The following is a 121,896-nucleotide window of genomic DNA, read 5'->3' as shown; positions in this document are numbered from 1 at the left end:
CCTGTGCTGATGTGGGAGAAGCTGCAGGATTTGCAGGGCAGTCAGAGACAGGGAACCAGCTCTTGTCTCCCTGGGAAGGAGCCTGAGAAAAGGCCTGGATATATCCCAAAGCTCCACCAAAACCGAGCTCATCCCCAGCTGCTCACATTTTACCACTCTTGGCACTGCAAGGACCCGCCTGCTTTTCTTGTTGTGGAGGTGAATTTCTTGTGCTGGGCTGCAGAGCTGAATGGCTGCAAATATTTCCCCAGCTTTATTTTTTCCATGATTATCCAAGTTGTGCTTGGTTTGAAGCTTCCATCAAGAATCCCATTTTCACCACAATGAAATCTACAGGAATTATTTATCTTTGCTTCCCTTTCCTACACGCTGGTCTTGGGCTGTGTAACCAACACCAGGTGGACACTGAGAAGCTTTTTGGTGAAAAAACAGAAATATTTGCTGGTGATTTATATATTCAAGGATGGTAAAAGCATCCCCAGCAGCTGCCAGTGAGCAGAACACTGCTGGAGGGCTGTGCCTGCCTGGCTGTCAGCACAACCACCATGAATGTGTTGATGGTGCTTGGCAGGTACCTGAAAACAAATTTTCCTTGAAAACAGTGCTGTGTTTTGTCCTGCAGTTACCTCCTCCTGCTGTGGCTGCCCTGAGGAAGATCTTTGCTGCTGATATTAGAGGTGAGAAGATGAAAAAACCCCACTCCATCATTTTGTGTCAGTAGGTCCTAGGGAAGAAAAGAACCGAGCGTTCGCGGTTCTTTGAACTTTTGGTGTCTCCTGTTTTACTCTGTAGTTACACCCTTATCTCTGTAGCATAAAAATACCTTCATGAAACATGAATTGATCTCCTGGGGGAGAAGGGAACTGAGTGAGAGGAGAGGGAAGCATTAAGAAGTTTGCTAAAATAGTGTCTGTATTCCAGCTCTGTCTGACATGGAACTGCTGGTCCTTGCCCTGACCATGGCACAACACGAGCTTTGACAGGAGCTGCACCATCAGGGATGGGCTGGGAGCAGTTGTGCTTTCCAAGGAGGGTGAAACCCTTTGGAACAGCTGTCAGGGCTGTTGGTAGAGCCATGGAATTATTGAGGCTGGATCAATAATGGTGAGGGTCATCGAGTGTACTTTAAACCCAGCATTGCCAAGTCAAAGGCAGTCCAAAGCCTTGGGAAAAGCAGGAAAAGGGTTGATTCTTCAGTTTCTGAAGGGCTGGAAAGGCCTCTTGCTTTGGGCCACTCCACTTGCTCTACCAACAGGAATTCTGCAGCTCCTCTTGACGTGAGCTACCTCAAAGCTGTACAGAAAACCGGCAGCTGGGACAGGGTACTGAGGAAAAGAGGTCTCAGATAAATTCAACATGAAATATTTACCATGTGTGGCACAAGCCTTCCTCCTGTAGCTTCTTTCACACTGTTCTCAGACACAGAGCTTGCAGCAGCAATCACAAAATCCTGTGTCGCTCATTTGGAAACTTACAATGAAATTTGCTAAAAAGTGTATGAAATCTGCTTTTGATTACAGAAGTAGCAGGATCTTTCCAGTCTTCCTTCCTTTTATTATCTGGAGGAGAAAAAAAAAAAAAAAAAAATCCCTTTCCAGTGCATTCTGGCAAACTTTTAAGTGGCAGCATGGCTGAGGTGCAAATGTTATCAGGTGGGCACAGGCAGAGTAAATGGGATGACAGCTTCCCATGGTTCAGAAACACCACTGTGAGCATCTCTGCTGCTTTGTTTGGCTTTGCAGGGGCTCCCCAGAGAGAGGACAATCATCTATTGTCCAAAAGCCCCACATTTCCTAACCACGACAGGAGAATGAGAGGCACGGATCTGGAATTGTGGCAGCAGGTCACAAACGAGAGCGGCCAGCAGAGAACCCAGGCACAAATCTGCTTCCTGAGGGAAGCACAGGGAAGGGACAATTGGCATCATCCAACACAATAAAAGCAGCGTGCAAAGAATCACTGATGATATAAGAGGTGTTGATGCATTGGAAATGTCTTTCATTCATCCTCCCTGGACACTTCCTTCAATGTCTGTGGCCGTCAGAGGCTGGCAGTTCAGTTTTATTTGGAGAATGTAAATGGAGAATTTGGAGTTGTAAATATTTGCATTTCATCAGCCAGGCTATAGGGAGAAGGGCCACTTGTGTTGCTGTTGTGGCTTGTAGCTGCTCAGTGGTTTTTCTCCCAGCGAGGCTCCCAGCAGCACACTCAGCCCTTTGGGAAGCCCTCAGGCAGATTTTGGGAGCAGGTTTTGGACACCCTCAAGCATTTTTGTTTCTAAAGTGGGCCAGTGTAACAAGTCAGAGCTTGCAGCGTTTTTCAGCCTAGAAAACCCCTGCCAGTCTCTCACAGTGTGGCATCAAGAAAGCTTTAATTATCATGTGCTTGACAGTAATTGATTTGTAATTTGTCTTGGGTTTGTGGTTTGGTTTGGGTTTGGCTTTTAATAAGGAATTCCTCTAATTGCCATTTAATGTGCACTGTTCCATCCAATGCTTATATTTTTCCACTTGAGTGACTCTTCCCACAGTGGTGTCTGTTTCAAAGGAAGTTTTATGTCAAAGCAAGATTTGTGATGGGCCATAATTTTCCTCCCTTGAAAGAAAGCAATTATTCAGCCAAAATATGTACACTCAGGTGATTATGTCAATGTATCACTTCCTGCTGGGTATTAAACTGTATTATTCCTGGAGTCTGAACTGGGAATATGATTAATAACAGCTTCTGATACAGCAGATAGCAAATGAAGGCCGAGTAATAGTAATTTTTCATTTGAATCACAGCCAAATTGGCTGTTTTGCAGTACTCGTCTGTGGCAATTATTTGTTGTTCTGCTTCCTAATGCTGATTTCCTTCCCGAGCTGATCAGCATGAATCTCAGGGAAACACTGGCACATTGCTGGTGTCCGTAAACACTGGTGGCCAGGTGGGGAAGGCAGAAATGCTGATTAGATCTGTTTGAATCCAGGCCCTCCTGCAGGACAGAGCTTTTGTGGAGTGTCTGGTTCTGCTCCTGGTCCTGGTTCTGGTTCTGGTTCTGCTCCTGGTCCTGGTTCTGATTCTGGTTCTGGTTCTGGTCCTGGTCCTGCTTCTAGTCCTGGCCCGGGTTCTGGTCCTGCTCCTGCTCCTGCTCCTGTTCCTGTTCCTGTTCCTGTTCCTGTTCCTGTTCCTGTTCCTGTTCCTGGTTCTGGTTCTGCTCCAGTTCCTGCTCCTGTTCCTGCTCCTGGTTCTGGTTCTGGTTCTGGTTCTGCTCCAGTTCCTGGTTCTGGTTCTGGTTCTGCTCCAGTTCCTGGTTCTGGTTCTGCTCCAGTTCCTGGTTCTGGTTCTGGTTCTGCTCCAGTTCCTGGCTGGCAGATCAGTGCCCACCTGCACAGGTCCCCCCGTGGTGCTTTGGGGCCGGGATGAGCAGAGCCTCAGTGGCCGGGGTGAGCTCCCCAAGCCACAGCATCCTCTGCTGCCAAAATCTGCTTCCTTCCTCTGGAGCTGCAGCTCTGGGGCTCTGCTGGGGAGCTGTGCTCAGCTCCTCAAAGCTTCTCACTGATTTGTTATTCCAAAACAAGATCTTGGTGGGAAATGTCTCAGTGCTGACCTGCTGAGATAGATTTGGAGTCAAACTTTGGATGGATTTGCACAAGGGGTGCTCAGCACTTCACAGCTTGTGGTGCTTGTGGTCCTGTTCTCTTCCAGAATTCAATGTTCCCATTCTCTGATGAAATTTCATAAAATCACAGAATTCTTTGGGTTGGAAGGAATTTAAAGCTCCTCTCATTCCATGCCGTGGGCAGGGACACCTTCTGCTGCTCCACGTCCTGTACTTGGGCACTGCCAGGGATCCAGGGGCAGCCACAGCTTTGTGCCAGGACCTCCCCACCCTCAAAGAGAAAAATTCCTCCCCAAAATCCCACCTGAACCTCCTCCCTGTCAGTCTGAATCCATTCCCTGTGTCCTGTCCCTCCATCCCTTGGAAATCCTCTCTCTCCACCTTTCCTGCAGCTCCTTCAGGCTCTGCGAGGCCACACTGAGCTCACCCCAAAGCTTTTCTTCCCCAGGCTGAACAATCCCAATTCTTTTAACCTTATCCCAGTTTTCTTGGCCCCAACATGTCTTTAAATACACAGAGAATTTAAAAGGGAGAAAAAAGAAATTATAAAAAAAAGTCGCCCTCATTTTCTAATTTCTCCATCCCCTTTCTCCAGCTGTGTTTTGTAAGATAAAAATCACAAGGTTGGATTAAGTTGATAGAATGTCTAGAAGGGAACTATTTGTTCATCTTTCTAAGGAAATTATAAACTGCTTTGTTCAGTTTGTCTTCCAATGACCCTTGTAAATGTGTGGATCTTGTTTGTTTTCCACATTTTAATTAAAACTAGCTGGGTGTAAGACAGGCAGCAGAACTGAGGGTGCTTTAATTCTCATTAAAACAACATGAACAAAACCAACTTTCATATGTGCAAGGAACAAATGTGACTGCACAACTCAGATAATTCCAGATTTTCTATGAGTTGCCAGCCACTGATTCCAAGTGTGGATTCATAAGGAAGATGAAACATGGCTTGTACATATAAATGTATAAATATATATATATGTATAAATACATGTGTAACTCATGATGACTGGAAAGTTCTTAACAAGCTGTTATTTTTTACTCTGAGCTGCCAATTGCAGGATGTGAAAATGCCCATTTTTGCTACTTAGACCCCATGAATGTCCAGCCAAAGTGGCTGTGATTACCCAGCTTCCAGCACACTGGACAAGGCACGGTTGGATTCACAAAGGAAACAAAATAATTCCCAAAATCTATTTATTACAGCATTAACATGAGCGTGCTAAGCAATTTTTTGGAAACAATTACAACTTTTCAATCACAAAAGGCTTTTTTCCAGACTTTTCTCCCTTACAGAAATTACTTCTTGCTTTTAACACATGCTCACTGATTATGCAGATGGCTTAATGCCCTCGTATTCATTGCTGCCTCAATGTGGGAGCTGTACTCTTAGTTAATTCCATCTTTGCCTTTATTTAGAATATCAGATTGCTCCAAGTTCTTTGATGTGGTGGTTTTGATCATGCAGGGCTCTTGCTCACCATTTACAGAGCTGTCTTGATGTACTTATCCCTTCAGAAAAAGTAATATTAAACCTTGTGTTGCATGTCCTGCTCATTCCAGCTCCCAGGAGAGCAGGGAAGGGGCAGTCCAGCAGTGATTCCATTTTCCAAACAGCAATATTTGTGCATAATGCCTCAGAAGCTATTTGCCTTTTCTGATCAGCAGTTAGACAACAAATTGGGAGTAATTATCACATTAAAAGGAAAGCATTACTTCAGGACAGCTGAATAATTTTTCATTAAGGAGAACTTCCAAAGGGACAGAATTTAAGAAAACAAAGCACAGAAATGTCACATAGCTCCAGCTCTCCCAGGGAATTCTGTTTTTTGAGCTGTCTCTTGAAAACCCTGCTCCGTGGGCTAAACATCCTCCCTGCCAACTTTTCTAGTTTCATTATTTGACTTTGATAAAGGTGTGGGCTTCCCTACGTATTTTCTGATATCTGCCCTTCCAGGATGAAAACTCCTGAGCAGCAGGTTTTGGTGGCTAAATAAGAAATCCTCTTCCTTTAGGAGGGGATGCAAGAGATGCTTCTGTCCATGGAATCACTGAAGTGTCATTCTGGGCTGTGAGGCATCAACCAGGGGAAAGCAAATCCTTTTCTCCAGTTTTCCTAAAGAAAATCAAACCTGAGGTGCCCAGTAGGAAATCCAGCACCTCTTCACATATTGCTTTGCACATAATAATTGAGCTGGGCTTGAATATTTCTCCTACATTCAGCCTGTCAGTAATTTAATAGCTCTTAGATTCGGGTAAGGAGCTGCACGTAGGTCAAAAGATGATATTTAAAATCCACCCTGCCTGAGAAATAATGAGTTCCATTTTGAGGGAGAACATTGATTTTCACTGTGCTTGTGCTGTCACAAAGAATTGAGATACCTGTTAGAATATTTTTTGTTATTTGAACCAAAAAAAAAAAAAAAGTTATTTGTTATTGAAATTTGTTATTTGGTCTTGGGTGCTCTAAGTGCCTGTGTTTTAAGTTTAAAAGGATTCCTGGCTTATTTATCTTTTAACCCTTACAAGTACAATATGCTTTGAGCTAATACAAATTGACAACACCAAAACAGAGAGGCCAAAGCCACAAGGCAAAATTTTCTGGAATCTTTTGGAGCTTTTCCTTTTGAGAATGAGCAGTGGCTGGGACTAATTCCCATCAAACCAACTGGAGGCTGGATAAAATAATATAAAATCTTCTTGCTAAGAGAGCAGGGTGGGGGCAAATGTTCCCTTGTCTCATTTTTGTGTTTGCCTCTGGAAATAGCTGAGCACAGGAAGTGCAGCTGCTGGAGCTTTTTCTGTCAGCCAGCAAAGGAGGAATTTTAACACAAGAGACAAAACCCTTTACAAGGAGAAGTCACAGTGATGTGTCAGCTCGTGGTGAAGCTGCCAAATAAACAACCGGAGAAGGCAGAAATCAAATCCAAAGCGAGTAGAGTAATATGAGATGAGAAAAGAAAGTGAAACTCAGAGAGCATCATGTTTTCTCTGCTTGGTTAATTGGTTTTTAAAAAGAATATTTGGTCATTATGTGTGCCCTGTTTAATCCCATGTATGCCTGATTTAATTTCGATATATTTTGTACCTGTTTATTACCCACTCATAGAAATTCTGAAAAAGAAAGAACTACACTTTTATATCTTGATAAAAATGTACTGTCCTATGATAATTCACTTTTTCCCTATGTCATTCCCATTTTTCCAGCTTACAGATTAAAACTTAGGGTTTAGTAGTTATTATCTTTGACATGTTTTGGTTCCTATTTTACAGAGACTTGTCTTAAGAACAAAAAAATATATGGATTTTGGTCAATAACAATAGGATAGACTTATCAAATTACATATCAGATCCTCCACAATAAGGCTAAATTCCACGAATCAGTGATGGAAACAATGCTTGCACTGTTATTACACCCACAAGTCCACTTGTACTTGTTCTCAGTTGGATATAATTTCAGTTTCAACTTCTCTTGCTTAGTTAAAAGTGTTTTGATCTAAGTGCAGGTAGCAGAAGAGAACAATTGCTCATTAGTAAAAACTTTTTACCACTGGAATATGCAACTGTCCCTTTGTCTACACACAATTCCTGATGTAACATTCTCAGTGCACCTCGTTCTGCCGCCTCTCATTTTAATCAAAGGGAGCTTCTTTGATTTCACAAAGAATCCCCTGTGGGGTCACACTGGCCCATTGCATTTACCTGAGCTGGTTTTAAATGTTGACTTCTGGGCTCTCCAAAGTGGATTTGCCAGGATGAAGTTGCTCAGAGCTCCTCCTGGGCACACATCTGTGGTTTTTTGGGGATAGGAATGACACCCCAGCAGCTGGAGCCGCCCAGCTGTAGCTTCATTTATGGGAGGGCAGGTTTATGTACACATGGATTCTTGGTTTTTTAATTGTTTTTTAGGCTTCTTCCAGCATTAAACAGGGCAGCACTGTCGAATAGTACTTGGGGAATGGGGGGAATTATTTACCTGTCGAGTTTCATTGGAGTAACCACAGAGGAGAAGGGTGGGAGCTGAGAGCCTGCCTGAAGCCCTGGGGCTGGCAAGGGGGCACAGGGGGGCAGCCAGAGAGCCAGAGCAGCATCTTCCACCCTGTTCTGTTGGTGAATTCGTGATTTTAGACAATTGTAGCTATTCTGCTTTAAATAAAACACTGTTTTAGCGCTGCTTTGGGGTTCACTGATGGGCATTCTGTCCAGTTCTGCTGTTCCCTTGCCCTGGAGCTGGATGTTCAGGTCACAGCACAATGCAGGAGTTCTCAGGTATTCTCCCGTGGTTTGTGATTTTAAATAGCCCCTGCTTCCACTGACACAGACAGTTGTCCTTCAGAAGAAATAGATGTTCTGCAAAGATACTTTATGATGACAGTAGTGGAGTGTTTGGTTTAATTTTTGAACACCAAGTTGGATATGCAAACGCATTCATTACCTTCTGAAAGATAAATTTACTGCAACGTTGGCACTCAGATTTGGCCCTGCCTCCTTTCTCTTTTGTTTTACCAAAAGTTTTGGATTCCCCAAGTTCACCTCAGTTCCTTTCATGCAGAGAAATTTGAAAATGAAGGATGACATTTATTTATTGTCCCTGTAACATTTCAGAACTTGAAATTACGAGTCCTTGATGTAGATTTAGACCTTTCCAAGTACAAGCTGTACAATTTTAAGATTACTAAAGGCAAATCTCTTCACAAGTAGCACATAATTGGCTGTACACAGAGGCAATAAAAAGGCTGCAAGTACAAGGTCTGGTGTTTTGCCCAAGTGAAGAATAAGCTCAGACTCATTTCGAGAGACGAGTGTTTTGTGAAGAGGTGCTTTGGTCTTGATGGCTGAAGACAGGAGTAACGTGTAGGCTTTGTGAAATCAGACAGGAGCAAGGACAGTCTGTCCTAATTAGCTGCAGACTCTTGATTTCACACTTCTTGTCTCCTGATTGGCACTGAAGATATTCACCCTCACACCTGGCCCTCTGCCACATCTCAAACATCCCCCAGTGCACCCAGGGCTGTTTGCACAGGGTGCAGAGCGAGGCAGGGACACCTCCCACCATCCCAGACTGCTCCCAACCCATCCAGCCTGGCCTTGGGCACTGCCACAGCTCCCCTGGTCACCTGAGCCAGGACCTGCCCACCCTGCCAGCGAGGAATTCCTGCCCAGTATCCCATCCAGCCCTCCTCTATCCCAGTTTGAGGACTTGACCCATCCCACATGGGTGGATCTTGCACTTGGATGTGGGACCAGGGAGACGTGGAACACTTGCTGTGCCTGGCTGGGTCTCAGTGCCCAGGTCCTCTGGTGTCCCCTGGTGTCCCTTGGTGTATCTTGGTGTCCCCAAGTGTCCCCTGGTGTCCCCTGGTGTCCCCTGGTGTCCCCTGGTGTATCTTGGTGTCCCCAAGTGTCCTCTGGTGTTCCCTGGTGTCCCCAGGTGTTCCCTGGTGTTCCCTGGTGTTCCCTGCTGTTCCCTGGTGTTCCCTGGTGTCCCCTGGTGTCCCCAGGTGTTCCCTGGTGTCCTCTGGTGTTCCCTGGTGTCCCCTGGTGTCCCCAAGTGTCCCCAGGTGTCCCCAGGTGTCCCCAGGTGTTCCCTGGTGTTCCCTGCTGTTCCCTGGTGTCTCCTGGTGTCCCCTGCTGTTCCCTGGTGTCCCCTGGTGTCCCCTGGTGTTCCCTGGTGTCCCCTGGTGTCTCCTGGTGTCTCCTGGTGTTCCCTGGTGTCCCCTGGTGTTCCCTGGTGTCCCATGGTGTCCCCTGGTGTCCCCTGGTGTTCCCTGGTGTCCCCAGGTGTCCCCTGGTGTCCCCTGGTGTTCCCTGGTGTCCCCAGGTGTCCCCTGGTGTCCCCTGGTGTCCCCTGGTGTCCCCAGGTGTCCCCTGGTGTCCCCTGGTGTCCCCTGGTGTTCCCTGGTGTCCTCTGGTGTTCCCTGGTGTCCCCTGGTGTCCCCAGGTGTCCCCTGGTGTCTCCTGGTGTCCCCTGCTGTTCCCTGGTGTTCCCAGGTGTCCCCAGGTGTCCCCACGTGTTCCCTGGTGTCCCCAGGTGTCCCCTGGTGTCCCCAGGTGTCCCCTGGTGTCCCCTGGTGTCCCCAGGTGTTCCCTGGTGTCCCCAGGTGTTCCCTGGTGTCCCCTGGTGTTCCTGGACATCACGGCTCGGCCGCTGATGATGTCACTGCACGGCGCCGTCGATGACGTCATGACACGGCCATCGATGACGTCACTGCGTCCCCTGTCGATGACGTCACATGAGGAGGACGGCTCCACCTGCCTGCACCACGCGGCCAAGAACGGGAACCTGGAGATGGTGGAGCTGCTGCTGGGAACCGGCCAGGTGGACGTCAACGCCCAGGTGAGCGGTCAGTGAGTGACCCCTGAGTGTCCCCTGAGTGTCCCCTGAGTGTCCACTCACTGTGTCCTGAGTGACCCCTGAGTGTCCCCTGAGTGTCCCCTGAGTGTCCACTCACTGTGTCCTGAGTGACCTCTGAGTGTCCACTCAGTGTCCGGAGTGTCCTGGCAGTGGTCAGAGGGTCAGGGCTGCTCTGAGGCTGTTTTTGGGCTGTTTTTGGGCTGTTTAGGGGTTGTTTTGGGGTGATTTTGGGCTGTTTTGGGGGTTGTTTTTAGGGTTGTTTTTGGGTTGTTTTTAGGGTTGTTTTTGGGGCGATTTTGAGGTTGTTTTTGGGCTGTTTTGGGGCTGTTTAGGGGTTGTTTTTTGGGTGTTTTTTGGGCTGTTTTGGGGGTTGTTTTGGGGGTTTTTTGGGGCTGTTTTTGTGCTGTTTTTGGGTTGTTTTTGGGGTGTTTTGGGGTGATTTTGGGTGTCCGGAGGCGGCGCTGACCCCTGGATGACCCCTCAGGACAACGGCGGCTGGACCCCGATCATTTGGGCGGCCGAGCACAAACACATCGAGGTCATTCGGCGACTGCTGACCCGAGGGGCCGACGTCACCCTGACCGACAACGTGAGCACACCTGGGGACACCTGGGGACACCTGGGGGGACCTGAGACACACCTGGGGACACCAAAACCACACCTGGGGACAGCTGAGACACACCTTGGGACACCTGGACACACCTGGGGACAGCTGAGGAACATCTGGGGAACATCTGAGATACCTGAGACACACCTGGGGACACCTGGAGAACATCTGGGAGACATTTGGGGACACCTGGGGGTACCTGGGGACAGCTGGGACACACCTGGGGACACACCTGGAACCCAGTCTAGAACCCAGTCCAGAACTCAATCGAGAACCCAGTCTAGAACCTTCTAGAACACGATCTAGAACGTTCTAGAACCCGATCTAGAACAAGCTAGAACCCAGTCTAGAACCTAGTCTAGAACCCAGCCTAGAACCTTCTAGAACATGACCTAGAACCTGATCTAGAACAGTCTAGAACCCAGTCTAGAACGTTCTAGAACGTAATCTAGAACCCGATCTAGAACAGCCTAGAACCCAGTCTAGAACGTTCTAGAACGTGATCTGGAACAGATCTAGAACCTGCTCTGGAATAACCTGGAACCCAGTTTAGAACCCAATCTAGAACACGTTCTGGAACACACCTGGAACACATCTGGGGACACTGGGGACAGCTGGGGACACCTGGGACACACCTGGGGACACCTGAGATACACCTGGGGACATCTGGGGACACCTGGGGACACCTGGGCACACCTGGGGACACCTGAGATACCTGAGGTACACCTGGGGACACCTGGGGACACCTGGGATAGAAGGAACACACCTGGGCACACCTGAGGGTACCTGGGGGGGTACCTGGGAACACACCTGGAGACACCTGGGATAGAGAGGATACATCTGGGACACAGCTGGGGACAGCTGAGGACACCTGGGGACACCTGGGAACACCTGGGCACACCTGGGGGTACCTGTGACACACCTGTCCCCACCTGTCCCCTCAGGAGGAGAACATCTGCCTGCACTGGGCGAGGTTCTGCTGAACACTCAGTGCGACCTGCACGCGGTCAACTTCCACAGGGACACGCCCCTGCCAGGGAGAGCTACCACGACTGTGCCAGGTAAATGGGTCTGGGGGCTTCGGGGGGGCGGGGGGACATCCAGGGGTCACAGGGGTCACAGGGGCTGGGGGACACCTGGGGACATGGGGACATGGGGACACGGAGTCACAACTTCCACGGGGACACGCCCCTGCACATCGCAGCCAGGGAGAGCTACCATGACTGTGTCAGGTAAATGGGTCTGGGGGCTTCAGGGGGGTCCTGGGGGGCTGGGGACACCTGGGGGGTCACAGGACACCTGGGGACACCTGGGGACATGGGGACACGCCCCTGCACATCGCAGCCAGGGAGAGTTATCATGAATGTGTCAGGTGGGTCAGGAAATGGGTCTGGGGGCTTCAGGGGGTCACAGGGGTCAGGGGACATGGGGACATCCGGGGGTCACAGGGACACCTGGGGACATGGGGTCACAACTTCCACGGGGACACGCCCCTGCACATCGCAGCCAGGGAGAGCTACCATGACTGTGTCAGGTAAATGGGTCTGGGGGCTTCGGGGGGGGTCACAGAGGTCACAGGGGCTGGGGGACATCCAGGGGTCACAGGGACAGGTGAGGGAATTGGGTCTGGGGGCTTCAGATCCACATGGGTGGATCTTGCACTTGGATGTGGGACCAGGGAGTTGTGGAACACTTGCTGTGCCTGGCTGAGTCTCAGTGCCCAGGTCCCCAGGTGTCCCCTGGTGTCCCCCGGTGTCCCCTGGTGTATCTTGGTGTCCCCCGGTGTCCCCCGGTGTCCCCTGGTGTTCCCTGGTGTTCCCTGGTGTTCCCTGGTGTCTCCTGCTGTTTCCTGGTGTCCCCTGGTGTCTCCTGGTGTTCCCTGGTGTTCCCTGGTGTTCCCTGGTGTCTCCTGCTGTTCCCTGGTGTCCCCTGGTGTTCCCTGGTGTCCCCTGGTGTCTCCTGGTGTCCCCTGGTGTCCCCTGGTGTCTCCTGGTGTCCCCTGCTGTTCCCTGGTGTCCCCTGGTGTCCCCAGGTGTCTCCTGGTGTCCCCTGGTGTCCCCTGGTGTCTCCTGGTGTCCCCTGCTGTTCCCTGGTGTCCCCTGGTGTCCCCAGGTGTCTCCTGGTGTCCCCTGGTGTCCCCTGGTGTCTCCTGGTGTCTCCTGGTGTCCCCTGGTGTCCCCTGGTGTTCCCTGGTGTCCCCTGGTGTCCCAGGGCTGTGGAGCTGGGATGGGACTGCAGACACCAAGGGGGTTTCCATGTCTCCTGTGACGCCCCGTTCCTCTGTGGATTCCTCCCAGATCACCTCAGTGCTTGAGGTGCAGCCCCCAAACAGCAAACCCTGGTCCCCACCTGGGCCTCAACAAACAGAAACACCTCATTTCAGTGGAAATGAGTGGAAATGAGGAAGGTGTTTGTGCTAATGGCCTGAAAAATGACCTTGTTTGACTGCAGAGTTCTGTGCCTGGCCTTGGTTATTTGCCCATTAGTACAAATGCTGTCAATTATAAAATATTTAGACACTTACTGATGGGAAAATTGCCTGCACGGTGCTGAATTTAACGTGAAAGAAACAAATCTGTAATTTCCAGAATATGCTCTGTTGAGTCAACTTAGCAGGATAACTCATGTTCCTGTGAATTCAAATATTTGTCTTAAATACATGAGGATTTCCTAACACGTCTTTGAGCAAATCCTACAGTGTCTGTGAACTTCTTGATTTTCCTGCAGAAAAACTGACTCAGTAAATCCATAATAATGATACCTGTAGATGCAAAAGATATCATTTCAGCCTGCCAGTTCTTAGACCAATGGGGGGAAGCTACACATCTCTTGTTCAACCCAGCACTCTCCTCAAGGAAGAAAAAATTCTTATTATGAGCAGATTATGCATTGGTTTACAAGTGAGAACTCTGAAAGTGGTGGCAGCTCAGGGCAATGCTGCTCAGGGGCAGATTCCCAGCTGGAAATGTTGCTCTGGTTCCCAGGGAGAGGAGCCCTGCAGGGCTGGGAGATGGAGCTGGGACGGGCACCATGGCTTTGTGTCTCCTGGATGAGTCCTGGCTGGAGTTCTGTGCTGAGGGTGGGCACTGAGCACCTCTTCCCTCTCAGCAAATGGTTTGGATCTGTCCCACTGCTTGCACTGCAGCCCTGTTCTTCCCTTCCTTTTCCCTTCCTTTCCTCTTCCTTTTCCCTTTTCCCTTTTCCCTTTTCCCTTTTCCCTTTTCCCTTTCCCTTTCCCTTTCCCTTTTCCCTTTCCCTTTCCCTTTCCCTTTCCCTTTCCCTTTCCTTTTCCCTTTCCCTTTCCCTTTCCCTTTCCCTTTCCCTTTCCCTTTCCCTTTCCCTTTCCCTTTCCCTTTCCCTTTCCCTTTCCTTTTCCCTTTCCCTTTCCCTTTCCCTTTCCCTTTCCCTTTCCCTTTCCCTTTCCCTTTCCCTTTCCCTTTCCCTTTCCCTTTTCCCTTTTCCCTTTTCCCTTTTCCCTTTCCCTTTCCTTTCCCTTTTCCCTTTTCCCTTTTCCCTTTTCCCTTTCCTTTCCCCCTGGGTCTGTGGCTGTGAGAACTCACTCACTCACTCACTCCTGTTGTGGGGTTCATCCCATGGCCATTCCCTCTTTCCCTTCCCATCAGGGACACGTTGGGATCCTGCAGTCCTGGATCCGTGCACCACGGAATTCCCACGCAGGGCTGAGAGCAGAGAACGTGGCCTGGGGCTGAACAAACCTGGATAACCCGTGGGGAGCCTGCTGCCAGAAGGGCTGAGAGATCTTTGGGGGATTTTATGGATTCTCTTTCTGTCATGTTTGCACATGGGACTGAAAATCTGGCTTTTTCCCCTCCTTTTTGTGGAGCTCTGTGGGCGGAGTGTGGAGTTCCAGGGACAGTGGGAGGTGTCCCTGCCCATGGCAGGGGTGGAACTGGCTGATAAAGTTCCCCTCCAACCCAAACCATTCCATGATTCTCTGAATTAAGAGGCTTTTGCCCAGTGTTCAACTCTGTTCCTAGTTTTGTGAGCCCCCAGACTGGTTTGATGTGATGTGGTGCTCTGACAGAAGCAAACATGATTCTCAGTGATCTCTCCAGGTTTTATTCAGCACAGTATATTTTGCAAACATGATTCTCAGTGATCTCTCCAGGTTTTATTCAGCACAGTATATTTTGCAAACATGATTCTCAGTGATCTCTCCAGGTTTTATTCAGCACAGTATATTTTCAAACATGATTCTCAGTGATCTCTCCAGGTTTTATTCAGCACAGTATGTTTTCAAACATGATTCTCAGTGATCTCTCCAGGTTTTATTCAGCACAGTATATTTTGCAAACATGATTCTCAGTGATCTCTCCAGGTTTTATTCAGCACAGTATATTTTCAAACATGATTCTCAGTGATCTCTCCAGGTTTTATTCAGCACAGTATATTTTGCAAACATGATTCTCAGTGATCTCTCCAGGTTTTATTCAGCACAGTATGTTTTGCAAACATGATTCTCAGTGATCTCTCCAGGTTTTATTCAGCACAGTATGTTTTGCTTAAAGGCAAAGCACTGTATGAATGAGTCCTGTCTAAATTGCTTTTAAAAGAGAAAAAAATAAGACATCAGAGAAATAAGTAGGACATCAGGTGCAACAAGAGCTAAATACACAATAACCTGAGGCAGAATATCGTGGCAAACCATGCTCCAGGGTGTAGAGATACAGGACACTGAAAAAAAGCAGAGATTTTTTTACAACAGGCAGGCACAGTCTGCACACCACAATAGTTCCGTGGTTCCCCGTGCTGATTTCATCTCTGTGCACCACATCAGCTGCTGCAAAGTGTGACAGGCTGGGCTAACAGAACACAGCTTGGTGCTGCTGAGCTGGGCTTTGTGGCACACAGATAAAGCTGAGAGCATTTGCCTTCTCCAGGCTGTGGGATTTTCTTTGGTCTCTGCTTGAAACAGGGAGAATTTTCATTTGTGCCTGTGCTGCTCCACAGTGACCTTGGGTTTGCTTTTTCTTCAACTTTAGCCTTCCTAAAATTGAGGGTTGTAGGATTAGGTGATGTTGGAACAGAGGGAGTGTTGGAAAAGGGGAAGTCTGGAGGATGTGATTATGGGAGGAAGTGAAAACTCAGGGAATTTTGGGTGTGATCAGAGGGCAGGAGAAATAGGGAGTGTGAGGTTGGTTTGTGGTGGGGCAGAGTGTGGCTGGAGCACTGGGAAAGGTGGTTCTTGGCCCCAGGAAAATGATACAGCCCATAAAACTGGGAAATGGGGCCGTTCCCAGTGGGATGCTGAGGATCAAACACAGGCCAGGGTGTGAAATGTGACTCCCCACGGGCAGTGGGGCTGGGTCTGGAGCCACTGGCACTGAAACAGCAGCACCAGTGAGGGGCACAACTGGGGACACAGGAGCTGGGGAAGCTCTGGGTGCACAGAGTTCCTCACCTGGCAGAAGGGAGTCCCGGACAAAACAAATAATATTAATACCAACCCAGCAGCTCCATCCAAAATATGAAGGTGGGGGGAATACAGGACAGATTTTTAAGCCAAATGAGATCTTTGAGATGTTCGAAAGCATCAGACAACTCTGAGGGTCTGGGGATCCTGCCCCTCCTGAAAGCAAGGTACCAGCAAGGTGCTGAGCAGCCCTTGGGAGCTGCAGGAGCTGCTGGAGATGCTGGAGCTGCTGGAGCTGCTGGAGATGCTGGGGCTGCTGGAGATGCTGGAGCTGCTGGAGCTGCTGGAGATGCTGGAGATGCTGGAGCTGCTGGAGCTGCTGGAGATGCTGGGGCTGCTGGAGATGCTGGAGCTGCTGGAGATGCTGGAGATGCTGGAGCTGCTGGAGCTGCTGGAGATGCTGGAGATGCTGGAGCTGCTGGAGCTGCTGGAGATGCTGGAGCTGCTGGAGATGCTGGAGCTGCTGGAGATGCTGGGGCTGCTGGAGATGCTGGAGCTGCTGGAGATGCTGGGGCTGCTGGGGCTGCTGGAGCTGCTGGAGCTGCTGGAGCTGCTGGAGATGCTGGAGCTGCTGGGGCTGCTGGAGATGCTGGAGCTGCTGGAGATGCTTTCCCTGCCTCTGCCACACGTGGGGCTGGGAAAGGCTGGCAGTGCTCTCCTGTTCCCAGGGCAGGGTAGAGCTGAACTAAGGAAACACCGCCCCAGGGCATTTATTTCTCTGTGGATAAAGCCCTCTCTGCCACACACACCTGGTTTCTTCCAGCTGCTGAACTCACACGTGGATATTTCTAAGGACTCCCTGCAGCTTTTACACAAAGCATTTTGCATTTTAGCTCTTTCTGATGTTCAGATCCATGGATTTCATGAGTTAGGATTTATCAAATGGAGACTCCTATGAGTTTTTACAAACACAGCAATCACTACATTGATCAGGACATTCCAGCTTTAAAAAAATAATTAAAAATTCAAAGATATAATATTCTTATATCACAATAAATAATGTAAAAGCCTTGACATGAGTCAATCCTATCAGGCAGCTGTTGAAGCCACACTGTCACTGATACTGTAGTGATAACTGGTTTCAGTGCAAGAGAAATGTTTCACCCTTTGAATATTGTACAAAAATTGCTTTATGGCAAGCAGCAAAAACGTCAATCTATTCTTTCATTAAAAGGTGGAGACATGGGTGTAGAGCAATGCTGTTACCTGTGGGTGTTTGGAAAAATAGCTTTCCACAGAGGTTACTATTGAAATTTTTCAGAAAACACCGATTTGTTGGCAGTGGCACAGAGATAAAGCAACAGGCACAAACGAATGCTAGAGGGAATATTATCTGTCTCTAGAAGGTGGCATTCCCTTTCAGGATTCATTTTCCCCAGTAGTTTTGTTTTTGTGAGCCACTCTGGATTTCCTTCCATTATAACTATTTTAAAAACTTCAAATAATTCAGTTGAAGCTAGTTTTCACTCTAAAAAGTAAGAAACAAGGCATCATGTAGGAGGCTTTTGTCTTTCCTGCACCCTTCCTTCAGGCACTGCGTTTAAAGTGAGCTGCTCTGTATCTCAATATATACATAAATATATTTATATTTATATTTATACACCTGTGGCGTGTTTTTTCCACCCAGAGCCAGGTGTTTACAGCATGCACTGTCCCACACTCATGTCATAGCAGCAACACACGATTTCTTTGAAAGTCTTCCTCATCTCCAGGCTCCTGAAGGCGTAAATGAGCGGGTCGATGACGGAGTTGCACATGATCAGCACCAGGTAGGTGTTGAAGTGCGCGGTGTAGCAGATGCAGTAGGGGTTCATGGGGCAGGAGATGATGAGGATGAGGTGGAGGAAGAAGGGCGCCCAGCAGACAATGAAGACCCCCAGGAGGATGGTGATGGTGACGGCCCCCTTCATGCAGGTGCGCTGTGGGGGCACGCCCTCGACGGGCAGCGCCGCGATGCGCTTGACGTGCAGGCGGGCGAACAGGAACATGTGCACGTACAGCGAGGCCATGAGCAGCAGCATGGTGAAGAACATGGTGATGAGACACACAATGACAGTTTTGCTCTCCGAGTAGGCAATGAAAATGATGCCACAGATGATGCAAGCCACCCAAATGAGCACAATGAGGGTCAGGGCTTTCTTCACCGTCATGATGCTGTGGTAACGGAGGGCATAGAAAATAGTGATGTACCTGTCGATGGCTATGACCAGGAGGTTGCAAATGGAGGCTACCAGAGAAATACAAATCATTGAGTCAAAAACATTGTCCATGTGCTGGATGAAGTGGTCGTCAATGATCAGGTAGCCGTTGCTGAGGATTGCGATCATGACGGTCTCCAGGGCGTTCGACATGCTCACCAACATATCTGCCACAGCCAGGCTGCAGAGGAAGAAATACATGGGAGAGTGCAGGTTCCCATTCTTCAGCACTGCCAGAATGACAAGGATGTTCTCCAGCAGGCTGATGATCCCCAGAGTCAAGAAGACCTCGGCTTTGATGAAGACCTGCTCGCAAAATCCGTCGCCGCTCCTGTTGTTCGGGACGGAGTCGTTGAAGTCTTCGGTGGCGTTAAGCGGCACGGGCTGAAATGAGAATGCAAAGTGTGTGGTGTTCATTGTCAGCAGAGGAGCCGAGCTCACTGGTGACTGTGGACCTGAGAGAGCACAGGTTAAAAAGAGAGGAAAAAACAAAAAGAAAAAAGGAAAAGGTAAACAAGTCCTTCCAAGCTGCTGCTGTGCATATGGTGTGGAATCCTGCAGGGCTTTAGTCACTTTTACAAGTGCAAACATCAAACAATCTGCATTTACAGTGAGTTTTATGCCGGGCTGCTCTTTCCTTTAGCAGAAAGTGAGCTCCACAGCCCGTAGGCAGCGAACAGTTTTCCCTGCAGGGAGGAATCGGCAGCAGGACATCGCTGGGTTCAGCTCTCCCGGAGATCAAAAGCAGGGAGTTCTCCCGTCTGCAGAGTTGCCAGCATGTTGCAGCTCAGCCAAGCATCTGTTGCTATTTCAGTGGCAGGAAAGGAGACGAGAACGAAGGGATTTATACATGCAAGAAAGAAAAACCAACTCCTACTTCGCCCTGCGAGCAGAGCATTGGCCATTGGAGAGCGATCACCTTGCTGAGTGACAGCTGGAGCACCTGGAGCGGCATCCCGGCACATCCCAAACTTCTGGCGCCCTCTGCAGATACCCAGCACCATGGATTCGCCATCGTGAAATCCTGGAAAATCGGCTTTTCAGCCGGGAAAACTTCCTGCCTGCTCCGGGCAGCCGGGTCCTGCCCGTGGGAGGGTTTGGGGCAGGCACGGTGCTCCTACACCCTCCCTGCACCTCGGAGTAGCCGCTGGGACTGGTCTTGAGTGGGATTGTACCCATTTAAACCTCTGCAGGACTGAGGAGATTTTCATTTATCACACATGAGCAGGCAAACATGAGGTAGATTTTCCTTGCACTTCATTCCTTCTACATTTCTGTGGTGCAGTTTTCGTAGTTTGATTTTTTAAAAGCGCTTGCGGATGTCTAAGCTCTTCCCACCTCATTTTATTTTTGCAGAAATACTCTGGAATCAAGTGCATATCACTTATATTAGTGTCTGGGGCTTCTGTTGCAGGTTTGTTAGCTTAAAAAAGCCACAAATCCCTCCCACGTTCACTCTGTGTCTGCAGAATTCTTGTCTTGCACCCATAATTCCAATACCAAGAGGCAACACTTCTCAAATTTAACCTCCAGGTGACAGTTTTACAAGGACAATATCCAGTGCTGTAGTTTTAAGTGAATAAACAGCTGGGGATTTGCCCACCAAGCTGCACAGGTAATGTTCTAAAGATCTTAGTCTCTCCCTAAATTTGCAGTGATGTATAAGAAGAGATATTTTAAAGCAGGAAAGTGTCTGTGCCATGGTCCTGATCCCATGGTGGGGAGCAGCTGTTCCCTGCAGCCGAGTGTGGCAGGTCTGGATTCAGCCTGGAGCATCACCCTCTGCTCCGTGCAGGAGCCCCGCTGTGTCCTGCCAGCTCCTTGGGGCTCATGGAGTGATTTCTGGGCAGAATGGCTGTAAATGCCCTTGGAAATGTTGTTTTTTCAGGAGCCCATCTTGTAGGGCTCCGTGCCAGCTCTGTTTTCTCGTTCTGAAGCAGCAGGAGGAGGCTGTGTCCCCCCGGGGTGAGGATGGGATCCAAGGGCACAGCTCACCCTGGGGAGCGGCACCTCCTGGGCCTGGCTCTGGGTTTCCTGCTGCTGGAAACCACTTCTGGTTGAGGCACCCACAATCAAAGCTCTTCCCAAGAGTTCCCTTCACATTCCAGGCCTGTTGTGCCCATCTGGGCAGCCTCAGCAGTGTCTGTGTTATTCCAGAGTGCTCCACGGCTCCTGCTTCAGGAGCCACTGCAGAGTTCCCCACCTCTCAGCTGGGATAGGAAGTCATTAAATGTGTTGCATCATGAAATTCTGAATGTATGTGACAGCAGGACAAGCCACCATTTGCACTGAGGTGCAATTTGAAGTGGAAATCGGATGTTGTACACCCAAGTGGATTAATGGCACTATCAGCTTTGCCATTAGGTGCTAAAAATAGTGGGCTATAAAAAATAAAAATATAAAAAATAGAGCCTCCTGTGTGATAGCAAACTCACCCTGACTCAGAGGCCTGTGCTGAGAGGGGAAGAGGCTGTGTCTTCACAAAAGACAGCAACATGTGAGCCCTTATTTTCAGAAGGATTTCTCTGCTCAGCACTGGAAAAACCCCCCGTGATCTGAAATGTCACAAAATATTTTGTATTCTCATGCAATAAACTGCTGCTCCTGTTCCTGCAGGGAGTGACTGGGATCAGTGCAGTGCAAAGCAGGCAGGTTGCTCTCACATCCACCCCAGGGCTGCAGAGGATTTGTGTCCTGGCAATGCTGCTCTGCACCTGAGGAGTGGGAAATTGCCAAAATGCTGCCACACATTCCTGTCCTCGGTCTCCCCGACTGAGGGAGAGCATTGCTCCAATCCATGGTGTATAAATGAAATAATAGCTTGGTTTGGGTTCCCTTTCCATCAGACTCTGGTGAAGGGAAGGCTGGAGAGTCAGGGATGGGAGATGTCTGTGTGTATTCCCCAAGTTTTGCCGTGTTCCCTGCTCTTCCCACCTGCAGCTGCAGCCTGGGTGTGCTCAGGGCTGTTGCCAGTGGGGATCCAGGATAGAAAACACATCTGGAGTGGCCCAGTGGAGGCTGGGATCTCTGGGCTAGGCTGAGTCAGGGAGCTCACGGTACATCTGAGTGTTTCCTTGCAGCTCTGGCAATGTCCAGAAAGCGTCATCCTCTGCTTAAATGGGTGAGTGAAATGCCCTCCTCACCTCTTGTCTCGGGCTCTGCAGTCCCTGACTAATGTTCCTGCTCACAGCCTGCTCTCCAGGCATTGTGAGAGCGCTTTTGTTCCACACAGAGTCCTCCTCCAGCTGTGTTCTTGTCTGCTGCCTGGACTCTAACCCCAAACCTGTTGTGTTTTCATCCCCTGCATGTGAACAAGAGAAGTCCTTGGCTGCTGTCCCCACAGCTGTCACCTCCTGGAAGTGCTCTCATGCCATGTTTGAGTCCACAGCACGGGGCCAGAGGCCAGGGGAGAATGGGAGGAAAAACATCCCTGGCAGCATTGTTCATTCCCTCTCTGCTCCCCCATCAAGAATATTGTATCTCCTTCCCATCTTTTATTCTTTCCGTCTCCAGGCCAGAATCCCTGACCTGTTTTGTTCCCTGCAGATGGGAGAGGAAATGTGTATTTCAAAAGCCTGGCATGACTCAGGCTCTCATAGCTGTGGTGATCAAACAGGTGTAAAGAAACCTCTGTGGGTTTGGCTGCCAGAATTACCTTCTGAGTATTTCTTAGGAGGAGTTTTCACGCTCCCAGAAGTTTCCAGAGACAAGGGGTGATTTTTGTGCTTGCTTTACTTGACACCCCCAGACTGATTCTGACTGCAGAGGAGCTTTTCAGCTCCAGAGTGATTTACTGGAGGTGGGTTCTGGGGATGGGCTCCAGGGTCTCACTTAGCTGAGAAAGAGAAAACTTTAGGGATGCTTCTTGAGTTCAGAACTTGTGCTGGTTCTGTGTGCAAACTCCAGATCCTGGGCAAGCTGCTGCAGGTAAAACCTGCTCTCTAACTAGGACAGCTTTCACTGAGGAAAACACCCCCCTGTGCTTTATAATGATTATTTAAAACCCCATAAAAACCATGTTAAAGCAGGTCCAGATCTGGCAATTCTTAGCAGCAGCCTCATCCTTTCAGAGCGTGTTCAGAGGAAAATGCCTCTGTGCTGTTCTGGTTCTGGGCACTGCTCAGTGCCCTGCCCAGGGATGAGCAGGACCCCGTTCCCTTTCTTAGAAAAGATGAGAGTTCCTGAGCACAGAGCTGGATTTGTCAGGGTTTTGCCCTGCCAGACCTTTCCTTCAGCAGCAGCCTCTGATCCAGCCCTGCCATCATCCCTGCTCATCTCCCCACGCCAGGGCTGCCCTTCACTGTCTGAGGCTTCCAAATTTGAAATGATTATCTAGCCCAAGGATCTCTAATGAAAGTTTTGTGTGCTTCAATCACAGCAGATGGATCCTTTAAAGAATCATCAGTAGCCCTTAAAAAAAAAAATGTCAGGACAACCCGAGCCCACAACGATGCAATGGGTTAAATGTGGAAATTAGATTTATTGTGATGTCTCTTACATTACTTTCACTCATGTTCTTTCCTAAAATAACCCCTTTTTCTAAGAAAAATAAGCTGTAAATAAGAGGATATCAGCACAGTTAATGAAATATTGGCTGTGATGACGGCAAAGCAAAGGTTTGCCAGCAGAAATGAACAATTTTCCCAGGTAAAAACCTCTGCCGTGTTTTACAAAGCAGTTAAAAGCAAGGTTGATTTATTTTTTTAGAAAATGCTGTTATTGCTCAGTTGTTTCTTCACGAGTGAAACTATTTAATCTTCAGGGAAAGGTAAAGAGAAAATAACATTTACTGCTAAATGTGGATCATGGAGTTGTCTAAGAGAATTCCCCTGTGATGTTGTTGTATGAAAAATCTTGTTTAATGCTTGACATGAGATTAGGCTGATAATGGCTGTCACTTTCCTTTATTTTCACTCTTTTTCAACAACAGTTTCTGCCAGACAAAAGTGGAAATTTTAAAGGAAACTGGAGGATAACAAGCAGATGGTTTCTCCCATGCAGCAGGCAATTATTGTTGTCCTGAAGTTTCAAGTAGCCAAAGCAAAGTGAGTGGAAAACTCTTGAAGACCTTTTCTCCGTGTTGTTCTTCACAGAAAAGGACTTAAAAGATGAAATGTTTTCTCTTAGCAAAGCAACCTGTGCCGGTGTTGAATTCTGTGCACGTTTCTGGGGTGTGCACTCAGGTTTTGATTGGGAATATCTGGGAACACGGGCTGGAATTCATCACCTGGACACTTCACCGAGGTTGCTCAGCGCTCTGCTGACCTGCAGAGTTCTTCAGAGTTCTTCAGTGCTCAACAGCTGCCTCAGGAGACTTTTAAGTTTTTGATGATGGGATACTTGACAAAATAAATGAAACTTCAGATCTGATTCAGCACATGGCTTGTAGAACATGAGCTGCTTGACTACTGGCTTAATTCAAGAAAAAAACCTCTTTACTAATTTTCACTGAAACATGGAGAGATCACTCGTTATAATAAAGAGCAGAAACACATTTTGGGAAATTTTCTATGATTATATAAAATGATTATAAATTATTTAAAATGATGTTGAATTCATTATTATAAAACTCAAAAAAATCTGGAATTAGGAGCCTCACAAGAACCTGTGAGGAAAGACACAGTGATTAAGCTCTGTCTACTGAAATGCTGTGTTTTTCTTCAGTGTCTTGAGGTAACAGCTTTCCAAGAGCAATTTTTGCCCTGCCAGAGTCACAGGCTTCAGGATGACCTGCAATTCCAGGTATTGGATGTAAAAATGGAAAGATTTCCATGGTCTTCTTCCAAGAATTGTAGTTCCTACAGCTCCCAGCCATGCCCGTAGCTAATAATGTTATTTTCTTGTCTGAGGCAAGAATGAATCTGGCATCAGCTGAGTTAAATTTGGTGGAAGTTAAATTTGTCTGCACCACGCTGCTGGCAGAGGATTTCAGACTGGAAGAGTAAATCTCACCTGCTGGATCCAGGCACCAGGAGTTTGCATCCTTTGGGATGGTATCCAGTGAATATAATAGAGGCAGCAGCACTGCAGCCTGCCAGGCTGTGATTAGTGAGGAGAAGGAGCACGAAATCCTGATTGCAACCAGGGGACTTTCAGATGAGGGTTTCTATCATTTCAGCCAGTTAAAAGGTTAATTTAAACAGACTCAACTTTATGATATTTTGGGCAATTTTCCTGCTCATCCCTGGGTAAAAGGAGACAAAGCAGACCTGATTGCAAAACACTCACCAGCACCTGCAGGTGCTTTTCATGTTAAAGGGATTTTAAGTGCTTTAGACTAATAATGCTCAGTGTCAGTTTTGTTCTCTCATTTACGGAGTGAGAGACAAGCAGAGGTGATTGAGCCAGCTGCATTCTGCTCTTCAGCTTCATCAGGGGCAAATATCCCTGGAAGATCTTCCTCATCTCCCTGGAAGCTTCATAAATCTCACTGCCCCGTGGTGCTGGGGCTGAGGGATGGGTGAATTTGGCATTTTCAAACCTGATTGCTGCTGCTGACTGACCTCTCCCCTGGACCAGAGAGAACAGGAGGATTTTGGAGGCTGGCAAGCTTTTAAGATGATTTTGCTGAGCTGTCAGGTGCTGTGGATGGATGGATATTGGGACAAGCTGTTCTGATAATGCTCAGAGCTCCTCGATTTGTTGCAGTGCTTGCAGCAGTGTTGCTGCTTTCCAGACAAGAAGGGCAGGAAAAAAGCCCCACAACCAGACCCAATCCTTTAATTTTATTTACCAGCTAGGTCTAACTTCTGCCTTTCTAATTTTGTCCAAAGGTTTCCTGCTCTATTCTTTTTGTCTGTGGAGGATGGCATCCTATGGTCATAAAAATTCCAACTTCAGTGCTTTTATCTGTGCTCTTTTTGCAAATAACTTCTAGAACAGGGAGAGGCTGGTTATTTGTTATGGTTTGGGGTAACAAGGAATTTTCTGCCTTCCAAAATGTTGCCCCTCAACAATAAAATGGGATTTAAATGCTCTTCAGGGTTAGAGAGGTTTCCTTTTCCAGATTCTGCAGTTTGCAAAGTGAGCCAGGTGTTTTATGTCAGACTACAGAGCATCAGTGTGGAATATTTTCTGTCAGAAACAGAACTATCTTGATTTAGAAAGCAAAATAGATTTGGAAAGCCAATATGATTCATGTAACCTTGTATGAATTTATTACAGAGAACAGAAGTGACAACTAGTTATTCTACAATTTCTTTCCCTCTTTTTCATTGCAGTTGAAGTGTACAAGGTTATTCACACATTTTTGAGTTTAATAATAATCTATAGTTAGGTGTTTCTGAATAGCTCATTTTCCTGTTTGGCACAGAAGGAGAAGCTGAGGTTTAAGGTTCTGTTTGCTCTGAATATTGTCTTGACAAGAAAAGGGGTTGTCATGAAAAGGTTACATCTGTCATTCATCCTGCACCGCTTCTGATGGCAGAAATAATGGAATTGCAGCCGATTTCACACTTTTGTGGCTGCTTGGAAAGTTCCCAAAATGTTTTGCAGCCTTGCTCTTCCAGGCCAGCACCTTGGAGGACGCAGGTGCCAGAGCCTCCAAGCAATCAAGCCTGACCTGAGGAGCTCCCTCGCTCACAGAAGGGTTTTGTGTCACTGCTCCACAAACTGTGGGGCACAGAGACCCTTCAACCCCCTCCTCCTCCTCCTCCTCCTCAATCCCTTCTTTTAACCCATGCTCTATTATCATTCTCTGTGAATTAATTTAACTTCTCGATACATTTGCATAACAGATGTGTCTAGCTGCAATACACAGAGACAGTATCACTCTGGATTTCCTTCATTTGAGCCAAGGCAGCTTGAAAAGCTTGTGTGGCACAGAGAGGCTGTGCCAGCAGGGTGTCCAGAGATCTGTTACTGCTGTAAATTCACCCCCTGCCTCCTGGGTTACTGTTCCTTCCCTGGCTAATTAAGTGTCAGAACATAAAATACTGCTTTTGGCAGAGCTGAGATTCAGAGCCAGGGTATCTCATTCCTTTATCTTAACTACAAGATACATATTTTATCCTCCTCAGTGTGGTTCTGGGGATTGTGGGGAGTGCTTGGACCTTGTGTTTGCAACACTCCTGGCTGTGGGCAGCAGCAGAATTCCCTGTGCAGGGGCAGAGATGGATGAGGAGCTCCAGTGACTGTGTGGGAACCCTTCCCTTCATTCTCATCTTGCTGCCCAAGACTGAAAAGGGAAGAGGGGACCGGACCAGAGCTGTCCCAGTTTGTGCTGTCAAAGCCAGACAGGAGGTGAGGAGGCAGCTGCAATCTCCTCTCATCTCTTTTAATGTTTTGTCATCTTTTAAAAATATTGTAATATTTGGTTTGCCAAAACCAGAATATCTGTTTTTAATGATGGAAGGATTGAAGTTTCAAAGAAAGTTGCAGGAGAAGGGGCATCCCTTGGGCACTGAGCTGGTTCCAGGAGGAAAAGAACATCCTGGACTATGGAGGAGCCTGATCCTGTACCTCATTAAAAGCTGTTTCCCAGCTTTCAGAAGATGATCCAGCTTCCCTCAGGATTGCTTTAGCTCCATCTTTGATTCCACAGCCAATTCCATGCTGTTCCAGACCTTTCAGCACCTGCTGCTGTGCCCAGCCGTTCCCAGGAGCCATTCCCTGGGCACAGTCACTGCGGGGTCTGTGGTTTTCTGACTCTCCTCATTTAAATCCACAAACTCTTCAAAACTTTTGCTTTGTGGCCCACTTTTTATAGGCTGAAATTAAGGCAGTTTCTGGTGCCACCTTGTGTCACAGAGGAGCAGATTTGTGGGGCTGTCACTTCCTCTGGGCATTGGGATAATCTGGGTTTAACTTCGGGGTGCAGAATCAGAATAAACAAGGTGAGATCGCCAGGGAGATTCAGAGGGTGAGACTTCTGCATGAAATAAGTTTTAGGCAGTTGAAAAAAATGAGTTAAATTACGAATTGGTGCTTTGGCTTCTCCTGGAATTGTTCAAGACCAGGTTGGACAGGGCTTGCAGCAACCTGGGATGATGGAAGGTGTCCCATGGCAGGGGATGGAATGAGATGAGCATTAAATTTCTTTTTCAGCCCAGGGGATTGTGTGATTCCATGATTTCCTTTTTGCTGTTTGTTGCAGACAGCGAGGAGCTCAAAGGAAATTGCTCAGGTAGATGAAGAATTGTTATTTTTGGAAACGTGTGGGCTGTCCCTTGCCTTGATGCTGACCATGACCCACTGGCAAAGGCAGAAAACTGCTCTTTTTGGTGTCCAAAATTCAGCAGCTGAGTAGTTCATGCATTATTAATCAAGGGAATTACTAATAGCTCCATTGCTAATTACTGATTTGCTTTATTTATGTATCAAGCTGCAACTGTGCTTTGTAGATGTGTTGTACAAAAAAGGGAAGAATAAGAAAAGAAGCCGAAAAATGACATTTCCATCAATCAGACCTCGTGTACCAACTTCATTGGAATCAGCAGATTTATTTTCTCTACCTCCAAGTTCCTACTTTTATTTTTTTTGCCTTTTATGGATTCCCCCATTATGCATTCAAAATACTGAATTAATTAAAAAATTGACTCATATTACCCGAAAAAATGTTAAACTCACATTTTATGGGAAAATGTTTCTTTTGTGGTGTATCTGGTGAAACATGGTAAAAGTTTGAATATTCTTCATGAGTGAGAGTGCTGCAAAAACGGGCAGAATTTGTGCTGAGCATCACTAGATGTCACCCTCGACCTGAATTTACTTCCACAGAAGTTTTCATTTTAAATTACACATATTCTGTTCTCATACTTCCCCCCACCCATCTTTTCCCACCCCATTTTGCATTTAATGCATCTTCCAGTTGAGCACAAACTGTTGTGCATCAATATTTTCCTTTAAATCAAAATTAGGCCAAAGGGAAGTTGCTGGAATTTGCAATACCATCAATTTCTGAGGAAACAGAAAAAGCAAAACCTCCTGGAACAGGGTTTCTTTCTAACGTGGCTGGTTGGATTTCGTTCAGATCTTGTTGGAATCTCCATCATGTGAAGAGGAATGCTGTGATCAAACCCCCATGAAGTCACGAGGAGCTCTGACTTCCTCCCTGTTCCAGCACCATTCCCAGAGAAAATGAAAAAAAAAAGAAAAAGAAAGAGCCCATTTATAAAACAGGTTTAGGCAGTAATTTTCAGGTGAAGTGAGTTTTCAGGGAAAACAAGTTGTTTTTTCAACTCTGAAGTACTTGGTGAGAGCATTCCAGCCCTGCTGGAACATTCATGCTTGAATGAGAGGCAAAAATGTGTCTATGAAGTTCATGCTGTATTTATTTATTAGTTATTTAAAGAATAATTTCTTTCATCTTGCATTTTTTAACCTGAAATAACTTATTTCATGATGTTCTTTTTCTAGGTATGAAAAGGTTTAGGAAAAATTCTTTAATGAAACGAAAAAGAGACTTTTGCCTATTAAACACATATTTAGGTTGACTGAAAACTCATAGGTCATAGGTTTAGGTTGTTTTTTTTCTCTTTAACTTTCACAAAAAGCACAAAACAATGAGTCCACACCTGGTTATCCACAAGATGATGTTGGAAAACCTTGTGGGGTTTGGCATTTCAGAGAGCAGGTGGGGAATTTGTTTTCTGGCCTGTGAGGTGACTCTCAGGGCTGTGAGATAACAGAATCAGGGAGGATGGAATGGATGCTCTCACCTCGTGGATGGAAGGAAGTTTGGGAAAAGGCGTTCAGAATCTCTGGGAGTAAATCTGAGACAATCCAGCCTTTTTAGCCTATTTTTTTTTTAGATTTAAGGAGAGAATTGGGATTGTTCAGCCTGGAGAAGCTTTGGGGTGACCTCATTGAGGTCTGAAGGAGGAAAGGTGGAGAGAGAGGATTTGCAAGGGATGGAGGGACAGGAGCCAGGGAATGGCTGCACACTGCCACAGGGCTGGATGGGATATTAGGAATAAATTCCTCCCTGTGAGGGTGGGCAGGCCCTGGCAGAGGGTGCCAGAGCAGCTGTGGGAAGTGTCCCAGGCCAGGATGAACAGAGTTGATGTTTTCCCACAGCAGAACTTGCCCTGCTGGTCCAGAACATTCCCCTGGTGCACTGCTCAGACAATGCACAAAGAGTTCTTGTTCTTCCACCTTGATTCCAAACCCTTTCCCCCATAATTTCCATCCCTACTGGAGGGTGGTTTGTTCCAGCAGGGAATTTCCCTGTGTTTGCTGCAGCAGGTGATTCTGGCACATGTTGGAATTGATTCACTGAGAGCAAAGAAAAGCAAATGACACCAGAGCCTTTATTAAAGGAAGGTGTAATTAACGGCTTCAGATTAATTGAAAATGTTTGCTGGGAGAGTAGCAATTGAGCTCTGCTCTGATTAATTGCTTTCTCCCAGATTTTGTGGCCTTGCAGAACGTGCTGCTCTCCAGGCAGCAGAGGGGAAAAAACCCTCTCACACCTCTGCAGAACCTTTGTGAGAGAAACCTGTCATTTTCCCTTTCTGAATGTTCTGTGCTGCTATAATCATGCTATAAAGAGAAGTTCCTTAGGATTCTTTAATTTAAAAAGAAAATTATAATTCCTCATGGGCTGAGGATTCTAAGGGGGAATAGGCCAGTACTAGAGATGTGATTCTGAGTGAATTAGTTGCTATTTTATTTTAACCAAATAGCTTCAGATAGCTGTCAAAGAAATGTGTTTCCCATGAATCCTTTTTCTAGTTTAGTGAAAAATTCCCATTTATCACACTGGACATAGAGCAGACAGAAATGAGGGCATTGAAAGACAATCTTTTATTAAATATTTCTTTAGTAGACCTGGATTTAGCCAGGCCCTGTTACATTATTGGCTGTGTTAAGCTAACACTCCTTCAAAGACTTTTAATCAGTTCAAATGATTAAACCCTGTTTATATCAGCATATATTGACCTTCCATTTAATTTCCAGTGCCTTGAGTGATCTGGGAGAGTTCATTCCTATTCCCTCCTCTCCCACTTGTGGCTGCAGAGCTCTGGCACTGGCGGGTGGGGTTTGCTCCTCTGGGGCTGAGGCAGAGCCCAGGCTGGGCTCAGAGTGGTCCAGGGGCACCTGCCCTGCCCCATCCCCTCAGCTTCCTCTCTTGTTTCTATTAAAAAAGCTGCTTTTAGAGCAGCAGAGGAAGGAGACCCGTCATCAACCCCAAATGTTTTCAATTCCTGTTGCTTCTTAAAAGCTCTGCTTTGCATTGACGTCTCAGAGCTTTTGCTTTTTCCACTCTGTCTCTGCTTGGAGGAGAAGTTGTAAAATGTGAAGAGTTCACCTTCCAGCTGTGTCTCCTCAGAACTTTCAGTGTCCAGATTGATTCTGACGTGGGTTTGTGATGTTGCAGGAGTCACCATGTGAAGGTGAGGAACACAAGGTGTGTTTTCCCTGCAGCTCATGAACAATTTTTATCAGGGCTGGGGTTTGATTTCAGGAATGTTTTGCTGGAAATTCCCTCTCCTAATCACAATTCTCTCCTCCAGTACAGATAGCAAAGGAAAAGTTTAAAATGCAGTTTATCTTTGTGCACTAAGCTGCAGGTGGCTCAGTGAGGAGATATTCAATCTGGAGATGTGTTAAAATTGCTGCTGTGCATAAAAACACTGCTGGGAACGTTGAGCGCTGTGTTTGCAGCTCCTCAGGCAAACTTCCTTACATTTCTCATGGAATTTATTTGGGAACTAACATATGCTGGGTGTTCAGACAGATGCAATGTAATAAATCATAATAAGCAGTAATAACTCATAATAAATAGTAATAAATCCTAATTTCAGCGTTCAGGGCTTGGTGATCTCAGGAAGTCACTGGAACATAAATATCAGTTCAGGAAAAGCAAACAAACAACTTCTACATTTTTCTGGTCTTTCCACAGAGCTGCCATAAGGAAGCAAATCATCATTATTGTTTCTTTCAGTTCTCAGCAGAAAAGGAAGTAACACTTAACAAAAGCCATTGGCTGCAAGATTTCATAAGAGAGTGAGGCAGGGAGAGAGAAGGAGCAGCATGCTGTGGAGAAGCAGGTGTGATCCATGAATAAAATGCTCCCTGCCACGCTGTAGGATACTGATGAAACAAATAGAATTTCCCCAGACATGGATAACACAAGAACAGCAGACACTTTTTCACAGGTAAAGGCAGAAAGTGTTATGGCTGGTGTGCAAGTGCTGCTTGTTGTGCTCAGCTGGAGATGGTTTATCAGAAACTGGGAATGACTTTGTGCTTTACTGGCGAGGAATTTGCAGTAGGTTTTGATGTAATGGACTATTATGTGATATGAGCTCAGCCTGGTCTAATATATCAGAGAGTGTTTGCAGAAGGTGTGTAGCAGACAGTATTTTTCTGTGCTTTATTCTTGAGAAAGTTAAAACGTGCAAAGTTTTCCTGATACAAGGAGACAAAATCAGTCTTTCTCTTGCCATGCTAGAGAGGATTTATTAACACTTCATATTATATGTGCTAAAAATTTCCATAGGGTAATTGGAGGGGAGAAAAAGTGCTTTTATATTATAGGCAAAAGCAGTCTCTTGATAATCCTGCTGGAATCTGAGGTGACTGATATGCCAGGAGTGAATGTACATCAGCACTGTGGATTTGTCTGAGTGCCTGCCACACACAGACTGGGAGCGTTCTGCTTGTTTAACATTTGGGAGTCTGGAACCTGGAGAATTGAGTGGAGGAAGCTCCTCTCTGGCTGGGACAGCTGGTGGGATTGGCAGAGGGAAAAGAGCAATCAGGGCAAAGAAGGATTGTGGTGTTTGGTGTGCTGAGTTCTCCTGACTGGATCATGAGGAGGATCCAGCCCTGCTTGCTTGCTTCCCCTCATTCCTCAAGCGTGAGAGATTCGCTAGGCCAGGCTCTGCAAAACCCCACAGCAATCCCACAAACGAGGAGGAAAACCTATTTCTTTCTCTTTGGTTTGTGCCAGGGGAAGAAGGGCTGTGGTTACAGCACCAGCTCCCTTGGCCTGAGAAAGCTTCGGAGCAGGGCTGGGACGGGTGACCCAAAATCCAAATCCCTGAGCTTGGCACACATCAACTGCTCCACCTGAAGGGAAAGAAAACCTCAGCTCCCACCTGGCTCTGCCCCAGGGAGAAGCTGAGGTGCTGCCATCTCCCTGGAGCAGCTGCTGATGCCAGAAGGGTTGGAAAAGCAGAACCCTTGGGATGTTTTCCCTGTCCCTGCTGCCCATGGCTCGGGTGGCTCTGGCCTGGCACAGGCCCACAGGCAGCTGGTGAAACTCTCCTCTTCCCTCCTGGGACATCGGGGGCACCACAGATGTGGAAACAACCAAATGTTTGCTACCAGAGAGCAATTTTTTACTTCATGTGAATGAGAACCAGCAAACAGGAAACCACGGCCAGATGGTGCCACTTTTCACTGATTTTCACCCCCAGGCCTGCAGTGTGCACATGCACAGAGCTCAGCTTGTACCAGCACCAAAATACCCACAAACCTGAGAAAAACCAGTTTGAAACTTCTTGTGAACTCCCTCTAAAGGCTGACTTTGTCTTCCTGAGGCTTTTCATCTGAGAGCCGATGAGATCATGGTTCAGGGTCAGACCTTCTGCTTTTCCACCCTGTTTTACTTTAATCAACAGCTTTAACGTACTTTATCCCTGTGGATTTCCCCTACAATTTTCATCAGACTTTTTCTTAAAGGCCGCCTCTCTTAGATGATGGATTTTTTCCCCTATTTTTTTTTTTTGTTTTTTTTTTTGATTTCCCTTGTCTTTTCTGAGGTAGCTTAAAGTGGATTTTCACTGTATACTTACCAAGGGATCAATTCTATTTAAATGAGGCCAAATGATTCCATATTTTCTCATGTGTGTATCCATGAACGTTCACCCAGCCTCTGGTGGCCTGAGGGACAGGGCTGAAGCACATCCTGATGTGTGTCCTCCTCATCAGCCACACAAAGCTCAGGCCCCTCAGTTAAATCTCCTGATTTGGAGCTCCACGTGTCCTGGTTCACTCTCAGTATTGCCCAAATTCCTGAAACTGGGAGCACAGTGAATATTCCCAAGCCTTTTTTGAACAGAAATGTTTTCCTGACTGTAAGACCCAGCTTAAATAGATGTCCAGGTCGCTGATCCTGAGCAATCTGCCCGCTTGGAAAATGTGGTGTATTTTTATAGGCAGGTCTTGAGAACAGAACAAAATCCTTTGTACAGGCAAGGATCACATCCTGCTAAATCTCTTGGAGTTTAGGAGGAGATGGATTAGGAGGAATTCACCTCAATATTTTGCCTGGATGATTTAGTAACAACCCAGAATCCTGGGGAAAGGAAAAGTCAGGTCGGAAATGATACATCAGCAGATGGATGCTCGTTGGGGGTGGGTTTGCAAGCTCTTAGTCCATGTTTTGATTAGAACATAATGAAGGGTTTGCTCATTAAATGTTCCAGCTAATTAACATGAAACTCATGGAGACCCTGGATCCCCAGTTAAATGTGCATTAAATCAGTGCTGCTTCCTCTCTGTTGCACTTGATACCTTTTGCTTTGCAGGTGTTAATGTGATTTAATAAACCTCCAGCAGAATCAAATCTCTTGTTCAGCATTTCATCATTTCAGCAGCCCAGTTCCTGCTTGGAATGAATCTTTCTTTTTCAAGACATGAGGGCACAAGATGAGATTGGGAGCCTGTGAGCAGAAGGATGCATGTTTTTCTCCAAAATAATTAGGTGTCACTGTTAAGTAGCCCAGCAATCTTTGTTTCTTCACAAAATTAATTTGACTCTCACATTAAGAAGCAAATATAATAATCCTTGATGCTTCTTATCACTATTTTACTAGTGGATTATTTTAATTACCATCACTAAAGGCACAGAACGTTATTATTTTAGTGGCAAACTGAAATGCTTCTGTATAAGCCACCTTCTTTATTCTGTTTCAGACCATTTTGTAGCAGAGCATTTAAACTATACCTCAGCACACCAAGAAATTGCTGGCCAAGTTCACACTTAAGTACTGAAATCAAGAATAATTTATAATATTCAGGCCATGGACTGTGGTGATGCTGAGGCTGGTTCTGATAAAGCTGCCCGTGGTGCCTGAAGGAGATTTCCAGGAAATATCTCTGCCTTGGAAATAAAAGCTCATCATCTGGGTGGATTTTTCCAAACTTTTTAAATCTCTGCCTGCTCCTTTCCCCTGGAAAAGCAGTGGAACCTTCAGTTCTTTGCAGGCTTGGAGCAAATTAAAGTGCCAAACAAGGTTAGATATGGCCCAAAGCTTTTGTTTAATTTTGTTTAATTTGTTTAATTCTTCTTGAGGATGTTTAGGGGTGGGAGACTCCATAATTTGCCCTGGACTGCTCTGTGTTGTCCTTATATTTTCCAAACTTCTCAGCAGAGCCTCTTTTGCTGTCATTTCTCTCGTGTTTCTCCTTACCCCACCACACAGGAGCCTCCTGCAGCCTGTGCCTGCCCCAGGCTCTGAAATTCCCATCTTTCCCTTGAAAATCCAATTTTCCCAAAGCTCTGATTGCTCTCATCACCCTGAACTGGACTCCAGCTCTTTTCTGGAGGAAAAATCTCCCCCCTATTCCAGCAGAATCCTTTGGCAGTGCTGAGCTCTCTTATTCCAGTGTTTTGCTGCTGGAATCTCCCCGAGGGAAATTCCCTTTTATTGCAACAGCACCATGGTGGGAACTGCTGTCACTTTGCAAGCTGCTCAAACTTCTGGGCTTTTTCTGCAAAAAAAATATGTTCTTCAGCCAGTGCTTGTGAAGCTGGCAGTTCCTGCTGAACATCCAGATTTTTTTTTTCCTCTGCCTGCTGAATTATAGATTATTGCTGCTCTCGTTTGTCAAGGTTGTTTGGAATTTGAGTCCCCCTTGCAGTTCTTTCCATCTGCCCATCAAAATCTGCAAATTTAATAAACAGAATCTCCAGTCCTTCAGCAGAGCACTGAGGAAACAGTGAGTAGCACAAAAAGAAGTCAGCACCACTCAATTTATCCTGAATTTTCACAGTGAAATTACTTCCCAAGTGTCATTTCCTGATGAGTTCTCAGAGCTGATGGAGCAGGACGGTCCAGAGGGAAAATCTGAAGTGTTTGTCTCATGTGAGACCTAAAAAGGGTCATTTTTTTCCTGAGGGAATTTTAAGAAATGTCAAGGCTTTGAGGTTCTTCAATAGGGTGATATTTTCAATATTGAAAACAGTCAAAATTGTTGGTGTTGTAACTGTGCTATGGACACGTCACTGGGCACCAGTTTCTATCTTCATGCGTTTGAGAACTGTTCTTTGAGAGTTTATGTTGTAATCAATCACTCCATACCTTTATACCAGTAAGAAATAAATTACAATAAAATATCTTTGGGTCCCTCCAGCTCCTTCTGGAAGTGGCAGAATTTCCAGTGTTTTCAAGGAAATCAAGCTCCTGTTTGATGAATCCTTTCTTCTTTGAATAAATGTTGGCAGATACTATTCAGCCAGATATGGATCTGCAAAAATAATGCAAACTGTTATTACAGATGGATAATTTATTTGATGAATAGCAGCTCTGTTTGACAAATAATATCAGTCTGTCTCTAGGCCTGGCTACAGAAGATGGTATTGCCACATAAAAATACCACATCAGTCACCTGGTTTGAGACTGCATGTAAATTAAAACTGAAGGCCTTTCAGATACCCCGGTCCTAAGAGAAAACCCCTCCCCTGGAAATGGCTGGGAGCACTCAGCACATCTTGGGCTGACCTCAAACCTGGTGAAAGTGAATGAATTAAGAGAGGGAAGTTGGTAACACCAAGCTGGAGCTTCAAGGCAATCCAGATCGCATCTGTTGTCTTTAAAATCACTTAAATGACACATTCAGCACGCAGGCAGAGCGAAGTTCAGGCAGATTTACACCCCAAAATAATGAATTCTGTGTAAAGCAACAGCTACCCCGACCTGATCCTTTCCTCTTGGGCTGAGCCCCTTTTCCTTGGAGCACAGAAGTGCAGAAGATGCTGCTGGGGAGGATTTGGAACAATTCCCCCAGTCCCCTTCCCTCTGGATCCTGCACAGCCAGGAGCTGCTGTCTCTTGCTCCTCACAGGGAGCAGGTGAGGATGTTTAATGTTTAATAGGACAAGTGTAAGGAATGCTTAACAATGAAAAGCTTGTCTAGAAGTGAATCAAGATCGCTCCTCTGTGGTGCAGGGAGCAGCATTTCTGCATTGCTGGGCTTTGCTGTGTCGGGAAGTGACAGAGCTGGGGCTGTGATCTCCTCCCAGGCGAGCCTGGGATGGTGCCTCAGCCTGTCACACCAGCCTCTGTGACATCCCAGGAGCGTTTTTCCCATCAGATTGCTGCCATGTTGTGGGATTCAGGCTGGGTGGTCCAAGGGGTAAGAACAAGCTGAGCAAAAGGAGTTTGAGATCAGCTCCAACTCCTCTGCAGGCAGCACAGGGAAAGGGCTCTGGGGTGGCAGGAGAGGTGTGCAGGGCTGGATTGTTCCCTGGAGAAACCCAGAGAGCTCCGGTGGCTGCACAGGAGTCAGAGCCACCCTGTGACCCTCTGGGGAGGGTGAGAGGCAGAGAGAAGAGCCAGAGGAACAGGTTTGGTGTTTTATCCCTGAGCAGTGCCCCAGGTGCTGTGTGCTTCCCTCTGCCCTGCTCCAGAACAGCCTGGATGATGTGGCTTCAACCCCTTCTTCTTCACTGGCTCTTGGAGCATCTGGGATTATTCCAGTAACATTTCTACAGCATCTGGACTCTGTGCAAACCCTCCAGAGGGTCCTTTTAGGTAAAGGGGAGAGGCAGGAAGGCCTGGGAGGGGTTGTGTGCAGGGCAGCATTGGCAGCTGCCCCAGAACAAGGCAGAAATCTCCTCTCTCCCCATTAAACACATTTTATACCAGGCCAAAAGATAAAAACCTCACCTCTCCTCCCGGGCAATGTCTGGAGCCCCACGCTCTTCCTTCAATTGTGAACTCTTTCAAATCACTTGTGTGGCTTTACTGAATTTGGGGAGGGTGATGAAAATTTAATCTGTTTTAAGCAAGCTGCTTTAACCTGGCAGGTGAGTGCATTATTAACACAATCTCGTGTATTTCCTTAATGTGTCTGCTTTAAAAAGAGAAGAATTTCATTTTTTTCAAAGTTTTGTTATTCAGTCTTGTATGAAACATTCAGTTTGGTTGCTCCAGTCACATTTTGTTAGGCAATATAGCACAGACTGACTTATATCCTCATTTTGGTAGCTAATATGACAAATTTTGTTTCTTTTTAAGAAAAATATAAGCAAAACAAACACATTACAGAAATTGTGTCATGCTGAGAGAAAAGGCCCAGAGATACCAAAGGATAAAGGTCAGGGTCTGATACAGAAGTCTTGTTTGCAAGTAAAAATACCATGAAATGTGATTGGCAGCAACCTAAATGAACCAGACTTCTGACAAAGAGTTCTGACAATTCTCATAAGCTGGAAAATGCCTTTTTTGGCCTCTCTGGGCTTTGGAAATGTTCCCCTCCTCCTTCCAGATGTGCAGAGAGTTAAGAGAGGTGTAAACCAGCAAGGTTCTGTTAAAAATAACCTGCCCCAAGCAGTGCCTTTGTGTGCTCCTCCTCTGTCAGGGGTCTGACTTCCCAACAAACCTTCCTGGATTTAAACAAACAGAATGATTTGTTTCTCTTTTGTGAACGTTTTTCCCTTCCTCATCCATTTTTAATGGAATTAAGACATGTTGCCTGTTTCTTTCACGTCTTGGGCAGAAATTCATTTGAGTTTAGAGGAGACTTTGGCGAAGGTAAGCAGAAGAATTGAATATTGAGTTGAATGTCTTCCTTCCTACATTTTTTTTTTAAAGAGAGTATCTTAAAATATTGAATTTGGAAAAAAAAAAAAAGAAATTAAAATTATCATCGTGCTGCAAAAATTCTTTGAACCTTTCTCCAAAAAGCCCAACAGGCAAAAAATCCTCTCCAGCTTCATCTCAGGAGCCGCTATCCTGAATAAATAGCTCTTGCACTTTGGAGCTGGCAGAGCTTTGCCTTAAGGTAACTGCATTTTTCAGTTCAAATATCTCCATATTGGTGTTTACTCACACAGAGCCTGTTGGGTGGGGAATTGCCTTGTTAAGATCTAATGCTACCCAGTGCGTGTGAGGTGTGAATGTGTGGCCATTTAAAATCCGGGGAGATCATCGTAGGAACCTTCTGTGAATGAATTATCCGGCAGCTTTCCCTCCTTCCTCACTGCTCCCGTTCCTGTTTGCAGCTGGGAGCTGGCCCATAACTCACCTTTCCATTAGCACTGAAAATTCCAGGCCTTTTAAAAACAAAATATTTCTCTTGCTTTTATTTGGAGGTGGTAAAAACGTGCAGAGTTTGTGTCCAGGGTGAGCTGGCAGAGATTTGGTGAATAAGGAGTGCTGGGCATAGTGTGGTTTGAGAAAAGGGGGAACCTGTGGCTTTGCTGGACCTCTGGGGTGGGACTGGTGGTTTTTATGGGGCACATCTGCTGTGCCTGGGGTCTGTGGGGTTGGAGGGGTGGAGGTGGCCAAGGAAGGACTGGACATGGTGGGGATCAACCACAGGTTGGGCACAGTGGTCTGGAGGGTTTTGCCATCCTCAGCGATGCTGTGTGGCTCCAGGAGGAGCCTGTGCTGCATTGTTGGGGTGTCCAGCAGAGGAGCTGCTCTCTTTGTGGAGAGTGGTGGGTGTAGGGAAAGCAGGGCAGGTCCTCAACACCTCCAGCTGCAGCTGCAGGGGAGGCTCCTTCCCAACCTTCCCAACCCTTCCCAACCCTTCCCAACCCTTCCCAACCCTTCCCAACCCTCCTGGCCCCTTCCCAACCCTCCTGGTCCATTCCCAACTCTCCTGGCCCCTTTCCAACCCTCCCAACCCTTCCCAAACCTCCTGATCCCTTCCCAACCCTCCTGGTCCCTTTCCAACTCTTCCCAACTCTCCTGGCCCCTTCCCTGCTTTTCCCAACCCTCCTGATCCCTTCCCAACCCTCCTGATCCCTTCCCAACCCTCCTGATCCCTTCCCAACTCTCCTGGTCCCTTCCCAACCCTCCTGCCCTTCCCTTGCTCCTGCCCAGCCTGTGCTGGGCTCTGCTCCTGGGGAGTTGGGAAAGAATGATTGGAAATCCCTGGAATCTCTCTCGGTGGTGAGGTCGTTCTCAGGGCACCGGGAACATTGGATCCTGGAGTCTGGATACAAAAATCTCCAAGTTCCCGAGCTCTGCTGGAGCTGCAGGCTCCTTCCAGGCTGCTGCTCTGCTGAGGAAGGGCTGTCACAGGGGGGCTCTGTGCTGTGTCCCAAAGGAGGGAGGTGTGTGCTCTGCAGAGCCCATCCAGCTGTGTGCCAGCTGTGCTTCTGCATCCCCGCTGCCTCCCCTGGCCTTTGGTCCCTGCTCGGTTCCTGTTCACCATCACAGGGAAGGGCAGGAGGGCTGGGAAGGGGTCAGGAAGGTTGGGAAAAGCAGGGAAGGGGTCAGGAGGGTTGGGAAGGGCTGGGAAGGTTTGGGAAGGGGCCAGGAGGGTTGGGAAGGGTTGGGAAGGGGCCAGGAGGGTTGGGAAGGGTTGGGAAGTTTTGGGAAAGGGGCCAGGAGGGTTGGGAAGGGTTGGGAAGGGTTGGGAAGGGGCCAGGAGGGTTGGGAAGGGTTGGGAAGGGGTCAGGAGGGTTGAGAAGGGTTGGGAAGGTTTGGGAAGGGGTCAGGAGGGTTGGAAAGGGTTGGGAAGGTTTGGGAAGGGGCCAGGAGGCTTGGGAAGGGTTGGGAAGGTTTGGGAAGGGGCCAGGAGGGTTGGGAAGGGTTGGGAAGGTTTGGGAAGGGGCCAGGAGGGTTGGGAAGGGCTGGGAAGGTTTGGGAAGGGGCCAGGAGGGTTGGGAAGGGTTGGGAAGGTTTGGGAAGGGGCCAGGAGGGTTGGGAAGGGTTGGGAAGGTTTGGGAAGGGGCCAGGAGGGTTGGGAAGGGTTGGGAAGGTTTGGGAAGGGGCCAGGAGGCTTGGGAAGGGTTGGGAAGGTTTGGGAAGGGGTCAGGAGGGTTGGGAAGGGCTGGCATGTCACAGCAGCGACAGAAACCCGTGTGAGAGTTCATTGGCAGCTCAAGCTCCTCCTCTGGGGAGAGAAAAAGGGGAAGTGCAACTGAAAAGTGCTGGCTTTTCATGTGCTACACTAAGTCCCTGTGGCAGCTGCACCTCCCTGAACCAACAGCAGTTTGCCCCCTCTTCATCCTGAAAATTTCAAATGCTCCTGGTTTTCCTTTCATGTTGTCCTGTAGGCAGGGCTTTGCACTCAGGATGAGACAGGCTGCCATGCAAAATTGATGTTTTCACTTCTTGCCGGGGTTTCTAACTCAAAAAGGTTTCCCCCTGGCAGTTCTATCTCCAGATATTACCACCACATCTTCCAAAGCTGTAAAAGCCCCTGTATATTTGATATCTTGTGGACTTTCACTGGGTTTCAAAGGGGGATTATATTTGCTGGGCAGGTCGTCAGTAGAACATAAAATATGAGTGAAATTGTAATTTTCTGGCAGCTACCGTGGCTGTGTCATGAGCACTCTGTATCCTCCACAGCCAGATGAAAAACCGTGTCTCCTAAAACATTTGACTGACTTTTTTGTTTTTCCTAGTTAAACCAGGAAAAAATCCTCAAAATTATGAACATGGTGAAAAATAAAGAAGTGAGCATTGAAGGAGCCCTGCATTTGGCACAGAAGGAGGTGTATGCTGAAAAGGTGAGGCCGCTCCTTTGATGTATTTTGTAATATATCCAGGAGTTCTGGAGAGCCCTGCTGAGGTGAGGAGCGTGTCTGGATTGCTCCCAAGGATACAATCCTGGTTTGGGAATCACAAACAGCCCAGCTCCTGAGTGAACAGGACAGGGGTGACTGGCTGGTGCTGCCTGTGTGACGGCAATTCCCTGGAAATGCTGTGGCTGCACTGAGGGTTACCCGGATTAAGGAGTTCAAATCCATACCAAGGTTGTTATTCCGAGGGTAGCAACAAGTCCTGGATTAATAAAAGTGGGGCAGAATCAGGGAATTGCAGAATCACAGGATGGTTTGGGTTGGAAGGGACCTTAAAGCTCATCTTGTTCCACCTCCCTGCACCTCCCACTGTCCCAGGTTGCTCCAAGCCCTGCCCAGTCTGGTCTGGAACATTTCCAGAGATGGGGCAGCCACAGCTTTTCTGGGAATTCTATTCCAGGGCCTCCTCTCCCTCACAGGGAAGAATTTCCTCCCAATATCCCATCTAAACCCCCTCGATTTCAGTGTGAAGCCATTTCTGGCACTCCATCCTTTGGAAATCTTTGTTTTTCCTGCAGCTCCTTCAGGCAGGGCAAGGCTTCTCTTTTCCAGGGCCTCACCACCCTCACAGCAAAGAATTTCCTCCTGATACTTAATCCAAACTCAGTCTCTGTCAGTGTGAAGCCATTCCCCCTTGTCAATAATCTCTCTCCCCATCCTCATTAACGTGATTAACAAAAGTCAGGAGGAGGCTTCCCTCCGTCCCTGTGGAATTCTCCTGCAGGACTCCAGTTTCTGTTCACAGAGAGAGATTTCACCTGGGAACAGCTGGATTTGGGTGGCCAAACCTTATCCCAGAGTGGGCTGTGACTCCTGTTCTGTTTTCCAGGACCTGCAGGATCTGTTAACTGGCTCCCAGTTTAACTTCATTATCTACAAATACAAACACTACCGGTGGCAGAAACGGATTTTGCAGGTGACTTTAAAAATTCTCACTTTTGCTGCAGTGAATAAAAATATATTAATGCAAATTTCTGTCAACAACCCCTGATGGTGATTTCCTCCTTTCATGCAGTCAGGGACAAAGGTTTAATGTTTTTTCCCCTGGGTTTCATGAAAACTTCTCATAGTTTGGACAAAATTTGATAATGGACAAGTCCAAATCATGTGTGCTACAGGGTAGTTTTTTTATTTACTACATCTTAACTGTACAAAATGTAATTTTCCCAGCATTATCCACCATTTTTTTGGAATGAAAAGATTATTTATTTAGACATAAAGCAGAAAAATGGAGAGACATGTAGTAGATGTGGGAATAATCAGTCTGAGAATCTGGATTGGTTTAATTTCAGTTCTCTAATTACCAGCAGCCTTCAAAAGTCAGAGATAATCATGAGAAAGGTTCTGCTCTGGAGGTTTTCTGCTAGAAACAGGACAGAGGGAAAGGCCACAGTGTGGACATTTGCTGGTGTGGTCTGCACGTGCAAGTTTTTAACTTAGAAGTGCTTTTCTAACCACCTGCACTTCAGAGATTGAAGGAGTGAGGAACTGAGTGAGTGGTTCTGCCGTTAGTTTGTGCTGAAGGGGAACTTTCTGCCCTGGGTTTTGTGAGATGAGGAGAATTTACAAAGAAAGAATATTTCAGAGTGATGCATTGATGCATATTCATCGAAAGAGATGTGTGGAAAGCTTAGGAGGAATATCTGGGGGAGTTTTTGTGACTAAAACAAACATTGGGCAGCATCTTAATGGTGGAATGTAATTTTTAAATGATATTTATTCTGGTCTGTTATCTAAACCCCTTCACGTGGTAACATTGGGATGCTGCCTTTGCCTTTCACCAAGGACGGCCTCGAGCAATGCAGAATTTTCTATTGCAGCTCGATTTCAACAGCAGGACCATTTTTAACATCGAGAAAGGGACTATTAAGAAGCAGTTCCCCTTCTCACAAGTCAAAGGCTGCGAGGACGCAGAGAGGAGGCGTTTCAGCATCGTGTTCCAGGGGAGGCAGGATTACGAGCTGGAGGCTGTGTCCCTCGATGATAAAAGGAAGGTGAGTTGTGGCACCCAGGCACTGCTGTGGGTTGTGCAGGCAGGGAAGGAGGGAGGGATTCACCCCCTGGCCCTTGGAACAAAGGGAATGCCAGCTTGGGATGGAGCTTGGCCGCAGGATTTTGGCACAGCTCGAGATGAGATGTGTGAGTGGGGCAGTTCTGCAGCCACAGCATGGATGGAACTGCTCTGGGAGTGTTCAAACGAGCAAACAAAACTGGTGATGTGTACAGCTGAATCCCAGCTGGAGCTTTCAAAGCACTTTTTTGTTCTCTCTATAAGGTATTTGTTAAAATGCCCGATTTTAAGGCTGAATGAGGCTTGTCCTCACGCTGAGAACAGACCCAGTGGTTCATCTTTGAGCATTGTCTGAGATTTTCAGCTGAATCAGTCGAGTGCTGCTTGGGCTTCAGCTGAGCTGAACAGAAACTTTGTCCTGGACTACTTTAGACATGAATTAAAAAGTTCTGTTTTACAGTAGCCCCTTCAGAGTAAATCATATTCTCCTTAGACAGACAGGTTTAGGCATAGAACCAAATCACAGTGAGGTAGTTTTGCATCATAGAAAGACCTGAGATATCTTATGTTGATTTATTTTACCCATTTGGCTGTGGCTTTGCACTTGTAAAATCCAACTATTGATGTCTTATTCAAGGGAATTAACATGGAAAATATTTTTTTTCTCTGCTGTCATTTATCATTTAGATAATCTACTTGCTGAGCAGAGTTATACAGAGCAATTCTTCCAAGAGACCAGTGGAGTCCTGCCCTGGGAGACCTGCAGAATGTGATGTGATCCACGAAGGGCTGCTGGATTTGCAGCAGAACACTTCAACCTCCACTGAATGGGTGAAGTATGAGCTCTGGATTTCGTTAAATCTTCTGATAGATGCATTTAGATTTGAATGTAATGATAACTTAATTATTTATTTGATTTTTTTTTTTTTTTAAGTGTAAGGTAGATGCCCAATCTGCCTGAGATGGAAGCACTGCAATGAGCTGTCAGTGCAGTGGTGCTACCCAAAAAAAAAACCAAAGCTGTGATCTGGAGGCTGCTGGGAGCTTTGGCAGCCCAAATCTATAATGGTGATGGTGCTCAGAACAATTTTGATGCTGGGACTTTGTTTCTCTCTTGACTTTTCCCTCCATTCTCAGTAATCCAGAGGTTTTCCATGGTTTGCTCCCCATGCTGCAAAAAAACCACCCTTCCCCAAGACACCTCCTGAAACACCTGGAAATTTCTTAAACCATCAAAGGACAGAATGAGAGAGGAAAAAAAATTCTGTCTAGATAATGGAAAAAAATTCCCATTGTAATTATCTTCACAAGGCAATTATCTCAAAAGACTTCACAGTTCACAGAAAATGATTTTAATTGCTTTTAAAAGGCAACACTGTAAGTCTTGTAAACACTATCCTCGAGTGTGTCCAGGATTTGTTACCTTGCAACACTGAACAGGTTTGTTAACAAACAAAAATTGATTTCTGTTTATCTTGTGAAGCAAAGCCCTTGTTGTTTTCTCCTTGATATTAATCCTCTCTCCTCCTCCTCCTCCTTTTTTCTTTTTTTTTTGGCAAAGTAAATGATGGTGGAAGCATCTGGAGATCTGATTGAACCATAAGTCCCTGCCTGGAAGAAAAGAGAGATCAATAGCACTGCCAGCTCCATTAAACAATTCTTATCACTTTGACTGTTTGTATGGGAATAGATGCAATTTATATTTTATGTTTAATTTGTTCTGGAGCAGCTAAACTTATTTAAATTCTTTCTAGAACACCTTAATCAACCAACCACACCTTGAAGAGAGAGGGGAGGGAAAGAGAGTTTTGCTGGAACTGCCAGAATGATAAAGAAAGGCAGAAATTTTCCAGAAAAATGAGAAGGCAAAAGCTTAAATAAGAATAAAACCCACAGTAAAACCCAACCTCTTGTTGGGACCTTTGTTATGAAGAGCAGGGCAGAATTCCAGAGGAGAGGCTGCAGCAGAGGATTCTGCTGGGATGGAAGCTCTGTATGCTCAGGCACTTTCTTCCAGGATTCATTATAATTTAAAGAGTTTTCCCCAAATTTTGGCACAGTCACTTCTGCTGGAAGCCCTCAAGAGCAGAATACTTTGACCCTTCCCTGCCAAGTGACTCCTGGGAATGAGGGATGAGCTCCCATGGAGGAACAGGATTTCCAAGAGAGAGGGATATTGGGCTGGATGATTGCAAACTAAACTTGGTGATTTGCTTATAGCTTGATGGAGTGAAACCTGGAGGACACAAAAACCCTGAAGCCTCGTTCTGCACTGCTTACTCACAAAATTCCTTTAAAAGCTCAGAGTCCCAAAGATCCACCACCCCAAATAAACACGAGGAGTAAATGGACAGGGAGGGACAGAGCGTGGCCAAAAAATTAACAGGACTTGGGTGATTTTGAATTGATGGTCGGGTTTAACTTTAGCTCTCAGATTTTATGTCCCACTTTACTTCGGTGTCAGCTGAAACCCAGAAACTCTCAGATAAGAACATCCCAAAGATTTTGTGCGCTGCTGTTGGTATTTTTGACTGTTCCTTGGAGGGTGCTGTAAGGATGTGGAGGTTTACTGACATTGGAAGGTGCTTTAACAAGGGCCAGGCTGTGTGAACACGAAGGCAGTGAGGAATGAGCTGTGTGTCCATCCCTTGTCCTTCAGGTGCCTGGCACAGCTGCGGGAAGGAGAACTGGCCTTGTACTGCCTTGGGCTGGGGGGCAGGAGCCCTGCAGCCCCCGCCACAGCCACAATTCCCCTGGCAGCTGGGAATGTGGGGCTCAGCAGGGACAGTGGCTGCAGCACCTTCTCCCTCCACACCAGAGATCACCGATATCTGTAAGTACAATTGGGAATTTGTCAAAGCAGAGTTGCTGCAAACAAGGTCAGGCAGCAGAGGATGGCAATGGCCCAGAGGAAAATAACAACACTGGAGAAATGAGGCCACCAGAATGACACAGATTCCCCCTCCCATTGCTCTGCAGAGCTCTGGGGAGGGTTTCAGGAGGAATCCAAACTGAGCCGATGTGTTGGGATCCTGCCCGTGGCTGCTGGTGGAAGTGCTGTGACAGGAGCTGTGAGGGGATGCCTGACACAGCTGCTGGGACAGATGTGAGCAGGTTCTGAGGGTCTGTTCCCCCCAGGCAGGTGTGACACACCTTCCCCAGGTGGAGAGGAGGGATAGCGAGGTCACTGCACGGCCAAACCTCAGCGATTAACCGAGGAGCTCAGAGCCAGCAGCACTGAGCTCCTCTGCCAGGCACAGCACTCTGCCCAAAGCAGGACTCTGCTGGGCAGGATGATTTTTACACTTCGGGTGTTTCTGGATGCCCTTTTTCCCTTGCAGGTTGCGGATATCCCCCACAGTGCAGAGCAGCAGGCCTGAGGCTGCTGGCAGGCTGTGCAGAGAGTGGCTGTCCCTCCTGGAGAGGCACTGCCAGCCCCAGCAGGGAGCTGAAGGATGCAGCTCCCCTGAAGATGATTATGAGGAATTTATTGTGCCTGTGAATGAGCAGAAGGAGGAGGCTCCCCACCCTGGTGGGAGCTGTGCAAGGAGCAGCCTGAGCAAGCCCCCAGCCCCGCTGGCAGAGGCTGCAGAGGGGGAGGCAGCCCCAGCTCTGCCTCCTGCCATGGGCACAGCTGAGGTTCCCCCAGCCCCTCCTGCCCTCCCCCAGCCCTGCAGCCCCTCTCCAGCAGCAAAGAGAACCAAAGCTTTTCACTGGGATGTCGTTCCTTGTGACAAGGTGAGCATGAGACTGAGGGGAGCTGTTAAAAGTAAAAATAAAAACCCTAAATACTGTAGCCTGTTTGACACGGGTATTTATGAGAGTCCAGCTGTGCCTGGACAATGACCTGGATGCCCCTCTCTGTGTTTGCATGGAACAAAGAGCCTCTGTTCTTCTGGCTTTTTGTTTACCCTGTGTCCCTTCTGTATTTTTAGATTCAAAAATCTGTCTGGGGGTCGTGTGACCCAGGCAAGAGAAAAATAGATGTCTGCAGGCTGTGTGAGCAGTTCCAGATCCAGGACACAGCAGTGCTTTTGGGCAGCGAGCCTTCAGTGAATCAGCACATCCTGCTGGACAGAAAAGTTGCACATAACTTCAGTAAGTGGATTAACAGGGGCTGTGCGCTCCTCTCTGGAGCTGAGCTCTGCCTGTCTTTGCTATTTCTGCTTTCTGCCATGCAGTGAGCAAGGCTGTGTGTAAATCATCTTTTAACCCAGTGCTTCTCTGGAAAAAACACAACCCCATGGCTCAGTTGCTCCAAAGATGGCCCTGGATGCTGTAGAGATGAATCCCCAAACCTGGGTGTGCCACTGAGCTGTGATGCTGCTGTCATGGGGCAGATGTGTGAAGTCATCCACAACATCCAGGAAATCAATTTAAGCCTCTGACCACAAAGGCTTTTCCAATTTTGTGGGCTGCAAAGTCACCAGGAGCAGGTTGGGAGGCTGAATTTGGAGTGCTGTGCTGCAGTGGGGCCAAGAACCCGTCTAGGGGGAGGTGGGGTGGTGAGAGGAGCCTTTGGGGCAGCTCTGGAATTCTTGGCTGTTCCCAGGCTGAGCTCAGGCTGTGCACAGGATCCTGCTCTCGAGACCCTCTGCTCTCCTCTTTCAGGTGGGATTCTAAAAAAGCCTGACCTAGAACAGCCTTTCAGAGCTAATGAAGCAGCTCAACACCCAACCCTGGTCTCCCTAATAAAATATTGTAGAGGCCTTTTCATTCCCTTGTGAGAAGTGGTAGATACTAAAGGGGCAGCAGTAATTGTTCTTCAAAGGGCACTCTGATTTCTGCCACAACAACACCTTTCCAAAAAATATCTGTAAAACCTAGAGATGCTTTAAGATGGTTACATGTGTAAAGAATTTGAGGCAGTCAGTTCTGAAGTTTTAATGATTCCATCTTGATGAACATGAATAAAAATGTATTTTGGAGAGTGCGTAAAGTTTTAATTGGGAAATGTAAATGGAGATAACTCAGAATTATTGCATCCCTTGACTAACAATTGGAAGGGTTAAAAGGAAGAGTGATGGGAAAGTGCCGTTGCAGATAAAAGAATCTTGTAATAGCACTTTTATCTACTAAATTATTGCAGTTTCTTTGAGGAAATGTCTTTCTTTTGCTTTGCAAATAACACCATTCCTCCTTTTGATCCTGTTCCTCTTACAGCATTTTTCGCTGGGATGTTCTACATCCCTTTCTTAATCTTATCCTCATCAGTGAGAGTTCTGGCATATCCTTATTATAATGGACATTACTCAGATCAAAAGTTAATTTGATCCTGAGAATTCTGATTAATCTTCCTGCAAGTGCTGCAAACCACAGTCCTTAAATTAATGAGGAAAAAGATGAAGCTCCGAAGTGCCAGTAGGTTAAAAATCCTGGAGATTTTGAGTGGAGTTGTGAATGCCAGAGGAAAATGAGAGTTCCAAGAGATCTCCACACTAAATTCAAGGCCAGCATAGGAGAAAATAAAAAATAAATAAATCGAAGTTCTCTAATGGATTCTTGTTGAAAAAAGAAATTTCTGCCACACAGGGAGCAGGTATCAGTAAGAGACAAGAAAATCATCCTCAGATTTGTTTTTCCTTGGTGACTGCTATGTAAATTTAAAGACAATATGAAGGCTGAGTTTTTACCTTATGACAGCAGCTGCTAAATATTTTTTATTCTTTTTGTTCATTGTTTATCCTTTTTTTTTGCTTTCTTTTTTAATTTTGCAAAGTATAGATGAGATACTTTGGTGATTTTCCTTCCCTTGAGCATTCCCTTCCAAGTAACCCAAAAATCCTCTTTCTCCAGACATTTTTCTTAAAAGTTTCCGTATAAAACCCAGTGAGCTGAAGGACAAACTCTTCATCATCCACGAGGAGAGTGGTGGGCTCACAGATGAGCAGATTACAGCACTGAGAAGGTAATTTTGGGGGGAATTGTTTGTTTTTGGGACCTTTTGGAGACGCAGAATCTTCTGCAAGTGATGTGAAGTTTGGGAGGCTGGAGAGGAGGAAGGCAGACAAGAGTTAAAGGAGGTTTATGGGATATTGGGAATATTTGAGGGGCAGAGATCTGGGGGGTTCAAGCAGAGTGAAGATTTCTGTAGCTTTAACAAAACTGGACAGATTTTGGGAGTGTCAGTAAACTATTGGCATGTGAAATCCACAGGAACTGGATTTTATCTTTTTGAATAGTTTGAGATGTAGAAAGAAAGGAAAGAAGTGGGATCCTAGAGTGGGATCTGCTCCACATCCCAGTCCCCAGGTGATATTTGGGCCATTTTAAGAAACATTTTTACATTCAAAAGCTGGATGTGAAACTGAAAAAAATGAGTGTTTTGCTAAAGAAAACTGGAAAAAAGAAGACACTGGCAGATAAAGTGAGGAAGTAAATAATTGATGTTTCTGCTTCTTGTGGAATCAGTTTAATTTTGGCCTTAAAATCCTGATCTGAGACAGTAATTTTGAAGTCTGGAGAATCCTCTCTGTACTTGGGAAGTGATGTGAGGAAGAACAGACACGAAACATGGAATTAATGTCATTCTGTGGGATGGTTTTTGAAGTAAGGAGGGACATGGGTGGGATTGAAATGTTTTTGATTTCTGGGAGGCGTTTCCTTGCTGTCCCAGTTAAACCCCACACCAACTGGGATCTGCTGGAAGGTGCACGGCCCCACTGAGGGGCTGCTGAAAATCTGACCCTAAAAGCTCAATGGGAACAGAAATATTTTATTGCAGTGCTGGAATTGGGCAGGAAAGAGCTGCAGGGAAATGTTTGGACATGGAGATGCTCTCCAGTGCCACGGAGCTGTTTCTGGGAAGGCAAAGGGAAAGGAAATGTCTCCAGCCTCATTTCCCAGGGCATCCCCTGCTCCCAGCTGGGTTCAGAGGGAAGCACTGACCCCACTCTGCTGCTCAGGACTCAGTCCTGGCACTGCAGACTCGCCCCAGGATCTCCAGGCTGCTGAAATTGCTGTGCCATCGCTGATTTATGGCCTCTGGGCTCTTTGCCATCAGACAATAATAATAATAATGATGGCAATGAAGCTCGAAATATCATATTTTATTCCTTGAAGTCTTTCTTTGATGGCAATAATGCTGAGGGAATATTCCCAGCAGTGGAATGTGTAAGGGATATTGATTGTTGTATTGCTCTATGTTGTATAATTTCAAGGATTCAAACGATGCTAGCTGGCTTCAAGGATTCTGTCCCTGGGATTATTATTTACTGCCAAAATCGATGAATCCACGTGCAAATCTTGCACTGAGAGGTAGCTGCACCTTTTTCCACCCCGAGAGTTTGGAGTGTAACTGGAAGAGTTGAGATCCATCTCAAAGTGATGGCTTGGATTCCCAAGGATGGAAGGAATTCCTGCAGACAGGAATTCTCCTGGAGCATCAGCACTCCCAGGTTTCCCTGGCACGACACAAGGAGGGCACTCAGCACCTCTGAGGAGCTTTTTGGAGGTGTCCCATGGGAAATCTCTCCTTGGAGAACGGTGTGAGCCGTTCCCAGGTGACTCTGAGCCCGTGGGCAGGACAGGAGAGCTGGCAGGAGGCTGGAAAATTCCTCGCAGTGCAGATTGTACCTGTCAGAGTGTCTGAGGCAGGGCACAGTGTCCAAATCCTGCTGCTGGAGAGAGAGAAATCCTTCCAGCCACAGCCAAATCCCGTTTTCAAGGCTGTGACCAGGGAGCAGCATCCTGCTCCTGCATCCAGTGGAAGTGATGGGATATCACTGGGAACTTCAAGAATGAATTTGAAACAGAAACCTCTCCATCTCTGAATCATTCTTTATCCTCATTTCTTAACAGCAAAGCACTCCACGTCCCTCTAAACTTATTTTTTTTTTTCCAGAGAAATGGGAATCTTTTTCATTGTGCAAATTCCATTAGAGCCGCATTCATGTAAAAAGATATTTATGGAATGCATTCATGTGTTTTTGTGCCTCCTTTCTCATGGCTCCCATTGTTTAGTGCTTTGAGCTTTAAACCTTCCAGATAATCTGTTAGTTCCATTTTCTATGCATAATGCAGCTAAAGAGTTTTATGGGGTATCAGACTTCTGATTAAATGAAGATGTTTGCTGTCACCTTTTAAAATACGTTCTATGAATTTGCTTAAAAGCTCAAACTATTTTTAATGTGAATAAACACCCTTTCATTTGCCAACAGCTAACTTATTTTTAAATGAAAATTCTCTTTTTTTTTTTTTCCTTGATGGTAAAGTGGGCTGAAAGGATTACATTTCAATCTGCTATAATATAGAGTTAATTCAAACCCCAGCAATTTTATAATTGGAATGTCATATTAATTATTGACAACAGTAAAATAAATATTAGTGTTTGTCCTGTGTTTAACTCGCTGAAATATTTGCCTTTTTCCATCTTTGAGTACATTCCCTGACTTTTACTGGAAATGTATAGCTCTGCCCATGAATGTTTAATCACTCTTGCTGCAAATTTAGAAGTTTGTTTTAAGAGAACTAAAAGAGAGTAGGCCTGAATACTGATTTCAGCTTCTTTACACTCCTCACATGTGAGCTCTGACATCGATTCCATTTTTCTGAAGAAAGCTGTGAATTCCCCCAGTGATGGCTCAGACAGGCAGGGAGATCTGTGTTTGTTTTTCCAACTGGAGGAATATTTGAAGACATCAGCCTTCTAAAAATCCGTGGCCCTGGAGGATATTCTGTGACCTTGTGCAGAAGGGAGGAAGGTGTGGGTCTGTGTTTTGTGCTGTCACCATTTAAGCAAGTGAAAAACCCCGTAAAAACTGTGATAAAGAAGAGAAACCCTCGAGGCTGGGGTTGTTGGGGTGTCTGTGCAATGCCAGGAGGGACAGGATGATCCTTGTGGGTCCCTTCCAGCTCAGAATATTCTGTGATTCTGCCTTACCAGAGATAAGAAAGGATCCAACCTCTCTGGAAATAAAGGCCTGAACTCCTCTGTCTCATATTTCTACAACATTCTGTCATTCTGAGTTCTCTGTATGTCTTGGGATGGGCATTCTGGCTGTTTCCAGCCTTATCTACGTAGAAGCTTTCCCAGATACCCAGAGGTGCCTGCAGATCTCTTTTGCCTCCCATCTCACACGAGGTTCAAATGCCTACAGAGGACAAGCAGTAAATACCAAACACAAACCACACAAAATGCAGGGAGCTCCAGGACAAGGGATTATTTTATCAGAATGCAGAATGAAGAGGAAGATGACTCCTAATTTTAATTTTGTCTTTACAGATATTTGCCCACGCCCAAAGATGCAGGAAGGTACCTGTCCTTCAAGGGCTCTTGCTCAGAGCTGCACGTGGTTGACCAGTTTATGTTCGAGGTGAGGAGTTTCAATACTAAAGGACACCACATCCTATTTTTAGGGCATTCTCCAAGCTAAAACCACTGCAAGAAGCTGTTGTTTAGAACCTAAATTTACAATCTCACCCAGAATCAGCATAAAAGGAATATTCTGATGAAGAGTTGAGACAGGTAGATAACAAAAAGAGAACTATGGATCTCTTTGTGTCTCCGAGTCACGCTCCCTCCTCTTCCTACAGAGTAGGAACTGATTTATCCTGACCTAAATCCAGATTCCCAAAATCTAGAAGCCATCATCTATAAAATTATATGTATTTAACCATTTTTGCTCACAAGAAAGGATTGCAATTGATTTTAATACTGATGCCCAGGAGCATCCAGTGAATTTGCAGTTATGGGCCAGAGCATATCCAGGATTAGGATTAAGGCCCCGAGGAAAATGAATAAATGAGCACAGAAATCAGGCAAGCAATGGCCCAGCTGAATTGCTCAATAAATAATGAAAGGTATACGCATGTTTTGGTATAAATGTCAGCTTTTATTCTGGTTCTGCTGAATTCTGTGCAGATGTGTAAAATCCCTCAGCTGGGCCAGAGGTTGGATCTCCTGCTCCGTGTCCGTGAGCTCCCCGAGAGCATCAGAGATCTGGAACCTGTGAGTACCAGGAGCCTTTTTCTGTGCCTTTTTGTGAGTGTTTGTGATCAGCATCTGTCTGTTTGCTCAGAGAGGCAGATTTAAAGCTGTGTAGTTTGGGAGGATTCTTTTTGGGTTTTTTTTCCCACTTGTGTGTTTAATATCATCCTTATTCCACCAAGGTTCAAGAGGATGGGCATGGCAGTAGAACAGACTTCCACAAAGGAGGGAGAAAAGAACAGGAAAAGATCCTCAAAATTTTGTTTGGAGTTATGAAACTTTCCTCCTTCTTTGGCCAGTGATAAGACAGAAGTGAATTTCACCATTCAAATCCAATTCCCTTTGTGGGGAGGCTCTGGCCCCATGAGCTGAGAGAATCAGTCTAAGACATGGAGGACTTTTTTTTGACAAATCTCAAAGAGATTTATTATTTCCTTTAGACTGAAGGAGCTGTTCCCCCTAAGGATTACAGCTCTGGGCTGAAATTTTTGGGAACCAGAGCTCAAGTGCCTCTCTGCCTTTCTCCAGGATGACCTAAGATGCAAATAAACAAGTGCCAGTCTCGTGACTGGATCCTGCTGCTCCCAGCCGTGCCTCCCCTGCCAGGTTTTGTCCATGCTCTGATTCAAAACAAGGATTTCCACACCATGAAAATGTTTCAGAGGTTTTTACCCTCGTTCTGCACGGGAATGAAAATAAAATGTGAAAGTTCTGCGAGACCAAGTTGTTATTCTTTTTCTGGCTGTGATTAAACCCACAGCAGCAGTGAGGGGAGCTCAGAAGAGGAGCAGATGGAGAGCACAGGGGACATGCAGAGGTTCCTGACCCTGCCTGCTGCAGTCACACCTTTGCTGTGCTCCACTGAAGCCAAATATTGAATATTTGAAAGTTGTGCTCTGCACTGTTTGCTTTGATGGATATTTAATGTTCACTGAAGAGCTAATTAGTGTCTAAGTACGTTCTTTTGCATGCTAACACGTATTTTTAAACCACAGAATATAGTCCTAAAATCCCAAGGGGCAATGTGAATATTGGCTCTGATCACCCCCTGGCCCTGAGCTGTGCTATAAATGCTTTAACAACAGCTGTCAGTGCACCCATGTGCTTCATCCTCTCCCTGTTTTTAAACTTGCACTGATGAAAAAGAGGTGTGGTGCTAAAAAAATACAGATTTTTTAACTGAGAACAAAATCACCTCCTGTGCCTATAGCCCCAAGAAGGGAGGTGGCTTCCCTGGGAAAACTGAATTATACTGAGTTGGAGCACAGGAAATGATTATTCTTCCTTGTGGGGAAACTGTGCAAAGAGTTTTGATAACAGCATTGAGCTGGTGTCAAAGGAAGGGAGGGAGCTGAAGGATGGAGCTCCAGACTCTGCTTCCCCTGACCCCTGAAATTTGGGCAACCAAACTGCAGAACACTTTTTGTGCACAGGAGGCTGAGGTTGTTTTGGCAGAGCTGGTTTGGCAGCCACAAAGGGTGTGACTCCTTTTGGGGTAACTGTGCCAACACAGCTTTCTTGGGGGCTTGGAACTTGCTGAAAATCCCTGAGGGATTTGGACAGGGAGATGTCCTTGGGCAAGGGAGGGATTTCAGGAGGGGACAGCGAGGGGGGCACAGGGAAGGTGCAGACACCACGGATTTATCCACATTTTCATTCTGTCTGAGGAAAACTTGGTGTGTTTCAGCTGATAATCCAGAATATCCAAGCGAGCAAGCAGCTGCAGTCCAGCCCAAAGTTTGTTGCTGTCTTGGAGTACATTTTAGCCATGGGGAACCATCTGAATGAGAATGCTGGGAAAGAGGTGGCTAAAGGATTCCGACTGTCATCTCTGGCCAAAGTGAGTAAATATTTTCTTGTAATTAAAGTCTTCCTGTTCCAAGGTTTGTTAGCCATTAATATGAACTGTCCCTGAGCGTGGAGAGAGGCAATAATTCCTAATGAGGAGCTCACATCTTACTGCCCACCCTGGGTTACAGGAGAACAAAATCCTGTTTAACAATGAATTCTCTGCTGCCTGTGATCACAAGCTGTGTTTCCCCATTTCAGGCAGCAGCACTGGCTTTGTGCTGCTGAATTTGCTGTGTTTCTAATGAGGTAGAACCTCCAAATGCTGATTTGACACTACAGTCCCTTGGCATGAGGAATTGTCTGCCACCAGCTATGAACCAGGAGCTCGTGTGGAACAGCAAAACAAAAATCAGAACTTTAACTCCACTGTTTCCTACTCTTGCCAAATACACCTGGGATCCATCAGCACCTCTGCTGCTCCTTTCTCGTGATTTATTTGTTTTTGAAGGGGTGGCAGCTCAGTGTGTCAGTTCTTGCTGTGCTCTGTTGCAGCTGCCTCTGCTGAGGGGCAAGGAGAGGACGTTCACTCTTCTGCACGCCCTGGTGGAGCAGATCCTCCTGCACCAGCCCGAGCTGGCCACGTTTCCTCAGGAGCTGACAGAATTTGAAGCTGTTCCTGATGGTGAGAGGAGGGAAAGGGGGGGAAAATGATCAAATGATCAACAAATAAAGAATTAAGTCCTTCAACTTCTGTGCAAACTCCCATTCTCGCTGTATACATGATATTTATATCATTTTCCCCTCTCTCTTCCTTTCCAGCGTCCATGAAGGGCCTCAGTGCTGAAGTTGATGGTATGTAAATGTGGTTTCTACATTCAGAGGCAGATTTTTCATGCACTGTGCAGTCACTTGGAACAGGTTTTCACTGCACCTCTGTAGTTTGTAAAGAGAGTTAAAGGTTCAAAACATTGAGGTGAAGTGTTGCCATGGAGATGCTTAACCTGCCATGGTACTGTGAAGAATTTAAAAAAAAAAAGAAATATTGAAGTGTGTCCAGGTGGTTTAGAAATGTAAAAAAATTGTACTGGACATGGTAAATAGATTTTATGATGAAATACAAAAAGTTAAGTGGTGCAAGTGCTCCATCACAGCGATGGCTGTGAGAGCCTCTGGGACTGGGAGTACAGCAGGAGAAAACTCCCTGGAGTTCAAGAACTTCCTGGAAACAAACTGGTTCCCTTCTCTGGAAAGGATTCCAGCAGCAGTGAAGTCGACAGGAGGGACAGAACGAGGTTGTTATATGGAAGATGGATTTTGGGAAGATGGATTTTGGGATTTTGGGAAGATGGATTTTGTAAGATGGATTTTGTAAGAGGTATTTCCAGCTCCCCATGGACCAGTCCTGTGGCCTGGGAGCTCAGTGGGTTTTACATTGAGCCCTTTGAGAGCTGAGAGCAGAGTGACAGTGGCTGGAGATGATGTTTATTATGTTGCAATTTATAATAATCTGTGTTTTGAAGGTGTGCCGTGGGTGTTGGCCACAACTCCAGACCAATATTCCCAATTTCAGCCTTTGATAACAGAGCTGAATGATGCTCACCCTCACTTCTGGTTTGGCAAACCCTTGCACCCCTTCAGGGCCAGCTCTGGGAGCAGCTCAAGGCTCCTCCAGTGTGTTTCATCCTGCTCCAAGAAATTCCAGCGCACCTTTTAGGAGACATAAATCACTAAATGTAACAATATTTACCTTCAGTCACTGATGGTCTGCAGGGACAATTCAAATTCAGTGAGTGTTTTCAGGACAGGTTTGGAGGGTGCTGGGCCAGGAGGAGCAGAGCTGCTGGAGATGTCCAAGGAGATGGAGCCAGTGGGGAGGGGTGGGCTCTCCCCTCCATGGGTTCCTGCTGTGCCCAGGGCAGTCACTCTAGGCCAGAGGGGAAGGAATGCCCCAAAACCCAGGGAAGCAGCTTCTCCCAGCTGAGGACACATCCTGGAGCTGCAGGAGCTGCAGGAGCAGCAGGAGATGCAGGAGCTGCAGGAGCTGCAGGAGATGCAGGAGCTGCAGGAGCTGCAGGAGATGCAGGAGATGCAGGAGCTGCCCAGCACGGGGCAGGAGCAGCAGGAGCTGCAGGAGCTGCAGGAGCTGCAGGAGCTGCAGGAGCTGCAGGAGCTGCAGGAGCTGCAGGAGATGCAGGAGATGCAGGAGATGCAGGAGATGCAGGAGCTGCAGGAGCTGCAGGAGCAGCAGGAGATGCAGGAGCAGCAGGAGCTGCAGGAGATGCAGGAGCTGCAGGAGCAGCAGGAGCTGCAGGAGCTGCAGGAGCTGCAGGAGCTGCAGGAGATGCAGGAGCTGCAGGAGCTGCAGGAGATGCAGGAGCTGCAGGAGCAGCAGGAGCAGCAGGAACTGCAGGAGCTGCAGGAACTGCAGGAGCTTCAGGAGCTGCAGGAGCTGCAGGAGCTGCAGGAGCTGCAGGAGCTGCAGGAGATGCAGGAGCTGCAGGAGCTGCCCAGCACGGGGCAGGAGCTGCAGGAGCTGCAGGAGATGCAGGAGCTGCAGGAACTGCAGGAGATGCAGGAGCTGCAGGAGATGCAGGAGCTGCCCAGCACGGGGCAGGAGATGCCAGAGGAGCCCCCAGAGCCGAGGCTGTGCCCTCTGCCCCGGCTGCTCCCAGGGAAGCAGCCCAGTGCCAGCTGACAGGATTTCTTCCTGTTCCACAGAGGATTTTTTTATTCTTTTATCTTTAAAGGAGCCCAGAGCTTCCTACACAAAGATGTGGGTTTGAAGGATGTTATTTCCACAGTTAATCCCAGTGCAAGGTCAGATTTATGGCTGCTGCATTACCACGCTCTCGACCTCTTCATTATCCTGCACTTGCTGGATGTGATCACATTTTTACCCTGAGAAAATGCCTCTTTCAGGAGCTCTGCCTCTCACCAGGAAGTTAATACTCCTGGATAAATGTATTGCAGACCCACATTCTCTTGTATTTTCCTTCTGCCCTAAATTAGACCATCGCAGCCCTTTGGACACCTCTTCGTGCTGGTGACATTCCTCTCTCTCTTTTCCTTTTGTTAGTTTTGAAAAAGGAATTGGAGAACCTTATCCAGTGCAGGAGGCTCATTAAACCCAAAGCAAGCAAGGCAACACCTCAGGAGTCCCAGTTCTGCAAGGAGCTGAAGGTAAATCATCCACAACCTCCCTAAAGGAGGAGTAACCTGGGACTTTGTGCTGACACCTGGGACCAGGAGAGGGAAAGTGGATTTTTATTCCCTTCTGAGGGTGTCTCATGCTGTAATTTGCAGCGTGGGAAGGGTTTTCAGGTTTGTGCAGCTCCTGCTTTTCCTTCCCAGGCAAGTGGATGAGGAGCAGGCAGCCCCACGCTGCCCTGGAGGAGCACTTTGGGATAATGGGAGTTTTAGAGTCAATTTGTAATTATTTCTTCTGCCCTCAGACAGAAGGGGATTTACAGAGGATCAAAGAGTCATGGAATGGTTTGGAAGAGACCTGAAAGATCATCCAGTTCCAGCCCCTGTCTTGGAACACAGAATGATAAAATCCTGATTATCCATAAGTCATTTCCAATCCTTCAGGCTGGAGAAGCCCTTTAAGAGCCAACCCAGCACAACTGGGATGTCCCCAAGTGCCACATCCCCTTCCTCTGATCCCCTCCAGGGCTGGGCAGCTGTGCCAGGGCTGCACAACCTTTCTGATGGAGAAATTCACCCTCAAATCCCACCCAACCCTGCCCTGGGGCACCTCGGGGGTCCCCAAGGAGCTGCTGAAAATGTGGGTGTTACAAACAAATCAAAAATGAAGAAATTTGGTTTCCAGGTTTGTTTCTAAAGGCTGTTTCTGCCCTTTAAGGACCTGAAACTGGCAGTGTATGCTGCAAAATCAGGAAATCAGGACCTTGTGATGCTCCCCTGGCTCTGCAGCTTTTCACAGATTTAGGTTTTGTCATTTTATAATACAGTTAAAATTCTCTAACTTCAACCTTTCTTTTTTTTTGGTTTTTTTTTGTCTTTGATGTCTTAATACTTGCAAGGGAATGTGTGTGTGCTTCTCTTTTGTGAAATGTGAAATTTTTATGACATGAAAATTTTGCCTTGAATGGTTTTGCTTTCACCGCTGTTTAATTCCTGCTTTAATCGTGTGCTCCTACAGCAAATTAAGAAGTTTTATTTTATTACAGGATTTAATTCAGAAATATGAAGGGGATCTCTCCCAGCTGTCAAAAAGATGTGAGGAAATGAAGAAGCTTTATAGCAACGTGCTGGTACATATCAGATTAAAATGCAATGAAAATAAACCCACATTTCTTTCTTAAAAGGGAGGAAAGGAGGGGAAAGGAGTGCAAGAAATTCCCACTTGCTTTATATTTATACTGGCTGTAGAAAAAGAAAGAAAATCCCATATTTAACAGCAGTCAGAGATCTTGAGGAAAGGGACAGAAATGTGGTGGTTACCCCTGAAACTGGCAGAATATCCTGATCCTGGGATTTGGACACTTTTGTACACATTTCCTTTAATGAATGGATTCATCTCCCAAGCTGCAGAGCCAGAAAACTTCAGGATTTACTGATTTTTCTCCTCTTCAGCTGGAGATTTGTAGTCCAGCCAGAGAGATTAACCCAGGTTACTGAGGCAGTTCACTGAAAGCTCCTTGGATCATTTTTATTTGGGATATTTTGGGTCTCAGTCCCCTGGAGATTTCAGACAGATCAAAGTTTGATTCTTCCTCCTCTTCCCCTTCATTTTTTACCTCTTATTCTGTTTCTTTATATCAACATTAACAATAATGGAGATATTTACATTTTCTGCACTCTTTAAATTTCATTAAGCTCCTGGACATGGTTTAGATCACCCAGATCTAAAAGTTTAATATTCTTTTATTTCCAATTTCCAGGTGAAGTTTGGGGAGCCTCCAGACCTGGACTCCCAGGAACTCTTTGGGTGGATATCGTCGTTCATCACCGAGTTTAGGAAGGCGTGTGCTGAAGTCACACCATAAAAAAACAAATTTTATGGAGAGCTGAGGCAAGGAGGAGTCCAGGAAACAATTTTTAATTGTTTTTTATTTTATAATGATCAGCAGCACATTGCCAATCTCACCTGTGCAGCAGAACACCTTGGTTTGGAGAGAAATTCAATTTATAATGTGTAATTTTCAGTGGTATTTAACCTGTAATATCCCAGATCACTTATGAACCTCTCAATTTTGTGCTTTTGTACCTTCAGATTCCCATATATTGAGAAAAGAAACACTTTCAACCTTTCATAATTCCTCTTTTCCATCTTTCCTTTTGAATGCCCCAGCTTCTGACCCAGTTTTAATTATTATTTTCAATGAGTAACTTTCTGTGTGCTGATGGAATTTCTAAAGAATACTTCACACATTTTAAAATGAAATGGGGAGCTGTTACCCACAGAGGAGAATATTTTAACAAATTCTTGTTTATTTTGCTATTAAAACATTGCAAACGTGTTATGTAATGAAGAAAGTCTGAGTGTTTTATTTTGCTCTGTCCCCCCTAAGCAGGACACAAAAAAATAGCTTTTTTTATGGCTAATGTCATGTATTTGCCATAAATGCTATAGAAATTGATCAATATTTAAGATTTGCATTGGCAGGAAGAGAAAAATGTCAAAGCAACAAGATAAAAAAGTGCATCTAAGGAATGGATGTGGGAGGAAATTATTTTATTTTATTTTATTTTATTTTATTTTATTTTATTTTATTTTACTTTATTTTATTTTTTATTTTTTATTTTTTATTTTTTATTTTTTACTTTTGATTTTTTATTTATTTTATTTTTCATTTTTCATTTTTCATTTTTTATTTTATTTTATTTTATATTTTATATTTTATTTTATCTTATTTTCCATTGGTTTTCAAAAGAGGAAATATTTCTGTTGTGTTTGTTGGTTTTTACATGCTTTTAATTGGAATAATTACATGTTAATGTATAATTATATATTATTATTATTATTATTATAATTATAATATATATAATTACATTACACTTTTTAAATGTTTATTTAATCAGAATAATTATCTGCAGCTCAGTGTATGGGAGGAAAAGAAGGCCTAGAAATGCAAAGATGAAATGGGTGTGTTTAACATCAAAACATGTAAAAGGGCATTGATAAAATCTGCCACTTTCCCTCCCAGATTTGCAAGCAGTGTTGTCTTGAGAGAATCTGATTTATTTTAGGAAAGTTATCTGATTAAAGTTATCTGATTTATTTTGGGCTGGCTGCTGCTGCTGTACACAGAATTTCCCTGCTGGGTAACGCAGCCCAGGAGCATCACCAGCAGGGCAGGGATGCCTGGGCACTGCCTGGAAAGTGGGAGTGAAAGATTTTTTCCATGTCTGAGCCAGAAAAATGTGTCACTTGGGCTTCCCAACAGTCCTGCCAGGACTGTGCTCCCAGGTGACCTTCTCAGGGGAAAAAGGAATAAAACAGAGCCAAAATTAACACCCCTGAGACTTATTTTACATAAAAATATTTGCAGAAGCAATTCAGGTATTTAGTTTTATGCCAAATTGGCTGGTTTTGCCTCCAGTCAGCATCAGAGCAGTGATACCTACAGGATCTGCAGCTTCCATCCCTCATTTCTGCCTGAGGGAGGAAAATCCAGCTCCTTTTTAATTCCTCGCAGCCCTGTCCCACAGTGCCCTGCCCTGAGCATGTCCCTGCCCTGCCAACAGCCCTGGCAGCTTTTGATGTGTGTGATTACAGCTCCAAAATGGGAATTCTCTTCATTTACATGGGAATCGTGCCAGAGCAGCCTGGACACCAGTGCCATTTCCATGGTATCAGGATCCCTGCATCCCTGAACGGCTCTCGTGATGCTCATGTTAAATTTCACGGGTTTTTAACTCCAAAATCCTGCTAAGTCTCTTTTAACTAAAGGTTTTTTCCTTTTTTTTTTTCTTTCCTTGTTACCTTTTTTCCCCAACTCTTTCTTCCCCATTACTTTATTTAACAGCTTGTATTTGTTTTATAGCTCAGCTGGCAAAGCCTCTCCCAATTAAAAATATCTCCTGCCCAGTGGTCGATATCTGTGCCTTTGTGGGAACATCCTGGAGCATTAATTAAAAAAATTAATGCCCAAGCACCTCCTTGGCATGAAGTTCTATCCCCTTCAGAGAGCACAAAGCTTTCCTGTGGAGTGGGAGATGTTTCCATTTTCCCAAATAAGCTGTTCCTTCCTGCCTGGGAGCTTGAGACATCCTGATTTATAGGTAAAAATAACTAGACCTCGTTCCCTACCTCTTTCTTTATTTCTTAACTTATTTAGCAGAAGGCTGAGGTTTTTCAGGTCTCTTAAATTGTATTATTTACAATTATGTGTTTTAATGGCAAAAAGAATAATGCTTTTTCCGCCTCAACATTTATTTGTGATTTTATAGATGAGCTCCAAGTCTCCCTGTGGATAATGTCCTTGGAATCCCTCCTTAGCAGGTGATGATTTTATCCTGCAAAAGTCATAAAAGCATTGGGTGATGCTTCTCTTTGTGGAAAATATCACTATTAGGAGCAATCTGACTTGCAAGAACTGCAGTATTTTTATATTTGGGTTATTTTTTTTCCCACAGAGCTGATTTTTGGCATATTCTGGAATATGAAATATCAGTGAGGGTGTCAGAGGAAGTTCAGCTCAGTGAAATTTGTGTCAATATTCAGCTGTGGATCAGCTCAGCAGCATCAGAACCACTGGCTCCAGCAGCAAAAGGAGGTTTATTTCCATGGTTTGTTTCGTTAAAATGCACATTTCTGTCAGGGAAGGTAATTTCTGTATCTCACAGCTCAGAACAGCCCCTCTCTCCAGCCTGGAGCACCCAGGAGAAATCCCTGACTTTATCCAGTGTCAGAGCACCTCGATCTGCCCCAGGACACGCTGGGAGGAAGGGAGCTCCTGTAGCTCCCACAGGGGCACCACTCACAAGGGCTTCTCAAGAATTCACAACTTGAAATACAAATTTCTCTCTCCCCAGGGGCAGAATTCTCCCAGGGTTTCTTCAAACCAATAATGCAAAGAGCAGAGATCACCCAGCACTGGAGAAAAAATTTAACTTCCATAAATCCACAGTTACATCCCAGGGCAGTGGCTGAACTTTGCTTTCCCATTTTCCTCTTTTTTTTTCCCCCATTCCTGCCTGAACTGCAGGCACCAGCCAGGGTGCTCCTGCTAATTTGTATAAACGAGCAGTAAAATTAAAATTGTGGTCACTTGGAAGGTGTTCTGTGCAGAAAAGCTTTGATATCACTTATGGTTTCTGGCTTGAATTAATGCCTTTCAAATCCAAACCGGTTTCAGGAGAAGGGGGAAATGCTGTTGGATAAAGAGAATAAAAGTGGGATTTCTGAAACCCTGTTGGGTGCCCGCTGTACAACAACCAAAGCCTCAAAGAGTTCTCAGAAAATCCTCCTGTGCTCAAGAAGTTGCTGGAATCCTCCTGTGCTCAAGAAGTTGCTGCTATTGAGGGCTCAGAAAAACCACAAATGAGTTTTAAAGTGCTCATCTTAAAGAAGAAGAGGTGGAGAACTCCAGACCTGCAGGCTGCTCTGAGCTGAGGTGACTCCAAGAGCTCCTGGGCAGATCCTGCCTCGCTCCCAGCATTTGGGATGTTCACAGGTACAAGATTCCTGCATGAATGGCTCAATCAGGCTGCCAGAATGCTCCACTGCTAAGTTTTCTCCCCAAATTCAACATAAATATTCATTTTTCCCACTGTTTAGGATGTACTGAAAGCTGAACCAGCTGCTTTATTCCCAGAGCGACAAAGACCAGGGGAGCCTTTGAAAGCTCCGGCTGATTCAGGGAGGAACACTTTGTGAAAATCAGATTTTCCTCAGCCCTGACTGGAATCCTTCACCTCACAGCATGGTGTGGTGTGTCTGAGCAGCACAGAGGGGTTTTTGGGTGTGCATTGAGATGACTGCAGGCATTGCTAAATGAGCTTTAAGCCTCCCCACTTGCTGCCTATTTACCCAGGGATGAATTTTGCCCACTGGGGACGTTTTATACAATGGCAGTCAGCAGTAATTAAACAAGAGAAAGCCACAAAGTAGCTAAATATTGCTTTAAGCTCATCTGACAAACGATACATTTGAAACAAAAGGTTTCAGCTGCAGATTTGAAGTCCCTGGGTGCAATTTAGAAGCGCTGCAATGTGTTTTAAAACATAAATCACTCTTTTGAAGAAGGGTAAATAACTGATGATGTCTGCCATGGTGATGCCATGTGCTCATAAACACTGACCTAAAAATCCCCCAAAGGTTATTGTCCATAAAGTACTGATGAGCAGATTTATACCAAAATCCTTCTTGTAGCTCCTAGAAATTCTCCTCAAAAAGATCTGTAGGACTCAGCCTGAAATGCTGCAATTCTAAATAGAAATTTGCTCAATTCCAATGCAGGAACTTTTGTCAGCCAGGAAATAACTCCCAGATAAGATCCCAAGCTGCTGTCATTAATGCTCACACTGGAGCCTGTTCCTTGGGCTCCTGCCATTCCAAACAATCTGATCTCTCACTTTGCTGTCAGGAATTAAGCTGATTAGGAAAATCAAACCCTTGAGGTGATGGAATTACTGAACTTACCCTGTGAAAGGACAGCCCTGCTGTGATCACTCTGCTCTCCAAGCTGCAGTGCATGAAGCAGCTCTCCAGTTCCTCAGTTCAAAATTCACAAAACTTTGTGGTTTAGCTGTGTACATCGTTTTTCTGCAGTTGTCTCTCCCTTTCTGCAGGCAGGAAAGCTGTGCTGACACCCTCCCCAAAGAGCTGCAATCCATGCAAAAATAACTGAAATACAATAGCAAACAAAATAGCAAAAATGAATTTTATTATAAATAATAAATAATAAATAATAAATATATACATAATAAATATATGAATAATAAATATATAATAAATATAATAAAAATCAGCAAAATTAATTTTTGCTTTATAACAAGTTTTAAATGCAAATACCTGCTTTAAAAGCAGTTCATGTGTGTACTTGATTTTATGGTCTTAATCTACCTAAGCTCTGCTTTTAGAGGAGGGTAAGATATGGAAATATTTCCTGGAAATATTCTGAATAAACATAAATACAAGAAATATCAAGCTATTTGTGATAGTTCAGTGAAGATTAATGATGACATTTGCTGGCCCATTGATGTTGCAAACAAGTGACTCCTGCCCGGGGTCTCAGAAGGAGCAGGAAGAACTTCCAGGGTCTCATTTTGCTCTCACTTTCACACTGATGCAAACCTCATCAGAGCAACAGAAAAACTGGAATAATCCCAGACATCCATCAAGGAGTAAGTGCTGCTGGAAGGACTGGCAGCATCTGCCTGGGAGAATTTCAAACCTCAGTTTTCACCTGGTGCTTGGGGCTGGAGCCTGATCTGCTTTGGTCAAAGAGAAATTCTGGCTGCTGGAGAAATGCTGAATAAAGACCTCAAGTGCCAGAGCTGTCAGCAGATCTGAGCAGTTTTACCTTTACACATGCAGGCATCCTGCTGACTCATTTCCTTAATCACCTCTAAAATTCACAGCGAGTTTGAAAATTCTCTTTCCTGAGGAGGCCATCAAAACACAGATTTATCATAGCAGAGTGTCAGGGAAACTAAAGCAGCCCAACAAATACAGGTAGGAAATTGTTTTTCGTTGTTTTCTCTGTTCTGCTGCTGCAGAAAGTTTAAAAAAATTCTTGGAGTTGGGATGGATTGAGGAGAGGTGCATTAAAATAGGCAGACTACTGAGAGAGCTTACTTAAAAAAAACAAGGAAAATTGGAATTTTAGATTAAAATAAAGCAAGGAAAATCTAGGCTTGAGTCTGCATCAGTGTGAATCAAAGTCCAAAACCTTCTATTCCTTGTAGTCACGTGTACAGCTGAAGATTTTATTACATTCCTGCAGGATCTGTTTACATTTTATGCTCATATAAATGAAGTGAAATTTACTTTATAAAACATTTACAGGTTGTTTTTTTAGGAACCATCAGGCTCATTAGCCAGGTGAATTTGTCTTGGGTTTGGCCAACAAACTGTTTGAGCAGCAGAGAAGCACGGGCCAGCTGTCCGGGAGCCAACAGGCAGATGGAGATGGAGGCTCAGGAATTGCAATTCCAGCCCGGAGGGATGTCAGGACACAGGGAAAAGGCTGAGCACGAGCACTGCTGGGGATTTCCATGGCTTTTCTGGGATGGAACCTCCCCGTTCCCCCTCATCCCACATCTCCTGCCGGGAGCAGATCCTGGAGCAGGTCCCGGAGGGGCTGGAAGTGCTCAGCTCCTGCCAGAACCTCTCCACGCTCTGCAAACACAAAGCTCAGCCTGGCAGAAGGGAAATATAATGAGGCTGAAGAAGAAAGGCGAGGAGAGGAAGGAGGGCTCTGCTACCGAGGGGTTAGAAAAATTCCGAAGGCCTCCAAGCACGAAGCTCAAAAGCGTGAGAGGAAGTCTGAGGCAGATTATTCCTCCCTTTTGTAAGGCAAATGACTAATTATACAAAGCAAGATGTTCTGTTTCCGAAGAGATTTGGGAGGTATCATGCAATATTGATACAGAAATTGTATTTAATGCAGGTTTACAAGGCGAGAGGTAGAAGGAAATGTAAATGCAAACATGGTGTTTTATCCTGATTCTCCCTCAGGCTCTTCCCTCTGTCTGAAAGCTGCCTCAGTGCTGGGAGTCTCCTGTGAAACAGCAAAATTCTTCCAACTGGAGGCAGCTTTAGGCTTCCAAGTGTGTGTCCAGAAAGGGAAAGAAGCTGTGAGCTTAATCCAACTGAATTTCCATTGTTGTGTGCTGTTGCTATTTGTTTTACTCATTTTTACTTCAAAGGAAGAAACACAAAATCCCTGTTAGAGGGAGCTGGATCAATAGTGAGAAATTCCTTGTCAGACGAAATAAGAACAATCATTAACCCTGGTGCTTAGGAATGAAATGCAAACTCCACTTTTCCACTCACCTCTCCCGCAGCACCCCCTGCAAACTTCCCTCATTTTGCTCTTTAATTAAAGCCCTGCTCAGCCACCCAAACAAGGATTGTTACAAATAACCTTGGAGCTCTCTTCCTTCTGTTTGGGTGGGAAAAGAGGAGGAGGTGTTTCCTGATGTGGATCAGGTATTTTGGTGATAGGGACCCTCCAGGCTGCTCCCTTAGGCATGGATTTGTGGATTATGGATATTATTTATAGCCCTGACGTCTCTTGGAGCAGCAGGTGGAGGAAGCTGATGGGCACCCCCAGCACTGGTCCAGGTGTGGGGTCCCCTGGCCAAATTCCAGCCCACTTCAGCCATCCAGCTCGGGGTTCCCAGCACAGGGAGCAGCTGGAGCTGCTGGAGAGGGTCCAGAGGAGGCTCCAGGAGGAGCAGAGGGATGGAGCAGCTCTGCTGGGAGAGCTGGGATTGCTCACCTGGACAGGAGAAGCTTTGGGGTGAGCTCAGGGTGGCCTGGAGGAGCTGCAGGAAAGATGGAGAAGCTTTGGCCAGGGATGGAGGGACAGGACACAGGGAATGGCTTCAAACTGGCACAGGGCAGGGTTGGATGGGATATTGGGAAGAATATCTACAGAGACAGTAAATGTCACTGTCAAACAAAATCAAAACCAAGTTTCTAAAATTGTTGTGAAGTTTTTAATCTCTGGCAAATGATTGATCCTTGAAAATCATCAGCAGTTTCAAGTTCCAGTTGGAATTTATGTGCACATGTAATTAATTATATTTGCTGTTACGTGTGCAGTGTTAAAAGGCTACTCAGCAGCTTTAGGGGCAGAAGAGATTTGAAGCAGGAGATGTTGAAATAGTGTGGAACTATTTATACATTTGTATTTACAAAATCTTTTCCCCACAGCTTTGTTTTGCTGGAGTCCTCAGACATGTTCCTGTGCACAGGAGGGAAACTTTTAATCTGCAGATCAAATTTCTACAAGAGGTACAAAGCTGTGCTGCAAGTGTTTGTTTGATTTGTTTCCTTTCCTTCCCCTAAGTGCTGCTTCCCAGCTGGACCCTTCCATCCATCCTTGTTGTGGCACTGAGCAAGAGGATATTGATGCATTCCTAGAAAACAGAAATATTTTTGCCCTTTGACTGATCAATGGAATTCCTTAACATTTTATTCTGGCCTTCTGAATTTCAGGGAGTTTGATGCTTGCTAAGAATTTTGGCTGCTTTATGGCCTCTTCAAGGACTTTGCTGAGTTCTGCAGAATTAATGCTTCACCCTCAGCTCTCCACATCAGCTGAAAACCCCCCTCACATTTGCCTACAGAAGCTCTGGTGTTCAGCAGAGAGTGGATTTTGGTGCTTTTTATTCCTCTTCTTAATTTCCTGTTGCTTCTTTAATTTCTTCTGTCTGTCCCTAGAGATGCCTTGGGCAAGCAGGGAGTGGAGGCTGCTGCTGGTTAATGGCTGAGCCAGGACATATTTCATATTTGTTGCAAAGCTCTTACAGGCACAAAAAAAAATTGCTGTACTGAAAGGCATCTCCCTAAAAATCATTTGCTCAATTTCTTACAAACTATTGGTGCCTTTTTTGGTTTGGATGGATGGAAATCTGTGTGGCCAATTCTGCTTCTGGGAGCACTTCAGCGACTGGCACATTTCTGCCAGTCCCTGAAGTGAGTTTAGGTTCCACCAGGAGATTATTTCAAACAGGAGATGCAGGAAAGGTCTTGTCTGGAAGCCAGCACCGAGCCACTCATTATTTTAATCATCTCGAAATTGATGGGAGAACTAAGCAAAGGTACCTGCTCAGTCTCCCAATCCTTCCAACAGACACCACAAAATTGAATTAATCACAGACAGAGGTGTTAAATGACACATAAACCTGTGGCAGCACCGTGAGGAGAACCTGGCCGCGTTAATCCTCCAAGAGCCGGCGGGACAGCCCTGCAGGGACCTCGGGTGTGATTTGGGGAAAGCTGTTCCCTCCTGCCCCAATCCCAAAAAGCTCCGTGCCCTGGGAGGCTCCGGCAGGTGCAGGTGCTGCCTTCCAGGGAGGCTGCAGCTCCTTCCCATCCTCCTCCTCCTCCTCCTCCTGCTCCTGGAAATCGGGGATGCTGCGATGCTCCGGCGCTTTCCCTCGGGCTCTGCAGCCGCTCCACAAGTTGCCGGGGAGGACGGGAGTGTGTGTGAGCAGGGGGCGATGCCGAGGGGAGGGCTCCTGGCCATGAAACCTGGAGCAGCCCCCGCTAGGTGAGAGCTGGGCAGGTTGGCTGTGACATAAGTGCTGCGGGAGGGGGAGAGACACAGAGACAGACACACAGACACACAGACACACACAGACACACACACACACACAGAGAAGGGCACTCCGCAGCTCCTGCCCGTGCTCGCAGAGGCAGCTCTGGGGGAAGCTCCCACCTCTCCTCTCCTCTCATCCCGGATCTCCAGCTCCAGTTGCCGGCGGTCATGGCAGCGCCACATGGGTTTATTTCTCCGCGACCTCTCGTTTCTCTCTCTCAGCAATAATTCACCTGAGGGTTTTTTTTTCCCCCACCTCCCTTTCTCACGCTCTTTTTTGATGCGGAGAGAGGGGAGAAAAGGGCGTTCTGGACAGCGCGTATTGCTCCGGGCAGCTTTTTGCGGCGCGTTTTAAAGAGCTCGCCGGAGGAGCCGGGGAGAGAAGGAAAGAGAGAAGGAAAGAAAGAGGAAAAAAAAAAAAAAAAGAGAAGAAAAGAAGAAGAAGACGGCACAAAGTGTTGGCGGTGGGAGGAGGAGAGCGGAGGAGGAGGAGGAGGGCGGAGGAGCGCGGAGCGGTGGCCGGAGCGGGGCGCGGGTGCGGACCATGGGCTGGCGGCTGCTGCTGCTGGCCCTGGCGCTGGGCGGCCGCGTCGCCACCGCGCAGAACGACACCGAGCCCATCGTGCTGGAGGGCAAGTGCCTGGTGGTCTGCGACTCCAACCCGGCCCCCGACGCCAAGGGCTCGTCCTCCTCGCCGCTGGGCATCTCCGTGCGGGCGGCCAACTCCAAGGTGGCGTTCTCGGCCGTGCGGAGCACCAACCACGAGCCCTCCGAGATGAGCAACAAGACGCGCATCATCTACTTCGACCAGGTGAGCCCCAGGGAGCGCCGCATCCACAGGTGCCTTCCCCGCATCCCGGCTGAGAGCTGGGGCAGGGCAGGGCGGGCTGGGCCCGGGGGGGCTCCAGAGGCTCCCCCTTGGCCCCGGAGAAGCTCGGACCGAGCCCGGGGCTGCCGGGGCAGCAGCGCTCGGTGCCACCGGTGGGGCGACATCGGCCCGAGGGGCTCGGGGGTCTCAGCCTGAGTAGGGTCTGGACTGTTCGTGCCGCTTTAGAGAGGGGGACAAGAGCGAATTCTGAGGGAAAAGCCTTGAACTTTCCCAGCACAATGAATGTCCGGCTCCTCTCAGCTCAGCACCGATATTGGCGAGCAGATACCTGCACACGCTTTATTCCCAGCTCCCGTCCTGGGGACAGTCCAAAGTCCCTGGGACCGAGGGTTCTTCTTGTTCCTGCAGCCAGCTGTAGCCAGCAGTGAATCGTGGTGCCAGCTGCAGCCAGATGTGCCAGGCAGCTCAGGGTAAATAACCCTAAAACCCCACGGACAATCCCACAGGCTTCCGAGGGCTGTGCCTGGAAAGATCAATTAAAAATAAAGCATAATTAGGTGGAAAGAGAGCAAAATGTTGTCATTACAGAGGCTGTGTAGCATATGGGTGATGCAGTCATCTCGTATGTTCCCCTCTGTCACTTCTCTCTGCTTAATTAAACCCAAATTATTATTAGCACTCGTTAAAACAACTGAAGGCTCCCAGCCAGGCTTTGCTGGGATGTGCCAGCAACTGGGAGAACTGGGAATGGCTGGTGCTGTGCTCCTCACTCACACCTGGCTCTTTGGGAAGGCACTCTTGGCTTGGCCATTGCTCATCAGCCCAAAAATATGTGCCACTCCCAGAATTGGTGTTTTCACATCCTTTTTGGGGGAATGAGCAACAAAAATGCCTTTTAATAAACAGGTATGGAATAAAGGACTGAGGGTACGGCATAGTAGCAAAGTAAGAAGCAATTCCCCTCTTAGTTTATCTGTAGTAAAGTTGTCCTATAAATACAACTAAATACCCATTTTATGAGTTATTCCAAAGTAATTGAGAGAAAATGAATAAACCAGCTTAGATGCAGATTAAAATGTTTCCATTGATGAATGGTTTCTAAAGTTAATAATCTGTATTTTTCTTTAGCACTCAGCACCTGCACTAATCCCCATGCTGTATTTTTCTGTTTGTAGATCCTTGTAAATGTGGGCAATTTTTTCACGTTGGAGTCTGTCTTTGTAGCACCACGGAAAGGAATTTACAGTTTCAATTTTCACGTAATTAAAGTCTACCAGAGTCAAACAATTCAGGTATGTTGATTATAAAATCTTTATTTAAATTGCTCATTTAGGATAGAATATTGACTGAGCACGAGGGCATTTAAAGGAAAAATAGCTTCATTTACAGCAACCTGTGGTGTTGAATTCCTAGCAGTGGAGTCCATTAATTGAAGATGAACAGAAATAAGGCAGGAGCCTCACCTCAGATAAATCACCACAACTTCACTTCCATGCCACGAATATCTGGGGTGACAAAGAGCATTCCATAGAATGAATGATCCAAGAGTAAAAGAGAGCTCTGAATTTCACTTAGGTGCTGCTGAAGAGTCGTGTTTTGCTCCAGGTTAAACTCACTGTGTGGAACACAGGAGTTCTGGGTACCAGATTTGAGTATTTTCCAAACAATTTGTGCCCTGGCATCTGGTGCCAGGTCCCTGGTGATGCCCTCAGTGTGCTGAGGACCAGGTTTGGTTATTTCCCTGCAGCAGTGTCTTCTAGGGAGCCTTCACAGCGATATAAACTTCCTTTTTTCATCATATAATATTTAAAAGGTGTGTGATACATTAGAGAAAAGGGGTAATTCTGCACTTTCTTCTGTAGCTCAGTAACAATGGAGCTGCCTAATTAAATACAAGAGGGAAAAGCCTTTAAATTCCTGAACATCCCCTTGCTGAGCCAACAGCAAATTCCTTGAAGTAATTCCTTGATCTCCCTGCCAGGTCACGCAGTTGCTGTGACACCTCCTGGCTTGCCAGAGCTGCAGGAACATCTGTGGCTCCCCTGGTTTCCAGCACCAGAGCTCCAGCTTCTCTGAAGTGTCTGAGGCTTTTCCCTGCTCCCCCCTGCTCCTGGATGTGGTTTCCAGCCTGCCAGGCTGAGCTGAGCTGGATTTCTGCAGGAGTTGTGATCAGACATTGCTCTGTGGCTGCTCTGGGTTGCTGGGGAAGCTCCTGGGAGAGGTGGAGGTGGCAGAGAGCTGGTGAAAGCCACGATCCCATCTCTGCTGAAATTCCCCTGCAGTTTACAGCGGAAAATCCTAATTTCAGTCAGGTCAATGAAACAGCCTTAAATGAAACATTGACCTGAAAATCTCTATAATGAGTTTATAATCTGTTTAATGCACTCAGAATGTGTTCTTTTCACTCTCTTGCATGCTGAAGGTTGAATAACTGTCTATCAGCCACTTCAGTGGATTTAAAATGCCCATTGCCAGGAAAGGTGCCAAGCCTTGGGTTCTGGAAGCCCAGCTCAGACTCTGGCATTTCACAAACCAGGAGCTCACACCTGGGAGTTTTGTGGCAGGGAATGTTGGCCCAAAATCTTTCATGGATAAGAGATCCTGAAGTGATGGAGGGGTTTGCTTGGCTCCATTTTGGAAGGGTCAGTGTGAGCTCATCCCCTGTGAGTTTTCCTGTGTCTTGTGCTGTTATTGAATTCCTGTCAATGATTCCAGGGGAGCCTGAGGGAACAGAAAGAGTGAGAAACCCAAGGCAAGCCATGAGTAAAGCCTGGATGTCCTTTTTCTGTGGGGTAAATGGGGACAAGAACCAGAAACCATTGCAGTGGTTTGTGTCTCAGCCACATCCAGCCCCACTAAATCACCTGCAGGCTTCCCACACAAGCCATGTTCCTCTGCCCCCACAACATCTGTTAGAGCCATTAAATATCATTAAACTGCAATTGCTTCCCTGGAGACACCTGATTAAGTGGATTTCCCAGACAGGTGAATCCCAAATAAATCCCAGCCTCTGCTGCCCTGACTTCTGCTGAGCACTAATTTATTCTGTGGTGACTCCCATTAAAATTAATAGGACCATGTGCAAGGCCAGCACAGTGGATGTGGGTAAGAATCCCATAATTCACCCCCTGTGGCTGCATTAGAGCTGCTGGGAAAGGAAAAACAGCAAAGCTGATGGCTTTCCATGGGGGAAAGGAAAAATGTCTGGAGCTGCCCATTCCCCCAGGCCCTGCCCATCTTTATTCAGAGCTGCTGCTCCCAGAGCAGAGGCTGTGCTGCCTCGCAGGAGTTCTTTATAGAAAGAAAATGGAGTTGGTTTATACAGCTAAAAATGTGTTCTAAACTTCAGAGCTAAGCTGCCATCAGTACTGAGAGGGACACACATTTTGTTCCCAGTGAAGTGGAAGCTCCCAGCCCACTGTGGTGCTTCTGACACCTCTGTAACATCTCTGTGTGCCCAGAGTTCTTGGAAATATATATATTTTTTCTCCTGTGTGACTGAATAACCCTTGAGATAAGCAAAGTGACACCAGCTGAGGTGATGCCTCACTCAGCTGCAGGTCCAGCTCATGAACATCCACGTGCCTGTGCCAAATAAATGTCATTATCAGTTTAAAACAACCCAAAAAGCACGGAAGGTTGGGCCCTTGCGCCGTGGTTAATATCCAGGTATGTTTTGCAGTTAATTAGAGCTTCTCAGGGGCTCTCTTGCAGGTGAATTTGATGCTGAATGGGAAGCCAGTGATCTCTGCCTTCGCTGGGGACAAGGACGTCACCCGTGAGGCCGCCACCAACGGGGTGCTGCTGTACCTGGACAAGGAGGACAAGGTTTACCTGAAGCTGGAGAAAGGAAATCTGGTGGGTGGATGGCAGTACTCGACATTCTCCGGCTTCCTGGTCTTCCCCCTGTAAAGTCACTTTTCCTGTGGCGTTCATCCTCACCTCTGTTTCATGAAGATCGTTTTGTCGTCATGGGAGTGATGATGGTTCTTTATTGCTTTCTCACGGGTGATTTTGGATTCTCTCCATGGATTTTGGCCCCATCTGAACGACTCAGAAATTCCACAGAATCCTGTGTGTTCAAATACGATACCTTTGGACTGAGACTAAAGCAGACAATAAATATCAATGCTGAAGGTTACCGTCTAAAGCCGCCTGCAAGATTTATTCCAATTTCATTTCCTGGACTTACCGGATCCGTGGAAGAAGTGGATTTTCTTTAACTGTGAAAAGACTGGCACCAAATCTTTGATGTAGGAGAGAAGTCTGAGCTCAGACTTCAAGCACGAGTTAGTGTGTTGCTGCCAAAGAACACTGATGTATTGATATATTGCTGGTGTTTCTGTCCCGGGAGCGCACATTCCGCTCTCGTAGAGAGGTAATTCCTATTGCTGAGAGGCTGACTCGGGTTCTCCTCTGCCTGTTGTGTGTTGGATGGGTCACCCAGTATTTAATCACAATCAAGTCCAGCCTCCATCAGTCTGAGGGGTTATGGGTGTGGGTTGGTTGGATATGGAACGGGTTCCTCTGATTCCCAAAAGGAAAAGCAGATTAAAACCATTCAGGGTTCAAGGTGGTCGTTCAGGCACAACTTTGCTAAAACAGCTTTGCCCTGCAGGACACCTCACACTTGTTCTTCAATTTTAATTAGCTTGATTGGTAATTACTGCTTTGTTCAACTCCTGAGGGATTCCTTCCTTAGACACAACCACTTTGTCAGCTGGAGATGAGATCTCCTTTGTTTGTATTTCTGTGTATTTTCCAGCCCTTCTGTTGTGTTAAAGGTCTTATCTGATTTTGCCTTAACTCCACAGATGTAAAAAAATTCAGATCATTTGTTTAATAAATACGAAATCCAAATAACTGGGACCTAACTTGGTACAAAAGCTTCCCAGCTTTTTGTACAGGTCATGTGAATTCATAAACTTATTTATTATCTCATTGTTCCATAATAAAGATTAACATATGTTAGCTGAACTTTTGCCCTTTGGATTTTGGGAGTCGCTTCATACTATTTTTTTAATTTGATATAATTATTATATGCAAAATGGAAACTTTTTGGGATTCACAGAAAATATCCAGGGAGGCAAAAAAAACTGCCATGAGTTAGTCTGGCAGAATCCTGGAGGTAATCAGAGTGATCTAGAAATAACCTATGCATTTTATTTAAAAATAAAATTTAGGCAGCAATGCTGGCCTCACTGAAGTTGGTGTTAAGAATCACATTGATTCCAAAGGATTTGGGATGAAACCTCTGCTCCAGGTTCTGCCATCAACATCAGACTCCAGAGCCATCAGATTGAATACTCAATAAAATGATTTTCACATGAGCTGCTAACGAAACCTTCATCCCTCCTTCCCCAAATACACGGAATTGATGGATCTTTGTGCCTTGAGTATCATGAAAGATTTGGTTCTAAATTAAAAATTTCTGCCTGCTTGAAAATGTTTGTGGGTGGAAGCATCTTCAGCAACCTGGGAGCTTCCCTGAAAGCCACTTTGGGCTGGGATTTGCTGTTTTTGGGATCTGTTTCCAGCTCCTTCCCTTGCTGGCCAAGTGTGGTGTGTCCCATTGATATTTCACTGATTGAAAATCTAATTCCTGGCTGCTTGGTGCTCCTCACAAGAACATCAGGGGATTGGTGGCACAGCTTTGTGCCAAATTCCTGATTTTCCCTCACCCACCACAGGGGATTTTTCAGGCTGTTTCAGGAGGATTGCTGGGTACTTTGCACTCCTGTAAGTCAGAGAGGAGGTGATTTTTATCCCCACACAATTTTGTTCCTGTTCTGTTCCCACTGCAGTTGGGGAAGAAGTGGAAGGACCTGGCGAGAAGGTGAATGAGTGACATGGCTGAAAAATCTGAAAAAGTCATGATGACCAATCAAAAAGATGTGTTACTGCTGTACCCCCAAAATGTGTGTATATAAATATATGTATAAACCGCCTGGGATTGCAGATCATCGTTTGCATGATGTTATAAAGAGGTTACTTGTCCTAAGAGCTTCTTTCAGATGGGAGCATTGGTATTTTGTATAAAATTGGTAAAATCCGCCATCTCCCCCTGCCCATGGATATATCTGTAATGTAAAAGAAAAGAAAGAAAAATGGCATTAAAGGTGTCAGTATAATTTCTGAATGACCAAATGTATCTAACTTCTTGGATTTGTGAACAAATGATCCTTCAAGGCTGCTTTAGCATCCAGCAATAATCCCAAGCTATCTCAATATTGCTTTGATTGCTCCTCAGCAAAACATTCCTGATTTCTTCAGTCATTGATGCTTATTTAAACCGGAGCTGGAGAGACTGGGAAGTTATTCAATGGAGGGATACATTTTAATGGAAAATGCTTCTAAAAGCAGAATTACTAATTAATTATTTTGGTGGTTAAAGGAAAGGTTTAAGTGGAGCTGCTGTCATCACAGGGGGCTGAGCACCCAGAGGGGGCCTCTGGGGACAGGCAGGTCACACCTGAACATTTAAATAAGAACAAACTGGGGGGTTTAGACACAATTTGGGGCCACCAGATCTTGCCCTCATTTTTATTGTGTTGTCCCACCTCGGCTGAGCTGCTCCCAGAAGAGAGAGGATGAGCCAGGCTGGAAAATAAAATTCCTTTTCCTTCTGCCTTGCCATGCCCTGCATTTCCTGTTGGAGACACTTCCCTTTTTAAAGGGTGTTTAAGATTAGAGGTTGGATTGTTTTCAAAGAGCTTCAACCCTGCACTGAGCTGCTCTGCAAAGGTTAGAAACGAGTTTCTGATCCTCTGCAATTCCAGCAGACTTTGGGGAGGGCACAATCCCTCCTGTGCTGCACAAGGTGAGGATCTATACCCACATCCTTTCCAGGGAACTCTGTACCTTACAAAGGCTGTGCATTCTTAGCCACATGTGGGAAGGACAAAAGAAAGAAGTTACTTTCTGAGAATAACAGATTTATTTTATCATCAGTGGTTTCTTAATGAATGAGATCAGGATTATTGCTTTTTTATCTGGTTTACTCATATTGTATCCATATTTTTTTGGTGAAAGTAAAGGGAAAGCCCCTCCCTATTTTCCTTTCTTTCAGTCCTCAGTGATGGAAATGCTGTTGATAGAGCCAGGTCTCCCTGCTCTCCTCTGTTCATCCAGTGCTGCTCTGTCTGTTGATCCTCTGTGCTGTGAGGAATTTGGGCTGCACAAGACAGAAAACTGCAGAGCCCAAAAAAATCCTGTTCAAAAGAATTTGGTGGCAGTAGTATTTCTGAAAAGGCACTGAGGTAGCTTTGAAATGTTCACAAGCTCTTCTGTCTCTACATAAAAAGGAAAAACCAACGTTGAGAATTCCCTTTTTTTAAACAAGGCTTTATATGTGGTTTATGTTACATCATTTTCTAGCGGTGTCTGAACATTTTATGAGCATTAATTCAACCACTTTGGCCTTTTTATGGCTGAGCAAGCATAGCAACCTACTGAGAAAATGGGGACAGGGTTTGGGAAATGATTCCCAGGTGCCAACACATCCAATCCTGGTCCGGTTCAGTTTGCTGGATCAATCTTTTCCCGAGATGTCTTTTAAATACAAAGGATGGTTCTGGAGTAAATGGAATTCTGCTGTGTTTCCCCTCTCATATCTAAATAGCATTCCTAGAAAGATGAATGCAGGGAAAGGGTTTAAATGCCTGAGGAATTTCCCAGTTAGCTGCCAGCTCTTTGTTTTAGCCCCCAGAGGAGCACATCTGCACACAGAGTATTTTTGCAAGCAGGTTTTAGAACAGAGGAAGAAATGCAAGGAGCTCTGTGTCCCAACCACACCAAGGAGCTGAGCCATTAATGTGAAATATGGGCTGAAAGAAGCAGGAAAATGTTCTCCCCCTTTACACTCCTTTTATAGGGGGCTCTGAGTTGGGAACATCTTTTACCTCAGCAATTCATGTTGCCCTTTATATGGCAAGAGCTCTTTAAAATATTCAAACTCTTTGTCTTCTAAAGACAGCATCACCAGATAACTCAATGGAAATTCTGCCCAGGGACAGAATTTAGCGGCTGGCACTTGCCACAACAACATTTTTTTTTGTTCTTTTGCTGTCCAGACAGAAAAGGCTCCTTTGGGAAAAGGAAATTGTCTTAGACACTCAGCTGAAGTTATTTCTCTGTTGCTGGTTGGGAATGGGAAGGGGAATAAAGCCCTTTTCGACCCTGAGGGGAATTAATATAAAGAATGATGATAAAATCAGTGCCTGTTATAAAATTGATGATGGGAATCGTGGGGAAGTGGCTGGAAGAGTCTGTTTGGTGCGAGCTGTGAGCTGAGGCGTTCCATGGAGGTTGTGATCACTATTTTAATCCTCACACTTTGAGGGAAGGGCAGAGTTGCATCATTTTTAACAGGTCCTTCTCCTTCCCCTCTTCTCCCCCATTTTCCTTCTCGTGCTTCTTCTTTGCTGCAAAGGAACAAAGTAAAAATCCATCTGGAGCTGTCCTGGGGTCCTGCTTGGTGCAAAAATCCATGTGTGGGCTTTACTTAGTTTTATTTCCAAATCTCTCTCTTTTATTTATTTCTTTATTTAACATAAAGCAAACGTTTTCCCACTTTCATCCCCTCAATTGATTTTCTGAAGCACACAAAATTGGCTGTTGAAAATCCTGCACAAAGATGTCATAAACTTGTTTTTGTTTTATTTTTCACTTCAGAATTTCCATCTTTAATCTCACGGGGTGTGCTGATTTCCCTGCAGGGGGGATCAAACATTATGGATTTCTTCTGCTGATAAAATCCAGATCATATCAAGCTCACCTGGTTTAATGATTCCACCAGAGGCTCATTGCAGTGTTCAAGCTCAGTGAAATTTCCAGGCAGATTTTGGACACTTTAGGACCAGACTGTGGAAGAAAAGGTCCAGATTTCACATAAAAGTCGATTTTCTTTGTGCCCAGCTGCACCTTCACCCTCAGTCACTGCCTCATGGCATGATGGTGGTGCCCAGTTAATTTTGTTTATTAAAGATTTCCATAAATTGTCATTCTGGTGGTTGTGAGACCCTCAGAAGTGGCCAAGAAGCGTCACCAGTCCCTCCAAAGCTGGGGAAGAGGGACATTTTCCTTTCCTTTCCTTCCATTCCTTTCCCTTCTTTTCCCTTTTGGACAAGCACAAATATTTAAAATCAATATTGATTTAAATTTACTGATTTTTAAATTAATTGATAACCAGCAGTTATTGATACAGATAATACCAATTATTTGTATTATTACAACAGCTCAGTTACCCAAGGCTACAAAATTTGTGCAATTTTTTGACCATTTTTTTTTTTTTCTGTATTTTTATTAATAAATCTCCCTGGGCACTGAAGGAAGACACTGAAGAGACCTTCAACAGAGGGAAAATGGAAAAAATTCCAGGATGCAGCTGCAGGAATCAGAATCCAGGTGGGAGCACTCAGTGTAACCCAGATTTACAGCCAGAGCAGGAGATAACCTGATCTCTTACAGGACACCTCATTCCTCATTTCATTGGGACAAATAAACTCTGGCTCATTTCTAGAAAGCCAGATAATGAAAACATTTGAAGAATGAATACCTAAAGCACAGGAATGCTGAGGAACACCAGGGCTGGGTAAGAAATGAATTCTCCAGCGGCATCGAGTGTTTTACTTTTTGTGGAGTGTTTAAATGGATTTCTACAAAAATAATAAAGGCTTCTGGAGGAGATAACTCCAAGCCCATCTATCTTTGTTGCCTTGAATTCAATAGTGGTTAAGTGAGATAGTCTGGGCTTATTCTGCTGCAAACACTGATTCAGTGGGCAGGATTCAGCTGTCAGCTCCTTTTTGTACAGGAATTATTTCCCTGAACGAGCAGGTTCAGGTTTTCATTTCATTTTCTTCAGCTCTGTGAGAGACAGCTGAGGGTTTACAGCTCTGATCACATAACAATGTCAGCAACAGGAAATGTGCTGAGTTTAAAAGTCTGACTTGCAGGCTGCAGCCCAAATCCCTGGGTTTTTAGAAGTTGGATTGAATATTCTGCACATACATCTGGTGGAAAAGGCTTTTCTGTGCTCGTAGGAGCCTGGCTCAGACACGGGGGTGGCGTAAATGAGGTTTCCAGTAATGACAGCAGCCCAAGATTACAACTGTGAGCACCTCTAAACTCTGATGATTTGTCAAGAACTCACCCTGAAAAGAGAAATTTCACTGATCTGAGGCTTTGCAGGGAAAGGCTGCTCAGCAGAGCAGGACAAAATGCAGCAAACACATTTGATGGAGAAAAAAGGCCGTGGCTCACAATATTTAATATATTTTTTTTTAGATGCAGGAAAAAAGAGCAAAGCCTGATGAGCAAGAGCACCTGCAAAAACTTGAAAAATAACATTCAAAACCTTGAAAAATACCATTCAAAAAGTCCCAGCAGGAACACGTTGTTTAAACAGTAAATAAATCAATAACAGTTTGAGCACTGCAGGTTGTGCAACTTCAGGGGCAAACCAGGGGTGCCCAGAAGCTGAGCTTTTTTCTCTGCAGTAAATCTGAGTTTAAGGTGCTCAAAAGGGCACGGCTGGGTTTTTTTTCTGGAAAGCTCAGCTAAGGAATTTGCTTTTCATGATGCCCCAGAGGGTGCCCACAAAGTAATAAGTCAGCATCATTTTCTAGCTGCAGCTGATAACATTTATTGCTAATTCTTTAAACCCTTCTTTAAAAGAAAACAAGTCTCCAACCTGCATTGCACCCACAGGAATAATCTTTCTTTTCCTCAGTTTGGTAATTCAATTGTGACTTGTAAACTTGTGCAGCTGTAGCAAAAAAAAAAGTCTACAGTCAACTCTAATCTATCTTGAGGAGAGTAAGAAGTGCTTACCAGCACTGGTGTAGTAAATCCTGGCTGCTTTATTAAATAAATGTAGAATTTCACTCAGGAGCCTTAAGGAAGAAGAGTTTTAAAAGATCTGAACAATTTAGCACGCTCTGAAGCTGAATGAAGATTGATTGAATTTCGGAGTGAGATATAAACTGATGCCAAACCAAATCCCACTTAAATTCACTTTGTGAGAAGCGTGGCCAATGTTGATGTCCTCTGAGTGGTGAGAGACAAACCAGGAGAAATGCCTGAGGATCAGAGTCCTTCTGCCCCTGGAAAAAGACTCTAAACACATCCCAAAAGCTATTTATAAGTGTAAGTGTTATAGATACATATTATATTGTTGGCTTTTCGCAAATATTAAAATGAATGTTATGTGTATAAGAATGGGAAATTTTGTTGTATTAATATAGTTTTCTTTATTTGTGTTATTGATGAAATTTAGAAATAGTAGTATAATACATATATGGTAGGCTATGGCATAATATTAAAATAAAAACTGCTTTTGTTTGTATAACCCAAAGACTGAGAAAAAAAAAATAAATATATATATAGCTAGAGAAGTCCTGCATTTGTAAACTATCTTATCCAGATGAAGACAGCAGTGACCAGAACTCTGGGGGAGGAATTTATTGCATTTCTGGTATCAGAGAATGTAAATCTCAGTGGTGCCAAGAGGATTGATCTATTGGGAAGGGGGCAAGAGAAAACTAAACAGAAGAACACCAAAGATCCTAAGAAGAATGTCTGAATATGTGTGAGAATTTATGGATATGTAGCAGGGTTCTGTTTTTAAGGGACAATCCTTTGTTAGTAAGGTGTGCTCTCTTGGCTGAATGCAGAGACAACCTGCCATATCTGTATACTTTATTTTAATCTCCTAATTGTCTTTTCTTTATTAAACTCTTAAATTCTATAAAAATTCAATGAACCTCGTTTTTCACATAAGTCAGCTCTTGGGGGTCCTTCCATAATCAGCACACACGAAGGCAGGATGGGACCAGCACGTCCAGAGCTCAAATCTGAAGCGATTTCATGGATTTGGGTTCACTTCCTTCCGTGTCTGAGCTGTGCAGCTGCTTAATTCTTTGTTGCAGCAGCAGCAGAGGCTCTCCAGGGATAGGAAATGCTTTTAGAAGTAATTTGTGGTGCAGGCAGCCAAACAAAGCTTCCTCTTGCTGGGCAAACCAGGGGTGTTGCTCCCAGGTGGAATCTCCTCCCTCTTGCAGGAGTCTCTGAACTGGAGCAGAGTGGGTGAGACACAAAATAAGGTGAATTTCATATAATGAATCATATTCCTTAACAGAAAATTAAAATCTGCTGGCTTTTAGCAAAGGAAGGGGTGTGACAAGGTGATAAATATGAGACCCACCCTCCTTTAGCCCAGCTGGGCTTGGGAGGCTCCCCCAGCTCCCAGCCCCTTGCAATCCCCAGGGCAGGATTTGGGGTGCTCCCCTGGCCTTTGGCTGCTCTCAGGGTGACCCCAGCCCTCCCAGGGCTGCTCCACAGGGCACAATTTCCAGCCTTGGGGGATTTTTGGGGAGTCTGGGATTGCAAACACAGCGAGTGCATGAGGTGACAAGAACATCTGCTGCTGGCTTGGTTTTTTGGTGAGTGTGACCTCAAGCACACAAAAGTAAGAAAATTTTTGCTTTATTGCCTTTGTCTGGACAGAACTGACTCAAGAGATGATCTATGGACACAACAAATCCTTAAAATGAAAAGTTCTTCCCCGAGATAGGAAGCCTCCTCCAGAAAGTGATAGAAATTGCAGAGTGATGTGTGAAGAGACTCGTAAGCTGCAGTCCTGAATTTCAGATTTCCAGGAGCTGGTCTGAACACACACAGAGTCCCAACTCACTCCTCAGATTTCAGTAAAAGTCACATCCAAATGCAAAATGGGATTGCTTCTGCAGAAATTGTGGGAGGAAATCTTACATATTTCATGCTGGGACTTCAGCTTGGTTCATTCTTGTACCAGTTTCTATATATTCAATATATGGAGGTGTCCAAGGTGGGGTTTGGAGCAGCCTGGGATGGTGGAAGGTGGTTGGGGATGGAATGAGATGAGCTTTAAGCTCCTTTCCAACCCAAACCACTCTGGGATTTTCTGTTTGCAACTTTGCAAAGCTCTAGACAGCAGAAATCCAACAGCCTTAAAAACATGGCCCCAGAGAAATGTCCTCTAATGGGGCCACAGCTTGGAAACCCCTTAATTCAAGGAAATTGATTGTTAATTGTGCATTCTCCAACCAAAGCACAGGGACAAAATTAGTCCTGATTAACCAAGTTATATCAAATCACCACTGAGCTTTCCTAGAGTTCCACTCACTGCCTTCTGCCAGGCCCTGCTGGATGCCAAGGGCAGGCACAGATAATACATTATAAATAAATATAAGTATTATAATAAACCTTAAATAAATAACAGGTTAATGTGACAAACATTTACTTGGGAAAAAGATAAAAATTGGCCAATGTAGTGAAGCTCCCCTGCTCCAGATCCCCTCCCTGGGGAAGGAGTGGGGATGAAGAGCTGCAGAAAAAACGAGGGTTTGAGTTGAGTGCACGGAGTTGTAGCTGCTCCCACATGTCTGGAGTCAGGAACTGGGGAAAGACAGCTTAGGAATGACTCCACTCATTGATGGGAAGAATTCCCTTCTTATTTGAGGGGACTGGAAGTGCTGTGAGGGCTGTGAAGAGAGGGACACCACGTGTGACAGGAAAAGGCACTGCTGGTATGATGTTAGGAGGAATATTAGCAGGAATATCCCACTGCCAAGAGAAATCCCAGCCTTGGATCATCCTCTGCCTGCAGCCCAGATCAAAACAGGTCAAAATAGAAGACTAAAAGTAGAAAAATAACATTGCAGAGCAAGCCACTAAAAGCCTGTATCAGGGACAGCTCAGGGCTGTTTCTCTAAGAGCCTCTGGTGGAATCCAGATTGCTCAGGATCCATTGAAAAATAAAAAATCTTTTGATTGAAGAGCACCAGGCAGAGAATCTGGCACTCTGGAACTCATTTGTTCAGTTAAGTGCTGAATTCCCCCGTTTTCTCCCTGTTTTCACCCTCACCATGGAGCAGGTCTCGAGGATTCTGTTCCCTGTTTTGATTTGGGTTAAAATAACTCAATTTATTGTGTTTGATGAAGCAGCACAGCAGCTCTGGCCTGGGCTGGCACATTCTCCCAGAGCCCCAGAGGGGTTTTTGGGGGTGAAACTCCCTGAAACTCCCTTGGGATGCTGCTGGGCTGGGACCAGTCCATCCCATGCTAACAGCATTTAATTGCTTCCTAACTCAGCAGCAAATGGAGCTGATTGAGCTGTGCTGCAGAAGAAGGCTGTGCTGTTATTTCTTTACAAAGCCTGGCTTGCTTTTGGAGCATTTAAAACATCTTTTTCTTTTAAATGTCAATTAACAGCTGACAAACGTGAAAGAAATGTATTTATGACACGATGATCTCCAGCCTCACATCCCTCAGTCTTGGAATGTGTCATCACTTTTTACTCAAGTGGAGCTTTTGTTGGAAGCTTCCCTTATTTTAGTTTTAATGAGAATTTAAGAATGGAATGAAAATATAATCCTGCTGCTTAATTCTGGCATAAGCCTAATCGAGTTTATGCATAACAAAAATGTCAAGGCTTGTATATTCTGCTAGAAGCCCTTACTTTTAGGCAATGCAATTAATTACACTTGAACATCCTAGAGGTTTATTGCTTCAGATAAAAGCATCCTGAGCACCTTCTTTACTATTATTTCCAGAAGAAAAACAGTGTAAAATAAAGATAATTGAAGTATCTCTGACAGACAGGTTGTTTTTTCTTTGAAGGAACTGCGTGGCTTTAACAAAGAACCTCCTTAAAGAAATTTAGGAGCAGCTGCTTTGCATAGAAAACTTTGGTTTGTGGCAGCCTAAGTCATAATTTACTTTATTCTGTGCCTTTAAATATAGCATTGTACATTTCCATGGGTGATCTGGATGCCAGTTTAATTACCCAACGTCACTTTATATAAGAATGATCCAACTATTAAACCAGAAATTCAGTGCTAGGGCAGAATGGTGCTGCTAAAACTGAAAAATATCCCTTTAGTTCTGGCAGCATTCCTGGCACAGCTGAATTTCCTTCCCCTGGGAAAGGTGTGGGGAGGGAGGGGAGCTGCATGGAGCTCCCAGCAAGACACACAGAGCTAAAACTCCCTTCCACAATTGTCCTTCTCTGGATCTTTGGCTGGGATTAGGATCCTGACACTGATTTGATTGACAGCTGTGAGCATCTTGTGGAAGAGGTGGGAAAGAAAATATCCATGAAAATGTTACACTTAAATAAAAGCTCCCAGCAAAGTGAGTGTTTGCATCAGAGAGGAATAAGCAGCTTTTCCAAACTCCTGGCAAATTTATTCCAATCAAATGTGTAATTCCTGCTGCTCATTGTGCATTTTCATCATCGTGTCTGGCTGGAAGAAACTCACCCTGATTTTGATCAGTTTGATTTAAAAGCTCTGTAATTTTTTTTTCCCCCAGCAGCCAGGTTTTGTAATAGTTTCGTAGAGAGCAGCTTTTATTTCGTGGAATCGATGATATGGATTTCCCTTTAAATATAAAGATTGCCCAGTTCCACACTGGATGCTGTAACAGCATTTCAGAGATGAAGGGGCTGCCTGCTTTGTTCAGGTCACTTCTCAATAAATCACCCTTTGTTTCCCAATTTGGGCTAAAATGGATCCTCAAGAATGAGGAGGGTTTGATCCTTAGCAGTGAAAGCTTTATTATGTGTTACACCAAAAATTTTATCACTGTCCAGCCCTATAAAAATTCAGGATTATTTTTGCTGATTGATGTTTATTTAAGTAAAATATCATTAAATAACTAAGAACAACTCAGGGCCCCTTCTGGCCTCACTTTCCTCAACTTTCCCTTGAAAAAGTTGGAGGAAAAGGTCTAAAGCAAGCAAGTTTCAAAAACCTCCAAACCTGTCTTTCTACTAATCTGCTAAGAGTTTTGAGAGTACTCAAAAATATTAACATGTAAGAACACCTTCAGAGCCAGTCCAAGTTCCTCATCCCTTTTTTTGCTTTCCACCAAGGTTTTTCTGCAATAAAAGAAGCCAAAAATGAGAAAAAATATCTTTGCACTCTCCCTTTTTCACTTTGTCACAACTTTCTTTAAAAGAATTGAAGAAATGTTGGACAATGGCAGCGATGAGGGGAATCTATTCCCCAAATAACTCCCATTTTCCTCTGTGAGAAACTGAAAGACCCCAAGTTTTTATTTCAAATTATTAAGCTGGAATCCAGCTGGAGGAAGAATGGCTGCTTCATTCAGGAGTGAAACTTTTGAGAAAGCTTTAACGGGGAATTTCTGAATGGATTCAGAACTGCAGAGAGAAGGAGAAGAAAAAGGGAGGTGAAGCATTTGGCCATGTGCAGCAGGAGATGTCGAAGCCTGATCTTTTCACTCTCTCTGTAAAGTCCCCTGAGCTCAGGGCTTCTCACTTCTGCTCCTCCTGCTCCTGAGTGCTGCTTCCAGCAGGGCACAGAAGGCTGGGAAACTGCTGAGGCTCCTTCTTCAAAACATTAATATTTATTAAGTGCAATTAATGCTTTCTCACGCTGCTCACTCCTGATGGGAGAGATTTGTAAGCACACCACAAGGCGTGAGATGCAGCTTTGCAGAACACAAAAATATCCCAGTTTCTTTCTCAGCTGCTCAACATTGCACCAGGAAAAAGAAACCCCAGAGCCCCTTTCTGAACTCTTGAATGAAGTTCCCTCCTGTACAGAATCTGAGGCATAAAATCCTTGCACTGGTCCCCTGAAAGATAAAATTTGTGGTAGGAAAATTAAGGGAAACTACTTGAACTAATGGAGAATTAAGCTGCTACAAGTCACAGAGTATTTAAACTCCACATGACACTTCTAAAATAAAAACACCCCCAAATTAACAGAAGATCTGCTTCTGACAGAGTAAATTACTGTGGCAATGTGAATTCCTGCCTGGTTTTGGTGGAGGTGAGACAGCCCAGCTGCAGTGCACGGATTTTATCCTTTCCTTGGAGATTTTTGCCTTTTTGCTTTGTGCTACAGAGAGCTGAGCTGAGCATCCTCAGCTGAGAATCCCTAAAAGAAGCCACCAGCAAGACACAAGGTGGGAGTTGGGGATGTTCTCTCCATGAGCTGGGAATAATTTCCATGCTGAGCATGAGCTTCAATCCCAGGGGTCACAGAGCAGAGCTCCAGCCCAGCCTGGTGCCCACAGCTCACCTGCTGCTCTCATTTGGAATGTTCTGCACATTTCTAGGAATTCACTGAAGCCACACAGATTTTTGCCACAGGGAGACCTGGGAACAGATGATTTTGGACCAGGAAAAGAGCAGGAAAAGCCCTGGGAAAGAGGAAGATCTCATTGCTTCAGGAGTTTCTCTGAATTTCAGTTCATGCTTTTGGCTTCCTGTCCTTCCACTTTGTCCTGGGCCCCTCGAAATCATCTTTCCACCACATCAAACCCTGTTAGCATTTATTGCCTCCACAGCACAATGTTTGATATCCTGTAATGCAATAAAAGTCAGCTGCTCTACATTTGACATCTGAATTGTGTTAAGAAGGGAAAATCATTATAAAATGAATATGGAGAGACTCCACTCCTCTGGATCATTCCCTGCTGGAGGCTGCCCATGAGGCAAGGAGAAAGAAAGGACATTATAAATTCCATAAAGGGCTTTTTTCATGGTCACGTTGCTGGAGTGTAAGCAAACTCTTATTTACTTTGTTCAGTGCCACAATTAGTGAGGATCAAAGTGCCTGCAAGGGTGTTTTATACTGTAAATTATTAGGTAATTAACCTTAATGCACCCTGCTTATAATCTCCAAAACAGCTGAGAATATCCTTCAAAAGCAACAATACATGACTGCATCTCTGCTTACTAATAAATAAAATGAATAAAATGAGCCTGTGATGGGATGTGAGAGATTGGGGTGGTGTTAACAGAGAGTGTGCAGGAGGAAGAGGGAGAAAGAGAGAGAAAGAATTAAATCATCTTTCTTCAGAGCTGCAAGACAGAGATCCATATCACAAAGATGCAAATGAAGCAGCATCCAAGCAAAGGATGCTTTGCTGGCAAACCAATCCATTTTATCATATTTATTGCATTCCATGAGGGATTAGACTTCTTTTCTTCCACAACCAAAACTGGTTTATCTTTATAAAAACAAGGATAATAAATGAATAAACCAGATTACCTAGAAATAAAATGGATACTGTTGGAATCTATATCAGGGCTGCCAATTCTGGTTTTGTGGCAGGAGAGGTTGCTGGCAATGCCAGGCCCTGTAAGAGCAGAGCTGGTGGTTTCACTCGAATTTTCACAGAGATGGGATGAGTTTGTGATGCTCCACAGGGGATCCCAGCTCCCAAGAGATGGAGCTTGCACAGAACAACTGGGACCACTTAGACTTCCCTGAGGTGCCCCTGGGAGCTCCAAATATTTCCCACTTAAGGATTCCAGCTGTGCTCAGCAGGAGAAAGACAATGAGACAATGTGGGCTCTCCCTCCTAGACACCTGTGTTAAATGAAATATTCTCCTCTGGATCTCAAGGGCAGAGAGATTCTGCTTTTCTAATTTTACCAGTTTCAGATTTTATGGCTGGAAAAAAACAAACAGAATCCTTTTAAAGGAGTTTAAATTGTTCATTCTCCAAGGCACAGAACTCCTGAGCCTCATCAGTGCTAGGGCAGAGCAGAACGAGCTCATCAAGTGCTGGAAATCATCTCTGAAACACAGAAATCTCCTGGAATTAGAGCTGGAGCTGCCCTGACTCCAAGGCTTTGGGAGGCAGAAATGTCTGTCAGTTTTTAATGATTTCTGGAATGCTGCTATATTTTTGTGGATGAAACTCTTGGAAGGTAGGAAGTGACAGAAAGTGCAATAACTTGCATGGAGCAGTGCCAGCCCAACCCTGCAGGCAATCTGTCTCTATTTGGGAGCCAGAGGTAAGATTAAATATAGTTAATATGAGAGTAGAACTTTTTTCAGCATTTGTTAAAAATACTCCCATTTTCTCGCCATTTGAATGAGAAAATAACCTTTTCTGGTAAAAAGGGCTTTTTTCAAAAAGTTAATCATAATCATAGAGGATTAAAACTGCTTTAAGGAAGTTTTTTATCTTTGAAAGTAGCTGTCATTTGGAGTGTTCTCTGGATGCTTTCAAACCAAAGGAATTAAACTGTTTTCCTATTTTAATTACACTCTTCTGGCTGAAAAGGTGGTACAATAATTAATTTAATCATTCCAAACCATGAAAGTCTGAATTACACAGAGCTTTCAGCTGCATTTCTGTTCAGAGTTCTGCACACTTGAAATCATTAACGTGGTCAATATGAATCAGTTCAGACCCTGCCAGAAGAGAATAAAAATGTTGATTTTGTGAACCATGGGAGCCATCTGGAACCATCAATTGCCACGGAAGGAAATTCATTCCCAGACAAAACATTGGATTCAGCTCTCCCCCAGCCTGCCAAGCTGGGTGAGCTCCTTCCAGGAGAATTATTTCTGTATTCCCTGACAAGTTATCCAGCAGCAGCTCCCTGAGTGAAGCTCAGATCAGGGACTTTGTCAGAAATAAATGGAGTTTGAAACTCAGCTTTTCTGGACTTGTCTCTGCTGCTGCTGCTGCTGCCACGGGCCCTGCAAGGAAAATTCTCATCTCAGAGCTCCTCTTCCTCAAGGTCAGCCCAGAGCTGGGCACCTGAAAGGGCTTTAATGATCATCAGTGGGTTTTGAGGAAAAAATACAGCTTTAATAAGCTCTAAGGGTTTGTTTTTCACTCAAAAGATAAGCTTAGCTACAGGATTTTTTATGTAGAGAGAGGAAATGATTTTTATGGACAAGCAGAGCTGTGCCAGGGCTGCTGCTGGGATTCCCTGTCTCCAGGAGCAGGGGATGGAGCTCCTTGGATGCCCTCCCTGTTTGGAAGGTGCTTTATTGCTGGTCTGCACCGTGGATTTCCCTGCCAGAACTCAACCAGCAGAACTCAAATCTGGTTCTGTTCTGCTCAAGGGAGAGAGAAGCAAACCCTGCTGGGGTGGAGAGCCAGTGTTCCCTGTCTGATCCCAGCCTTTTGTTTCTGCAGCATCTGCAGGAGGTGTTTTAAAAGGACAACATTTTTAAAGCCACAGCCAGGAGTTTATTGCTTCCTCATAACTGATTTAATGCCTCAAATCAAAGGTTTAACCTCCTCCTCCACCAAAAATATACAGAGCACAGAGACAGATCATCTGTTATCTCTGTAAAAATGTCACCCACCATTAGTTCCTCCTATTAAAATGCATCTTTATTACCTGCTGTAATTATGAGGAATTTGGGCTGCTTCATATCTTTTCCAAGGGAAGGGAATGAACAGCATCTCCTTTTTCCAATGGGCCTTTCTCAGGGCTGAGTCTGCCTTTATCAGCTGAGCCCAACCACTGATGTCAAACAAACATGGAACATCAGTCCAATGAGATTATTTTAATTTTGCTATCAATGGCTTGAATGGGCACAGCAGATTCCAGAGGCAGTGAGAGCATTTCTGATTCAGGGATGAACCATCCCAGCCTAAGGAGTCCTTGCACCCCAGCTGAGATCCAGAAGCAGAGAAAAGGGAATTTCTATTGGGATTAGGGACAAGCTGACATGAGGCACTGGGACACAGGAGTGGAGATCCTGAGACTTCTGTCAGTGACGTTTGCATCACCCCTATGATCTCACAATGAGTAAAACCTCTCTGGATTGAGTCCTGAATATTTAGGAAGAAATTCTGGCTTCACAGAAGCCAAGAGCTGATCCAAATTGTACCCACCAGCTTCTCCCAAATAGATATTTATCTAAACCCAGCTTTGTTTCAATTCCATGCACATTTTCTCAACTCCAAAGCTGGCAAAGCCAGCTGAGACTGGCAGGGATTTATTTAAATGATCCAGGGCCCAGCCCATGTCCCCAAACACAGCAGTATCCAGAGATGAATCTGATCCAGCTCTGACAATTTACTAGATATTCTATCCTTTAATTACTTAAAGGATTACTCAGTGATTAATTCAGTCCTTCTGAAATCATGGTTCTCTATTCCCATATTTTCCCCCCCTGGAGTCAAGCTGAGCTGTAACAAATCCTTCCACTTTGCATTTCCAACTCAAATTTAACAGAGAGAGGCAGAGGTTCTGTTCAAGTGAATCAGCTCTAACCCCAATTTCCTTTCTCACTTTTCCAGCTCTAGAGAGAGGAAAAAAAGCTGCTAATCATCAGGAAACGCAGTTTTGACTGTGTGAAAACTGCCTTTTGCAACTCCAGGCAATTTTAGCAAGTCTATTGAAACATTTGCACTCCTGTGGCACTGTTGGAACGCTGATATTTTCCAAATTACACACTGGATACAAACCCTGTATTGAGCAGCCTTCCCCCAGCACCTTGGGATGGGCTCTTATTCCCTTATCCCTGCTGAATAGGTGTTTTCTCCAGGAGCATTTCTCTTGGCTTCAGAGGGGCTATTTGCAGCTTTAAGGAACTCCAAAATTCACCCTGAAACTCTTCTGTGCCCTTGGTTTCAGTGGTTATTAGCTCTGAGCAGCCTCACAAGGACACCCAGAACAGTCTCTGCAGCTCCCTCAGCTTTTACCTGGGCTAATTCACAAAGTCTTCCTGTCAGCAAAACCTGCGTTTTCTCACTTTTCCAAAGTCAGGAGGGAAGTTTGCACACTGGCCTGGAAACTGGGCAGGCACCAGGAACTGGGGGCACTGGGGGGATCCAGACTCCTCCTGCAGGGAACCAGAAGGAGAAATAGGATGCAGCTCAGAAGATACATCTTTATAAATATCTATCAGATACATTTTACAGGAGCCAAACACAATTCTGACCTCAAAGGATTTGCGATGTGCTCTAAATCTGGGCTAGGGGCTTGTGGTTTTTTTCATGTGGAGAAGCTCCTTAAATCCAGCCTGAACAGGAGGAGATGAGGAAAACAGGCAGGAGAACTGATGAGTTCTGATTCTGTGGGTTTGTGCTGCCTGATTAACTGATTCTGCCTGAATCCTGCCAAGCTTTCCCGTCACCTGCCAGCTTCTGCAGGTATTCTCCAGCTCCTGAGTTAGCTCTGTTCATGGACATTGATTCCCTGCAAGATTCTCTAGCCCAGGCAAGCCCCTGCAGCCTGGTGTTGCCTCTCCTAACTCCTTATAAACAGAAATTTCTGAATGCTCAGGGCTAAAATTCACCATCCTTCCTTCCCTCCAACCCTTCTGGCCCCAAGCTCTGAGTAATTCCCAGATTTCCTGGCTGAGGACCATTCCTCACCTCCCCTGGTTGGTGCCTGCTGTGTTTAGACTGTCAAAGCTGTTTTCTCCCTGGTCTCTAATTCCCCCACGTGGATTTGTCAGAGCTTGAGAGGTTTCACACCCCTGGTGAAGCTTTCTCAGCATTTTGAATCCTGAAGTGTTCATAGTTCTGCTGGCTGGTGCAGACTCTCCAGTGTCCAGCTCCCACTGTAGCTTTTCTCACTTGTTTCTTTGGGAAAATTGGGATCAAACAATGGAAATGTTGAGGAGGCAGCACAGAAGGACAGATGTATTTGCATAAACCTCCCACCCACCCTCAAAACACGAGGGTTTCCTTAGGGAACCAGCCTAAAAAATGAGAGAAAATATCCCTCAGGCAGCTCCCAGTGTTTGTGTATCTTTGCAGGAGCTGGTGCTGCCTGGAATACAAAATGGGATCCTGCCTGGAAAGCCAGAGAATTCCTTGGAGATTTAAAGGTATAAGATTAAGTGAAGGAATTTGTAGTAGTTACCCGACTCAATACAACATTCAAGCACTTTTAGCAGATTGAGCTCTTCCATTTTGTGCTGTAAAAGCCATTGGAGAGCTGAACAATCCTTTAGCAAACACCAGCAGCAAAAAACCCCATATTCCAGTTCTTATGAAGCTACCTTGTGCTCATCTGGTTTAGACACTGGGTTTTGACTGTGTAGCCGGGATTTTGGGGCAGATTTGGCATCCCAGGTGCAGAAATTCCTTTGTATCAGGACTCTCAGTCTCTTGTCCCGTTCCCGTTTATCCCAGGCAGGCCCTGCCTTTGGCTCCGTGATCTGGGATATGCCAGTGCAATATTGGGGATTTTCTTTAATGATTCCATTAAAAGCTCCCCTGTGGAATGAATTCCCGCAAGTTCCAGGGCTGTGTTCACCCTCCCAGCCTGGCTGAGCTGCGAGCTCCATCTCCTGCTCCTCATCCCAGAGCTCCCCGCATGGACAGGGAGCTCTCCAAACCTCCCACATCGCACAATCCCCTTTTTTTAGGCACAGGAATATGTTACAATTACCAGGAATTGCCCGAGGCAATGAATCCTGAGCTTTTAGCAGCGCCCGTTGTAGCGACTCCTTTTCCTCAAGCCAAGTATTTGATGGAATTACAGCTCTGGCGTCAGGAAAGGATGGGTTTGTTATCTGTCACTTTTCAGTGCTTCCCAGCCCGGGGCATCTCTGCAGATGACAGCAAGAACACAAAGAGCTCTTTCCCCAGGAACCCGAGGAGCTCTGGATCCCAGACATCCCAGATTTACACTTTGTTGGAGCCCTGCAAGGGAAGAACTGCAAACTCATCGTTATAAAGAGATATGCAAATCCCTCTTTTGTTTTCCAAGGAACCATTTAATTGTCTATTCTTCACCCTCAGATTTTCCCCAGCAGTTCCATTAGCTGACATGACAAAACGCCAGCTCGTTTCATATTTAAATGTAAGACCAATTTGAAATAATATATCTTGACTTTGGGAACATATTCATCTGTTATTACTCCATGAATTATGTCCAAAAGAAAGAACCTCAGCCCTTTTCTCCTATTTGCAAGGTTGACAGAAAACTTGCATTCTCTGTATGAAATAAGGTGCTTTTGGTTGGTTTATTTTTAAATTTATTTTCTGCTTTAATTTTTTTTTTCCCTTTCCCAGCTTCCACTGAAATAAAGAGTGTAGGTCCTTGTCCTTTCCCCTGCTGAATCCCCTTCCCTTCCTATTTGCAGATTTTCCTGCTCTTTGCTGTAAGTCTCCCCCTCTCAAGCATGCAGAAAATAGAAGGGAAAAAGAAATGTAATTACTTATATCTCTACTGATATTTCCATTGCTTTGGGATGGGCTGCATTGGGATTCCCCAGTTCTGGCAATGGAATCCCAGCCTGGCATTAACTGACCCCAGCTGGGGTGACTGGGCTATGCCATGCAGGCAGAACACTGATTTATTATTTAGAGCAGGAAAATTCACTCCTGACAATCCGAGTTGTCATTGTAGCCAAGTTTCAGAAGCTCTTGTTTGGGAATTTCCACAATAAGGCAGAGCTTTGATCCCTTTCCTCATGAATGCTTGGATTTATTGCCTGAAATTTCCACTTTATTCAGCTGTCAAGTTTTCCTTGGTGGCCTGCGAGAGAGTGAAAGGCTAAATTTGATTTAAAGGTCAGAGGAGACGTGTGGCACCTACAATCTGCCCTGGAATTGTTTCTGTAACACTAAACGGGCTTTACAAGGAGAGAAAATTGGAGGTGGTCAGAATAAGTCACTGCAAGCCCGGTGTCTTGGAAAAGCCACTTTTCCTTTGGCTCCACTAAAAGATAAAGGAAATGGACACATTAGTGCGCTGCTCTGGGATTTATGGAACCCCAAGCAGAGTTCTGGGGCTGTAATTGTAGCAGCTAAACAAGGGAAAGCATCAGGAAAATGCTTCTGTTTCAATGTTAGTGCAGCAATTCCAACAAACCTTAATTTGGGGAGACATTTTAATCTGAATTTCCTGGAGGTCTAAATAAACTCTCACCAATCGTCTCTGAGCATTCTCCCAGCAGACCTTGTTATTCTTCCTGCATCTCCACATCTTTTAATTCACCACCCAAATAAGGCCCCAGAAGAGATCACTTTCCTTTAAAATAATTTTACAACCACAGCCCAATATATTATCATTTTAATTAAATATATGAAGTATAACAAGGGCCAAGATATAAATTTCCAGGGGACTGAAGCCTAATTTAATTTCCACATTGAATATATAAAACTTGGGACATAGAAAAACTCCTAATATCCCCGTTTGCCTCTCAGTACAGTCCTTTATCTCGGGTGTTTCATTAGTCACAGAGATAAAAGCAAACAATTACAAACTAACTGGGAATTCTATAGGACATATTCCTTGGGAAGGAAATTAGATATTACATGAAGTGGAAATTTCTGTCTCAGGAAAAAAATAAAAAATAAAAAAAAAGTTGTCAGGCAATTTCCCTCTGCCTCATTAAAGGAAAGAGAAGTTCACTCATGATCACCATCCAATTCTCTGGAATAACTCAGTGTGCTGCACGGAGTTTTCAGGCTCTGATTTTAACTTCACTTTCTCACAATTCAAGTCATATTTTCTCTTTGAAAAGAAAGGAAAAGCGAAGGATACAGTGATAATGACCCAGGAGCTCAGTTTGGTTATCTCTGGGTTAATCTCTTTGGGGAGCAGAACATGCACTGTGCACATTGGGAAGCTGATGGAGAAAGATTTTACTGTATAAAAGTTAGTTCTGATAAACTGGAGAGTGTTTATTTCATCTGGATTTATCAAAACATCACCAAAATGGCAGGGATTTCCTGCAGGCAATTTTTAAAGCACAGATCTGGGAGCTGAAGCTGATCTTAAGGAAAACCACACACCTGTGACTGAACATTTCTGTGTTTGCACGGCCTCTGCAGGGCTTTCCCCCGAAGTTTGGGGTTGTGGCCAGCTCTGCACAGGAGTCAGAGCCCTGCTGGACAGCCCTGCCCATCCAGGCACACTCCAAAAACTCCCCAGGGGATGCCTGAGGAGTTGGGATTAAACACAGGGGTGAAGCTTTAACACACTGGGCTCGTTCTGAAGTGACTTTGGGGTTTCTCGGGTTCTTGAGGCTCTCGTCCCACGCAGTGAGAAGGGATCTGGGGCAGAGCCACAGCTCTCAGGAGCCACTGCTGGTCACTGCTGCTAAATTTACACCAAGGAGAAGGAAGGTCTGGCCAGGTGGGAAATATTGACACTAAATCTTTCCCAAACTTTTGGAGGCTGATATTCTCACATCAGGAAGGTCTAAAATGAGATTGTGAGGCAGCTGCAGTTAATGACTGGTAAGCAAACTCCCATCAACAATGCAAACTTGTTGAAAAACCACTTACCTGTCTATCTCTATTTATTTCTTATTGATTATCATTAATTGAAAAGACTCTGACTTGTGCAATATCTGACTGATGATCTCTCATTTTTCTTGGGAATCATTATTTTATTCATCCAGACATTGCAAACACTTTCAGGTATCATAACTCAGCTGCCATGCAGATTATTTAATTATCCAGCATTCACCTTGAAATAAAAATACCTCAGACAGGAGAACTGTGCCAATAAAAATGATTCACACTTCAGTGGGAGCTTTATAATTTGCAGAGATGGAGCTCAAACCCCAAACTCAGGCAGCTGGGAATTCAGAAGCAAAGCCTGCACCTGCAATTCAAGCAGCAATGGCTAAACTCCCACCCCAGTTTTGGGATGTAAAATGAGCAGACACTGATTTCCCTGGGAGCCTGAGCTTCTTCCAGTCAGAGTCAGCACAGAGCTTCCATGGCAGAATCTCCAGAAATAAAAGAAGAAGCAGAGAAATGAATTGTGTTGCTCAATTTTCTAATGGGACCTCTTGAAACAAGACAGTGGCATCAGGATCCAAATTAAAATCTTCCTACACTCAAAGTCTGCTCCAAACTCGGTCAGAGTTACCTGGGCAACACCTGAGACAGGGAATGGTTTGTTCAGCCAGGGAAGCTCAGTCCCCTCAGCAGTTTGGTTCAGTTAAAAACATCCCTTTTCTCTCTCACTGTCATTGCAGTGTGAAAAGTGGCTGCTCTGAAGCTCAGCCAGCCTCTGTAAGGCAGCAAGATCCTAATCAAAGCACTGAGGAAATGAAATAATCATTGCCAGGCTCCCCAGTGACCTCCACAAATCCTGGCTCACCAATGGTGATATTTGTTAACAACAAAATTAACTTTTATTGCTTCCTTTCTGTGTCTGTGTTTGCCAACATTCATTCTGGAGGCCACTCAGAGCAACCAGAACAGATAAATCAGATGAAATTCAGTTTTCTGGCCGGGCTGTGAGGACACAAACATAACTGAGGCTTGTGTTAGGCCATGATTTGAAGAACTTCATCTAATGCTGTGCAGTGCAGTCCAGTGAGAGAAAGGAAGGGGAAGAATTGTTATCTGTGATGCTGGGCTGTGATCTCTGCTGCTCACACAGCATCCTCTGGATGTTGCAGTCACCTCCCAGCCTGACATGCAGCTTTCACTGCTCTGTGGGCAGGAAATAGAAACCCAGATCAAATCTGATCTCCCACTCAGGGGTGCCAATGGGGCTGTGTGAACGCTGTGCACCAGATCGAACGTGCAGACACACGGTGGGGCTCTGAGGCACCAGAAGAGCAGCAGGAATTGCCTTCTCCTGGCTTGGATGGGCACAAAAAGTGCCTGAGGTGCCCAAAAGAGACTGCTGCTTCCAGCAGGAGGGGAATAAAGATAAAGGAGTGGTCAGGATCTGGGAATGACAGCCTCAATCCCTCCTTAATTATGGATCCCAGCTTTGTGAAGTGGTTTTTTCTCATGGCAAAGTCGTGCAGGTGGCAATAGTTATAAATAATTCTTTTTGAAAGCTTGTCTTTAGCTGGGCACAGACAGGGAGAGCCTGGGGGCTGTCCCTGCCCTGGCTCTGCTCCTGCCAGGGCTCGTTGACTGAAAACCACATCTGGGGGCTTGATGATCACCAGAGGCAGGACAAGCCTGAATTGTTCTTCTTTTCTGCTTTCCTGGTGTCTCTTCCTGTGTCAGAGCCAAGGAGACAGATTTAATCCAGCTCTGGATAAACACTGACCTTGGCTCTCACTGAAAATCTGCCAAGTAAGGGATAGCAGGGAGAAATGATTCATTTTCATCCCATCAACATTGTCTATAGGCAACAGGAAATATATTTTTTCACACATTGCCTTGAGGCTAGAGTTTTCCTTGACCTGTTTTTGCTGTTTATGAAGAGGAGAGGTGAGGAACCTTGGCAGAAATGTAAATTACTTTAATATTTCCTTAACAACTCTTCAGCTGGAATTTGAGAAACCAGAGGTGAGGATTTATGAAGGACACTCCTGACAGATCTCCTCTGCAGAAACCGAAGATGGAAAAACAATAAACAGCATTAAAATAAAGAAATAAAAATTAAAATAAAGTAAAAATTAAAAAAATAAAAACTTGAAAATATCTCAAAATTCTTCTGATCCACCTCTAAATTCACAGAATGCACCAATAACTTCTGACTGTGCATTAATCAAGTGATGTGGAGTAAGACAATTTAAAGTACAAAAGGATTGAGGAGATAAAATGTATCTAGCTCCAATTTGACTCCCTTTTTGCAGGGACAAATTGACATCTTGACAGTTTTGCAGCTGCTCCAGTGAAATCCCTGAGGTTTGTCTGGTGGAAATCCCTGAAATACCCACGGGGCAAAGATCAGCTGTGAGGCCTCACCCCGCTCCCCTCTGAGCATGGAAATGTGCTGGGGGCTTGCTTGGGTCCAAAGAAAGGGAAAAATCCCTAAATTCCACCTGCAGAAGAAGCTTAAACATCATTCCTTAATGTGCAAACACAAATTCTCTCTGAGTCCCTCATTTTATTGCCAGGTGACTTTAGGCCTGAGAAGCGCGGCCTACAAGAGGAGGGGACTGTTCTGTAAAGACTCAGTGACCAATTCACCCATGAACTCAGAGCTGGGATCAGTTTTATATTTCCTTGTGAACTATTCTGCTAACTTGAACCCCAGAGCTGTTCCAAAATGTGGAGTTTCAAAGCCAGAGAATTGTTATTTGGGAGAGGGAAACGTGTGCTCAGTGCTGAGCCTGCAAAGCACCAGCTGCACTTTTAATTAAAACTTAGGTCCTGTATATCTCTGTGTGTTTGAGTGTTGCTTTGTTTTTAATGAAATTTTTAGATAAAGGGAGATTTTCTAATTATACTTCTGTCTCCTGGTGCTCTCCTTCTTTATTCATTTTTGCTATCGTGCCTTTTTTCAATTTACGTGACCAGATTAGGCTGTATCAGACTTTTGGAGTATATTAAAGGTGATGGCAGCAAAACACAGCTCCTTTTCCTGATCCAGCCAATAAAAGCCTCTTTGCTCATCCTTCCTTATCCCTCTCCACTCCACACAAGCTTTAATTAAGGTGACACATATGGATCTTAACCATATTTGACAAAGAGTAATGAATGAAGTCTCCATAATCCTCAAGAAAAGGCTTCAGCATTTGCATAAGTTAACATCGGTATCATCCTGAGGATCTGAGGGTAAAATTGGGGATTTTTCACTCTGAGGATGGGGCTGGAACAGCAGTTCCTGAAGAGCTGCAGTTCCAAAGGGTTTTCTTACACAGAGCAGGCTGAGTTTTGGCAGTGCTGAACTCGCACCTGAGTCCAGCAGAAATCAGGGAAGGACTTTTGGCTGCTTTAGATCCCTGGGAATGTGGAACGTGCACTTTCCTAAAGTGCTGGCAGTTAATTTCCCTGCCATTGCCTTGCTCATGTACAGCCTCCTTCAGCTTTACTTTTATAGTCTGAGAAAGGCAAATTTTCCTTCATTTGTAGAAAGCAGAACTATTTTGATCTATATATTAAATATAATAATAATAATAATAATAATAATAATAATAATAATAATAATAATAATAATAATAATAATAATAGTATAATGCTGCCCTTGAAAATCAGGAAAATCAGGTTTTAATTTATTTCCAAGGAATTATTCAGGAAAGGAGAAAATTTGGATAAAAGAGGTTTATTTTTGAGATACCAGTCCTGGAAATTTTGTTTTCTGAGCTCCTTTTCTGTCTAGACTCCAAATCTCACCAACTGCTTGCTTCAGTTTTGATTCCTCATGCAAAACAGCTACTGAGCACAAAAGTGTGTTTACATCAGTCGCCCCAGAAATGTAAACAAACCAGAAGCAGTGGAATTATGAATGAAGGGTTGATTAGGAGGTGACAGCAAAGATTTGTGATAATGAAGGGATGAATTGTGCTTGCTTGGAAATGTGCCAGTCACTTGCAATTAATTTTGCTGCCTGGGCAGCAGAAAACCTGCAGGATACAAGGGCAGGAATCTTCTCCCCAGGTTGGTGTGAAGCTACAAACCACTCTGTAGTAAAGTGTTCATAATATCTGATGGCTCTGGACTGAAATAACAAAAGCACAGTAGATCTTGAAGCCCTGGAAACATTTGATGTTAAATTTAGGTCCCCTAACCACAGATTGTTGTTTCTAATCCTCAAAGCCCTGGGTCTCAGCAGAACTGCTCCGGGACATGCCCAGAGTGACTTTTGGGTGGCAGAGATAAATCAATTCACAAAGTGGTTGGAGAGTGTTGATAAGAGGCAGTCCCAGACTTACCCAGCACCAAAATCATCCTCTGGTGATGTGAAATGAGCTCCCAGATGAAAAGTTCACTCTCAGTCAGTGGGAAAATGCCTCTGGCTCCAGCAGCAAGGCTCCAGGTGCTCATTCCCTGTGGGACACTCAGAACAGATACCTGAGCTGCAAAGGTGCCACAGCACAGGATTCTGCCTTGGGAAGGAGGTCTGGGTTTCAGACCCTGCCCCATGAAATGGGGGACAAAAGCCACTCTTCCCACATCTGCCCAGAAAAGCAGATTTTTGTGGGGCATTCCTCAGTTCTGCTTCAGAGAGAGAGAGGTGAGCTGAGAGGGATGAGCTGGGACAGTGCCAGACGCAGAAATGTCTCTGAAATCAGAAACAAAGGAGTGACACACCCGGACAGCAAAGCCCTGGTGCTGATCACAGCTCTCCATCTGTTTGAAGAGCACCAAAAACCCCAAATCAAACCTCCAGGAAAAGCACAGGGTCAATGAAACAACTCCTTTACGCTCCTTAAACTCTACAAAATGCCCATTTTTATCTACTGGCTGAAGTATTTGACTATTCCCCAATGCAGGTTGATGATTAATCAATGCCCAGCCAATCAATCTATTGAATTCAGGAGTAACCAGCACCTGACACGCTTTGTAAGAGCTACTGAAGGAGAAGGATTTCAAAAAACCCATCAAATTGAATATGTCCTATGTTCCTGTCTATTACAGACAAATTATCAACACATGACAAAGGAAGTCTGGAGGTAAGATAATTAAAATGCAAAGTTTTTTGATTATATGATTCGGAGCATGAAGAAAAAGCAGGAGGTGAGAGTGTGAAGGTAAAATAATGAAAGGAAAGCAAATGATTCATTAAATTAAAGGGCTGATTAAACTTGAAGACTTGTTATAACTCACATTTTTCATTAGCAAACATTTCTATTTAGGGGATTTTTTTCATTTTCTTTATCGACACTCTTGCAGATACAATGGGTGATTTAGGGACAGTGCTTCTTTTGAAATCTTCACACTGATTAAAAAAATCAGACTTTATACAGGTAAAACTCCTTTTATTTTTTTTTTTTTTTTGATAAATTCTCATTTCAGCTACAGTTTTGTCTATCCCAAATGATTTCATGATAGAAGACTTTGGTGTCACAAAATGTTAGGAATGCAATTAGATTTTTTTTTTTTTTCTGTGATATTACTGAGATGTAAAGGATCTTTATAAATTCCCTTCCCCATGATTTGTCCAGGTTCTATGGCATTGTCAACACTGGGCACAGTTTTGTTATTGAGATGTCTCTTAGAGGGCAAATTAATAACTGTTATTAGAACAATATTAAAAATTAATGAGGTTGCATTTAGTTGGTGCCAAGTAATTAAATAGAAAGTAATTAAGTGCTAAATATATCCAAAACTTTGAGATCAGGGCTTTTAATGTAGGACTTGTGACAGAGAGCAAGAGGGAGAAAGAAAGAGTCAAAGTCATGTAATCTTTTCTACTTCTGTCTTTTAATTTTCAGCCATCCATCCACTGAAACAGGCTCATTTCAGATTTCACTGTGCAGCTGACAAGTAGGGAAATTAAATCTTTTCTAAAATGTGCTGAAACTGCCCCAAAACCTTGGAGACCTCGTTCACTCCAAGTTTTACTCAATTAAAACTGTTAAAAACACGGTTAAAACTGTGTGTGCACAACCACACGAATTAATTGCTGGGAGAAAAATGAACCTTTCCTCAGGGGCACCTCTGCATACAGAATTTAAAACATCAAGGTCCAGAATCTTCCCCAGGATCTCTGGTCTGTAAAATTTTGCAGAAAATCTGCATAACACTGAAGTTATTTATCTTTTACAACTTCCTGACTGATACAGACCAAAGGCAAATTCTTGGTCCCCAGAGGTCAAAATGGAGAGGGAAAATCTGGTCCCTGGGATGGTTCAATTCCAGATTCCTGCCTGGTGTTTGCTGGGCAGAAACTGGAAATTTAAAGTGCTTAAAATGCTCATTCTCCCCCCTTCTTGGCCCAATAAGTAACAGATTTGATTTCCCCCTCCTAGTCAAGCACCACTGTTTAATATATGCAGCAATCAAGTGAAAATGTGATTAATAACTAATTACAGCCACGGAGGAATTTCAATCCCAACAGCTCTGTGCTGATTTCAATGAGGATTAATCCTGCTTCAAAATCCTGGTATTTGGGAACAAAATGCCTATAGATCTCTGCTTGTTATGAATGCATCAGTAAAGATTCATCAGTAAATGAAAATTCACAGTGCAAACATCCACCTGTAGCAGGAGATACGTGCTGTATTTTAAAAGTGATAAAACCCCCACCATTTTATTGATAAAACCACTTAAAATCTCTCTGTGCTTCCCTTGGGAGCTTTAAACTCAAACGACTCTGATAAAATATGAAAGCTGCCACTGATTTATTGATAAGAGCAAATAAATAAATGTAGGGGAGAAAATATACTCGGAGACATTATTGGCACGGAGGGACCAGCAATATCTTCAGTTTCCATAGATCTGCAGAGAAACCTGGTGAAAATCTCTTCTGCATGTTCCTGGCCATGGGCATTCCACCAGGGAACATCCACAAACAACATTTTTCCTTCCCTTGATGTCTTTGGTTTACAGGAGAAAACTCATCCTGAGTATTTAGCTAAAAGGTGAATATTAAAAGTATTTTTTCCCTGGAGTGAAACAAAAAGGATGTTTATAGAAACATTGGCTGGACAAGGTTTTCCTTTTCTTATTCTGGTGTTAATACAGAAGGAAGCAGGAATAGTTTGGGCTGTTTGATTTCCTAGGAATGTTTCTGGCAGTGTATTTGCCTTGCTGACAAAAAACCAATACATTGCCTTGGATTTTATTTTCTTTTTCCCTCTGTTACTTCATTGATTGCTGGAGGATTTGAAAATATTTTTATTGCAGATTCTGTGCTCCATTTAGGGCTTAAAGTAAATATTATGTTCCACACTGCTCCTAAAGTAAAGCTTATATTGTAGTACTTACTGCCAGCAGACTCTGTCTTATCTTTCATATTTCACAAATGTTATGAAGTCTCACTTAAAAGAAAATTGTGGTCTCACAGCCTAAAGCTTGTTATTTAAAACCAAAATTTTAGGTAAATCAGGCCCACTACACAGGAATGAAAAATTTATCTCCATTCCTCCATAATTCCTTACCCTTGCTGTGTTCTCCAAGTGCTCAATAACAACATCTCTGCTGAAATGCCACCCAGCTTTGCCAGGCAGGAGGAAAATGCCTCAAACCCCACTCCTCCTCCCTCCTTCCACAGCCCATAAATACAAACCACTGTGGAGATTTATGAGGGGAAAGACAAGAGAGAAAAAAGGCCCAGTCTGACACTTTGTTCCAGCTGAAGGCTTGTTTACAAAAACGTGATTTATGTCTCAGGTGACAACTCGTCCATGGAGTGATTTCCCAGCCCTGCCGTTTTTCCATCACCATTTGAACCAGACTTTCATTTTCCTGCTCCACACACTTGGGTTGGGATGGAATTCCACTGAATTTCAGGCCTGGAATAGAAAGGATAACGCAGCTGTGGGAAAGCCAGGCTATCTCCAGGGCTCAGAGGGGAGCACCAAGGGCTCAGCAGCAGATGCTGTGATGCTGGAGGAGACCCAGCTTCCCCTGCTGCCCTGGGATGGAGCCTCTGGAAGGGCTGAGCTCCACAGGTGCCCCCAGAGCCTCGGTGTGCCCTGCCTGGGCATCCAGCAGAGCCTTCCTTGGGCTCACAGAGGCTCCAATAAACACAGGCACCAGGAATTCCCTCCTCGGAGAGGTCAGTGAGGATTTATGGAACCCCTGGCACTGCTGAGCTGCAGCAATCACAACACAAAACCCTCAGAAATGTCCAGTGGGGTATCCCTGACCTTGGATGATGTGGCTGGACAGCAGTTCAGAGAAACACAAAGTGAACCCATAAATTTAATAACATTTTGGAAAAACTGGGGTGGCTCAGGCTCTAATCTGGTTTAAGAATGAGAAACATTTTTCCTCATCTGCTTTCTATGTTTTTTTCTCTTCTAACATGGGTGCTGTTCAACTGGAGACTTCTCACACTGAAATAAAATGACTTCATGTATACCTTTAAACCAGGTCATTAATCTTGCATCGTTCAGCTCCTGTATCGTGCCTTAGCTTCAGTTAATGGAATATTTAACTGCCTTAAGAGGAACAATAAATTGAAGTCAATGCTTCCCTTCAAGAGTTTATCCACAATTTCACCCAAATAAAAGAAAAATTGTTGAGTGGAAACCAGCACTTCTTCATAGGATTTTACCTGTGAGAATTCAGTGAAATTCCATGTCAAAGCCAGTGAACAAGGATGAGTTATCCATCCCTCAGCTCTGAATCCTGCCCAGGAGGGATTGCTTTGGTTATCCTGGGACACTCTGTGGCTTACAGGGTTCTACAAACCCCCCGTGGCTCTGGATGATAAATTGTTGAAAGGAAAGCACGTCTTGGAGGGCAGCTCTCCTCAGAGCAGCTCCTAACAATGATGAAATGTGAAATTCCCTTTCCACTGCTCACGCACAAGTTTCTTTCCCCACAGAGAATTTGGGTAATGTCAAACCTTTCCTGGATATATGTCAGAAAAGGTGTTTGGGGTACAAGGAATTAATCAAGAGAGCATTAAAACAGGACCAAGTTCCCAATTCTCACGGCATAAATGGCAATATCACCCCAAAAACACTGTACATGGAATCCTCTGCATCCACCACCTTCCCTTCCACTTTTCTCTTTCTTCCCCCTCTGTGGTTTGGGATCTGCTTCCAAACCCCCCAAATTCTCCAGCTGGGAAAGCACAAAATCGAGTTTTGGAGTTAATTCCTGATTCTCACCTTTTGTGTCTATTTTATTTTGCCGTTTTCATTTTTAGCTGCAGTGTAATTTTTTCCCTGTTCCCTCGAGTATTTTGCTTGGAGACAGACCTGAAACTTCACAGGTTTTATTCTCTTTCCTTCCATTGTCCTAATCCTTATAATACATAATTCTGAATTCTTTATGGTTATTGAACTTCCCCTCTCCTCATCTTTGAACCGTCTCTCTGACTGAGGAATGGACTGAAATACTGATGTTGAATCACAGTCAGGGAGGTAGGAAAACTGTTATCATGCCAAAAATCACCTAAAAAATCTCTGTATGGTCCAAAAACTGAGCAGATTTTTTTTGTGGTGACCACAGGAATGTAGGAAAGCTGAGTGGAACAAGCACAAGCAGACTCCTCATTTTACAGCCCCTGTCTACCTTTTCTTCTTTTGTTCATTTCCTTTTCTCTATATGGGACCTCAGAGCAGAAAGATTGTTAGAGTTTGAGGTGTTAATTCTTCAGATTTTGCAGCCCATTAGTGCAATTCCATTTCATTTAATAATTAATGGCCATTTCAATTAATTGAGCAGCAATATTCAAGTTTAACAAGCTCATTTACTTAAAACTAAAGACTGCAGCCCTCTGCTGAATCAATTCTCAGGGATTTGCCTTCCTTGCAGTGCCCTCCCAGCAGTTTTCCAGCAGAATTTCCCATTTGCCCTGCCTTTTCTCTGACTTTTCCAGGGTTTTCCATCCCTCAGACAGATGAATCCTGCCTGCTGGTATTTGTAATTCATATTTAACAGCATTGTGTAACCATCATCCCGAGCTGTGTTCCCATCCTTCCCTTCCTAATCAATAGCTAAAGCAATTGGCAGTAAAAGTCAAATAGGAAATTAGGGAAGTATAAAAGGTAAAATTGCTCTAGAATGCCACTCTCAGAGTCTACAAGAGACTGATTTCATTACGAGTTATTTCCCCAGGTTTGAGCTTTTCTCAGTTGCTGGTGATTGATGCGGCAAATTTTATTTCCACATTTAACAGATTTTAATCTGTGAAATGTTTCTGTATCAAAATGAACCTGGAGATGCTTCTTACAAGGTTTACCTGGCAATAAACTTGTGGGGACTTCTCCCAAGCTGGCCCTGAGCCTGTCATTCCAGGTTTAGCAGCAGATTTTTGGGAAAGGCTGGGCCCTGGTGGCACATTCACAGTGTAGAAATTTCACTTTGTCCATAACCTTGAAGAATCCAGAATTACTCCCACATTGGAATGCACAAATTTTGTTTCCTATTTTGAGCTTATAGCCTATTCCAAGTGGGAATAATTAAACACATAATTAATGTTTAGGAGCTCGGGGAAATCCTACAATGAGACAAAGTACAGCTCCACTCATACACAGCCCTGACCCCACAAAATTGCTCTTAATATATCAAAATCTGTACACTGAGTGTGGCAATGCTTGAGCCAATTTACAAATGTACCACAAACACCACTAAAACCCCAAACCAACAACACCCACCCTGTTTTCCACTCCTGACTGAAGATCTTGATTGTGCTGAAACCACCTCTCAACAAAACCTCCCAGCATTGCAAATGAAAATAAAGTTAAGAAGTGTTTGGACCAGCTCCAAGGTTTTTTATTTTAACCATTTGAGTCTGGAGATTTCCACAGACAGACACAGAGCTGGGAGGGCAGAGGGAACTTTACACACATCCATAACATCCACACCTTGGAAAATGCAGGCAAGGTCCCACATTTCCAGCAGTAGCTGTTGTTAAGTAGCTGATAAATAGAATTAATTTCCATCTATCATTGTAAAATGATATTTTTAACCCCCCAAATTTATAATCCTGTTGTCTGACCTATCCTTAGCAGCCCATACACCAAGCAGAACATTGCAAATGTTCACCTTTGAAAGCTGCACCGCTCATTTGGGGAGATAAAAGCAAAAAAACCTGCCTTTGTTGTCTATGGCAACATAACCCACGGTGAGGGAAATGGTGCTTTAAATCAGAAATCCTACAGTTTTCATTGTTAATACGAGTCTTAAAACTTGATTTAGGTAACCCTGCAGCAGGTTTGCTCTGAGGTACAGAGGGCTTTGCAGCTTTAACTAACAACAATTAAAGTGTGTTTGGTGCTGGAAAACTCAGGCCTCACTGTCTGTATTGACTTCTGTAATGTGCCAGGCTGAGCCTGCTGAGCCTGTCAGTGATTATAGACAGGAGCACAGCGACTTCATCCTGCAAACACGCAGGAAATGCTCTTGTTCTGGTGACTCCAGCTCAATCCTCTTCAATTATTCAGTGTTTTATGTACTGATGGTACAGACAGCACCGCTGTGAGGAGGAGGTGAGGGAGCTCAGCTTTGTTTGCCAGGTACCACACGCTGAATTCACACTCGTTGGGCAGCTTTGAACACATTTTAAAGAGACCACTCTGACTCATCCCCTTCACTGGTGGATGTTCCATTTACAAAAATGGCTGAAAACCAGTTTACAGTCATTCCTGTGCCTGAGAGCTTTTTATTTAGCCATAAACCAATGTAAGGTCTGTTCAGGTCAGTGTGAGGAGCTCCTCAAAGAGGCGAGGCAGGAGATCCCACCCCGTGGCACTCCCTGCTCCCCAGCACAGTATGGGATCACCCTGAGATTAATGCAAACAAACCTCTGAGAGAACAAAAATCCACAGCAAAGCCCTTGCAGCATTTGCTGTAAGGAATCAGGCTCTGAATTAGTCTAATTCCCCCTAGGAATTCATTGCACTCTAAACCCTTCATCACTGCAAACACCTTAAGGATTGTTGCTGTCTCTCCATTGATTTTATGGGTGACAGAATCCTGGAAATGCTGGAATAGACTTTTCCTCTCCTTTGCTTAGCAGCAGCCACAAATTGTATCAGTGCTGTCTGTGCAGGGAATAAATATGGCTGTTCTGAGCAGTAAATTGCAGTCAGGAATCCATGGATTATTTCCAGGAGTGTTTGTGGGGAGGGCTCCCATCCCCTCTGCACTGCTGGGACGGGGCTGCATTTCCCCTCTGCCCAGATTTACTGCCTTTGCTGCCACTTCATGATGTGCAACCCTTCTGCTGGAATCTGCTGAGGAAAAGGATCAGGGCTTTCCTTCCTCTGCTGCTCCCAGGGAAATCCCAGGGCTGGCAAATTGGGCAGGGTTAGAGACATCAGTAATCTCTGTCTGGAGACTGCCAGCATCCCTCCTATTTAACCACGCTGCCCACGCAATTAAATGATCACTTAAGGAGGAGAAAATCAGTCTTGAAGTTCACTCTAACTTTTCTGAGAAGAATTCACAAAGAGTTAAAATAGAAGGAAATAATTTTCTAGTTAAAAATATTCCCAATGCATTATTGTGTCAGCTATTATATCTCTGATATATCTGAATAAAAAATAAAGCAAACAAACTCAAACAACACATTAAAGCACAGGGTGAATTGGTATCATGGGATAAATACAGAATGGACAGAGCAATGGAATGAAAATAAATCAAAGTGCTTTGTCCTACACTTGATCTTAGTGCAGAGGAAGATATTTTCTATTTGTAATACACCCTCTGAATATTGTTTCATATAAAATGATAATATAGAAGCATTATGTAGCTGAGCAAGAAGAGAAAGACAGGACAGAGTACGTCAAAAGAAGATGATGTAGTCATGAAACCCTGCCCTGCTGAACTCATTGTGAATTCTGAAGGTTGTTTCAGCAAAACCAGCACTATCAGAGCTGATCTTATAAGTGATGGAGAAAAAAAAAACCCTACTAACTTCAGTTGAGCTGAATCACTTTCTAAAGGAAAAGTAATCCGGTTTTGACAGGGCCAAAATAATTGTGAGAAAAGATTTTGACAAATAATGCTAGGAAGTTAGGCAAGAGATGATGAATGCAGTGCTTTGTGTCTAATTGTATGCCTGGAGTACAAAACCTTTATTTCAGGAATGAAGTGCTATGATAGCTGCCAAGTATCAAATCTATCAGTGCACTGCATCGCCCAGAAACTTCCATTTGAAGTCATCCAGACCTTCTGAAATACCTGTCAGGTTAAATGAATTATTAGCCCTAAGACAAGAAAGTTCTTTGCTTTTATTACTCAACAGAACTATTTTATCTGATTAAAGTTCTGTTTGGATCATGTGGCTGCTTTATCTCTGCCACTCTGAATTATTAATTTCAAACCTTTCCTTTTGGTCATTGGGATTTTTTTTTTTTTTTTTTTGTCACAGGATTTTCACTGAGAGTGATTTCCAGCTTCACCCTGAGCTCAAACAGTTTAGGTGAAATGAGAGCAAGGTTAAATATTAGCTCTGCTTTAATTCCAAGCTTTACATTTGTGATGCTGACACTCAGAGAGTTGGCTGCTTCTTGTCACAGCAATCTCTGCTCCAGGTCAGTAATTCATTAGCAGGACAATGAATGAGTAATTTATTGACTTGCAGGACAAAAGATGACTCAAAATCATTAGGGTATGAGCAGGGCAGTGGCTTGTGCTGGAAAGATTGTGCAGGGATTGGATTATTTGGAATTTCTACCCAAGAACCAACACACAAACAGCACAGGCAGTGTTGGAGTCAAAAGGCCAGAATTAGTAAATAGGAATCACTAAATTTATCCAGGTTAGATCAATGATAGATCATCCATGATTGACCAGTTGGATGGATTTACACCCCAAGTCTTTCCAGAGGTGCCAGTTAAAGTGATGATTTCTGCTCAGTCCTGGAGGAAAACACCACATCCCAACCAAATCCTGAAGTGGATGGGTGTTTGTTCACCTGGACCCACTTAAACAGAAACAACCTGCATTTTATCCCCAGAGACAGAGGGGATTCAGTGTGAAATTGTCATTTATTTAATATAACCCTTGCACATGTGCCCAGCTGGCATTTTCCCTGCAAAAACTGTGCATGGGTGACCCTGAACATTACAAATAAATTGAGCCCTTCCCTGGCCAGCTCTTCCTTCCTTGCTTCACCTATAACTCCCTGGCAGTTTTCTTCTTGCTTTTTTTTTGGTTTCAAATGCAAACTTTGCTTCCCCCCATCTCTGCTAAGCTCGCCAGCCATTCAACAACACCATTTTCAATAATTCCCTGAATAATATCTGATGTCTTCAAACTTTTATAGCACTTCAGGTTTGCAAGCTGGAAGGGTTTTTACAGCCTCTGGGGCCACCACAAATCAGAGAATTCATTATACAACAAAATACACTCTCAAATGGAGACTGTTCTTATAAACAAGACTATTTTTTCCTGTAATGTTTTAAAATAACTGGAGGTTTAAAGCCAAATGGACTCCTTCACCCAGGAAATAAGAAATAGCTGTGTGAAAGTATTTTTCCAGGCAGACACAGAACTCCAGTGCAGAGAGAGTGCAGAAAATTCACATTCCAGTTCCCACCTCTCTGTTTCACCAAAGTGACCTGGCCAAAATTAATTTTTAATCACTTAGGGAGAGTCTGGAAAGGCTCAGATCACTGCAGACACCACATTCAGCTTGTTCCCAGGTGGCCCTTGCTGTTCCTCTAGTAAACTATTCAGTAGGGAAAGAGTTTGGGGCTTGGTTTGGTTTTCTTTAGTGCAGGGTGAGGGGGACGCACTCATGCTTTGAAATATCAAAAGCGGGGCTTAATCACAAAGAAAAATAAATGGAAATGAAAAATAACCCTGGACTCGATGGTGTTCACTGCTCCCTCTTAAATTGTGCAGGACCAGGAGGAGTGTGATTGCAATTGTGTGCTCCAGCCAGAATGAACCCAGTGCACAGCAGCCAGGGGAAGGGGATGACACTGAGGGCAGAGGCAGAACGAGGAGCAGATGCTGCTGTGGCAAAGCAAACTGAAAACATTTCATTATTTTGCTGTGGTTTATAACAGAAAGGGAAATAAGGTTTGGGTGTCTATAAAGCAATCCCAGAAAATGTCATAGAATCAGGGAATGGTTTGGGTGGGAAGAGACCTTAAAGCTCATCCATCCATGGCAGGGACACCTCCCACTGTCCCAGGCTGCTCCAAGCCCCATCCAAACTCCAGATCCAACTTCCAGGGATCCAGGGGCAGCCACAGCTTCTCTGGGAATTCTATTCCAGGGCCTCACCACCCTCACAGGGAAGAACCTTTTCCTACTCTCCCATCTAAACCTGCTCTGGCTCAGTTTGAAGCTGCTCCCCTTCAGTCACTACAGAGCCCTGGGGGATAGAGCAGCTTTGTCCAGGACTTCTCCTTTCCCGTGCACTGGACACAAACAGATTGCTTTTGGCAAAAATCCCACTAGCACCATCTCACTGCATTGCTCTGCTGAGTGTCTCCACATTACAGGAGATCTACTGCCATTAGGAGAGGGAAAGAAACTCCAGTAATTCGGTTTAAATTAGGATAAGAGATGGAAACACTTCATATTGCTCTTACAAACCTAATCTCCTTCCCTTGGAAACTTTGCTTTCGCTTCTGCTGAAGACAAATTGGGCTTTCTCACTCTTTTACTAAGTCCTCAACAATCAAATAACAGAATTGTTAAGTAACACATGATGAACTAAATAATTTACTTACTGCAGGGCTTCCTAAGCAAGCTTTTTCCTGTCTGAAGATAAAGGGCTGTCAGCATCCTTCAAAATCTGTTGCTTTTCCCTTGCCAGGAATACATCTGCTTCATCTAAGTGCCTGTAAACGCTGAGCTTTAATTGCTTGCTGGGAAATCTGCATGACAAATCTACAACCCAGATTCCTTATTTAAATAACTTCTTGAACATCTTTATTGAGGAAAAAAAAAAGCCAAAAACAAAACAAAAACCTGCAACCCAAACCTGACTTGATCTCACAGCTGTACTTTTTTTCCTACTGCATCAAAAGAACAACAACAACAACAACAAAAATCATTTGTCTCTGTTTTCTTCCATTCTTGTTATCCTATACTCCAGCTGTTATAAAAATTAAATTAATGGGTATAATATTAAAGACAAAGGGTCAAATTTTAGAAACATAGGGTCAAGAAAATGACTGCAAATTCTTGCCCTCTTGCAACCACACCCAGTTTTCCTGCAGCAGCCCTCCCTTCTCAAGCAGACACACGGTTAACACTTGGAAAATTATAGCAGAATTCCTTGGGTTTGCCCTCATCCTGCCCAGCCAGCTCCTGAGGTTTAATTCCCATGTTTTAGCAGAAGATGGATTACAGCAATCTGCTCTGGGCTCAGCTCTCGGGCTGCTGGGGAGCTGTGAGCAGAATGTTCTGTCAAATCCTTGACATGAGCAAAGCACTGAGAGCCCGACTGTGTCACTCTGGGGTTGGTAAAGAGTGAAAGGAGCACCAGTGATGGCACCAACCCCAGATCTGTGGGTCACAGGGCACCAGGAGCAAGAGTGATGGCACCAACCCCAGATCTGTGGGTCCCAGGGCACCAGGAGCACCAATGATGGCACCAACCCCAGATCTGTGGGTCACAGGGCACCAGGAGCATCAGTGATAGCACCAACCCCAGATCTGTGGGTCACAGGGCACCAGGAGCAAGAGTGATGGCACCAACCCCAGATCTGTGGGTCACAGGGCACCAGGAGCACCAATGATAACACCAACCCCAGATCTGTGAGTCCCAGGGCACCAGGAGCACAGGTGATAACACCAACCCCAGATCTGTGGGTCCCAGGGCACCAGGAGCAAGAGTGATGGCACCAACCCCAGATCTGTGGGTCACAGGGCACCAGGAGCACCAGTGATGGCAGCAACCCCAGATCTGTGGGTCCCAGGGCACCAGGAGCAAGAGTGATGACACCAACCCCAGATCTGTGGGTCCCAGGGCACCAGGAGCAAGAGTGATGGCAGCAACCCCAGATCTGTGGGTCCCAGGGCACCAGGAGCACAGATGATGGCACCAACCCCAGATCTGTGGGTCACAGGGCACCAGGAGCACAGATGATGGCACCAAGCCCAGATCTGTGGGTCACAGGGCACCAGGAGCACAGATGATGGCACCAACCCCACATCTGTGGGTCCCAGGGCACCAGGAGCACACAGGGCAGGTTGTCCTTTCCTACAATCCATCCTCCCTGTTGCTGCAGAGCTGCCCTGCAGCTATTCCTGCAGCCAGTGCCACCCACACCATCCTGGGGAAATTCACACCAGTCCCACAGTCCCTGAGGCTGGAAAAGAGCTCCAATCTCATGGAGTCCCAGCTGTGCCCCATCCCCACCTTGCACCAGCCTGGAGCTCTGAGGGCCACATCCAATCCTGCCTTGGACACCTCCAGGGATGGGAACTCCAAAATAATAATATTTTTGTCTTAATTATTCAGGTAAATCCCTCGCTGGAATACAAAAGTACATGGAAGTGTGTGAAAACGATTCTCTTTCCCATAACTGTTTCATTACAACTCACAAAAGTTAAATTTTCAGTGACACGCTGTTCTTTCCCACCACCTTTTCCTTAAAAAGCCTTCCTGGCTGATAATGCTGATCTTGGAGCCACTTTTTATACAAAACCTCTTTATTTTCAGAGTAGAGAAGTTGCTATTTACCCAGTTGGAACCATGACACGTGGCCTAAGAGAGAGTGGCAACATCAGAGTGACAAGAATTGCTGAATCCCCTGATTCCCCCTGGCCCTGAGCAGGACAGGCAGGGGGGAGATGTTACAATTTCTATATATCTATAATTTCCTGCTATAATTCTTATATATGTTCCCTGCCTCTCTATTGCCACAGTCAGCCCCACAGTAGCCAGAGAGGCAGGGAAGATGTTATAGAATGGAGCAGAGGAACTAAAATGAGGCTCTGTCCCTTGCTGAGGAGATATTCCAGCTTTATTCCAGGAGAGAAAGAAAGTTGATAACGTGTTTCTTTTTGAAGTCAGGGATAGGGGAAGGGTTACATTCTACCAGCCAATAAGGAAAACTGGGGAGGCAAGAAGCTAAAATTCTATATTTCAGGGGTACATCTTGCGTTATACCATTTTAATAAAAGCATCACAACAGTTTCCCAAGGCCTGGCAGGGGTTTGGGGTGGGAGCTGCAGCGTGGCCGTGCTGGCCCCACAACCCCATCTCCCACATCCCCCCCTCATCCCTGGGATGAGCTCCAGGGATCAATCACCACAGGCTGCTGCCTCTCCATAAAGGAGATTAGCTCTGTGTTGTCAAAGGAAAAACTCAAGCGAGGTTTTTTTTTTATTTATTTTTTTATTTCTTTTCAGCACAGGCCTAGCCATGGAGCAGAGGTTTTGTTCCAGGGTGTTGCACTGGAAAACAACATCACAGGTGCCATGGAAAACCAGGACAAAGCACCAGGGCTTGTGTGCAGGGGCTGATTCAGCTCTCTTGATGCCTTTTTGAGTTAAAAGCATAGGCCAGACAGAATTAAGGGAATAAAAAGCAGGTATATTTATTGAAGGGCCTTCAGGGACGTTTTGGGCAGACAAAGCCCCCCAGGGCCTGCACCCAAAAATGTCACAGGTTCCACAATTTTATAAGTTTGGTCCATTTGCACATTGGGGTTAATTTTCCAATTCCAGCTCCAGGTAATGAAGGAATTTACCCCCAGTTTGCTGCCCCAATTCCCTTTTGTTTCCATCTCTGGGGCCTGGGGCAGTGAGGTGTCCTTGATCCCCAGGCCTGGAGAGGAATTGCTGTGTCTGCCCAAACTGGGGAAGCAGCAGCTCCCACTGAACATGGAATTTAGAATTAAACACTAAAAAACTGCAGGGTTACAAATAGATGGAAAATATAAAGGCCAAAATCCCAAGGCATCACCCTGAACACCAAGTTCCAGCAGCTGCTGAGTTCCAAGCTTGGGTAAAAATTCAAAGAGGGCAGGGTTAGGGGGGATTTTGGGAAGGAATTCCTCCCAAAAATTCCTCCCAAAATTCCTCCCTGGAGAGGGACTGGAATGGATCCTGGAATTTCATCCTGAAATTTTCCCTGAGTAAATCCAGACAGGGAATTTTGCTGCTCTCTGAAGGCTCAGGATAAGGCCCGCTTGGAATGGCTGATTTAGCAGCAAGTATTGCAAATAAGAGAGGCAGGGGAAAAGAAATGAAATGTAACTTTGTGCTGCTGGACTTTGGGATGATGGGAGCAGGAAATCTTCACACATCCATTAAAAAATTCACCTCAGAATAATTTGCCATATGAAATATTTTATAAATATACTGGACAAGAGGCCCTGTGACCTCTCTGCCATTTCCAGGTGCAGCTCCAAACTTTTAGATTCAATCTTTAAGTTTTTTTTTCCTTTTGCGTTAATTTTTAGTGGCTCAGTGAACCATTAAATGTGAGACAAAGGGAGCTGAGTGACAAATTAAGCTGTGCCTCAGCAGCCAACGTGTTTCTCTTTTAACTCCCATCTGTCAGCACCAGCTCTGAGGGATGTGGCTAAAAAGGGCCTTTCTTGGACTAAAATCTGCTTTTTCCTCCTGCTGAGGAGGAGGAGGGAGAGGCTGGGTAGGCTCCAGGTCTGGATTTACTGCTCAGGCCTTTAGAAAAGCTTGGAGAGAAGACATTATTTATTTATTTATTTATTTATTTATTTATTTATTTATTATTATTATTATTATTATTATTATTATTATTATTATTATTATCATCATCATCATTATCATTATCATCATTATCATCATTATCATCATTATCATTATCATCATTATCATCATTATCATCATTATCATCATTATTATTATTATTCTAGTGGTAGTATCATCATCATCATCATCAACATCAACAAAAAGATACCTTGGACTTTTTTAAAAAATTCCTTTTATTTTTTCCCCACTTCAAATGATTCTGCACAACTGAATTTTAGGTTGAAAAGTTACCAAGAAAACCAAAAATAGCTCAGGGCTGAGCTCCATTTGAGGTTAAAGTTCCAGAAGAAGAAAGTTGGTTTAGTACCCAGAAGATTCTTTTTGCAAGATTATTTCAAGGAACTTTTTAATGAAAGGTGATCTCAGATGCTTCTCTCAGCCACGAGATTTTATGATTGAGAAAGAGACAAAGCCTGACAAGGGAGCAAACAGGAGAATCTTGGATTTTGAGATTTACTCCTTGAATTTTGCCCTTTCACACCCCTGAGAAGCCTCACAGATTTCCCAGCCAAGAAATCCAAATTTTCCCCCTGTGGCACCTGGATTTCCTGAATTTAGATTCCCCTTCCTGTTGTTTAAGTTTGAACAGACACATTCTGAAAACATTATCTTTACACCCATTCTTTACCTGTAAACTGAATTGAAACTCTTGGTCCACAGCAAACCAAATACTGAATATTTATAAATAAATATATTTAAATTTTATTTAATATTTATTAACCTACCTGTGGTGGGTTCAAAATATTCCAGCAGAGAAAGGCAAAGGTCCTGAAGGACATCTCACCCCTGAGAGATTTAAACTGAAAACAATTTATATCAAAAAATAAAAATCCCTAGCCTGTGACAATACCTGGGCAATAATAAATGCAAATAAATAGCCAAAATTTTTCTGTCAATTTGGTTTTTTTTTCACTTGTTTCCTGATGCTTTACCAACTTTTTCCTTGCTAGTTAATAATTAAAACCCACTCCTGCAAGTATTTTGCACAAGTTCCCATCTGAGAGATATTTTCTTGTTTTCAGCATCGCCCTCTACTTCACACAATTATTAAAACCTTCTCTATATCTTAAATTGAGGAATATTTTGCTGCCTGGATAGGGAAAAAATTTTTTTCCAAGCAACATCAGCTCTACTGGTTGTGCTGAAATATTAAAAAGTATAAATTATTTATATAGAGACAGACAATGCTTTCTTGAGAACATCACATATATAAATTACATACAATGCTTGATTCAGGATGTTGAATGGGTGAGAAAACTTCCACCTGAACTCACTTCATTTCATTTTCTTCTTTTTAAAATCAATGGTAGCAACAATAATATTGGAAATTGAGCTCAACACTTTGAAAATAGAGGGGAAAAAAAGTCCCATCAGCCACAAACATTGTCTGCCACTCACTAGAACAAAACCCAGTGCATTTATTGAAGATGAAGATGTGCTCGGAACAAAAGGGAGCAGCAGATTTTTATTGCAGCAATAAAGACCTTCATCAAATCATTTCTGAGCTATTGTTCCAGCATTGGAGTTCTGAGCATTCTCTGCAGGACAGCTGCAGAGCAAAATGCCACCCAGAAAACTCCCAGCTCTCTATGACTCTTTGTGAAGTTTTTATTTAATTATGTTGGAGTAAACCAAGCACTGCTTTAACAGCAAAATTGCTTAATAATACAAAACCCCTACTAACAGCATGGTTTGTTTTACTAAAATAATATTCTCACTTGTATTATTTCAGGTTTTTCTGCTGAGATTTGTTGAGATCTGGATCAAAGCTACAGCTGAATTTTATTTTGCACTGGGCAGTTTAACTTATCCTTTATACACCTTCAGCAGGGAAATAAATATCCCTCACCTTAAGTGCTCATTTATTGCTTTTGATCTGTCACACTTGATTAAAATTCAGAGTTTTCCTTCCAGGCTGGAATCAGCTTTTCATTTCAAGGGACTCCCATCCATGGCTGAAAAATATCAGCCTTTGTTTCCATATTTACCACGTCCCTTCTGAAGGTTTCCCTTTTGGCTGTCTGGGAGTTCATCCTGAGCCATAATTCAGATATTTGCCTGCTCTTTGGAATTGTGGAATGGCACATTCCATGCAGGAACTGCCACAGCTGGGGCAGGAAAACCCTGGGAATGCACGGACAGAGGAATGCCAGGGCAAGGGGGATGGATCCAAACTGCCAGAGGGCAGGGTAGTTGGGATTTTGGGAAGGAATTCCTCCCGGTGAGGGTGAGGAGGGGTTGGGATGGAATTCCCAGAGCAGCTGGGGCTGTCCCTGGATCCCTGGCAGTGCCCAAGGCCAGGCTGGACAGGGCTGGAGCAGCTGGGACAGTGGAGCTGTCCCTGCCAGGGCACGGCTGGCACTGGATAATCCTCAAATTCCCTTCCAAGCCGTTCTCTGATCCTAGAACACACACAGTACTTGGTGGAAAAAGAAAATTTAAAATCTTTAAATTCAGCTGCTTTTCTGAGAGATTGCTGGGAGGATACAAACAGGGTGTGCATGGATGTGCATGGATCCAGAAATCAGGACAGGACACCCCTGATCTCCAAACCAGTTGAGAAAACCACACAAATTGTGTCCAACAACACTTGGCAGGTGTCAAGCATGGCCAGTGCCACCTCAGGGGGCAGGTTCTGTTAATAATCCTCCAAAACCAGGTTTTTACCCCAGCTCCACTGTGACTTTGCCCTGCAGAATTTGGGAAACCCTCGGTTCCACCCATCAGGGGCCAAACCTGCAGGGCTCCAATCTCTGGCTGGCATTTCCTGCTCTCCACCTAAACCAGGATTCTCCTGGATTATTGTCAGTGCTGGCATTTCCTGCTCTCCATCTAAACCAGGATTCCCCTGGATTATTGTCAGTGCTGGCATTTCCTCTTTTCCATCTCAACCAGGATTCTCCTGGATTATTGTCAGTGCTGGCATTTCCTCTTTTCCATCTCAACCAATATCCTCTTGGATTATTTTTGGTGCTACAGGCAGTGCTTTGTGCTGGGGAATAACAACTTCCAAACAACTTTATTTTAACAGCTCTCTGTGAACTTTTGTAGTTCTGAAGACAATTTTGATAAAGAAGCCGGTGCCTGGATTGAATTTTCAGAGCAATCAGTCTCCCAAATGGAAGAAAATACAAATAATGAGAGATAGAAATAAACTCAAGTTGGTTTTCCTTTGCTGTCGTGCTCATCTTCTGGCTTCTGTTCTGTCTCTGTCCCTGTTGATTATTTTCAGAGTTGTTTTACAGAACAGAAGGATTTTCAGGAACGTGCCCTCAGTACCACGATCACAACAATTTCAGCTGCTCGTCTGTGTTGTAATTGGTGCTCAAACTTCTTTGAGATTCTCTGAATAAAGGCAGCTCCAAACAACTCATGGCAATGTCTTTAAGTAGTAAAGATGATTAAAAAATATTTATAAAGCCCATCACCTGGCACTGCAGCCACGGAGGGATCATCATTTGAATTAGCCATTTCCAGAGAAGCTGCATTTGTCACAAAGCTTTGTGCCTGCAGGAGGGGATTATCCAGAGCTGATGGTTTCACCCTTAAAGACTGAAGGGATTTATGGAGATGTGCTCTGACAAGGAGCAAATCCCAGCCATTGGTGTGAAATATCCAGCCAGGGAGGCTCTCAGAGCCAGGGGTAGCTCTTGGTTTTTGTATTAGCACCGCACCTGTGAAATGAGTGTGTGATTTCCCAATGATACACTATGTTTAAATACATCTTCTCTTAATAAATTAAGAGAATACGGCATTTCTTTTATTTATTTTTTTTTCCCGTGTTTTTTCTTCCAATTTTAGGAAATTAAAAGGGAAGAAAAAACAAAGAAACTGTTGCTAAATGGCCAAATAGTTGATTTAATGCCATTTTCTTTGCAGAATGGGAGTCCTCTGTTCTGCTCGTGCATGGAAATAATTTAATTTAACAACATAATAAACATTTAGAAAAGCATTAATATTTGATTAGGAAGTGATGTTATTATACTAATGCCATTTCTTTTAAAAAATATTTGCTTTGAAAGAGTATAGATTAAACATCCAGAGGATGAAGTGTAGGCAGTGGTTGAAACTCCCTAAAATGTTTATTGGCCCTTAAATTAGAGCAAATCCTGGATTTTAACAGCTCTCAATGAAAGCTTTAAAATGAACCAGAGGCTGCCTGGTAATGGTTCAGATTTTGGGTGTAAAAAGAATGGTTTGGATGTGAAGAAACAGAACAGAAAATGAAAACCAGCTCCAGTAAGAAATGCAGAGAAGGGTTTGCTGGCAGAGCCTGATGGGCAGGAATTTCTGATATTTGTATTTTTGATGTTCAGAAGGGCAGTTTTCATCTCAGCCCCAGGTTAGCAGCTGCTCCAGGTTGGGTTTCAATCTGATATTTGTGAAGAAACACCAATCATTTCCATGCTGCCTTCTGTGCCTCATCTCCCTCAGAAAAATCCAGTGGAAGGGGTAAATAAAAACAAGGAAGAACGCTCAGTCCTCAAAAAATTTTGGACCAGACAAACTCATTTCCAAAGTGGGAATTTCCAGTTTTACTCTGATTGGGTGCTCTTATTCTCTCTTGCTACAGCTGGTGGTGTTTTTGCCACCACAGTCTTTCATTCCAGCTCTGAAAATGCACTTCTTTAGGGTCAGCACAGCCTGAACACACCAGGAACAGAGATTTTCCTCCTAAACTCGATTTATTTTGCACACCTGATGCACAAACAGAGCACAGGATGGCAGGGAGAGCTCTCCTCACTAATGTACAAAAGTCACAAAAGTTCTGCCACTGCTGCATCTGCAGTTCAGTTATTTATTTCCTCACGTTCTCATCCTGCCTCTTTTCTCTTTCCATTACCTCTGGCCACATTTTCAAATCGACAGCTGAGGAAAAAATATTTTCAGTAGCTCTGATGTGAAACACTTGGTGTGCTTTGCTCCTCTCTTTAGGGACAATGTGCCTTTTGGTGACAGAGAGGGGCTGATGAGGCTCCTGGAATGATGAAATCAGATCATTTCCACATGGGAATTGCCAGCTGGAGAGGAGAAGACAGCAGCTCGTGTTCAAGAAAAGCTTCACATGAAGTTAAAAGCAACCATCTGCTTTTTCTTCTTCGTCCTTGTTTAGGAACAGCTTGTGTTTGCAGCTCGCAGTTTAACACGTGCCCGTAACCTGCAGGACTTTGAGAAGCACCGAACTTGTTTTCCTGCTGGCAGAAAAACGCACAAAAGATGGGGAAGAGGAAGAAGAAAATTTCCTTCTGATCACTCTTTGTGCGCTCGGTTATGTTTCCACAAGGGCTGCAGTAAAATCCAGCTGAGGGCAGAAAACGGAATGCAAGGCACAGAAACTGATTTATGCTTCTGCTCCAGGAAAGCTGAGATTCTGTCTCTGCATATGCAGAGCTGGTTAGGACAGGCAAACAAATGATTCCTCTGCCGGGAATGGAGGCTGAGGCTCACCAGAGGGAGGAATTTCGATTGTATTGGTGCTAAAAGTTCCCTGTCAGCCCCAGAGCTGCTTGGAGGGATTCCCTGCAGCCCTTGCTAAGGAGCATTTCACCAGCTCCCTTCCAGCTGATTCCCTGGGCAGTGCAGGAGCTGCAGGAATGAAGGCTGGAAATCCTCACACCAAAAATTCCCACCCTTGCTTTTCTGCTCTGCAGCATTTCCCTCTCGGAGAGATGATCCTGAACAAAACTCCAGCTTTCCAGGTGGATTCTCATTTGCTTGGCTGCAAAGAATTCACTTTTGTTTCACGTTTTAGCAGAGCTTTCCTGTCTTCCCTTAAGCCCCCTGACAATTCCTTAAATCTGTGATGAGTTCCAAGGTGGGATTTGTGCCATTTATCCAGGATTTCCAGCAGGATGCCCTGCAGGAACACGTGCATATCTGATTTCAGGGCCATGGCTTTGGCTCCCTGGTTTGGAGTTTACTCTTATTGGGCTTTACATTTCTATTCTTTGTAGAGTCTCAGCCCTTGTGGCTGTCTGCCAAAAACCTGGCAGAATAAAGGAATAACAGAAGGTGCTGAGCTCAAAAAATGGATTTTTTTTTTTCCTCTGGATCACAAGTCTGGCTGAATCTCTGGTTGAAATAATGCACTTCAGCCAGGCTTAACAAAGGTGGGGGATTGTTGAGGGTGTTTCCCCTCCCTGTGGTGCTGCTGTCTCCCTCTCTCTCCACAGCCTGGGATGATTGGGGCTGGCACAGGAATGATCCCATATGTACCATGATGGTATCAGACATCTGCTCCCCTTCGGGATGCCACTGAATGTGACAGGAAAGCAGCTCCCAACACACACAGGAGCACCAGCCAGAATGCTTCCTGACCTTTGGATATTTACTTGGAGGAATCAAATGCACATCGGAGAAAATCAGCATTATGATAAGTATGAAAGGATGTGGGGGGAGTTTGTTCCCTTCAGTGGAACTGGGGACTCAGGGATGTTTCATTTTTATTCTTTTGCCA

The 121,896-nt window shown here is 44.8% G+C and overlaps 3 protein-coding genes and 1 long non-coding RNA gene across 4 annotated transcripts; 3 read left to right on the top strand and 1 right to left on the bottom strand.

Moving 5' to 3' along the window:
* Positions 1–9,842: 9,842 nt before the first annotated feature.
* Positions 9,843–11,543, top strand: LOC131585062 (uncharacterized). Its single transcript, XR_009278854.1, has 3 exons — positions 9,843–9,941; positions 10,444–10,548; positions 11,511–11,543. It is a non-coding gene; the product is annotated as an uncharacterized LOC131585062 (long non-coding RNA).
* A 6,094-nt stretch (positions 11,544–17,637) lies between these two features.
* MC3R (melanocortin 3 receptor) lies at positions 17,638–18,615 on the bottom strand. The gene has a single exon (XM_058850647.1). It carries the CDS (start codon positions 18,613–18,615, stop codon positions 17,638–17,640), a length of 978 nt encoding a protein of 325 aa, XP_058706630.1.
* Positions 18,616–31,160: 12,545 nt separating this feature from the next.
* Positions 31,161–60,212, top strand: LOC131584960 (formin-F-like). Its single transcript, XM_058850593.1, has 17 exons — positions 31,161–31,298; positions 40,738–40,842; positions 41,744–41,830; positions 42,735–42,908; positions 43,613–43,761; positions 45,585–45,758; positions 46,267–46,663; positions 46,861–47,023; positions 48,722–48,833; positions 52,149–52,239; positions 52,788–52,874; positions 54,541–54,693; positions 55,197–55,326; positions 55,464–55,496; positions 57,721–57,824; positions 58,838–58,921; positions 59,552–60,212. Exons 1-17 carry the CDS (start codon positions 31,263–31,265, stop codon positions 59,654–59,656), a joined length of 2,184 nt encoding a protein of 727 aa, XP_058706576.1. The 5' UTR covers positions 31,161–31,262; the 3' UTR covers positions 59,657–60,212.
* Positions 60,213–69,320: 9,108 nt separating this feature from the next.
* On the top strand, positions 69,321–75,815 carry CBLN4 (cerebellin 4 precursor). The gene is made up of 3 exons (XM_058850580.1): positions 69,321–69,701; positions 70,895–71,011; positions 73,434–75,815. The coding sequence occupies exons 1-3, from the start codon at positions 69,435–69,437 to the stop codon at positions 73,629–73,631; spliced, it is 582 nt and encodes a 193-aa protein (XP_058706563.1). The 5' UTR covers positions 69,321–69,434; the 3' UTR covers positions 73,632–75,815.
* The last annotated feature ends 46,081 nt before the right edge of the window (positions 75,816–121,896 follow it).

Source organism: Poecile atricapillus, chromosome 15 (genome assembly GCF_030490865.1).
Source record: "Poecile atricapillus isolate bPoeAtr1 chromosome 15, bPoeAtr1.hap1, whole genome shotgun sequence".
Classification (NCBI taxonomy): Eukaryota; Metazoa; Chordata; class Aves; order Passeriformes; family Paridae; genus Poecile; species Poecile atricapillus.
This window is presented reverse-complemented; position numbering and strand designations above follow the sequence as displayed.

Bases quoted from the DNA above. Each gene is read 5' to 3' on its own strand.
- MC3R (XM_058850647.1), bottom strand. From the start codon at position 18,615: ATGAACACCACACACTTTGCATTCTCATTTCAGCCCGTGCCGCTTAAC.
- LOC131584960 (XM_058850593.1), top strand. From the start codon at position 31,263: ATGGATAACACAAGAACAGCAGACACTTTTTCACAG. The intron at 43,762-45,584 runs GTATGAGCTCTG...CTTGTCCTTCAG, and splicing joins ACCTCCACTGAATGGGTGAA to GTGCCTGGCACAGCTGCGGG. The intron at 46,664-46,860 runs GTGAGCATGAGA...CTGTATTTTTAG, and splicing joins ATGTCGTTCCTTGTGACAAG to ATTCAAAAATCTGTCTGGGG.
- CBLN4 (XM_058850580.1), top strand. From the start codon at position 69,435: ATGGGCTGGCGGCTGCTGCTGCTGGCCCTGGCGCTGGGCGGCCGCGTC. The intron at 69,702-70,894 runs GTGAGCCCCAGG...TTCTGTTTGTAG, and splicing joins GCATCATCTACTTCGACCAG to ATCCTTGTAAATGTGGGCAA. The intron at 71,012-73,433 runs GTATGTTGATTA...GCTCTCTTGCAG, and splicing joins ACCAGAGTCAAACAATTCAG to GTGAATTTGATGCTGAATGG.